This window comes from Chamaea fasciata, unplaced genomic scaffold (assembly GCF_029207755.1).
Source record: "Chamaea fasciata isolate MVZ Bird 193981 ecotype frontalis unplaced genomic scaffold, bChaFas1.0.hap1 SCAF_4, whole genome shotgun sequence".
Lineage (NCBI taxonomy): Eukaryota > Metazoa > Chordata > Aves > Passeriformes > Sylviidae > Chamaea > Chamaea fasciata.
This window is the reverse complement of record NW_027094089.1, coordinates 20,426,011-20,570,189: the sequence shown is the minus strand read 5'-3', so window position 1 is coordinate 20,570,189 and position 144,179 is coordinate 20,426,011. Positions and strand designations below refer to the sequence as shown.

Here is a 144,179-nt window from a genome sequence, read left to right as displayed (position 1 = left end):
TTGCTACTGAATTGTCTTTTGGAGGACTTGGTGGCTTTCTCAGGATGTCTCTTCAAAGCTGATCTTGGTCTCAAGACCCTCAGTGTGGCTCTGACCCCCCTCACACAAGTTTCTGTTGGCCACTGAGCTCTGAGCTGGAAGCTCTCCAGTGACCATGGGCACAGGAGAGCTCTACCCTTTTCTACTGAAAAGGGTAGAGGGCACCTTGTTCGGGTGGTGTTTAATCCTACTGGAGCCAACAATTACACAGCAGTAGAACTGAGGAAAGGGATCACTGGAGGGTGGTTTTCACTGTGAGTTTCACTGCTTGGGCTGGCAAGGTGTAGTAGAGTGGTGCAGCCTTGATGGGTGGGTGGGCCCTGCATCCAAAACTGCAGGCAATAGTAGCAATAACCAGATACACAAGAGTTGTGCTAGTGCAACAACTAGATCCAGTACAATTCACACCATCTAACTGAATTTGGATTGAGGGAGATGCCAGAACAAGGGAGCCATCTGTAAAGGTCTCACCTTCAGTTGCAGCTAAGAAACAACTTTCTCTTCCACAACCTGTGCAGTAGCTCTGCATCGCTGCTATCTTGCTGTTTGGCAGGAACCCTTAGAAAAAAAAAAGAGAACATAAACACTCCAACAACACAGAAAAATATACTTTTTGGCAAATTATTCTTAACCAAACATGTCTAGGTCTGCAGGCAGTGGGTCCTCTGTGGTCAGTAGACATTTTGGGGAGTTGGAGCATGCACCTGGAGCAGCCCCAGCCCTCTTTCTGCATCAGCAGAGATTCAATCAGTCATCGCTTGGAAATAGCAACAATGGTGAAGAGGCTGGAAACACAGGTGCAGAGTAAGAGATGACAGGAACTTCCACCCCAGTCATAAATCTGGGGGGAAATGCAGATGCTCACACCATGCCCAAAACTGATTTTCCCTCTTATGACTCAAGCAAGGATTCAGTTGCCCACAGGGTACATGGTGGGAGCTGCCTGGCACACTGATGACAGGCACACTTTTCATATGACAGTGAAAAGTGTGAAGATGCAGTTTTCAAAAAAATCACTTGTGCTTCTAAATTCTCCTCCCAAGTACCATTCCTTTGTCTCTGCTTCTTCTGCACTCCCTCTTTCCACCTCTTTATTGGCAGGAGGCACTGAGATGGGAACAGCAGATGGAAATGGTGGAAAAGCTGCGGCCTGACCTCTCCTACAGGAAGGTGTCCCACAAAAATGATGTTTCATCAACTGCTCTGCTTTCCTCTCTTGATAAATTTGAAGACCTGAAGTAAGACCCTTCTCTACTCACCATCACTCAGCAGGAAAGAGAAAGGATGAAAAAGGAAAACAAGCTGAACACTGCACACATAATTTGAAATTATCATTTGCACTGTTTAGAGGATTTGGGGGATTTGAAAGCCACCAGTGTCTGTATGCTCTGGGATCACAGCCACACAATAGGGCAGCCCCCTCTGCTCAGGGCACAGTGTCACTGCTGCATCAACTGCACGTGCCAGTGCACCTGCAAGGGTGTCTAAAAACCCATGAGAGTTGCTGGCAATGGTTCCAGGGTATCTGCAGCTGGCAGGCTGCTGGGCTACCATTAGCAAGGATTGCAGTGCATGCATTGCTGACCTCATCTAAGTCTCATCTGCTCCACTCCAGGCAAATGTGGCAACCTATGCAGTGGTGGAGGGTGCATTGAAATATGTCTCAGTTTTCTGGTTTCTTGGTTCATTGAGACAGATCTGGCTAGAGTGTTCAGGTCTGGGCCTTGCCCTGTGCAGATTTGAGGTGTGATAAATGTGCACACCTATGTGTCAGAGTTCAAAAGTGTTTCTGCATTCCCTGAGCTAAACACAACCTAAGAACCTGGTCCCCAAGAGGAGTCAGGAAAGATACTGACGCCCCAGGAATAAAAGGAAATTAGACCTGTCTGGGTTTCTCGCATGGGAATGCAATACAATTCCACTGCATTAGCTCTAGTCCCATATACATGGCAATGCTATGCACTGGGGAGACCCAAGAAAAAGCTCTCTGCAACAGTGATGTGAGTCTGAAGTTTAGTATTTAAATTCTTCTGACAACTCAGATTAGTCATCATTTCAATAATCATTAGACCCTGCGGTCTAATGATGTCTCAAGATCTTAACAGTGTTAGCATGTATATGGGAACAAAGTACATTTTGTTGCATATTCATGCAGGTGAAGTACTTCACATGCTGGGCCTAAAAGTTAGACCAAGCACAGTATGAAGCACCAAAGAGCTACACGCACTCAGTACTTCATGTTAAATAGGAAGAATAAAATCATGTTTTGAAGACAGTTTGGTAGAGTATGAAAGGCATGTCAAAGGAAAGACAGCATTCAGGACTTCTGGCCCCTATCAGTGAGGAATTATTCTCTCATACTTTTTAACACTAGTATTTTCTAAATAATTAGATGTGTGTCACATAGCTAGTTATCTCCACATCAGGCAGGCACAATATACAGCCACTGCTTCAGAAAGCATAACATTTTATTACGTAAATGTGAGCCAAAGAAAGGTGTTTGAGTAAGTCTAACTTTTGACTAGGTCTCAGATTCCAAAACCAAAATCCATCTTGAGTCTTTTCAGCTAGGAGGAAAAAAAAAATCAACAGTCTGGACACAGTTAAAGTTCAGTGTAACCTTTCCTAAGGAAAGCTGAAAGCCACTAGAACAGCATTGCAGACAACGTTGTACCCTTGCAGACATTTTTCCAAAGAGCCTCGTTTACTGTGCCCAAAGCAGCACTGAAGTCCAGAGAAAATAAAGTAAAAACCCACGTGAGACAGCATCAGTCGCTGACTCCAGAAGATTCATGTAGCCCATAGAGATTACACTAAAAACTTCTGCAACTGAGAAAACAAGGTCTTGTTTCAAGAGTGTTTGACTGTAATAGCTGATTAGACACTGGCTCTGACCTTTCCCCTTGGAACTGCAGCAGGGTTTTTTTTGTTTTTTGCTTATGTAAAGCAATAGGCTGAAATAGGACCTATTTGCAAAGAGAGTAACATAACACTTGTTGCCAGAAGATGAACAAACACCTCTGATCGCTGAGGAGCTGCTGCAGCAATCCAGGGTGGGTCATTTAGATAGTGAGGAATTGGGTTTGTTCAATGCTGCACTCCTGTGTGCTGACTTTGCTGATTTATATTAAGGGATAATATTATGAGCATCAGCAGGAAATCAAGCAATAGAAGATTTAGTTTTAGCAATGGAAAAATCTCTGATCCCATCAATTTTTACTTTGGAACAAATTAAGAAAACACACTGCCTTTCTTTGCAGAGCAAAAAGTAGGATAAATCCTTCCACTGGGATACACACTCCAGACATAAAACACTGCCAAAACTATTCCTGATTCCTGTTTGCAATGATGAACCTGATTTAAGTAGCTCATATCTAGGACTCAAAAAAGGCAAAACTAATCATATGTGAGTCAGTTACATGAAATGTAAAAGCAAATTAGGGTTGTGATTTTCAAACCAGACTGTGAACTGGATGCTGGTTACCCAGTGAGCACCAGAAGGATTTGGGTAAAAAGGATCATGCGATAAGAGAGACGGAGATTAGTGTTTTAGCCTCTGTGAATTATCTCACTGACTTTTCAAACAGGGTGAATGGTGTTACATGGCTCATATTACACCAAAGTAATCTCCCTGAGAAAGCTGTTTTCTTTTTCATCTCCACTAGAGCCCACAAGAAATTCCCACACACACAAGGTGTGCGGAGAGTCACTTACCAACTGTGCAGAAGAGGCAATAAAAGAAAGCACTCTGTTGAAATCTCTGTTCTTTCCCTGGATTTTTTGTATTTCACAGGCATAAATACATGACAAGAGATTGTGAGATGTCCAGATGCACATTTTTGTGGGGACAACAGAGCTTTAGTCAGATATAAACAGTCCTGAGACTTTAGTTTCCAGGTTACCCCATTCCTTCCAAAGGATTTCAGTCCCTTAATTATTCAAAATATGCTAGGATAAAACAGATTTTACCCCTCATTCATATTCTTTAAACTGGTTGAGTGTCAGGGTGTAGTTTTAAAAACCAGATAGAGATGAACTATGCCTACACCATTACCAAAAAGAATGATGCCCAGGTCCAAGATCCTGCTCTTTCCTCTCAGCCTCCACAGCCATATGGACAGAGAGATATGCACTGAAATACCTGAATACTAACCCATCCCACCCCCAAAATCTAAAAAATAGTTACTTGAAGCTGATCTTTGTCTCTGGGTGACCCCTGCAGCCTGGGGGCCACTTTAGATGCTGTAACAGCAGCACCCCCAGAGACAAGGTCAGAGAACACACAAGAGGTCAAGATGAATGAGAATATTTATCACACACAGACTCAGAGAGCTAAGAAAAGGAAAGAATGAGAAATCGAGATGCAAACTGAAAGCTGTGCACGAGACAGCAAGAACAGGTGAGGACAGGAATACAAATTAAAGGGAAAGAATTTGCCCTGAGGATGGAGACAGAGCGCTATGCACTGCATGCACAGAAATGCAGTTTGCTGGATGCACAAGAAGCAGAAATGAAGAAAAGCAGTCAACTAAGCTCCTCACAACAGAAGAGGCAGAAAAAGCCATTCGCAGCAGATACAATTTACTGGTTAACAAAAGAAATGAGAGTGTGCTAAACATTGAGTAATGCACTCTATACCTGTTAAATTTATTTATAGACAGAGAATTCTATTCTCTGTGCTTCCTCAAAGGAATACACTGAAACATACTAAGCATGGCTTAGGACTCAAATTTTTAGTTTTGTCCAGAAGAAAAGTTGCTCCTGGTTATTTTGCTAGTTAAGATTATGAAATGACTGAGCCAACAAGATTGAAGTCAACAGGATTTTTGCCATTGAATACTCCTCATTGTTTGCTTTTGCTTTTGAAGACTAATGGCAAATGAAACCTTTCTAAGAAATATAGGAATATAAACAAAGTGCTGCTGAAAGAAGAGGTTCTTTCTCCAGGTTGACTGATTTTAGAAAAGAAGAGAAAATAATTTGTATTATTAAGAGATAATAAAGATACTGCCAGTAAGACTAAATTCTTTCTCCTTTTTCCTTAATTCAAGCTCACTATTTGGGACAAGTAACTTCATAGTTAAGAAAGTTGTTCTCTTACTCAGAACACACAAGAATGAAAGATGTCAGATCATACCTCCTGTGGAAAACAGAGGTAGCAGAACAGTTGTAGAAGGGCTGGAAAAAAAATCAAAAAAGGTCTCTGCTAGGCCTTGGATGAAAGACTTTTGTGAGTTTATTTCCCCCATGAACAGACTTGTTTGAATCATTTATGTGATATTGTGATGAAACGGCACACACTGTAAGTTCAGTAACATTCAAATTTGGAAGATAATTGGCTATGCCATTGTCACACTAAGTCTGTGTTTCCTGAAAAAAATATTTATCGTTTTTTGAGAAGTCACAAGGCCTCCTTACCTTGCATTTTTTTAATGCAACCACTTGTTCCCAAATCAGAATATATTATTTCATTCCTTTTGGGGTTTTTTTTTTTTTCCTCTGGTTACTTCAGGAAATTGCATTAACGGTAAAGTAAGTGTAGTCTGTAGAGTTCCAAGCTGGAACACAGAAAATCATAATGGATTAAAAACTTACACATAAATGCCTGTTTTTTCACTGGGACAATCAAGGCCCCAGGTTATTTAACAAGGTGTTTTGCATAACAGAGAGGAAGTAATTGCTCTAAATATGGATACAAAAGATCCACATGGATCAGATGGATAGAGCAAGTAATAACTTATTGAGAAAACATCTAAGAAAAATCACAAATTAGGAATGATCAAATTTCACAGGTTTTGTGGATCAGCTCTGCAGGCTAAAAGGAGTCAGGCAGACTTGGACAAATGAAAAAGAAATTTAACCTGAAACCAACTTTAAGGAAAACCACAGAGAGGCACATGTACATCTAAACATTATTCCATCTACATGTTTAAGATTTTGATACTTGTTCGATAATATTTTTTAAGAAAGAACTAAGAAATTGCTCTCTAGCTACAGCCACTTTTTATCAGTCTTATGTTACTCAATTTGCAGATCTTCCAAAAATAAGAAAAATATTATTAAAAGATGAAGTAAAATATTTTGGAATTATACTTCAATAAGCTAAGAAAAGATATCCAGGGCCAAATTAATCTCTGTTGCCATCACACTGACCACAACAGAATCACATTTGGAAACTTCTGCATCAGCCTTGCCAGCCATGTATCCACATCTTGCAAAACTAGGAACTAATCCAACAAGCCACATTTCTGGTGCTATTCACTATCCTGAAAGTTCATTTGCTGTCAGAGCCACTCAGAAGGAAACTTTGCATTTCAGTTCTGTCCCTGCATAGTTACGAGAAAAGCAATAATGATGGGGAGGGGTCTGGAAAGTCCTGTGAGGAGCAGCTGAGGGAGCTGGGGGTGTTTATCCTGGAGAAAAGGAGGCTCAAACCTGATCACTCTCTGCAACTGCCTGACAGGAGCATGTAGCCAGGTATGGTTTGGCCTCTACTCCCAGGGAACAAGTGACAGGACAAGGGGAAATGGCCTTGAGTTGCACCAGGGGCGGTAGAGATTGGACATCAGGAAAAGTTTCTCCACAGAAAGAGTTGCCAAGCACTGGAACTGGCTGCCGACAGAAGTGGTTGAGTCACCATCCCTGGCGGTACTTAAAAGACATGCAGATATGGCACTTAGGGGCACGATTTAGTGGTGGGTTTGGCAGTGCTGGATTAATGGTTGGAGTTGTTCTTAGAGGATTTTTCCAGCCTTAACAATTCTGTAATTCTTACACACAAGGACCCTGGGTTCTCTCTGCTTCATCAATGAGTGAAAATGTGAGACAGGATCTGTAAGATCTCTGACTCGGTTATAAAACTGCCCTTGAGTCAGACCAAAGGTCCATTTAGTCCACTATTACATATCTGGTAGTAGTAAATGAGATACATGGCCCCATGAGAATGGTACTTTCTGCTGTCCATTACGTCATCCTTTCACGGTATCCAGGACTAGGGATGTTAGTGGGTACATTTCTCCTTGGTTTCTTCCAAATTCTCTTTATGCACATGCCTTTGTCACATCCTTTGAACCTGCCTTCACCTTCCCCTGTTACAATAGGCTCCCAAAGTGTTTTCCTTTTCCTAAAACTGTCTCAAACTTGCTTCATCCAGTCTACCCACTTCTTGAGTCGTGGAAGTTGTGAGAACAGCAATCCTCCATTTAATTTATCCACCTCCATCTGTGTTTCCTAAACTTAATTGTGAATCTCCTCAGCCACTTCCCCATGGACTGGCCAGTCACATTGTTTGCTGGGGCCTCACACAGGTATGGATCTATCCAGTTGTCCAAGTGTCTGCCTCTGAATCAAGCTAGTGAATTTCTTAGTTTATGGCAAAAAGAAAGAGGCAAGAATTGCCATTTATCCAGTAAATTTATTTTCACAATGAAAACCAGATAGAGAGTAAAGTTTGAAAGGTAAATATTCAAGACTCCATTTGTCTTTGAAATATTTTTTCTACTACCATACAAAGGAATTCATCACTCATCATTAGGGACTCATACTAAAGGTACCACTATTGCTCTTAGGCACAGACAAGATGGATTTAGCTAAAATAGGAGGTTAAAGCACCTCCCATAGAAACTCTGAGAAACCTGTGACCACAAAATGGCCAGCAGCGGTAGAATAGAATGCCTAGCTGGAGCTGAATTATGCTATCAAAGAACATGAAGCCCAAATAATAACCTTGCCATGGGAACAATCAAATTGTACTAGAGATCTCTGTCATCACCTTGTCATATTAGGCCTTTGCAGCTGGGTCTAACAAGGCACTCAGAACAATTAGGTTCTGCTCGATAGAGCAATTACAGTAAAATGAATTGTATTAAGGTCCTCTAACCGCAATTACGGTTTAGAAATTGTCAGTGAGATTCATACATACATTATAGGGACTGCAAAGGAATGCAGTCCACAGTAATTCTGAAACATATCACAAATGTTCTGACAGGCTCTGTGGTAAGCAAAAATCTAGTTTATCTTATTGACAACCCTAAACAACATCCTCCACATTACCTAGCTTTTCTAGCCTGAAATCCTGTTTTGTAAAACAAATGGGAAACCAGGTGATAATTTTTCCCCTTCCAGCTGCCCTGCAAAGCCAAGAATCTAAACCAATTACACTCACATTGCAGAAGTCACCAGCCTTCCAGACTGAGTTCTCATCTGCCAGATTTTAGCCTGAAAGATATTGGGGGGCAGGGGGAAAGGTACCAAATGTAAATTTCACTGGGGGTTAAAACAGAAGCATTCAGAGCACAACAACATAAATGTAACTCTGTCATCTTGGATGCCCCACAAGACTAGCTCACTCTCTCAATTCCCAATTCAGAACTGGAGAGTGCTGAGATGTGTCCTTTCTGACTATTCCTTGTGTTACTTGCAGTCAGTGTAAACTCCCACTGAGGACTCAGGGCCCCATCCCTGCAAGTTGATTCTTATGATCCTGCACAAAATCCTATTATCTTCAAAAGAACTTTGCGTGGGCATAAGGGTTTGCCTGAACAAATCAGTGCAAAATTGAAGCCTAAGAGACTGCACTTAAGTGCATTTTCATCTCTCTCTCCTCCCTGCAGCTGGGCCTTAGCTATCTCTCCTCCTAAGTTCTCCCTCCTCTCCAACTCAGTCAGTCAAAACTCATATCCTAAGTTTCTCTGCACTGAAGTCCAGACATTCTTACACTCCATCTTTTCACACTGAAGACAATATATTTCACTCACCTTTTTTTTTTTCCTCTTTTCCAGGCATGTCTTTACTCCCCATCAAAACAGACCAGCTCATGATAGCCTTCACTCACAAAGACAGGCCTGAATCATAGTTGACATTTTCTTTGACTAGAGAAGACTCATGATAACAGATTCCGTAGGCCAGGATTTGACTCTTTGGAGAAATATATTTATGATCAAATTCTATTCCAGAATAAAATTCTTTTGGAGTTGTTTTTGAACTTTAAAAATACTTGTTTGTACTAAATCCTATAAAACTCATTTTTAAAGGAAAGGTATTTGGTTTCCTGTCCTTTGAAGCCTCATATATTGGACTTCATTTTGAATATTTTATTCCAAAACCAAACTTGAAAAACTACTGGCAGTGTAACACAGGATTGATGAGTCTCCGTGGTTTCTGAGCCTAGTTTTCACTCCATTTGCTGTTGATTGTGATGGTAAGATTCAGGCTGATCTGTTCTGATTAAAAGACCTGTTCCTAGAAATTATTTATTGTGCAGAAATTTATATTTGTTTAATCTTTTGTAAGGACCAATATTTTCTGAAACCTTACACTGGATGCGAGGTCTCCCTTTGTCTCAAAAAATTCTTTACAGGGTGGAAGGCCTAAAACATTACACAGTATTGGGTTTTAACTGTGAAGACAGCCTGTTTTATTTCTTCACATTTCACTGTAAAAAGATAGACATCTTTTTTGAGCTAAAAGTCTCTGTTGGTCAGTAGAAGTACTAGCACACTTATTTTCAGCAATTATCACATCTCAAACTCCTAACTATACAGAATACTTGCTCACTGAAATGCATCTTTGACATAATCCCACAGATAACAGGCAGTTAAAGTTGGCTACTAGAGTCCCCTTTCACAGTAAAAAATAACTTCAGCAGCAGATTTATTTATGAAATATGCCTTCCCACTTGTACGATAAGAACTGTATCACCTGGCTTCCCTATTTATTCTATAACAAGCCTTCTCCTGAAGTTTTCTGTAAGTGTTCACAGTAAGAGGTATATTGAGTAAGGTGGACTCCTACCAGAACTTTTCCACAAATCCAAGCACCAAAACAATCCCTTTTGCTCATTTTTTCCTGTTTGAGATCCTACAAAACCCAAGAATCACTGTAAGTCCAGTAAACCAATGTTCTGGTTTTGGCTGGGGCAGAGTTAGTTTTCTTCACATTGGCCGATATGGGGCTGTGTCTTGGCTTTGTGCTGAACACAGGGATGTTAACACAGAGATGATTTAGTTACTGCTGAGCAGAGTTTACACACAGCCAAGGCCTTTTCTGCTTCTCAGACTGCCACACTGGCAAAGAAGCTGGGGGTGCTTGGGAGACTGGGAGGAGACACAGCTGGGAGAGGTGACCCCAACTGACCAAAGGCATATTCCAGACTATGTGACATCAAGTTCATGGAATAAAGTGGAGGAAAGAAGAGGGAAAGGGGCACATTTGGCATGGTGACATTTGTCTTCCCAAGTGACACTTAGATGTGATGGGAACTGCTCTCCTGGAGATGGCTGAACTCCTGCCATGCCTGCCCATAGGAACTGATGAATTAACTCCTTGTTTTGTTCTGCCTCAGTGTGTGGCTTTTGCTTTCCTATGAAACTGTCTTTATCTGACCCCTCGAGTTTTCCAGCTTTTACCCTTCCAATTCTCTCCCAGTCCCACTGGTGAGAGTGTGAGCAAGTGGCTGCCGGGGGCTTGGCTGCTGGCTGGGGTTAAACCACAACAACCATTTATCACCCACCAAACAGAGGTACTTGAGACCCTACAAACAAACAGGATCTGGCCACAATTCACCAAAAGAGAGGCCCCACCTGGCGCGTCCCAACTCCCTTCTGTCCATTTGCTGTGCCCAGAAACATGGTCCACATGCTCCTACCATAAAAAATGGATCAGCTCACTTTTACCATTGTTTGGTTTTACGTAATCCTGCACTCCAGAGAAAGGTGTTATGCATCATAACTTCTGAGACACTTAAGAGATACAACAAAGTCTCTTTGTGGTACTTTGTGGCAGTGGTACTTTCAGATTGATGGGATTTAAAGTTCAGAGTAGGATGGGTACTCTCAGCTTTTGACAAATGCCAAAGAGATAGTACCTGCACACTCTACATGCAGGGCTAGGCACTAGATTCATCCCTTCATGCATATTCAGACCTATTTCTCTCCATCTTTCCACCTAAAAACTGATAAAACTGAAAAAATATTGAAGTGTATTACAGCTTAACAGAACAAGACAAATTCTGATTTTTTCCATCATTCAGTTGGTCAAAGTTGAACAAATTTTAATGCACATTTTGCTGGTTTTCAGTGTTAAATTTTTATTCTCTCTTCTTCTCCCAGAATAACACAAATTATCTTAAAAGAAAATGTTAGTGGTTTTTTTAACTGCTTCTGGGCTAAGACCAAGTTTCTAAGTGGAAGCAAATTTTCATGTCCAAGTTATAACCTCTGAAAAACAACTTATAATGAGAATGCTGACACAATTTTAAATGGAGTGACATGTGTAGCTCTAATATAATGTAGTCGAAACATGTGGGAAATAAAGGATTTTTTTCCAGGAGGATATGAAATTCCCAACTCAGAATAAAGTATACGTCTGCTATTTTTGAATTCTAGCAAACATAACTATTTCACAAACATGCAAGTGCTTTGGGGAGTATAGGATTCAATCACAGTTCAAAACCTCTTCATATCGGATACATTTGAGACAAAGGGATTCATAAGCCATGGGGGCTAACTTCTTTCCTTCCTCCAGAAAGTCAAGTGGGATTTACCCCAAGTGAATAATGGTAAGAGATAAAATAGGAGTTCAGCAAAAGACCTAGCTAGAAGAAGTGTTCAAAAGCCTACAGAAAATCAAAAATGTTATCAAGCAGCTAAAATGATGCACTGCGTAGTAACCATGCAGCATGGGAACCATAGGAACACACCAAAAAGGATGGGAGTTTATATGTCCATCGTGAGTCAGCAGGTATAGTTTCAATGCTGATATGAAGCAGAGCCTGAAATGAGCTATTATCATGTTATTCTTTATTAGTTATTAAGCACTGACATTTTATTCAGCTCTTCACCAGAGAGCCTTTGTCCTATTGGATTTACAGTTGCAGGCCCTCTGCCATTTGTTCCAGCCAACTCTTAACTCCTCTCAAACTCCTAATGTCAAGATGGATAAAGATATCTGCCAAGACACACCCAATGACTGCACTGAAAACTACATTGAACAATGATGCAAGGCTCGAAAGAGAGAAAGAGTTAACTGCACTTTTACAAATTACTTACTGTGGGAAATTGAGAAAAAGGAAACGTTTAAGAGTGATGTGAATGGGAAGAAATGGATTAGTAAAACAATGGATTAGTCCTCTCTTGAGGACAGGAAAGTTGGCACAGAGAACTGCAGACAACACTCAAACTCTACCCAGGAAATAGGAAGGAATAGCTGTCAAAGTAAAAGGAGTAAGAGGATGGAAATTGAATATACAGGACAGGTAGATATGGTGCCTCCCAGGCAAAGAATGCAAACAGAAAATAGGAAAAACCCAATGTAATGACTCAGATCTGTCACAGGGTTGTCCCTCAGCCTTTCTTTGATCTCGGCCTCAGCTGCACAGTCTCACTCTTGGGCTGACACAGGCACTCATCTGATGAGATCGGGATCATCTTCCCAAAAGAAAACTACTTGCTTCTTCCTGTTGGCATATTTTCTATCAAATTAGCCACTTGAAGAGCAATGGAGAGAATATAAGAAAGGCTGTATCTTGTCTACACCAGTGAGTCACTAAATCAGTTTAGCCAGCTTCCCCCCTAAATGCAGCCCTAATGGGCACACATTTTTCTTCAGTCTTCCTCAGGGGCTCTATGATGTAAAAGCATTTTTTTCTGACAGGGAGCTGCCTCACTCACTCCACTGATAGATTCACACTTGAATGCAAGCACAATTGAACTTCAGAAGACTTATTATGAAATCCTACTCTGCTCTCAGCCGTTTTTGCAGGTGCTGGTGTCATTTTCATAATGTCTAAAAATGTGGGAAATTATTAGTAAGATTCACCCTGGTATGCTGCTAGCCACACAGGTGTCACTGGGCATTTCATAAACATGAAAGCCTGTAGCCTCTAGGCACTGGTTACCAAGTCTCAACTTCACATCAGCACATTTTAAGCCGGAACGGCCAATAAGTAGCGCAGCTGTTTATCTTTTAAATAATGCTGACATCTAGTGGCCGGCTGCGCTCACACAAGTCTGTGCAGGTCGGAAAGTTTCGTGTGCGTCGTTAGCGACCCTTCACCCTTTGGAGGCAAGAGGCTCCAGCTGGAAATGTCACATCTATCCCAATATTCAAACTGTGCACTATTCAAGGAAAGAAAATGCATAGTTCTGCAGAGAACATAAGCTAAATTAAAAAAAAAAAAAAAAAAAAAAAACAGGCAGGAACAAAAAATTTGCCCTCTTTTGTAGTTGGAAATACCATGTAATAAAAGACATTAGAGGTCAGATGATTAAAAGATGATGGGGTCAGAACTGCTGCCAGCTGAAGCTGAAGAAAAATAAAGGTTCCAGACTTTCCCAGAAATATCATGATAGACAATGTCTGAAAATAGTGAGATTTTGTGGTCTGAAGCAAGGCACCACAAATACTAACTATACTCCAAGTCCTCACTGTCTATTAAGAGCACTGCTGCTCCTGGGCTGACCGGGGAGAAGACTTCCTGGGTTAAAGTGTCTGAAGTGATGCATATACAAAGGGAGCACACACATAAGAAGCCAGATTTTGAAAAACCCCCAAAACAGTCAAAGAAGAACCTGAAACCCAGCCAGGGTGAAAATTAACATTGTCTTGTCCCATCTTATCTGAACAGTGAGCTTTCTGTTTCGAGACCTATAGGCTACAAATGAAATAACATTATACAAGGCTGAAACTCCTTCTTGTAAAGTCCCGCAAAAAACCCCTGCACATATCTCATTTTGGCCCTATCCTGCAGCTCTGCTCACTTTACCTGGCAGAAAACCGGAAAAATCTTACAGATACATCTCCTACAAATGATGAACACTACTCATACACTTCTCCCTCACTGCATTTGCCTTCTGATGTATCAGAAAGCAAGAACAGACCTCTTTCTTTTGCAGCACATTTAGATTTTCGTCAATAACTGAAACATCTGGTCCTTGAAGAAATGATCGGAAATATTTGTATATCCCCATGCTGTCTAAACTGTGAGACAGTTCCCTCTCTTCAGCATTATGCAAAGCATGTCTGAGATTTTCACAAAATGTTGATTGTTAAAAAGAGCATAGAATTATCCTGCCTCTCACCTGGTGCAGGAGTAAAACAGACAACCCAGAGATGAGCAAGTCAGCCTTTCTCATGCCCAAATTGCAATTTTGCTGTTTTCTCACGACAGGAGGTGCATGTCTATCTGCAAACAAGTTACTGGACTAGGAAATTGACTCCCATCTGGAGTACTGTGCCAAGCTCTGAGGTCCCCAACATAAGGTCTTGAATCTGTTAGAATCCAAAGAAGGGACATGAAGATCAAGAGAGCTGGAGCACCCCTTCTATGAAGACCATCTGAGAGAGCTGGGGTGGTTCAGGCTGAAGAAAAGAAGGCATCACAGAGATATTAGAGCACCTTACAGTACCTAAAAGGGCTACAAGAGAACTGGAGAGGCACTTTTTTACAAGGGCATGTAGTGATAGAACAAGGGTTAATGGCTTTAAACTGAAAGATGGCAGGTTTAGATTAGGTATTAGGAAAAAGCTTTTTACTCTGAGGGTGGTAAGACACTGGAACAGGTTTGTCCAGGGAAGCTGTGGATTCCCCATCCCTGGAAGTGTTCAAGGCAGGGCTCTGACCAGCCTCATCTAGTGGAAGGTGTGCATGGCAGGGGAGTTGGAATTAGGTGATCTTTAAGGTTCCTCCCAACCCAAATCGGTCTATGATTCTATGAAACATAGTTCATAAGCTATTGTGTTGCTTTTTTCCCACCAAAGAAGGTCCAAAGAGACTGTTGCCGAACTTTGCAACAGTACCTGGTTTCCTTTCAGATCAGACTTTGCTGGAGGAAGGCTAGTGTCTACTTCTTCCAGGTGCCAGGGAGTGCTGGAGAGAAGAGGCAGCAAAGCAGAAAGCAGGATCTCACAGGTGCCATTGATCCTGCTGTCCCGGGAAGTACACAGACCGGCACTAAAAGCTGACAGGGATGAGATAGTTTAAGGAGAACCACAAAAAGTAGGAACATACCAAGGTTACTGATCATTCAGGAAAACCAGCATGTAGTAGAGACATGAATTTATGCTTCATGGCACAAAAAATACTGCATTTCAGTACCAGAAAAACAGATATGAGTTGAGCCCACCTCATCAGATGACAAGCCAAGAAGTCCAGAGTAGCATTCCATCTTCATCAAAAATTGTAAATTTCATATATCTAAGAGCAGTAAATGCTCAGAGTTGTATGAAATAGCAAAGTTCTGAGGCAATAGAGGCATTATGTGACCCATGTGATCTGTGCTGGTTTTCATCTCATTGCTCTGGCAGCTTTCCTAGAGGCTGAAACAGAATTCTCAGCAACAGTAGACACGTCATTCTAAATATCTTGAACAATGAACATTGTCTTGTTTTAACATGTTGCATAACAAGACAAAAATATATCTGCAAAACATTGGGCAATTAACACAAGGAATTGACACAGGAACTTTTTTTCCCAGCAAGGACTGTTCTCTAAATTCCCAGTCCCACCATTAACACAGTAAGAGGGTGTTATTTCAGACAATGTTTTTAATTTCAACACTCATTACTTTGAAAACAATGACTCAAATGCCTGTCCAACCAAATTCAAAGTATTTACTCAAGATTCATGCGTCAAGAAGTGGAAAAAAGCCTTCCCACAGATGTTTCATTTCTGAGTGCTGCAAATGCCTCAGCACTACGGGCAGCCACCAGTACAGAGAACTCAACTAGCTTTATTCACAACTATTTGCCATCCTTGTTGCCTTGGGAAGGCTGACCCGAAACAGAGACTGGACAGAGCTAAGAGAATGAAGTAGGTATTTATCAAAAGGCCTTTAAGGGTACATCTTGGGCAGGACAAGAGCCTGACCAGGGCTACACCCAAGGTGGACCCAAAATGGCCACAAAATGGCTAACCAGTCATGAGATCTTACATTTTTATAAGTTTTGGGCCATTTGCATATTGGGGTTTAATTGTCCAATTACAGCTTCAGGTTGTGAGGTCTCATCCTTCTTGTTTCTCCCTTCAGTCCACCATTGTTTTTGTTTTCAGGCCTGAAAGTTTTCCTCAGTCTTCAGCAGGAAAAGGATTTGTTTTGTCTACCTACTCTGTGAAGAGAGCTTACTAACACTTAGTATGAGGCCCAGAAAAACACACTTACACAACACAGAATCTGAAAAACATGAAAGCTAAAACTTAATACATCTTCCTTACCCAGTACTCCCCCTGAGGTGACTATATTTTCCCAACAGAGTCCTCCACAGAACATGGAGGAGTCTGACTCTAAAAGATAAGAAAGTATCTGGAATGTTTGGAAACACTTTCAAAGTGAAGGACTTCTACACAGTAATGCATTGTTATTATAGGCCATACCCAAATAGCTGTCCAGATCTAAAATAAATACTTGCAATGACCTTTTCTACTCTACAACAGCCAAGAAATCCAAGTGCATGGAGTGACACCTAGGCATCACTGGTGATTTATCAAGCCATTGTTGAGTTGTTATCAAGTAATTGTTGATTAATGATTAAATTATGATCAAATGATAAGTAATTGATGATTAGAAATTAGATGGTAATCAAATGGTGATTAAGCCATCACTTAAGGGTAATTAATGAGTGATCTGACAAAGACCTAAATGATGACTCAGTAACTCAGAGAGCTGTCAACGCTGTATTATTTAACACATTTGTAATAAATAAGTGGATATTTTAATAAATAAGTAGATGCATATATAGTAATGTCACTAGCACACAATATACCTTTAGGCTGAAAGTCAAATGCTCCTTACCTCACTGTAGAGATCAGACACTGGTAAAGTGTCTCTCAGCCCTGAGAGGAGAGACCTGGAGAGCTGTCGCTGCTGCCAGGGAGGTCAGGGCCCGGCAGCATGAGAGCAGCAGAACTCAATGGCTCGAGACGGTCACAGGTACTGAGAGGGCAGTGAGGGACTTGCAGTCGAACACCGCCCAGGCACTCGTGCACCTGTGTGGCTGTGGCAACTTTAGCTTTGTCCGGTCCCAGCTCGGGCTGCTGCTGTTATGTCCTGACAAGACATGGCCCAGGAGCCTCGGTCCCTGAGGAGATGTGGCCTCGCATGGCTCTCACTGGGATCAGCCTGGCCGGCTTGTGGGGGATGCCAGAGCCAAGGCACCACTCGTGACCATCACCAACCTTACTGGTACACATATTTGCTGCATTAACATATTACTTAAGTATTGCTGCCAGCACAAAACTTCCATTTAGTAGCCCCTTACACAGATGTTTTCTGAATATTTATTAGAGAAAATATAAATTATTCAAAAGTCACTACTGAGGTTTATCCAGGAAAAATAAAAAATTCTCACTTCTCTAAAGTACTACATACACTGCTGAAGATTTGCCAAGGTTGTCATGCTCTTTTACAGGAAGGTTTTAATTCAGATCTTGCATACATTGAAGTGAAAAGCAGTGAATTGGGTTATTTCATTCCGCTTCTCTATGCTTTCCATATATATCCAACACTCAAAAGATCCAAAATGAAAAAAGAGATTTGTTTGGAAATAGAACTGTATTCCTCTACCTTGCACAAGGACTCCCAGCCTAAATGCTGTACTGATCGACGATGCCTATGAAAGTACGTTAGCAATGACTCAAGCAGAAACCAAATGCAAAATAAATCTGAACATTATCTAAACTATACTATTAATTGCAGAATTAGAAATTTCTTGTCTAGGTGCTAATCTCAATCCACTTGAAGACAAAACCACACAAAAAAGAATGTTTCATTAATAATGCTAAATATCCATGCAAATTTTACTTCAGTGGAATACACAAAAAATTCTTAGAACAAGTCAATTGTACCCTTCATTTGATACATCAGACAGATAGTACCAAGGCTTCGAGGTGATACTGACTTAAAGCAAATCAAATTCCTTGCCCAGAGCACTCAGCAGCCTCTTTGTCCCAAAACTTTCACACAAGAAGTTAGCAGGTCTCTTCCTTGAATCAAGGGCATGACCTCCACTTGTGGAACACTTCAAAGTCCTCACAAAGCTTCCCAGAAATTTACCTATTTAGTTAAGATAATGGTTTCAAAGTGTCAAAACCACAAAGTCAGTTAAAAATTATAAATTTTATAAAATTATTTCTCTTGGTATAAATTCATTTATGTTTAAGAATTTTGTATAGGTAAATGTAATGTTTATCTGTAGGAATGCATTTCCCACACTATCAGCAGGTGTTTCCAAATAGGGAAAGAGTTTCAATTTACCTGTAGACATTTTAGGAAGTTTAACTAGAAAATTCTGTGTTTTTCTCGTTTGTAATTGGCTCAGCACCAGCAGAAGGGCATGGATCGGGGTCTGAGAGTGTTAGTCAAAGCTTCTTGGTGGTCTTATTGGCAGCAAGCCAGATTGTCCATCCTAACGCATTCCTAAAAGTATTTAGGAAGGAACCCAAAGGAAGTGAAAGGCTTTTTGGAGTGTCTTACCAAGGTCTCAGAGGTTTCTCAGACACCTGTGAGCGGCTTTATCATTTGTTTTCTGTAATGTTTGTTATTTGGTTATTTTAATTTATTAAACCTTTTGATTTACAAAATACCTCTGAAGAGCAGTCTCGCTAATTAATTTTAGCCTCTTCTCTGCAAAGCTGGACCCTCAGAGATTGATACATTAGCACATGGCTTATTAGACTCTGGCCACGTGCTAACCTGTACCATTTATCTATGAAGATTTCTTTATAAAAGGAATCCCAAACAATGCTATTAGGTTTTTCAACATTTCATAAAAAGGACACATTTGATGAACTTGTGATTGAACAGAAGCAGTTTCAAATTTGAGTAGAATGCTTTATAGTGGTTTTGGGGTTAGTTTTAGCCTTCAAAATGCAAACATACTGTTTCTGAATCATGCTCTGAAAAGGTTCTGAAAAATAACTAATTTCTTTATCTGTGCATTTTCCTCTCTTCACCTTCTCACATGGTATTACCATAAACTTGAAGTTTAACACTCTTGTCAACAGCTACTCAGACTACAAAGCAAAAAGTCTCAGCCAGAAACAATCTAATAATCTAATAGAAAATGCATTCAAGCATGACCTCTGCAAGTTAATTTTCAAAATCCAAAACTGCAGCGTGTTAAAAGTAGGGTTTTTCATAGCTCCTTAAAGATCACAAGGGAAAAGGTTCAGTTTCCTGAAAAAAGTACCACAAAATTAAAACATCAAGACACAAACACATTTATAGGAGTGATGGAAATACCTAAATAACTTGTTTACAAAATTTTCCCCAAAGCCCAAAATGTTTGTTCCCAAAAAATTTAACAGATAACCCACAAATATTCTCCTGTCACAATAAATTGTTTGGATACATAAAAGGCACATTTGATGCCTTAAGTTTTAGCTTTCATATTTTCCATACTCTGTACCACATTAGTATATAACTCTGAACTTCATATAAAGTGTTAGCAAGTTCTCTCCACAGTTTAGTTGGACAAAACAATCCTTTTCCAGCCTGAGAACCAAGGACCCAAAAATCCTTTGGGCAGCTTCAGGCCTCAAAAGTATACACAGCAAATTGAGGAGAGCAGACTGGGAGGATGGGACTTCATAACTTGAACTGAATAAGCTGTAATTGGACAATTAACCCCAATACGTAAATGGACCAACTTACAAAAGTGTGAAAACTCATGACCTGCCATCCATCTTGGGTGTAGCCTTGGCTAGGCTCTTGGACTGCCCAAGGTGTGTCCTGTGAAGGCCTTTTTAATAAACACCTACTTTATTCCTTTAACACTGTCTAGCCTCTGTTCTAGGTAGCCTCTCAAGGCATCACATTACTACTAAATATTAACATAACAATTGCTGTGTGATCATAAGGTAATACACCTTCCCCCTTCAGTTGCACAGGAATTACTAGATCAGGGTTACTAGTTCTACTACTGAAAGGGGACTGTACCACATACACTGACACAACTCTGAAGAAAAGCAAAAAAGATAAAACCCAGGTTATACAGAAACAGGCCTATGGCAAATTAATATTCTTCAAAGGTTTCTTTGGACAGGAGGGCAGTCTTTATATCATCATAAAAGATACTCACGTCCTACATTTCACTTTAGGAACTTTCTAAGCAACCCACACAAACAAGTTTTCTTTCCATTAACCAAACCATTGCAATTACAATCACCCTCACTTATGGCAAGGATATCAGTTCACGTGACAGCTCTCATCACTTTTTCCCCTGGAACTATCTCACTGATATTCTCCAAGCTGTTCATGATCACTCCAGGGGGAAAATCATTTGTCCAGTACTTTTAATGCAAACAACAATCCAAGGATGAAGAAAATTACCTCCTTAGGGAAGTACACATGTTGGCATGAGTAATTCAACTATTTTAAGTACACTTTATCACAATACTGAAATATACACATAGACATATTAATTGACCTTTATTAGCAATAGCAGGTCTATCTGCTAAGTACCACTAGGATCCAATCTTTGATATATATTCTTTGTCTTGTGGTGGCATGAGATTTAGCCAGAGATATCTGTGTTCCAAGGGGCAGATGGATGCTTCCAGTCAGAATACAAATAGCAGAGGAAATACAAAAGGAGCTGCAGATCTCAGTAAGGGATGGCAAATGTAAAGCAGTGTAGTCAGTTGTTACAGTCATGATAATCTCAGATTTGTTCTTAATATACATTCACCTCCCTCTCAGATCTGGGGTGTGAGGGTATTTCAGTGTATAGATCAACTGAGGTTTAAGACAAACTGATGAAACGAGCTTTGTTTTCAACAGTGTGAAATCATTCTGACACATTAGCCTATAAGTGAAAGCATAAAGCATTTAATTTCTTAGAGGTGTGAAATAGCTCTTTGGTAGAGAACACAAGTAACAGGGTTATGTAAAATCCTACCACTTCTTTAATTCAACGGTATTCATCTCATTATTTCCTGCTGATATAAGGTGACTAAAGTGCTGCTAACTAACAGCAGTCTACTAGGCATGCTAACCAAGCAGGCACCTTTTTCTTATTTAGCCTTATCAAATACAGCTAGAGATTTCCTAGAACAGTCTGTTAATTGCATGAGCTTTCTCTTCTACAGCAAGCTCCTTCAATCTTTAGGATTGAGAGCCCACCTCCTTCTAACAAGTAACTTTTAAAAACCTGAGTCCTCAACACAACCTCAATCCCTACCTCACTTGACATCTGATCAATGATAAGCATATGAAATCACTGAAACCAAAATGAAGTCAAAAAAAACCAAAGTAGGCAGATCTTATAGAAAGTTATTACAGTTTTGTTAAATCAAGTGCAATACCAAGGGCACAGGTGCCAGGCTCAATTTTGTTCACATGATGGCAGAATTAAGCTTCCCTGATAACCATCATTAAGCTAAGGACCATTCACTTCATTTCCTCAGCAGATGTTTTCACACTTCCATGTAACTGCGAGCAAGGGACATGCAGCCTTGATTCACCACAGGACAAACAGTGCCTATTGGAAGACTCTTCCATGCAGAGTCACCAGAGCTACAAAGACAAACCCCATCAGTCAGGGGAAGACAGTGAATGAAGACTGGGGAGGACATGAAGAACCTCTATCAACCCCCTCATGCCATTTCTTCCCCTTGATCCAGCGTAACTTCTGTTTCTGTGGCTAAACTACTCAAAATTACTTGAAAAGTCAGTTAGGTTCAAGGCTACAATCCACTAATTAATTTACTCCCTACAGATCAGTCACTTCAAGTATGTGAAAAATAAATAACCTTCCTAAAGAAATCTAAGCAAACATAACTGACCAATGATAATAAATGCATGAGATTCTTCTACCTCATCTGTGGCAACATTTACAGTCAAAGAGAAACTCCACCCAAAAGATAATCAGCCAATCTCATAACTGCAACAACTTACCAGGCACTTTCCTCCTACCTGACACTTGAAAACGTGTTTGTATCTGCTGCTTCTGTATTTACATGATAGTTGCTCTTCTTATTCTAGTGAAAAATTCCTATCCCAGTTAAGTTTCCCACCCACAAACACAGATCAAATATAAGATAATGAAGTTTTCAAATTTCCACACTACAATAGTTGCAAGAAACAAACAGCAGAAACCATAATTGTGCAGCTAAATTTCTATTAAAGGTAACACTCTGTCAACAGAAGTCTTATTTTATTTCCAAGTGTTCAAACTGTTATTACACATACATCATTTAACCATTTTTTATTTGAACATTAAGTTATTACAGTTGAAGGGCTCATATTTCCAGTGGCCTCTCTGCTTTGGACACCACCAGAGCAAAACATGAAACATTCCACATGGCGAACAATGAGACATTTGAGTTACCAGAATTACAATCATCAATTTCTTTTGGGTGTTTTTGGGTTTGTTTTGTTTTGTTTTTCTAACAGATCTCACACACACACATAACCAGGGCCATTTTCTTTAGAAGAAATACCAAAATTAGTACTGCATTTGTTTATTTTCAACATGAACATCTCTACATACAAGCAACATGGTACATTGACAGTTTGATTATCACACATACAGTACTTTGGCAGCTCTGTGATGTGTTTTTTCCCCTAAGCTCCATAGTAGGCTTAATTTATAAAACATATTGCTAATATGCCCTGCATAAACACGAAAAATCAAATGTATCTTTCATCACCTAAATGGAAGAGGGAGCAGTGCTTTTATCTCGCATTAGACAGCCTGGTCATGCATGCACAATTTTCTTCCATGGACACTTCTACATATATTCTAGCTAACACTGTCTGCAAAAAATAATCTTTATTCAAAAAGGAATTTTCTTCTCAAATTAGGGAAGCTACAGATGATTATATGACAAATCACTACCATTTATTTCAAAATAATACTGAATGTGTCACAAGCACATCAGTCATCTGATCAAGTCACCCCATTTCAAGTTCATTTGTGAAACTGACTTGTCTCTTTTGATACCTACTAAAAACTCATAGTTTGTGGCTAACAAATACTGATTTCTTTGAATACCTCTACTATCAATTTCCACATGAAAACTAACTCCTATATTAAACCATTTCACTTACTCTCCCCAAATGAATGATTTTAATTTCCCACATTCCTGAACACAACTGACCTATTAGAACAGTAATCTAAGTGAGGACAACCTTCCCTCAAATATACCCATGCACTTTTAAGTAGCCCCTTCAAAGTTTTGAGGTAAAATTCATGAAATCTGGTTGCAAAATTTCAGTCTTGAAGGAACAAAATCACATTACATATATTGCAATAAAAAACACTTAGAACCTGTCTGTAGTGATCTGAAGCAATTTATTTCACTTACTCATCTGTGAAATTTTAGCAGCTATTACATATTTATTCTATTTGGTCCAAATAGCCCTGTATGTTGTTAAGAGTCACTCAAATAAGAAAGCCGTGCCCAAATTCACATCTGCTACCACAAACATCTCTTCGCCCTTTTATTCACCCTCAAGCAGTTCTTAAAGATGTAAGAATTCTTGAGCTATACAAAACCAGACCTTAATTTTATTTGTAATGTCAACAATAGGTAAGTTTAAAAGCAGGTGAAGATATGTGACATACTTAAACTAAATAACACGCACTTAATTTCATGAAGTCTCTCTTCAGCCTTTAATACTTATTTGCATTGAATTATGAACTCTGCAGCACATAGACAGTTTATGGCACTTACAATCATGTCTGCAATATAAGCAACTGTATCAAGATGTTCTGTAAATAAACAAACAGTAAATCTTGTTTACCTATACAAAATTTAGAGACTGTTATCATTAAATGGGAAAATTACACAAACTAAGTTGGGCATTCACTAGCCTTGAAATGTCCATTTTCATGAAGTTATCTACGTGCTTTGCTTAATTATGTCAGAAAATGAACATCTCCAATTCTGCTTCCATTTCTTCACTGTAGTTATTTTGTGCCAGCAAAATTTGATTGTGCACCATTACATCTCCATGTGTGTGCCCCTTACATCTCCAAGTTCTCCATCACGTTCTCCCTTCCGTTGTGACTTGGTGTCACCAAGCCCTTCCTCTAGGGCTGCATCCTGTGCAAGAGGTTCCACGGGGCAGAGGCTTTTCTATGCAGGAGGTACTGGGGCTGACGAGGCAAGCTCGCTGGGTCATGGTCCGTCGTGCACCACCTAGGCCCCCTGTCCATGCTAAGCGCCTTCTGCACACAGACAAACCAGCGGCGCACACGTGAGCCACAGCAAGCAACCCCAGTTCAGAGGTCAGGGCAGGCAGCATGGATGGGGCAGAAACATGACAGACATTTTGGCTGCAGCAGTTTTAACCCTGTTTGATTGTTTAACCTGTGTTACAGTCTAATTTAAGCATCATTGTTTATGCAATACTTTCAAATGAACAAAAACCCTACAGACAGGTAAACTGCTCCTTTTCTATAGGATAACTGGCTAGTATCTATTCTAGATTGAATTTAATGCAAACCTTGAAGAGTGTACTCAAATAACCACATTTGGAGCCTTGAAATACTGTCTCACTCTGAGGTATGTGTCTATTACCGTAAAAGCTTATGCTTCAAATCTAAAGTTCAAGAAAGGCTACTTGTATTTGCTAGGTCAAGCAAGCTGAAGAAAAATGGGAAGAGAGCATGTGTTTTGTGCTCAAGTGTTATTGTTTAGCACAATCCTTCATGCAAGTAATGCAAAAAACCCTATATATTCAAGACTGTTAACATCTGAATAAAAGGATAAATCAGCAAATACAGTATTGAAAATTATCTACAAAAATGAGTTTTTCCAAGTATTCACTGTTTGTATCAAGTCTTAAAGCAGAAAGCTGCAGGGCAATACCAAAGAAAATGGAATAACAGAAAAAGACAAACTGAGACATTTTTAGAAATCCCCTCATAGAACAAATTCAGATTAACTGTAAACTTAACTGATATTAAAACAACGACTAAAGCTATTAGGTGGCCTTATGAGCAAACACCTTCAATCAAAAGGCCATGAACAAGTATGCTTTACATATTACTTGATTTGTTTATTTTACACCATGGGGTGAAAGCAACACAATTCCTTTTAGTAAAGTATACACAAATAGCCTCACTCAGAATACACTTTTAATGCACATAAAAAAAGTATTCATTTTACAAATTGTTTTGCAATCCAAATATACAATAGCTTGGAAAACAATATTTTAGAAAACTAAAGCCAATGTAAAAAGACTGCTTAATACAACTAAAGAGATTAAGTTTTTGTATGGCTCTGTCTTTAGAGTTTTCTTACTGCATCATCAATATCAGAAATCTGTTCCTTCAGTTGGTTCCACTGTTCTGGATTTAAAGAAATACCTGAAAAGCATTAAAAATAAACACTTAAGACAAAGAAAATTGTGGTGCGGGATCTTGTGCAATTATTATAAAGGCTGCTTTCATACACAAAACCTATGTTACAATATTAATACCTGAGTTACTTCAACAACCATCTTAGTTGAAAAGGAAAACTACGCACTACCAGCACTTCACTTCAGGTTATCTCTAGACATGTTTACATGGAAAATATGTGTAACAAATAATTGTATGAGTACTAGGTGAAACACAAGAAGTGAAATACAACTCTGGCCTTGACAGAAGGCAGTACAAAAGCCCTGGGTGACAAGTAGGAAATCATTTGTACTCCTGTTTGTTCCTAAAAGCTGAACCTATGTAGACAGGTCCACAATGCACTTTTCGAGTACAGCAATTCTGGGAGGTCTTTTTCCCTCTTTTCTTTCTTAAAACATTGTAAATAACAGGTGCTGTAAGTAACCTTTTGGAGAGACTCTGTATCATCCCCTAGCACTCACAAACCAATACCAAAGTCACTTTTTACTTCAGGTTCTCCATGGTTTCTAGTGATATCCAACCAAAAATCATTCAGTACCCCACAGCCCATCATTTCAGTTCTAAATTTGATCACATCTTCCCCTCGAGCTTCAATACAGGCACATGTTTCATTTGTACTTTGGTGTACTCATTCTTACCCCAAAAATTTCTACACACACTCTGTGGAAATTGCAGGCTCACAGTCCTCATACTTTCTCCTGTCAAGCTCTTCCACTAATTACTCCCACTCTCCCCTCCCAGTGATAGTTTTCCTTCAGTGGAAGGAAAAGTGGAGCAGGACCTGAAAACAGCTGAAACTTTGTATTCCATTTTTGGAGGCCATAGCCTTTTCTTTACCATCACTGTCTTATCAGAGCACCACCAGAATTTCAAGCAGCAAGTAGTGTACATGGAACTTCTCTAAGTCTTCCACCAGCCTTTGAAGGGCAGGTGTCATCTGAAAACAGGTCAGGTGTGCTAACCATTATTAGGGGATTAAATGCCATGCAGATGTCCCTCAACCGCAGACCAGATGAACCAAACAAAATTCAGATCTACTGCTTGACACACTGACAGTAATTTAATCTGATGGGTTTATTTTTATTACAAAATTTTGACTGCTTATATTGGTTTCAGGATAGCAAGATGAGCAGCTTAAGAGTGCTCACATACTGTATCAGATTATTTTTAATTTTATCGTAACAAAATTCAGACTCTTTTGCTGCACCGTTAAAACTTCTATCTACATCACGTCATTTTTGTCACTTGACCCACCCATCAAATCCTGTTGTAGTTTGCCAAAGTGCATATACTACTGAATACCACCTTGAAACACAGAAGGTGATGTCCTTAGAAGTTAGAGAAACCTTTTCCATTAACTAGCAACAAATCAAAAACCAGCATTTTTCCTGTAGAGCACCAGTATACCTGTTCATGCAAACCTATTCTAAGTGGTTATTTGAGAAATGTTGAAAATGCTTCTCAAACTTTCTAAATGACTGTTTACTCAGTTGCTCCTGAACACATCAAAAGAATGTAACAAACCTTATGGTGATTGTACATTAAATTTCTTCAAACTCCAAACTTAGCAGCATGGCAGTACATGAGGATAGAGAAGGACTTTTTGCAAAAGCATGTAGTGACAGGACAGGAAGAATGGCTTCAAACTAGAAGTGGGTAGATTTAGATTGGGTATTAGGAAGAAATTCTTTACTGTGTGATGATGGCACTTGCACAGGTTGTCCAGAGAAGCTGTGGACTTCCCATCCCTGGAAGTGCTAAAGGCCAGGCTGGATGAGGCTCTGAGCAATCTGGTCTAGTGGAAGGTGCCCCTGCTCACAGCAGGGAGTGGGGCTGATAGACATGATCTTCAAGGTCCCTTCTAATCCAAACCATTCTGTGGTTCTACAAATCCACAGGGCAGAACGTTCCATGCTTACCTTTTTCACTGATACTGTATGAAAATGGAAAAAAGTAGGCTTTTCAAAAAGAAGCAACATAACTTTTAAGCACAGCACCACTACAGCAATCCCTGTCTTGAGATGTGGAAGTTCTGAAGATGGTTCACAGTGAACCCTTGCCATGAAAAGCAACTGTGCAAGTGGCAACCAGAAGTACAAAGGCTTGTGTTGTGCTACAGATTACAAACTTGGGACACTTGAGATATTTTCCCCTCTACTAAAATATTTTTTAACTTTTTTTTAATATCTAATAAGCCACATTAAATGTTTATGTTGTTTTAATCTAAAATTTAGTAGAAACTGAAGGACATAGTTGGTTTAAGAAAATTAAAATCTTATAAAAACAAATATTTTCACTTAATTCTGAAATAAGAAATCCACCTATAAGAGGAAATTCAGTTCATTAAGTTTATAACTTCCCCTACCAAATTTGCTTGTATCTGACACCTTGCTTTCCATAAATCATGGAGCAATTCTCTAGGAAAACAGACTCAGGTCAACAAACCTGCTTAAGATTTTATCCATAACCTACAGATAAAACTAATTTTTGTAAAAATATAAATTTTAAGAAAGTAAAAGTACTACTCAAAAAAGTATCATGCAGCAACAAATGAGAAAAATATGATACAGGAAGTTTTACTGGAAACTGCAGACTGTTTTAATACAAAGTAACATTAAGCAGAACAATACCTTTTCTTCCAGGCTTCATTTCACCTTCTTGATCCATCCAATATTCTCTAATATCGATTAAGACTTTCCCTTTAAAGTCCCGAACACTGACATACCTCATTTTGCCAATCTGTCAAAACACATGTAAGGGTCTATTAGGTATTTTACATATTAGAGCATTCACTTTCCCCAGCAGCATTAGACTCTGACATGTGACACTGTACACTGCATCTTATTTTAGACACCACAGAAACAACTAGATTAAAAGCTTAATTCAGAGTAGTCAGTAGGCTAATAAGTAACGACTTAAAACTGGTTGAGCAGGCAATGCTCAATGCAAAAGTAGCTCTCCTAGAATAAAAATACCTGTGTTCTTTACATGATTGCTTCTAGTAAGTCATGGATTTTCTGTTTTCTGAAAAAAAAAAAAAAAAAGTATCTCCTTTCTTCGCAACAGTCCTAAACACAGAAGGATAAATGGAGTGCTACTCCCAAATCTAAACTTTAGTCCATTCCAGAAGTATAGAAAGCAAATCTGATGTTTATGTGTGATACCTTCCCTTTTTCTTTTTTTTAACACAGTAAATACAGATGGAAATGAAAGCCACCAACTGTCCCATGCCCACCTTCAAGTCCTCACAGGTACCTCACTGTACCACGAGGTCTTAAAGAAGTCAAATCTTTACACTTTACCAGCACGTAGCACAGTATGAAAATTTGGAACTTGGATTTTGGAATTTCGTAATTTTCAAACCAATGTCATAACTGAATTACATGCACCTCTTTTTCAGGAGGTGGAGTAGGGAAAAGCTGGGGAAGAATCATACCACCAACTATGCAATACAGTACGATTTGAGCTTATTCAATATTGTTCCAAATATGATAAAAAATTATCTATTCACATAAATTCCAAGTACAAGGTGAATTTGAGAACCAGAAACTAGGTAATTAAAACATAACCAAATAAAACTTCTTGCAATTCTAAAAAATCCTTTAACTTCTGCATGTACCTTCTGGATACAATTTATATAAAAAAAGAACTGATTCTGAAGTTAACAAATTTAAAATAAAATATTCCTTCCGGGTAAAACACTGCCTTTCAATTTCAACTTCCTTTATCTCTGCATGTTGAATTTTGATCCATTTTGATACAATTTAAGGATGGGCCCCACACTTCTGGCCCCAAACCACCAGCATTAAGTTAGACCACAAAGACTTAAGAACTCTCCAATCAACTAGAATAATTCTAAGATGTTTAAGTCATATGCTCTTATTTCACCAAATAGATATAAACATTAATACTTTATCTTTGCTTAATTTTTCTTCTTCTGCAGATGCTGTATGACATCTGAAATTGATTTTAAAACCATTGGGACATTTTAGATAACGTAAGTCTGAAGCACTTTTCCTACTTCAAAGCATCCTTTAAAATTAGTAAGACGTTACTGTTCATAAGATAGTATTTTTAATTACTAAAATTACAATACAAATTAAAAACTCAAAAATAAAAGTATAATGTTATGGCACTTTAGGTCTTTCATATCAAACCTGGTATGACGCCCAAGTCCATCTGCACTCCCAGCAAAGAAAATCCTAAATAGCCTACATGGACAACATTTCTTGGTTTTACCCTTTAACGCTCCAGTAAGTTTTAAGGCCACCTACAGGAACAGCTTCAACCAGTAGCACAGAGCAGCACCTTTTTTTTTTCCATGGCTATTGAAGAATATCAGTACCTTGCCAAATAATTTCAGATTTGTTTTAAGAAATAAAATCTAATTCAATGTAGCAGATTACAGCTACTAATACAATAAAAGGGTTTAGAATGTGATTATCAAGGACAAGAAAAAATCTGTGTCTTAATTCAACTAGAGTAAGGTGAGAGGCAATAATGCAAAGTTCACATTCACTCGATCATTAAGTCTACCTTAGATAAAAGCATTTTCCATGTATATATTGAAATTAAGTTAGATTTCACATCACATCTACATATCATATGAATGCTCCCATTAAATTTCAGATATTTAGTTGAACTCTATACAAAACCTGCCATTACTGTAATTTTTAAAAAGGCTTCTAAAGTAGAGTTCCAACAAACATCTACACTTAAAAACACGAACAAAATCTAGACTTAACTAGTTAAGTAAATTGATGTTCCTTGATGCTTAGCAACCTGCAATTCTGGTACAAGTCCACTTCTGAACAATTCTTTTATCATGCATAATATTAAAGAGTAATTTCAGTGCTTTTATATCTCTATAACCAGAGCAGCATCCCAAGGGTTGCTGTACTGGGAGGAAAGAGTTTTCTTCACATTGGCCAATATGGGGCTGTGTCTTGGCTTTGTGCTGAACACAGGGATGATAACACAGAGATGATTTAGTTACTGCTGAGCAGAGTTTACACACAGCCAAGGCCTTTTCTGCTTCTCAGACTGCCACACTGGCAAAGAAGCTGGGGGTGCTTGGGAGACTGGAAGGAGACACAGCTGGGAGAGGTGACCCCAACTGACCAAAGGCATATTCCAGACTATGTGACATCAAGTTCATGGAATAAAGTGGAGGAAAGAAGAGGGAAAGGGGCACATTTGGCATGGTGACATTTGTCTTCCCAAGTGACACTTAGATGTGATGGGAACTGCTCTCCTGGAGATGGCTGAACTCCTGCCATGCCTGCCCATAGGAACTGATGAATTAACTCCTTGTTTTGTTCTGCCTCAGTGTGTGGCTTTTGCTTTCCTATGAAACTGTCTTTATCTGACCCCTCGAGTTTTCCAGCTTTTACCCTTCCAATTCTCTCCCAGCCCCACTGGTGGGAGTGTGAGCGAGTGGCTGCCTGGGGCTTGGCTGCTGTCATCATGATTTATAGCCCAAGTGCTTTAGTGAAGTTCAACCTTCACAGAGAAGTTCATATACTTTCTATTAAATAGTACAGATCCTTAGATTATACTACTCAATTGACTTACATAAATCAGTAAACATTAAAAACATTATTTCCAGTTTTGTGTTTCTTAGAATAAAAAGAACTAAACTATATCTCTGTTCGTTTCCGAGATACACAACTGGCTTCCTGTGTGAGTTTCAGCAAGCACTTTCTTCATTCTCTTTCCTATTTCCAGTCTTTCTGGATTAAACTGCACTCACTGTGCAAGCATAAACAGCAAAAAACTCTCTCTCTTCCCTAACCAATAACCATATGTAAGGAGCTCAAGACTCCTGTGAGCAGTGACATCTGCAACAAAGCAAACTGTGAAATGCATCAATGATCACCTTAGTTTCATAATTAGCGTGCTGAATCAATCACATTTTCAGAGCCTCATAAATTTCTATGCTTACCTTCTTCCAGGAGCCTGTGATAAGGACACTGGGAAATTACACTGGAAAAATTAATGAACTTATTTTTCACAAGTCAAAACCCAATTATGGTGAAAATTCAAAAAAAAAAAAAAAAAACAAACCACCCCAAAAAAAGAGTTTGGGAGGCGGACAGGACAACACAGAGACAACTTCTGAAGTGACAATTTCAGTTAAACACATGATCATGCAATGCGGTTCTGCTCTGGGTAGTCATTAATATATCCTGACAAACCTTATCCAAAACAGGCATAGGCAGATGATAGGATTAGTGAAACTAACCAAAGCACATGGTGCGAAGCTCAGGTTGGCCTGAAGCCACAGACAGGAACCTAATGCATCAAGGCTAAACCCTTCCACATTAACACAAATAATGCCTGTCCTCAGGGCCTCAAGTAATATACCACACATGGGAGTAACATATATTTCTGCAACCTAACAGCACACAAATCCTTCATCAAGTTGCACAGTATACTAACTTCCCTATAAAACCTAGTAAGGCCAAGACATGCAAATACATAAAATACACATTTGTCTCCTCTACTGAACAAATTGTCTTCTACTTACATTAACACTATTGTTAAATAGTTGCACAAGAAACATTACACCAACAATCTCAAACAAAAATACAAAATGTACATATTTATGAAAATGATTACTCGTCTGAATACAGCAGTCACAATGAGCTCTATATTAGGGGAACCTGTATGCTTCAAGAACATAGCCTGAGGGTGTAGAACAGGAAGACTCTTGGTTTCACATCATTTGCAGCCACTCCCACGCACAATATGGACACCACAGAACTTGTGACTATCCCATGAATGCTTTATAGCCTGATTTCTATCAGCTGAAGCCACTCTTGTAAAGCTATACTGCAGTCACTTCCACATCAGAGATCATTTTACTGCCATGAGAGAGAAACCCTCCAGAAAGGTTTCTAGTATCACTAAGATGCCTAGAACAAACAAAACTATGTCTAAAAAATTAACAAGCATGCCCTCCAGGGTAGGGGGGAAGGAGGAGTATCCTCAGACCTACTGTAGTTTTATTTCTATACTTTAACATTCACATGTTACTTACTGCACAGAAGTTGACGTAGACTACAAAAACTGACAATGCTTCACCATAAGATAATGAGCAATATAAAAAATATTATGTTGTTAATTACTTCAAAGGCAGGCACAGACTGGGTGACACTGATATTTTAGGTCAAGGTGATATTCAAAGATCTGTATTCTATTTAACACCAGAAGATCCCTGTTCTTATCAGAGTAATATCAGTCCTCTACTGTTTTTAGTAACTTTTTATTATCTTAGGTTGAAGAGGTATCAAGAAACCAGAGCACGCATACTTTTGCCTTTATTTGAAAGGGTCTGCGTGTTTTTGCATCAGGAGAACACTAAAAATTTTAAAGCCTTCTCCAAAGCTGGAATTTCTGAACTTACTACAACCAGAACATTACGTTTATATATAGTTCTTTAGAGTTCTAACTGCAGTTCACCTCCTAAGTTGTAGAATTCACTGCATCATTTTTCTTACAGGGTTCAACGCAGGCCCAAGCAGAACTAAAAATATTATACACTTCCTTCAATGTGGAAGTCCAGAAACAGCCTTCAGGTGAAGCTCTCCCTCCCAAACATAACTGAAAAGTAAGAATTCACACATTAAAAATAACTGCCCTGTATCAGAGTAAACAGGTCTCTCTGGAACAAACTTTTCCTACAGCCCAGAACCATTTAATTTACATTACTCTGCACTTGGGTCATCTCATTAGGCACCTTTCCCAAACCCTTTCACAAACTTGAGAACCAAAGCCTCAAGACTTTAAGTTCTTTTCCAGCCAACTTTAATAGATCTTGATCCACATTCTGAGCTGTGTATCAGCTCTCTAAGCACACACTGCTACTGCCTTGGCTAACCCTGGGAACTGCAATACCCAAACTGAATTCACAAATGCATCTTTCTACTGAAAAACAGATATTCAACCCATCTTAAAAACAAGGCAATACCACAGGTTACTAACTTTATGGATATTCAGTGTTAAGACCCTACATCATAACATAAAGGAACAAACAAAACTTACTCCAAGATGCTGTCATAACACAGGAGGCCAAGCCGCCCTTGACCTAGTTAAATAGGAACGAGAAGTCCACGCTTTGGTTTCTGAGAACATTTTTTTCAAGAACCCTAATTAAAAAAACATTTCCACGTAGACACAACCCTGATTAATAGTTAAAGTATACTGATGGTAAGTGCTGTATTTATGGACAAAATGACTACCAGGAGCAAAGTCATGAGAATTAGATCAACAGATTCAACTCCGATTGTTTTACTCTGTTAAATCCAACCATGCTTTTCTGAGCATAAATATGATCACCTCAGAAAATTAATACAGCCTAAGATGTAACATGTTACATTAACCAGTCTCTATGAGTCATCAATTTTACCTGAAACATATTCTCATCTCTGTTACTGCTTTGCTTAGAAGAAGCTGCACCTTTTGAACTTTCACCAGTCTTTTGTTTCTTTACAGGTTTTTCTGGAGTTACTTGCTTTTTCCGCTTTGCCTTGGAGCAAAACAAAAAAAGAAAAGCATGAGCCACAATCACTCTGTATGCTACAGATAAGTTTACACAGTATGTCACAGCCTACTACCAAGCAATGCACCTTATCACCTCCTCATTGTGAAGGCAGGAATCAAACACACTATGTTTAGACTGGAATTTAGAGACTTCAAAATGAGCCTGATTCTGTTCTCAGTGAAGTTAATACATTGGCTTTAAAGAGAATTTAATCAGATCAAAATACAATTTAAAAATCCTCCTCTTTCTGCACAGCAACACTGTCAGTTCAGTAGTTATAAAAAAAAATGTAAGTCTGATGGAAATGGCACCCTCTTCCTCACTAAATAGAAGGAGAAATACAGAACAGCTTGCAACACCGCCAAAAAAAAAAACCAAAACAAAAAACCCCATAGATAAAATAATGAATAAAGGATCTGGAAACCACCTCTATCAGACCATTTTTTTGAAATAAGAATCTAATCGATGCCCAGAGCATGATAAATTATGCAATCTAAACCATTCAGACAGTACCAACTCTAAATCAGATTACCCAGAAAAGCTACAAAGTTACTATTTCTACTCATGTAAAAACAGGAGACCAGACCTCTTCATGTATTGCAGTACATTAAAAAACCTGGTGTATGTGTTACTGCCTGGCATTTCCTAATAAAGATAAATTAACTATTTTTTTCTGATTTTGTTCAAAAATGATTGGAACATCTATACAAACCTCTAACTTAAATAACTATTTAAATTAATTGGGAACATTCCATTTATACATTTAAAACAGTCATCTTAAAATTCATCAACTCAAAGACACTCAGATTGGCTCAGCTTTTAAGTGAGAAACTAGCAGATGGTGTAACAGCAAATGAAAAAAAATGAAGCAGAGAAAAAATCCCATGCAAACAAGATAAGCAAGTGACACAAAGATCACAGGGCAAGTGCAGATTTTTGTTATGGAGAAGTCCAGATAATAAAATGGCAGTGGGTGGTGGTAGGCATATTCTTAAGACCAAATTCTTGCCACCAAGGCAGTTGATATAGAAGCATTCTGAAGCCTGTCACAAAGCAGCAAAGAATCACAGAGAATTTGAAATTATTATATAAAATGTCATGAAGAAAACAAAATGCAACTAAAGAAAAAAAAATTCTTCAGGGCAAAAATTATGCAATCCATCCATACTTGGAAGGTCAGTTGTTTGGTTTTTGTTGTTGCAGTTGTTGAGGTGGGTGGGTGGAAAATAAAGTTCCTTAAAGCGTCTGACACATCATATGGAATGATACGCAAGTTGTGACATAATGCGTACCTAATTCTTTAACCCCAGCCTGCAACAAAAGAGTTAATACAGTAATGAACTGCATATATTGTTCACCTTTTTGTCAACTTCACTATCTGAATCACTGGCAGATGAGCTTGAAGATACAAGTTCCTTTGATTTAGGCATTCTGGGAAAAGAAAAATACCATGAGAACACTATATAAGGAATGACATTCCATTTTGGCTGGAAAGCAATCTTCAAACCTGTTTGTACTGGCTCATCTTCTTCAAGCCCTTCTAAACATTTTTCTGCCTTTTCATTTAAGCTTTAATATGCACTGCAGATGCAGTATCAAGCACTCTCCCCTCTTACATCTCTTCCTCTTTTTGCTGCAACTGCATTAAAACACATTTAGAGCACATTAAATACAGTCGTTTGGCTTCTGAACTGTCTACAACAGAGTAATCTTTCAATATTTTCATATATCCCTAGACATGGCAAACCCCACAATGTAAAACACACAATATAATACTGTCCTCCAGCTAAATCCCTTCTATTACATCCACAAATATGAATCATTAATACTCTAGCAACAGCTATACTCTAACACGGGCATTTCAACCAGACGGATTTGCAAGCAACATGCTGCAAAACTGTTACACACGTGACAGTCAGGCTATAGTCTAACAGTCTGAAAAACACCTCAGTTACAGAGAGCTACAGCACTATAATTAATATTTTCACTGTAACTTCAACACATCAGTCTGGAGACTATTAATTCGACAGACAAGCAGACATTCAGCATTCCTTGAATGCACGCTGCCAGGTGTCCCTGCACGTCACCCTGGTATGCAAACATGTGGTTAGATATAGCGGTTACACATCCTCCCTGCTGCTAGAAACTTTCTGTAACAAATATACAGCTCATTTGTTCTTTCAGAATAAAATTAAGTACACCTGAGAAACTATACAATACAAACCTCAGCTAGGAAAGACCAAGATAATATTACAGAGTATCTCAGGAAAGGAAAAGGGAGTAACAGCGTTCTTAAACGGGAAAGTGGGAAAAAAAAATGTAAATGGGAAAAAAAAAAACAAAACAAAACAAAACCAAAACCCAAACAACAAAACCAGAGTCCAAATAATGCTAATGGATCAACGTGGTTCTAAAGTAGGGCAAGACCTGTGGTAATAGCTTGTAGCACAAAGACGGAAGCCGCAGCACCGCACAGGGTTTGAGGAAGCACACACAAGCCACGCTCTAGGACGAAGGTAAAGAAGCGCTGGAATAGGACAATGTGAAAATAAGCAAACGGATGACAGTGAGTCGGAGAGCAAAACGATGTTTCAGGGGATGACCCCGGGGACCGCATGGGAAGAAGAAAGGGACAATATGGAGGAAGGTGTGGGCGGAAACTGGAGGGAAAAGGACTGTGGAGTGGTGGTGGGTGCCCCCCGGGAGGGGCTGACCGTGAGGAGACACCGCAGCGCCAGCGAGGGGGACGGGATAAGCCGGGCCAAGGGAGAGCGGGGAAAGGTAAGGAAAGGAAGACGAGCCGGGAACTCCAGGTAGGCGGATCCCAGCCGCCATTTTCCTCCCCTATTCCTCTTTTCCGTGGGTCGTGTTGCCCCCCGAGGAAAAGAGTCGAGACCCGAACAAGGATAGGGGCGAGGGGGTGGGCGGGCGAGAACGCCCAAGTCTTCCCGGGACAGGGCGGCAGGGAAGGGACAGCAGGTTACTCATGGAGGAGCGGAGGAAAAGGACAGCACGCAAACCAGCGGGCCAGGGGTCGCCGGCGGACCGGGTCTGCTCCTGGCGCGGGGGGGGGAACGAGGCCGGGCGCCATCTTCTCCCTCTATCAGACTCCCCCGACATGGCAGCTCCCCCTCGGCAGCGGCGGGTCGCTCTTCCCGCTCCACAGCGGGGTATTCCTCCCGCTGGGCACCGCGGGCACTCGAGGAACAAGGGGAAGCCTCACCTCGGCGCCACCCGGCCGCAGCTGCCCCGATCGGGCCGGGAGGTGCCGCGGCGGTAGTGGCGGCGGCCGTGGGAGGGGGCGCGCGGGGGAAAATGGCGGCGTGGCGGGGGCGCGCGAGGAGACCCAACACTCACGTCCTGCTCCGCGCGTGGCTCCTCCGCAGCGAGACACAGGCGGAACTGACGCGGCTCGGAACACCCGCCCCGGGCCGCCCACGTGGGGCGGCGGGGGCCGACTTTAAAGGCGACGCGGCCCTTTGTCTCTGTCGTCGCTCGTTCCCGCCTCCCCTGTGAGGCGGGGGAGGGATCGTAGTGATGGAAAGGAAATTTTATAGGATGACAGAAAATCCCAAATTGGCAGAGACCCACGGAGGACAGCGACTCGAACTCCTAGGCCTGGGATGCCCCAAGAGCCACACCCTGTGCCTGAGAGCGTTGTCCGAACTCTTCTTGGTTCTGTGGCCACTTCCCTGGGGAGCCTGTTTTAGTGCCCAACCACCTTCTGAATGAAAAACGTTTTCCTGGTATCCAATCTAAACCTCCCCTGACTCGCCATCGAATCCTGTCACTGGCCACGAGAGTGTAGAGATCGGTACCTGCCTCTCTGCTTCCCCTCGTGAGGGAGCTGTAGACTGCGACGGACATTAGGAAGAATTTCTTCACAGAATTGATTAACGTTGGAATGGGTTGCCCACGGGGGTGGTGGAGTCACTGCCGCTGGAGATGTTCAAGGAAAGACTGGACACGGCACTTGGTGCCATGGTCTGGTTGCTGTAGTGGTGTTGAGTCTAAAGATGGACTCGGTGGTCTCAAAGGTCTTTTCCAAATTGATTCTGTCGTTCTCTGAAGTAGCCTCTCAGTCTTCTCCAGTCTGAAAACCGCCCCCTACAATAATTCATAAATAGCAGGGTTTTTTCACGCGCTTCAGCGGTTCCTCGATGCCGCTCGGGCCGCCCGGGCTGGGGCTTGAGGCGGGTGCGGCTGCGATGGCTTTGCATAGCGAAACCACGGCCCCGCCACAACCGGGGCGCCGCTCGGGAACCTCTCCTGATGGTTCCCCTCCTGCCACCAGATCCCCCTTCTGCCACCGGGTTTCCTTCTCTTGGGCTCTGCAGCTGGGGACCAGGGAGCATCAGGGCATCCGTCCGGGCAGGCACCGTGAGGCTGAAGCACCGGGGATGGAAGCTTAAAACTGTCTGAGCACCTCTTTTAAACACCTATATTTTAAAAGCTGTCCAAGCGAATAAAGAACCTTGAAAACATACTGACAATGTTGCTTTATTTTCTGTAGCGTGTTCCCACGGTGATGCATCCCGAGCACCCTGCTGAGGAGGGCTTGACACGGCTTAGTTCACCTAAACGAGTACTGCTTGTGAGACACACCAAAATGGAAGAGAGGTGAGGAAAGGGCCCTTTGCCCTCCGCTTTGTAAGAGGTGATTTTTAACAGCCTTTGCAAACAGCGACAGGCCAGGCATGCTGTCAGAGCACAAAGTGGCTTCATGTTGTGATTCTGTGTTGCTTGTTTGAGCCTTTCAATTTATGATGAATGTAATCTTATTAATATAAAATGAATATAATGCATTTAATGTTATTGCAAACATTAAAATATGGTCATGATTCACATGAAACTAACACAGCTTGCTCCTATTTGCTGATCACTGTTTGCAGCAATGGGCCATGTACTTGTGTTGTGAGCAACGACAATTCTTCTGACACCCAGTACCAGATGAGTCCTTTTCTCACTCTTAATAACTCTAGACTTGCACTTTTGCTACCTTTTTTGTAAAAAGTGCAGGCTTTTTGTATAAAGTGCAAGTAAACTATAAAAAATAGGAAGTGGACTGTAATCCCAATCCTAGCTTCCAGGTAAAATTGATACAGGCTGAGTGAGGTAGTGGCTGATTGGTCTCCATAGTTTCAGTAACAAATACCTATTAATAAAGTGTTGAAAAGCAAAAGTCTTTGTCTTTTTTTTTTTTTTTTTTAATTGTAAAGATCTCTGCTTGTTTATTAACATGGGCCAGAAAGGTAAACATCATGTTTCAAGAGGGAATAATCCTCCAAAATCAGCATGAGCAGCTGAAAGTTATAAGCAGTGTTTCTGAAAAAGTACTTAAAGGAGGTGGGCAAAGAGGTTTTTAGAGGGGATCCGTGAGGTCCTTAGAGCCTTCATCATGAAGTAAACTGGCTTTTGCTGTGAGAAGTGGCTTTCACTTCTTCACTTTAATAGCAACAAAACAGGAAGAAAATACCAGAAATAGGAAGTGTACTCATCTAAATAGTCCTTGGTAACCTGGTTTCACAATGTCATGTAGATCACAAAATGAAAAGAAAAAGATACAATTCTTACTACATCTCTGACCTGTGGAAGATAAAAATATAGTTGTTTATACAAACAGGAGTCAAAGCACAGTAAATGATAAGCAGGTAATACAGTAATTATCATCACTGCAACAACACCTGGCTTGTCAAGCCATGTAATTGTGGAAGATGAACAGATTATATTGTAATACTTAATGTTTAACTCCAATAACAGGATCATCTCCAAATATGGACTATTAATTTGTAAAAAACCACAGCTACTCTTTTCAACTAACTTTCACTAACTTTTCATGTTAGAAGTATAATGAGAGTTCAGGCATTTGTAATCCCTATATGCTTTGCTATTTTACAGGTCAACACTTGGTACACAAAGAATGTTTTTGTTTTAATCAAATCATCAAAGAATTTTTTATTCAAATCAACAATTCTTTATGGATTTTTATCAATTATTTCAGTCTTGACATAAATCAAATTGACTAAAAGAAACATTTTCTGCTGGCTCTTAATGAGTTAATTTCTCCCACCTGCAGTATTTTCTTCAAAGCAAGCACCAGGTTTATTTCTACAGCTAAATTCCTAAATAGCATATCAGTGAAGGGTAGGGAAGGTTTGCTGCAACTGGGATTTGATGTTCTGCTTTTCAGGAATGATGCATTTCTTTGACAAATACTCTGCTTTTTGAGTACAGCGGTGGTTTGAGCTTTTGGTGACTTACCTTCACTATATTTTATTGTATTTAGAAAAGAAGAAAGAAGCTACTAAGAAAAAATGCCGGCTTTAGAACAATGGGAAAAGAGCCATAATTTTTCCAAGGTAAATATCTGCTGTTACCTTCTGAGTGAGTCATCTATCTCCCCTAGGGGTATAGTTCACTTTCTGAGCTCTTAAAATAGACTTTTGTAATGGGTTTGTTCCTTCATCATACGCTTTCCTTCTGTAGCTGCCTTGAAAGGGCTTAAATTCTTCTAGTTACTGCCTGATTACCTCATTTCATATCCCACATGTCTTTGGCAGAGAAGAACGTTAAAGCACTAGCTTTTTCTTTGGTAGCAGATTTTAGCATACAAATTTGCATGGGAATGTTGAAAAATACATGCTTGTGCTTCTGATTACATAGTAATTACTAACTGCAAAGGATGACTCCTCTGGTTAGAAATAGTAGAGCTAGCAAGAAAAGCATTTTGGGGCAAACCTAAAGTGGGACAGCTTTTAAAGCTTTTGTGTTTGTGTTTACTGGTTTAAAAGGTGGAAGAAGAAATCTGCTGTGAAAGGGAAGGTTAGCTTATAATATTGACAGTAGCTCTATTAAAGTGTCAGGAAAGAAAGAGTAAGGGATGCTACCACACAGTGGTTTTGTTTGTGGAACTGGTTCGTTTCTCCTATGTATCATGTAATTTGAGTTTGCCTCAATACTTGCGTAACTTTCTGTTATGTTTGGGAAGTGGGTTTTTTTAATGTTGCAATTTAGTATAACCTAAACAGTAATAACTTCCATCTGTGGGTTAATAAATTGCTTTTATATGTTTTAACATGTCCATTGTTATGATCGCTGTACAATGTCTAAACTCTGTTGTTAAAAGTAACACTTTATTGCTTTAATAGTTCGAAAATGTGGGGTCTTTACTGCCTAAAAAATGTAATTTCACTTTACAATAAGAAGGTTGATAATCTTATTAATGTCTCTCTAGCTATGTGAAATAATTTCTGGGTGAGAAGATAGCGCTGGTCTCTGTATGTTGATTGTAAATCTCTTTCTATCTAGAGCTTTTACAAAGAGAGCATTAAGTATTAAATTACCTTTTCAGGAAATAAAGCAGCTTTTTTTAACATGGTTTATGGTGTGTTGGAAAGCTTTCACATTCTGCTGCGTGGCCCTGCCCTCTGGTGGGCACGCAAGGCTAGCTGAGGGCCTGCTTCTACGTAAACCGGAAGGTTGCCTACAAGAAATCTTACCTAATCTTACTTAGCAAATCTTGAGATTTAAAAACATTTCGTTTTCCCCACTGTGTTTCAGTCACAGTTCTGCAGTCCTGTGGCAGCAGCAAAGACATTATCACACACGTTTTGGGACATTTAAGTAAAATAGTAGGATAGATGACACCTGCATGTTATTATCGTGCTTTCTTCTTCTTGCCATATTTTGGAGATCTCTTCTCATACGGTTGAAATGAAGGACAAAAGTGTATTTTCCTGAATGCTAGCTTTGCCTGCCATTTTTGTCTGTGATATTTTTAGACACTTTGAACTTTACACAGATAGAGTATCTGTTGGATTTAATTCCAAATTAAAGTTTTGTGTCCTAGCATATGTTTTCATTCTGGAACTTCTTCTAGCTGTTCTTCTGTTATCTTATTAGGATCAGGAACAGAGAAGTTTCTTTGTTGTATTTAAAAAATACCTTTCCCATGTTTCACTAAAGCTTTTCTGTCTTTCTCCCTGTGCCACAACTTGCCCTTTATCACTCCATGTATTTTCCTTCCAGATAAAGATATAGAAATCAGTAAAGCTCAAAATGCCTTTAAGGATCTAATATGAATTTATTACTGTTTCATTTTGAAGCAGTCTGATACGTCTTAAGGAGATAGAATCTTATTTTATAGGGCACTGAGGTTTTTTAAGTATAGACCATGAATCTGATCCTGCAAGCTCGTAGTAGCATAAATAGATGTTATGCAATGGTTCACAAAGTCACTAGGAAGCATCAGGTTCTTATTAGGAAACTGCTGAGGGAAAGACTTGTATAATACTAGTGGGTTCTTGGTTTTTTTTCCAAGGAGAAAGGAAACCTTGTTTTCTAATTGCTTTGGTCACATTTAGAAAGTATGACTTCTCATAAAGTATGTGGTGGTCTTTTTAAACTGATATATGCACTGAAAACTCAAAATGCAAAATTCACACAGGAAAGTAATCTGAAACTTCTTCTGAAATTGCAGCTGAATTGGGCTGCCAGATGGGAGCTTACGCTCAGAAATATGCAGGGCTGAAATCATAACATAAAGGGTGTAGTATTTGAATTATAACTACTAGAAATTACTTGGATGAAGAAAAGTTATGAAACCTAAGTCAAAAATCTCAGATGTGAGTAAGAAAGCCTTGGAGTTTTGGGGGTTTGCTTGTTTGGGAGTTTTGTTTTGGTTTTTAGTTGTGGTTTTTTTGTGTGTGTGTTTTTGTTGTTCATGTTGCTGGGTTTGTTGTTCGTTGGTTTTGGGGTTTTTTTCAAGGAGACAAAGTTGAAAAGAGGGTAAATATTCCAAATTTATTTGGAACATTATAATCCAATACATATCAATAGTAGTATATATTAATAATGTAGATATACATCCACGCAGAGAGTTCACAGGAGGATCACTGAGTTGATCAGAGGGATGGAGCACCTATGAGGAAAGAATGAGAGAATTGGGTTTGTTCAGCATGGAGAAGGGAAGGCCTTGGGGTGACCTAATTGGAGCCTTCCAGTCCCGGAAGGAAGGCTATAGGAATGATGGAGAGATACCGTTTACAAGAGCCTCGAGTAACAGGACACGGGGGAATGGCTTCAAATTGAAAGACAGTAAGTTTAGCTTAGATATTAGGAAGAAATTCTTTACTGTGCAGGTGGTGAGGCACTGGCAAAGGTTGCCCAGAGAAGCTGTGGGTGCTCCATCCCTGACAAAGTTCAGGGCAGGTCAGATGGGGCTCTGAGCAACCAGGACTAGTGAAAAGTGTTCCTGTTCATGGCAGGGGAGATGGAATTAGATTATTTTTAAAGGCCCTTCCAATGCCAGCCAATCTGATTCTGTCATTCTATGAAGTTCACCTCATAAATGAATAGCAATGGCAGGCCTACCTACTTTCCAAAAATAGTTTTAGTGATGCAGTGATAAAAGGTATGTGAATGTGTGTGTGTGTGTGTGTATAGATGCTCATATTTTCAATGAAATGTGTATTAAATATTGTCTATTTATTAGGATGTTGGCAGGCTTATAACTGAAAAAAATTGAAAGACAGTTGAACAAAAAAACACTTGTTTTGTCTTCTTGTCCAAGCAGCAGTGGTCTAATTATGAACAATTGTTAGTAAAAGAAAGGACAGATATAAACATCTATATAAATCATAAATCTATTTAAAATATGTATATCCTCAGTCAATTGAAATTTTCATGGCAGAGGTCATATGCTCTAAGTTCTTCTCTAGATTTCTGAAGTCTTTTCTTCAAGTACTGTCTCATAGAACTGTGGATTAAGGCTTTTCTTTCCTAATCTGTAGCATTTAAATATTTACCCAGTAGCCACTTTCTTCCCAGAAAAGCACTCTGGGTAGAACCCAGCAGATTCCTTTTACTGTTGTGCTTGATTAGGATAAGAAGGAATAGGAGGTACATTAATATTAAATTCCTATGTAAAATTAATAATAATGATCAACAAATTATGTTCAGTGAATTGGGAAGGGGGTAAGGATGTTTAGCATCAGAAGTAGTTGTACTTCATATGCAGCTGCAATAATATTAACTATGAGATGAGAAAGTACTTTCCTCTTCTCATTTTTTGAACAATAATATCCTTACAGTCCTACTGCCTAAGATCACTGCCACTCTGGGATACGGGAATCCCTGCTTTTGTGAGAACTGCAGGAGGAATCCCAAACAGGTGTGTTTTGAATAAGTTTAGCTTACAGTAAACAAATACTTCCGAAATTATACTTTGTACTTAATTCAGTGTTTATTAATAGTTTTACAAGCCTTGATTAGTTTATGCATAATGCACACTGTAGCACAAGCAAAATACATAAATGGGATAAAAGTATTTAAGCATTCCAGTTTTGCTTTGTTCAGAATTTTGTGGGACATCTGATGCTCAGAGGGAAGGATTTGCCGGAAGGAGGGGCAGAGCCATGGGGAACGGAGGCTCATTCAGTGCCTTTGATCGGGAGGTCACTGCACTGGCCGCAATGTGCTGCCCAGCGCCTTGCAGGAGTGATCTGACGGACTGCTGGCTTCTGGAAAAGTCACACAGATGGGCCCCGTGTGGGTGAAGCTGTACCGGCTTGTTGCACGTACAATAAGCAGACAGGAGCTGTGGCGGGATTCCACACAGCATACATACATACCTGTGTATCTCTGCGTATGTATGAAGTCCATGGGCGCCCCGACCGCGGCTCCGCATGCCCGACCAGCGCGACCTACACCTCCCAGCGGCTCCCGCGCGCATCCCGCGCCTGCGCACGCAGTCCCTGGGGCGGAGGCGGCTCCCTGTTTCTTGAGCGGGATCCCGGCCGCTGCCGGACTATATCTCCCAGCGGCCCCTCGCATATCCCGCGCCTGCGCAGGCGGAGTCGGCCCGGCCGCACTCCGCTGTTGTCGCCGTCGGTGGGTGGGTGGGGGAAGGGAGCGAGCGGGAGGAGGAGGGAGGGGGGGGAGAGTTGAGAGTTCACCCACCGCCGTCGCCGCTGCCAGGCCGGACTCATGATTCCCATATGCCCGGTAGTTTCGTTCACCTATGGTGAGTAGCGGTGCTCGGCGTGTACGTGCTTCGGGAGAGGGCGGCGGGCGGGGGTCGGTCCTGAGTCGCCGAGTCTGACCCGGCGCTCTCTCTCCCTTGTCCCTCTGTGTGTCCCGTTCTTTCCCCACCGCCTCTTCTCGCTGGGCCTCCTCTCATGGCCCCTGCCACCGCCGCCCTTCGGTCGCCGCCGCCGCAGTGCCCAGCCGGCTGGGGGAAGATGCCAAAATGGCCACCGGCAACTACTTTGGATTCACCCACAGCGGGGCTGCTGCCCAGTACAGGTAAGCACCGCCGCCGCCACCCCGAGACCCCCCCAGGGGCCCTCTCCCCGGCCGGGATCCAGGGCAACTCCCGCCCCTTGCCCCGTGCCGTGGGCTGTGCCCGGACCCTCCCGCCGTCCCCGCGGGTGTGTGTTCTTATCTCCCTGTGTGCCTGGGGTGGGAGGTGGGGCTGGGCGTCGCGGAGAATGAGGAGGACGATGATCTACAACAGCATCGGGTCCCCAGGCCCTTAGATTAAAATGGCCACTTGCAGTCAGTCAGCAGCACCGGCGAGTCACTGTGTGCCGCCCCCAGGCCCGTCTCCTGCCTCAGCTTTGGGGAATACAGACCTTGCTCCCCAAGGCTTTGCTGTCGCTGTGGGAACACAGGATCCTTTATAACATGGGTTGGAAACCAGCAGAAGGGAGGCTGGATGGATCAGGGAGAGATGGAGCACCGGAAGATAGCAGGGAACTTAATCCAGTTGAAGTAATGTTATAATTAATGTGTCTAAGAAAGTAGAGAAGGTACTTTCTGGGACAGGTATCTTTTTAAAGAAACGTCCTACTCTGATTTCTAAGACCAGGAGCAGTATTTGAGTGGAACTTGAGGACCCGTGACTGTGTTAGACAGTATACATACCTGTGTCTTATGTGTCTGGGTAGATCTGTCAATACAGATCTTGTGTAGACACACTGCCACAAGTCTTTGTATCTTTGTAGTTTTTGTTCATCTAAATTGTGGCCAGAGTGTTGAAAAGTAATTGGTAGCATCTATTACATTGCATTTTCTGGCATCATGTTACTTAATTTGCTAAATACAGTCAGGAACATCTTTGCTATTTGGCTTCTACTGGAGTGACACCTTGAAGGCCACTTCTAAATCTTATGTTTCTCATTCCATAAATGTTGCTCGTTCCACCTTCCTCAACGTCTAAGTTGTGGTGAATAAAAAAAAAACAAACACCCAAAAGAATAAAGCAAATATATCAGAGATTATTAACAAGGAAATGCAGATGTGTACTACTAGCTTCTAAAAATTGCATACCTGACATAGTTTTAGGACTGTACACTATGTGGAGGTGTTGGAATAACTCCAAGTATATTTTTTCCTGTTGATTTTTTTTCCTGAAAATAGATGTGAAGTACATTGAGTTTAATTTAGTAGAGGATTAAATTTAGCTAATCTTCTAGTTCTTTGGATTCTCACAGTGTGTGTATGTTAACATTTTATGTGACGGTTATAGTGAATGTATAGGACATATACATAGACTTCCTTTTAAGTATAAAGGTTAAGTGAATAATGAACCAAGATCTGTATGTCTGCAATTTTGAAGTGCAGATGAATTTTTAAAATCATCTTTTATCACAAGGCTGAGGTGATCTTTAGACTAAAGATCCTTTGAAGTTATACAGTTGGAATAACGTTCAAGTTTAATAGCTGATCCTAAGTGTGTTTTTGAGAAAATGGAAAACAGATCAAAATAACTGTTTTCCTTTGCTATCATAAGTTTAAGATACTGTTTTATTTGCTCTCAGTTAAAGACTCTACATCCTATAAATGTTTTGTGTGTTTACCACATCTGGAAGTGAAGACAGTGTTTAAGCAGTCCTTTCATAAGAAGGAATTTTATATTTTGAGCTGAGAACACAAGAGTCACTTAAAATGTCTAAAGGGAGCTTACTTGCATGAAGCTGACTTGGTAGGTCCTTACTAGTGCATTTACAGAGTGCTGCAAATCATGTATTCCACTCCAGTATATTTGAGAAGGAGAGGGTAGTGGCAGGGGAAGATGGTAGGATTTGATATTACAGCAAGTCTTTCAAGTTTTTTTCCAGTATTTGAAATGACAGTTCATAGAATAAAAAAAACAATGTTCTTGGAAACCAGGACAATAGATAAACAAACAAATGTTTTTCTGCCTACTTAATACATAGGTGAGCCTCATAAATCTTGAAAAATAAAACATGTTTCTGGATGCTGAACTAACCTATGGAATTTTAAACAGTTGTTCAAAGTAACAAGTTGTTTTAGGAGAACAAATCACACTTGCTGTTGAAGTCTTCTTTATACATACGCATTTGGAAGTTGTTACACTGTAGTTTGTATAGCAACAAACAGAAATTTTCATAATGAACACAATATCAGTCACATTTTTAAAGGTTCTTTCTTGCCAAAATGGCTGTGAAAAATTCTGATATGTTGGAATAATATTAGTCTACAATTGTAGACTATCTCGGTGCTCACTAATGATAATCTGAATTTTATTGATTCCAGTACTTTGTTCAAAATTTGTGCAATTCTTTTTAGTATACACATCTTTCTTGTAATATCTTAAAGTATGAATATCTCAAAATATGCAATGGAAACATGCAGAGAAAATAAAATCCCTAAACTTGCATGAGAAAGTAGAGAGTCTGAGTAGATTCTGTTCAATTTCAAGGAATAAAATACAACAGAACACTTCCAGTTGGAAGGGGCCTACAGTCATTGTCCAGTCACTCACCTGCCCACTTGAGGGCTGGCCAAGTTCCAGCATGTTATTAAGGGTACTGTCCAAGTGTCTTTGAGCACTGACAGACTGGGGCATCAACGACCACTTCTCTAGGAATCTGTTGCAGTGCTTGAGCAGCCTCTTGATAGAAATGCCTCCTAATGTCCTGTCGATAGCTCTCTTGGTGCAGCTGGATTCATGGATCCCACGTGTCCTGTCCCTGGATTATGGGAGGAGAGCTCAGCACCTCCCGGTGCCCTTCTGCTCTTCAGAAAGCTGCAGAGAGCAGTGGGGTCACCCTTCAGCCTCCCTTTCTCCCAACCGGACAAGCCCAAATTCCTCAGCTGCTCCTCACAGGAAGTTCCTTCCAGCCCTCCCACCAGCTTTGTTTACTTCCTCGGGACACCTTCAAGGACCTTCCCCTCCCTCACCTACAGGGCCCCCTGAGGCCGCCCCAGGCTGAGCCCCGCGGGGCCATCCCCAGCCCGGGCCGGCTGCGCCGTGCTCGGTGCTCTGGGATGGGGTTTGTCCTCGGGGCTGCCCGGGCACTGCTGACCCACACTGAGCCCAGCACCAGCCAGCCCCACCTCCTCTGCAGCTGCCCAGACACTCCTCTCCCACTTTATACCTGTGCCTGGCATTACCCCATCCCAGGTACAGAATCCCACCTTTGTACTTCTTCAATTCACTCCATTAATGTCTGCCAAATGCTCCAATCTATCTAGATCCCTCTCCAAGGTCTCTTGTCCCTAAAGAGGATCCAGAGTACGTCCCAGTTTGAATCATCGGCCAAGTTGCTAATGGTGCACCCAAGTCTTGGTTGCTAGACAGATGTAGCCTTATTCAGTGAGTGCTGCCATCCTGCCAGAGCACTGTGAACCTGCTCTCCTCCCACAGCTGGACAACTTGTTGCAAAAGGATGCTGTGAGGGACTGTGTTAGCAGCTTTAGTCAAACTGGAACTGCATCCATTGCCTTCCTTTCCTCCAGGAGGCAAGTGACCTTGTGATAGAAGCATAGGTTGGTTAATCACGATTTTCCCTTAGTGAGCCCTTGTTGACTGTGAGAGATGATTGCATTGTTCTTTAACAATTCTTTCACTTTCCAGTAGCATTAAGTATCTCTCTAGTGTTTCTGGGGGCTGAAGTTACACTAATAAGTCTCCAGTTCCCTGTTTCTTGCCACACACCTTTGTCAATGGGAGTTGCACTGACAGGCTTTCAGACCTGCCAGACTCCCAAGGCCTTTGGTAGATGATTGAGAGAGGTCTTGCTGTAACAGCTGCTGGCCCATTCACTACTCCAGGCTGAATCTCATCAGGGCACATGGAGGTGTGGGAAGCTTCAGTTTATAAGCTGGCCCCTCAGAATTTGAGTATTCACAGTTGTGGATCTCCCACTCAGAGGACTCAAAGGAGAAAATCTGCTGTACTCAGTGACTGCTGAAAGGTGCTTTTAAAGAAATTTTCTGTATTTAATTCTAGACTTGTTGACTGGTATAAACTCTCAGAACTGCAGTTCCTTATAATGATAATATTCCAATTTGCATTATTAGTAGTGAATTATAGGATCATAGAATATGCTGAATTAAAAAGGACCCACAGGGAGCATCAAAGTCCAACTCCTGGCCCTACACAGGACATACCCAAGAATCACAGCATGTGCCTGAGAATATTGTCTAAACATTTCCAGAACTCTGTCAGGCTGGTGCTGTGACCACTTCCCTGGGGAGCCTGTTCCAGTGCCCAGCCACTCTCTAGGGGAAAAACCTTTGGCTGATATCCAACCTAAATTTCCCCTGACACAACTTCAGGCCATTCCCTTGTGTCCTGTCACTGGTCACCACAGAGAAGGGACCAGTGTCTGCTCCTTTGCTTCCACTTGTGAGGGTGTTGAAGGCCACAATGAGGTCTTCCCTCAGTTTCCTCCCAGCTGAACAGACCAAGTGACCTCAGCCACTCCTCACACAGCTTCCCCTTCAGACCTTCACCATCCTCATTGCCCTCCTTTGGACACTTTAGTAGTTTAATGCCTTTCTTACACTGTGGCACCCAAAACTGCCCCCAGCACTCCAGGTGAGGCTGCCCCAGCGCAGAGCAGGACATTCCCCTCCCTTGCCCAGCTGGCCATGCTGGGCCTGATGCCCCCAGGACAGGGCTGGCCCTCCTGGCTGCCAGGGCACTGCTGGCTCACTTGCCATCAACCCAGGAGCCCCAGGTCGCTTTCTGTGACACAGCTTTCCAGCCTCCTGTTCCCTCTCCCAGATGCAGAATTTAAATCAAAAACTGATAAGACAGTGGAGCATAGAAGTCACTGTGTCTGCCTGGAATTCCAGCTTATCCATGGCCATGCGGGATCATTTAAATACTCTGTCATCCTTCACATGAAGAAGAAATTAAAATTCATCCAAATCTTAACATTAAGTACTGATATTTGAAGAAATTATAAAGGCCAGATTGATAGATGCTCAGGTGGTGGTAGACCTTGGATTTAGAAAATTCAGCAGTTCTGTGTTGTTGCTATTTAGCCCCAGCCAGCACCTAAGTACTACACAGCCTCTTGCTCACTTCCTACCCACCCTGATGGGGAGGAGAATCAGAAATGTAAAACTCTTGGATTGTGATAAGAACAATTCATAGTTGAAAGAAAATAAAGTATAATAATATGAATTGTAGCAGTAATAGTAATAAAAGTAATAGTAGTAATGAAGGGAATAGGGGGAATAAAACCCAAGAAAAGAAAACAATGCACAACACAATTGCTTATCCCCTGCTGACTAATGTCCAATCTGTTCTCCAGAAACAATCAGCAGCTCCTGGCCATCTCGCCCTAGTTTTTACATGCAAGCATGATGTTCTATGATGTGGAATATCCCTTTGACCAGTTTGGGTCAGCTCTCCTGGCCATGCTCCCACTCAGCTTCTTGTGCACCTGCTTACTGGCAGAACACAAGAAATTGAAAAGTTCTTGACTGGGGGTGAGCCCTATTGAGCCCTGTTCCCTACTGAGGAACAATTAAACCATCTCTGTGTTAATCAACATAATTCTTATACTAAATCCAAAACACAGCAGTCAACCAGCTACTAAGAAGGAAATCAGCCAAAAACCAGCCAAAATCAGGACAGGCATGCAAAACTTGATAATATTTACTGTTGTAACAATATAATCAATAAAGTTCCTTCAATTGACTAGATAAGAAGAGGAATAGATTACTGTCTTTATTAGTTCACAAGTACTAATTTTCATAAAACATACTTGAAATCTTGTTTCATATTTAATCAAGGATAGCCAAAGAGCTAAGTGCCCTTTAAAGCCATAAATAATGTATTAGAAGCATTCTTGTTCCTTTCAGTGTTTTTGCTGCATAAAATTTCCTGCTACCCCACTTACTTAAAATTCTTTGTGTGTACTACCCAGTAATAATATCGTGATTTACTGAGACAAGCATTAGATTATGCAAGTAATAAGGCAGGAAATTTCTCCGAACATTACAGGACCTTTACAGTTTGTGCTTTCTGCTAGTGCTGGCATTGGGGCCTAAGGTTGTAAACCTGCATGCAGTGCAAACCTCATTTGTTACTTAAGTGACTGCACTAATCTATCTGTTTAGGAGCCTGAAATAAAAGTACAGTTTGGTGATATGAGCCACCTTTGTGTGTGTGTGCATGTGTGTGCTCTGTACCTCACCTGAGCCACTGTGTGACTATTCAGTTTGAAATTAACACCCTAATAATGTCCTTCCCATGTAAAAGAATATTAGAATTCTTGGTTCAGTGCTGGACAGATGTATAGTTATGCTTTTAATTTGCTGATGGAGAGATAGGGGCATTGAGTAGTGTTTGGACAGAGAAGTATGCAAATGTGACAGTTTCATTTAATTAACCTTGTATTGTGGTTTTGGTTTCTGTTAAAAAGGTGAAGAATCTTTTAAGTGTTGTGAATTTCATCTTGGTGGTATTCATACTGTATTTTGCTCTAATGAGACAGGACACTGATGAGAGAAGCTTGGGTAGTTAGTAACAATTTGTTAACTTTGAATTGCCTTCGAGCAGCTTGAATATTACTGAGTGTGGTGAGCTGTCACAGATAAAAGGCAATTTTAGCAGTGTAAGTTCAGAGCAGACCACAATGCCTGTGAGTCCAGGTTAAGATGCAATCTTCTGGGCAGCAGTATGGAAGTGAACTCCTGCAGTTACAGCGGGTTTGGAATTCAAATGTAGTGCACCATGTTACGGCATGTTCAAGTGGTTCAGAACAACAAAAGAAAGTGAGTTGCTATGCATGGATGAGTTGGCTATTGAGAATTGATTGGGGGTGGAGTGTTCTTTTCACATTTGCTGGTATTTCTAATTTCTTTTGTCTTCAATTATGCCCCAGTTAACTGTTCTTCATCTAGATCCTGGTTTGAAAAGTATTGAGTCTTTCAGAGAAGTTAGGGTTGTAATTTGCATAGGCATACCAGACCAAGCTTAAGGTATTCACTAAACATATTTCAGTCTTGTGTTGGTGAAAACAGGATGGTAAGGACAACAGTGGGTAGGACTTCTGCAGACAGGATGTACTAGTAGACTTGAGCAGTGAAAGTAATCATATTTTTACCACAGTATGAAGTTAAAAGTTCTGTGTATCATATCAAATCTTGACACATAGATAATTCTTAACAGAAGAGACTTCACTGAATATGGCAGGGCTGTGTGGAGCTGATTCTCTTTTGGTCAACAAATGTTTGTATTAAGTGCTATGGTAAACATACTCTTCCAGCTCAATGTGGACAAGAAACCTCCAATACTGTTGTTTTTGAAAGGATTTTCATGGACTTCTTTTCAAGTCCGTGAGGTCCCACTCTCAAAGGAAATATGCCAACATTATAAAAGCAATAAGGGGCTCTGGTTTTGTTAACGTGAGTTGTATGCCAGTTTTGCAATAGGCTATAATAGGGAGACAGAGAAGGTAGTAAATGAGGGGGGAAAGGTGCCTCAAGTCAAAGAAGCCTTTGTCATTTTAAAGAGGGAAGCCTGCCAACTAGTTGAAATTTGCAGCAGGTGCTTGTCTTTAGGAACTGAGCATTTGGGGAAGATTTTCTGTTAATGGTATAATTGCATCCTTTCTAGCTATATCCTCAGAATGGGTTGATGCTTATAGGCTTAACTGTGGGGTGTTAAGTTATGTGTGAAATTTTGTCTGCTACTAAAATACAACAATGGTAGCTTAGAGCATAGTTACGTTATTGGTGCTGGAAGAGCAAAGTAGTAGTTTAAGGCAGGAAATACAGAATGCTTTAACAATTTAGTACAATTTTCCATACCAGTGAAGTTTCCTTCCTTTTATGGAGAACTTGCCAATTTTAGCTTTTTTTTTCTGTTTAACATCTTCATTAATGGTCCAGATGCTAGGGCAGAGTGAACTCTCAGCAAGCTTGCTCATGACAGAAAATGATGAGGAGTGACTTTCGTGCCAGAGGGTTACAGTGACATGAGAGAGACTTCAAAGGTCTGGAGAACAGGGCTGCCAAGAATCTCGGGAAGTTCAGCAAGGGGAAGTGCAAAGTTCAGTATGTAAGAACAGCCCCATGCGCTAGTATATGCTGTGGGCCACCCAGCTGGAAAGGAAGAGGACCTGGGGGTCCTGGTGGACACCAGATTTGAATGTGAGCCAGCAGTGGTCCTTGCAGCAAAGTAGAATGGTATCCTGGGATGCATTAGGCAAAGTATTACCAGGTGGGTGAGGGAGGTGATCATTCCCCTCTTATACAGCACCAGTGAGGCCACACCTGCAATCCTGTGTCTGTTTTTGGGCTTCAGTACAGTAGAGATATGGACATACTGGAGAGAGCCCAAGAGGCCCACCAAAGCTGCTGAGGAGTGTGCAGCATTTCTCTAATGAGAAAAGGCTGGGAGAGCTGGGACTGTTCAGCCTGGAGGAGGGTGAGGGAGATCTTCTCAATGAGTATAAATACCTAAAGGAAGGATGCTGAGAGGACAGAGTCAGGCTTTTTCTCAGTGGTGCCCAGTGCCAGGACCAGAGACAATGGGCACAAACCAAAGCACGGGAGGTTCCCTCTGAATGTGAAGAAATACTTTTTAAATACGAGAATGACTGAGTCCTGGCACACGTGGCCTAGGTAAGTTGTGGAGTCTCCATCCTCAGGGATGCTCAGAAGCTGTCTCGATACAGTCCTGCGTGTCTGGCTGTAGGTGTCACTGCCTAAGTGGGATTGGACCCCTGGTGATGTCCAGAGGTCCCTTTCAATCTCTGTCATTCTGTGATTTTGAAAGGGATCGTGTTAGTAGTTGCTCTTTTTTTGAGTAGGTGTAACCTCTCAAGCTCAGGTCTTTCTGTTTTGCCTATTGCCATTCAAGGCTGTTGAACAGACTTGAAAGAAATGAACTTTTCAAAGAAAGCAGTGTATGGACTGTCTGTTGTGTGTGGCTGAGCAAAGGGGTTGATACAGAGCATATATTACATCACTGTTACAGACACCTGCAGAATATACAGGGAACAAAGCATGGCAGAATTTGATTGGATTTTAATCAGTTTGTGAGACTGAAAGTAGAGATTATCACTGAAGAAAGGATGTTTTGAAAACATGAGGCTGTTCATCTTTACGGTCAGTTATTGATAAGTATATGTTTTGGTTATGTAGTGTCAATCAGTAGTTTGTAATGGCATGATGCAAAGAAGTTTTTAGAACAAGGAAGGGGAAGGGAAAGTTCAAAATGGTTACAAAACCCTGTCTCTTTTAGGCTTTATGTAGTTAAACCAGAGAATGTATTACTGCAGAAATTTAGCAGAATTTAGGAGGGTATAGCACATTTGTGTGCCTCTCTGTATTCCTAGTGAACTGCATTACAAATAGTGTTCTGTTCACAAAATTGTAAGAATTGGAAAAAAGTAATTTTCCCTTAAGTTCTTAGAAGATAGTCAAATATTGAAAATTTTATGCCTGTAGTGAGTGACAGTCTCCAGAAATACAGAGGCTAAGTCACTTCTGAAGTACCATGTACTGTATTGTGATATTTCGTTTTGCCATTTTATGCTGTTTATTATCAAGCGTGTTTAGGAGAATAAAGCTCACTTCCTCCCCGCCCCTCCCCCCCCATTCTAATTTTGGTTTTGCTTTGCTCTGTCCATGTTCCATTAGGACATCTGAAACTTCTTCTGACCAGTTATTCAGTAGTGCCTCTTCCTAGGTTAGGATCTGAAGCAATAGCAGATAAAACTGCTTCTAACAGTTTTTCTAGAACTTGGACATACTTGTTTCAATCATCATATTCCTGAAAGAGCTGCAGAACTGTGTTTTTCGTATTCTGCTATTAATAGAATAATCTGTGAAACTCTGAGAAACCTGGCACTTAGATTTCACCAAATATGGTTTCCTTAATGCTAAAGTGTTCCAATGTTCTTAAAAGGTACAAATCAAAAAACACATCCTAATTAGTGGAAGGTTTCATTCAAGATACTCATAATTTTAAAACTATTTTGGAACTTAGCTTAAATGGTGTGCATGGAAATAATTTCTTTAAATTAAAAACAAACAAACAAAAAACAAACAAACAAACAAAAACCTGTAAGAAATAGTTTTAGAAGTTGTAATTTCTGAGGAATACTGTCTTTTGGGTAGAGACATACTTGGTTTTAGGCCAGATCCTAACTGTCTATAAAAACAGCACTCCTCAGAAAACTGAAAAATCAGAGATGTTCTTTGCCTCCTAGAGTTTTCAGTGTTTAGCAACCTAAACAGAGCTGGAATAGGGGCAGCATTTGTGTGCATGTGTTGCTTGCTAGTACGGCAGTATGTTCAAGATGAGCAGCTTATGTGCACATGAGTAACAATTAATTTCTTCCTTTTTTATTTGAATAAATGAATCAAGTGTGATGAAGAGCAGGGCTTTTAGGGAACGTCTTACATACTTCCTGTATACATATCCTTTATGTGCTATGTATGTTACTTGGAAGTAGGATGCCTTTTCCTGAAAATGTATTATTCCTCTGACAGTATTTGCCACAGATGGATTATCACATTTCCTAATGCATGACTTACTCAGCAAATACCTTTATGTGGAAAGGAAAGTATCTTACAATCTTCATTTATCTGGCAAAGTAGTGTTATATCAAAATGTTTTATTTTCTTTATGTTGCTAGCATTAAAAAATAAAGTTTTCTACTTCCCATTTAGTCAAAAAAAAAGTCTCCACACTTTTTTCTAGAAAAAGGCTGTAGCTGGAAATGAGAAAGGACATGACTAAGCGTACTGCAGAAGAGAATTCAATATTTGTTTCAGAATTGCTCTTAGTACTGTGTCATTCTTTAGTAATCTAGATCTTTCAGTGTTGCTATTAGGAAGTAACTACCTAAGGTTGTCCTGTATTCCATCTAACAACTTCTTATCCAAGCTTTTTTGGGGAATAATGCTGCTTATTTGCAAACCTACCTTATATGGCTGTTTAAGTTAGAAAAGCACGTGATTGTGAAGCTGAAGAACAGTGTTTTGCCAAGTGGACACCTGTACCTCATTAATTGCTGTTGACTAGCAATTTATGCTCTCCATAACTTCTGACTGTTCAAGTGTGCTGCCAGCTTTTTTTTTTTCTTTGAAAGTCTGAGTTTCTTTTTTTATATCAAAAACTGCTACAGTGTTCTTGCTGAAGATCTTTAGGCAGTTCAGAAAAGGTTATTAATTGTTTCTTGAATATTCTGCTTTTTGACAAGTGAAACAGAAGTTACCAACAGAATTATGAAATTAATCTAGTTATTTTAATAAGAAATACAGAGTAGTGATTGCTAACACCTTGTGTTTTGAGAGCTTGTTTTCAAGGCGTGGATTTTTTGTTGCTGATGTTTTAATACAACTTGGCCAAAGTTCAGGGTAGAATTTTCCAGGCTAAGTACCTACCTAGAATTACACTAGTCTTTGTAAAGCTATTTTGTAGCTTATTGATTTTGTGGTGTAGAATTGGGCAGGGAGATCTTTGTAACTATTTGGTGTCTCAGTGTTTACGATGGAGACAAGAAGAATATTTTTAAATACTTTATTTCAGACTGACAGTTCTGGGTGTACACAATGGAGTCCAATTGATACCATGCAAACAGCTGCTGTATTACTATTATATCCAACTTAAGAAGTATCAGGGCAAAACGTCCGCCTGCTTTGAGGAAAGGTACTTAAAGTTGATGAAAGGAGTTTTGTGCACATGACAGCAATGTGGATAAGGCCAGTTTTTGCTTTGGTCTTTGTTCTGGGATGAATTCTTCAAGACTGAGAGACAGAGTGGCCTATCACCCCACCCCTAGAAAAACAGATTATCATGGAGTTAAGAGATTGCTGTGGAGAAAGATACCTGGTCACAGCTCATGGCAATCAATCTTATCTGGCAGGTTTGATATCATAGTGGTATTTTACAATGTGTGGCACTTGTGCTGATGCTAATGCAACAGAGAGATTGGAATTTCCCATTGTTAGTGTCAGTAGAAATTATAATAGATGTTATTCAAAGATTTGAGTCAAAAGTGTTTTACAAAAAATGCTTGTGTAGTCATACAGTATTGCTAATAAAGACTTAACCTCTCATTTTCTTGTATATTCAGTTATTCAGTTTAGAGTGTGAAAGATGCAGACAAGTATACACAGTGGTGTAAAACTTCTGAATAGAGGTGACCTTGTTTGGGAAGAGGAAATAAAGAGGATGAGGAAATAGTATTATAGATACGGAAGTTTAAAAGCAGGTGAGGAGATACAAAACACTTTAGGTAAGGTCCTGCAAATGACCTTCTGTAGTTGACTGAAATATACACCTACAGGATCTGGAGCAGAACAGTTGGAGGCAAGATGTGCACTGTTAACTGGCTCTGGATGGGATAGTGAAATGCAATGACACAGACACCTCAGCTGGAAGGTGAGCATGGAAGAGTGTGTTGTTCATAGAAAATAGAAATTAAGTCAGCTTGGTAGGGAAGCGCTGTTTATATTACGATCAGAAAGACCTAAAGAAATAGGTCTGGTATCAGTAAAATACATTCTTTTTGAATGGAAATTTCTTGCGGTAGATGTTGTATAACAGTAATACAGCAGAATACAATATGAAGCTCTCCATTACTTTCTACTTTAAAGAATGATTCATTCTGAAAGTGAATTTAAACACTCCAAGAATTGTTATATGAAGTCACTTTGATTTGAATGGTCAGAAATTGGATCTTCCTTTGTAGATGTTGGTCTAGAGCTCATTTGCTTTTGAAACTGGAGCTTTTATAAACTAAGGAAAAAATTCCTGCCAGGATGCTCGAACATTGTATGCTGGTTTTGGCTGGGGTAGAGTTAATTTACTTCAGAGTAGCTGATATTAGGCTATGTTTTGGATTTGTGGTGAAAACAGTGTTGATAATATAGGGATGTGTTCGTTACTGCTGAGCAGTGCTCACACAAAATCAAAGCCTTTTCTACTCCTCACCCTACCCATCAGTGAGGGGCCTAGTGGCACTGTAAGTTGGAAAGGATCACAGCCAGGACAGCTGACCCCAGCTGACCAAAGGGACATTCCATACGATGTGGCATCATGCTCAGTGATAAGACTGGGGGGAGAAGGAGGAAGAAGGTGGTGGTCAGAGTGATGGTGTTTGTCTTCCCAAGTTTTTCTGTGATGGAACCTGGCTTTCCTGAGATGGCTGAACATCTTCCAATTTTCTGGGCATAGTGCTGCACCTCAGCGTTTTGTGAGGGGCCCAGAAATGGCCTCCCTGGTGCCTGAGTGCAGGGGATGTCACAGCCCTAGTCTTGCCAGCCACGCTAGTGCTGATACAGGCCAGGATTCCATTTGTCTTCCTGGCCACCTGGGCACATGCTGGCTCATGTTCATCTGCTGTGAACCAGCACCTCCAGGTCCTTTTCCACTGGGCAGCTTTCCAGCCATTCTTCCCTAGGAATGTAATGTAGCCCGGTGTTGTTGTGACCCAAGGAAAGGACCTGGCACTTCACCTTGTTGTGCCTCCTATGATTGCCTTTGGCTCATTAATCTACCCTATCCGAATCCTTATTTTGTTTTGCGTGTGTGTACAGCCTTTGCCTTCCTTATTAAACTGTCTATATCAACCCACAAGCTTTCTCATTTCTACTCTTCCAGTTCTCTGCCTGCTTCCACTGTGGGGGAATGAGCAAGTGGCTGTGTGGGGCTGAGTTGCCAGCTGAGGTTAAACCATGACACACTGAAACAGGCTGTCTAGAGCAACCTTGCAATCTCCATTCTTGGAGGTGGTCAGAACCTGATTGAACAAGGCCCTAAGAAAACTAGCTGTGAAATAGGCTGTGTGAGTTTTAAACTCCTCCTAGTTAATAAAGCAAACTGAATTTAGTGTATTTGGACTCAAAAATGCTAATAAAGGATATTGGAATTTATTTTGGGGAAAAGAATTGATCTACAAAGAAAAGTGGCTGCATCAATGAGTTAACTTCTTTCTCTGCAGTCCTGCAGTACCTATTGGTGTATTCTTACCTCTTAGAACATACAGAGTAATTTGTATAAATTCACCTTTTCCCCATGGTGTTGAGGGATGTGGTGAAGAACATGCATGTGGTTTGTTACCATAGCTCAGCTGACAGACTGTATTTCATTGGTGCTCTAATAATTTGATGACATGCCTAGATCTTTTGCAGACTTATTTATCAAGACTAAGATGAAATACTTGATGTGCTGCAGTATGAAAAATGAATGCTGAAGGTAGAGATTAGTAAAATAATTGTAGAGAATGAGCTGGTAGAGGTAATTAGTAGAATTAGAAGAATTATTATCAAATAGTAGTAATTGCAGTGGCATTCACTAGGTATTGGTTATGACTTTATTATTTATATTAGTGTGGCGTGTTGTGCTATTTGATGTGAGGAAAATAGAGTCAGTACACAGGTAAATTTGCAAGAATCTGCTCCAAGGAAGCTAGACTGCTGGGAAAAAAAGCAGTTGTCTGGAGCAGAGTGAGTGGCACAGCTGAAACTTTGTATGAAATGATGCATGAGGTTCTTGCCATCTGTAGTCAAAGAAAAACATAATATTAAGATAGGTGCACAGATGAAGGAAGAGGGAAATAGGGAATTTGGCAAAATAATCTAGGAGGTGCTGAGTTTATCTCAGCAAATGTGATGAGACACTGATCACCAAACCAGGACTAGAACTCTTGTAAGTTAATTGAAGAAGTTGGCACAAGGATATTTTATGTGAATTAATTACATTATAATGTCTGCTCATCTTAATGTTAAAGGTTTGCAGTAAGACCGTGGACAGAAGAATGTCACAAATTTAGAGGAGATCTTGCCATTAATTTCTGTTACATAATGTAACACAACTTTTAGAAAGGAAGCAGCAGTCAGTTCCAGAATACTTTTCTTGCAGTCTTGCAAACTCAATCACTAGCTCTGCATGATGTTGCAGAAGTAAGGGGAACAGTTTTGCTAAAATAACCATGGTCATAGAACCTGTATTAGTCTTAGAAATCTAATTATTTGGGCTGTTAATTCTGTGCCATGATGAGGAATTTTGGTGCTCGGTTGCACAAGAAATGAAATTGACTGTACCATAGTCTTGTTAATAGTTCTGCTGGTAATGTTCATAATCTCTTCACAATTTTAAATACTGAGAACTATCAGGTATCTTTAATTGTAGGTATTCTGAGAACAAAGTATTTTCTTTGCTAAACTGACTGGTATTGTTACTTTGTAGTGTGTTGTGAGCACTGTATCTTATTTTGTAACAGTTACAAATACAGGCTTAGGAAATGGGGAAAAGTCAAGTGGTGCTTCTGCGCAAGTTTTCTGCTCCGTTTTTTGCTCAGTTTCCCTGTATACATGTAATTAATATGGGTTCTGACTCTCAGCAGACCTGTTTTGTAAGCTGCTGTGTTTCTTAAAATATCTTCCATGCTAGAATATGACTCCAACAGGAAACCCTCACATCATTTTCGGCTAGATTATTGAGTTAAATCAGTGCACTGGATGGCTTGACAAGTAGCAGAATTAGCACCAGGGATGGAATAAGATGGCTTAGCTATCTTAGAGTTGGTGTTTGGGAGAAAAGAAGACTAAGAGTGGGAAAAGTGTGAAGCAAGGCTTACCTTGTTGGCAATATTAGACTGTTGATGGGTTCAACTGTAATCAGTTAAGCAGTCTGCTGTTTACTCAGTTTAATGTGATTTTAGTAACTATATATGACCATGATAATTGCCTCAGATTTTGTGAATATTTTACACTTCTATACTGTTAGTTATATAGATAAAGAGACCTAATTTTGTAGGCTGTCATTCACTCTTACCATCATAAAACAGTCTTCCTGAGTTTGGTGATGGAGTCCAATTTCTCATGTTAAGTAAACAGAGAATTTTCTTGTGAACATCAGGGAGGAGGAGTTGTTGCAAGGAGTGATGGGAGGTACATCAAAGTGGTTTTTTGCTCTTAGGCTAATAATTTAAAATAACATAAAACATTATTGTAAGTACACAACTGAAGTAAAATTGGATAGAATGCAAGTAGTCTTTTATGCAGTGAAGGAAGTATGATGGGAAGAAGGTGGAATCCAGACATGTAAGTCTTATCAGTAGTAAAATTTTCTCTATCAATAGTTTCTGCTGTAAGAATGGTTTGGGGGGCGGGGAGGGGAAAGTCTTGAGTGTGTGTGTTTTTTTGATTTATTAAAGTAAGTGGGGTCTGATGTAATTGAAATGACAAAATCAGCTTTTCTAAAAACAAGTGAGAAAAAATTACCGAGCACAGGGGAGCTGTGGAAATGTCTTTTGCGAAATTAAAATATATATATATAGCTATTGTTGAACAGCAGTGTAGGAAATGTACAAAAAAAATCAGAATCATCAGTGAATCCTCACTTGATGTCATTGTTCCAGATAGCGATATTTTACCTGCTTCACTTTTTTTGCTTAAAAATCAAAATATCTATTCTAAGCATCTAATTGTAATCCAGTAATACATGATAATAGGACAATATCATGCAGAGCTGCATATCAGTACAGGACAGTAATTCTAGTTACTGTTCAAATAATTAAACCTTTGAAGCAATCTTTTTTCTTCTGCTGTTAATATTTGAGGATTTTTAGTAAATTGCCACATATTAGCATCCTACCTGCAAATTTTAGGGAGGCAGATTAGTCTCAGCATGTACCTGGAAGATTGCCAGAGCTCTGGAAATGGGTTTTTTTCTCGATATCTGCGCTTTTGATGTGTTGTGTTGCATCAGTGGACTTGAGCTTGAGCAGGTGGGGCCAGCTCCTGTAATTCCAACCATCTGTTGGAGAAGTCCCCTATCAGATATGTGTGTCTAAGTAAATACAACAGCTCTGAGCTGATTTTCATGGAAGTCTTTAAAATTTCATTGCTTGAATATGGTGTAATGAAAAACTTCATACTAGTACAGGTCAGTAATAAGCTCTCACAGAAAAGTAGTATTTTTCTTAATTTGACAGTGTTTTTCTTATTCTGACTTTGTTGAAGAACTACTAAAGCATTTAAAACTTGCGAGTCTGGAAGAGATAACAGTTTGGGACTGGTGCATTATTTTGAATGAAAGACTTGTGTTCCACTGCTTAGAGAAAACTCAACACAAAAGCCCCCCTTATGAAGTAAATAATCCCTGCATGAAGTGTCAGTCACTGTGGAGATAGAACACGGAGTAATGGGTACAAATTGAAAGAGAGGACATTTAGGTTAGATGTTGGGAAGACATTCCTTACTCTGAGAGTGACAAGACACCTGAAACAGGTTGCCCGGGGAGGTTGTGGGTGTCCCAAGCTGGCAGCCCTGGCCTTGAGCAATCTGGTCTACTAGGAGTTGGCATGGAGGCTGGGACTAGATGGTCTTTAATGTCCCTTCCTCTGCTTTTCATCATATTCTGTGATTCTGTTCTATGTGTCCATCCACAGAAATTTAAAAAAGATACAGCCATTTCCATGGGGATGGAATATGGTTAATAAAAGCCATTAAATAAGAGTGTGCACAGATAGAAGGCTGCTCCAGATCTGTCTGTAGAACAGGCAAAGTATTAATCAAATCTGAGATTTTGAAATGTGTAGGCATTAGCTTTGTGTGTTGGATTAATTACTTACTGTCTTCTGCCAATACAGCCAGCAGCCAGCTTCGGGTGTAGCCTATTCCCATCCGACCACAGTTGCCAGCTACACTGTCCACCAGGCCCCGGTGGCGGCGCACACGGTCACTGCAGCCTACGCCCCGGCCGCAGCCACAGTGGCCGTGGCCCGGCCTGCCCCGGTGGCCGTGGCTGCAGCTGCCACAGCTGCCGCCTATGGTGGGTATCCCACGGCACACACAGCTACAGACTACGGCTACACGCAGCGGCAGCAGGAGGCTCCACCACCACCGCCTCCTGTCACCACACAGAATTACCAGGTAGGTTCCTGCTGTGTGATTTTTAAAAGGTGCTTTGAGAGGAGGAAGCCTGTTTAGAAATGAGAATGTGATTTTATGGAACTGCTGCTGTAAAGAAAAGCATTGTCTTGCATTTGTTGAGATGTTGGCTTGGTGTGCAGCAAACTGGGTCATGGAGCTGAAAAGACTGTTCCAGTAAAAATTTTCAGTAGAGCTAGGAATAGTTCCTTTGTCAGATTCCTGGAGTCTAGTACCAAGCCTTTGAGGACAGAAGATTACCCTAGGAGATAAACTACCCTGTAGGTAGTTTTTTGATGTCCTCTTCTGAGATCCCTGCCTAACCTTTTGTGGATACAGGCTTTTGCAAAAGGGCTTTTACTGTCTGTCCCCTTCCATCTTGAAATACTATGTTTCTTGCAATTATTTTTCAGCTTTTTATTCCTGAATTTATCTGGGCATTATCTAGATTCTAATTAGCTTTTTGGTTTGTTTAAAAGGACCATATTATTGCTGCATGTTCTCAATTCTTTTTTACAGCTTCTGTTATTTGTTATGTATTATGAGGTCAGTTACTAGATACATTTGGAAAAAAAGGGAGTCCCCTAAACTAAATAAAATCCTGTTTATACAGGTTGGATGAAAAAAGATTTTGTTGTTGTATTTCTTTGAATTAAAAAGAATTTTAATACATCAGTATATTTCAGCTGTAGTAGTTCATGCCTTGCTCCCCCTCAGTTGATCAGTTCTTTGTGCTTTCCCATAAACATGGTGAGAATGAGAGAATGTATGTACATGCATATAGTGGCTTCCAGGTCATCCCTTTCTAAGCTTGTTAGAGATCTACTGAGTTGTGAAGGTGTCAAATGAGCTACTTGCCTTGCCTTTATAGACTAGTTATGGTTCCCTCATGAGCTAGTTGATACACCAAAAAGTAAAGAAGGCTTTAAAAGTACCACTTTCATAGTCTAAAAAATATAATCAAGAAAAATGTTGTTAATGATGATACTTTTATAGCCAATACAGGCTTATATTTCTACCCCTGAGAATTTATCGGGCCTTGTAGATATTCATGTTTTGTAGAGACCTGTGGAGGGTTTTTTCTTAATATTTTATAGATATAGAATCTGATTATTAGTCATTAAAAACTATTGAAAGTCGATGCTTTTCAAAAATAATTTGGTAGGGAAAGGAATTAATAGCATGAGGATAATTCCTGTATTGAGTCTGTAAAAGACCATTAGGGCAGTTTCAGGCCTGAAGTATCTATGAAAATAAATTTTAATTTCTCTAGTGGATTTATTTGTATATACTGTACATGTAGATGGGGAGTTTTAATTCTACTTGAGTTGGCCAGAAGACAATGCATTGTTAATTTGACTCTGCTGATGACTTCTATTACTTCAGCTATATACCTCTGTTTTGAATCGTTAGGATTCCTACTCCTACGTTCGATCTACCGCCCCAGCAGTGGCCTATGACAGCAAACAATATTATCAGCAGCCAACCGCGACCGCGGCGGCCGTGGCTGCTGCTGCCCAGCCACAGCCCTCAGTGGCTGAGTCCTACTACCAGACAGGTGAGGGACATGATTCAAGCTGCGCTCATTACTCACAGTCTTGTAAACTGCTTTAAGCCTTAAAAATAGTTGTTGGACTAGGTCACATTATCTTGTTTGTTTGTTTGTTTTAAGTTTTGTCATGTAATTTCTGTCAATGTCTGTAAAGTTTTTCTGTGCCTAGAACTTCAACGCTTGTGGCATTGCCATAAGTAGCTGCCTCTGAGGTTTGGACTGCCACTAAATACACTCAAAACATACTTCTAGGCAAATCAGTTCTTACTGATTTGTCTAGAAACCTTTCTGAAGTAGGTTGAGATAATCAGTTTTGTGTTCAGATGATAACTCAGTTAGAAATACTATTTCAATTCTCTAGGTACTTCATGTATGTAATTCTCTAATTATTCGTGTCATTATTGCTACAAAGCATGAATCCTGCTTAGGTTTGGGGGTTTTTTTACATATAATTAAGAGGAAAGTTTAGGCTTTATTGTGCTTTGGCTTGGAGCATTCTAGTAAAACTGTTGGTTAAGGAGATTGTTTAAAACTGTATTAAAAACATGACAGCGCAGTTAAAAAAAAGTAAATAAATGTAAGGCTTAATACTGTGAGCTGTGGCTTGATTGAGATACATAGTATGCGGTGCATAGCCATGACAGTAAAGCAGTCCAATGCACAACACCAAAATGTAAAACAAATGAAACAGAATTTCCCCACTTTTTACACATTTGTTCACAACCACATTGTTAATTTTCCCTTAGTATGGTTTGCATATCACGCAACTAAAACATGTCAATGTTTGTACACTTGTATTTCCTATCCTCATTAGCTCCAAAAGCAGGATATAGCCAAGGGGCAACTCAGTACACCCAAGCCCAGCAAACACGGCAAGTGACAGCTATAAAACCTGCAACCCCAAGTCCAGCAACAACGACATTTTCCATATATCCAGTGTCCTCGACTGTGCAGCCAGTGGCGGCTGCAGCCACTGTTGTTCCATCCTATACTCAGAGTGCAACGTACAGCACAACAGCAGTAACTTACTCTGGTAAGAATTTTGCATGTTTTCTTGCTGTGATCTTTGCAGTTACTGCAGAAGAGGCTTTCAGCACTCAGAATTTTAGCAGTTCATGCTCAATTACATCATAGTCTGCTGAGAAGTATAAACCAGTTCAATCATTACAATGGCAGAATGTTTTGTTGTATCTTTAAAAGAGGTTTCATGTCTTATGTGCCTATTTTGTTACATATGAGAATGTACAAAGTGCCTGCATTGCTACCTGAGCAGTGATTTATTGTAAGGTGAAAAGAAAAAAATGGAATATAAAACATAAGGAAATGCATCCACACAGATATTACTCCCAGGAAACGGGAAGGATGCATGCAGTTACAGAGACAGGGATGAACAGTTCAGTATAAATCTTTTACGTTTGGGTTGTCCTGACCCAAAATGGAATGAGAAATGTGTGCTGAAAAGACTTATTCAACCATTAGGAATCCAAAACATAGTTAAAGATGAAAATACGATAACTTCATAGCCATTGATAGTAATTAACTGGCATGTTATAGCTACCCTGAACTTTTTTGTTTTCTTTTGTTTCCTGCTTAAAAAGGGATTTTAATACTTCCTTGAGACACAGCCTGGTTTCCTTGATTTATTCAACTGGAAATCAAGGACTGTGTAGCCTGGTTTCAGTGAGTGAAGCATCTTCTCTGTACCAAAACAACTTAAATCACTGAAATAGGATGTAATAGCACTAGACATTTTATCTTCATTTTCCCCCCTTCCTCTCCATATTATCAGTCCTTGCCATTTGGAAATGTGAACAGTAAATCTGGTTCTAGAAGATTGCTTGCTTCATGTGCTAAATCTTTCACTAAAATTCTTGTTCCATCATAGCCAATCTTACCAGATCTACCAAGAAATTTCATATGTTCTCTAGGGGTGCTTTGATATATCTAATATAATTGTGTGTCTGCAAAGTTGTGCCTAGAATTGAATATATTTCAACACAATTGGTGGCTGTATATTTGTCTGCTGTGAAACATGAAGCCAAATTCAAGACTGCCTGGCAAGATCTCAGTGAATTACTTATATCTTGTCTTCGCCCCTCAACTGTTATGCAACATGATTTGAATTAGTGTATTATGTAATTGATACACTATATATGGTGATGTAACTTTTGTTTTTATTTTAATTTTTCAGGTACCTCCTATTCTGGCTATGAAGCTGCAGTGTATTCAGCTGCATCGTCCTATTACCAACAGCAGCAGCAGCAGCAACAGAAACAGGCAGCAGCAGCTGCTGCTGCTGCTGCTGCAACAGCTGCTTGGACAGGGACCACCTTTACTAAAAAGGCACCATTCCAAAATAAGCAACTGAAACCAAAACAGCCTCCCAAACCACCCCAGATCCACTACTGTGACGTTTGCAAGATCAGCTGTGCTGGACCACAGGTATCTGTATTATGTATTATTCTACTGTACTTTATTCTACTATACTTCATTCGTAATTTCATCAGCTAAAAACTTGACCCTCTTAAGAGTCAGAATTGTAGAATGGCCTGGGTTGGAAAGGACCTTGAAGATCATCTAGTTCCAAGCTCTGTGCTGTAGGCAGAGACACCCTCCACCAGAGCAGGTTGCTCAGAGCCCCATCCAGCCTGGCCTTGAGTATTTCCAGGGATGGGGCATCCGCAGCTTTTCTGGACAGTCTCTGCCAGTGCCTCACAACCCTCACAGTGAAGAATTTCTTCTTAATACCTAAACCTAGTCTCTCTCAGTTGGAAGCCATTTTTCCTTGTCCTGTCACTCCAGGCTTTTGTAAAGAGTCTCTCTGCATCTTTCTTACAAACTCCCTTTAGGTACTGAAAGATCCCTGCTAGTTCACTCCAAAGGCTTTTCTTTCCAAGGCTGAGCAAACCAAATTGCCTTAGCCTTTCCTCGTAGGAGGGGTGCTCCATCCCTCTAATCAAGAGTATTTGTCAATTTTTACACCTGATTCTATTCTTCTACTAAAGGAATAATGAAATAAAAATGTGTACTATTGTAGAAAGAGTTCCTATTGGAAGACATAAAGACACATCCCCTGAGCTTGTACAGAGAAGCTTCACTTGACTTCAGAATTATTTGAAACTTTGAATGTCATTTGTTTCTTGAGCATAGGAAACTTCGTAGAAAATACTGTGTTGAAAACTGTGGAATTACACAAATTTTGTGAGTGGGAAGCCTGAAAATTTATTCTTCATTATATTCCAACTTCCCAGTTTAGTGTCTCAGTTTGTACAAGTGCCTAGAAAGTAGACAGAGAGTCATGCAGAGTGTTTATGTGTGAGACTGGTTAAACAGTTCTTTTACTTCAGGTAAACTTGTTATTATTTCCTACCCTGTGTGCTCTAGGTTGCCAGTGTTAATATAGGAACTAATATCAACTTCTGTATTTCTTTCTCAGTACAACTTTATTTATGCACTATCTTCTTCTAAATTGATTTTTTCTGTTTATCTGGACCCACTTAGAGTTTGAGAGAAGCTGAAAATGGAGAATAATTGAATGCAGTGCAGGAAACAGCAATTTTCTGATCCTATCAAGTTTTCAGTGGTGGTATCTGTTGACTACTACTTGATTGGGAAGTTGAGAAGTTAGAGGAGAAAAACCTGTATTGTGTTACCTAAGTGTGGGATCCTGATGCTTGAGAAGAACATTTTTGATCTTAGAAGTTGCCTATTAATGCCTTAGAGTGTGCCATACTGTAGAGGCATTCAGTGTAGGAGGTACTTCTTGGGTAAAATGTGTGTTTTCTGCTGTGTTCTGTATTGCATGTATTCTTGGGAATGATGAACCAGCAGTACAAAGACAGCTTACTTTCTATGTTTTGTCTATTTAAACAGACTTACAAAGAACATTTAGAAGGCCAGAAACACAAAAAGAAAGAAGCAGCGTTAAAAGCTTCCCAGAACACCACCAACAACAGTACTTCTGCTCGTGGAACTCAGAATCAGTTGCGCTGTGAGCTTTGTGACGTGTCTTGTACTGGGGCAGATGCTTATGCTGCCCATATCCGTGGAGCCAAGCATCAGAAAGTAAGAGTTTTCTCTTGTTCTTACCATGCAGGTCAGTGTATACATTTCTCCCCATCATTTTTTCTCATTTTAAGGATGAAGAAACAATATAATTTAAATTATTTTATTTAAAGATTTTAGTTCTTCTTTTCATTTCAAACTTGTCTTTAGGCTCACTATTAGAAGGGCGTAGCTGTAAGAAAAAGGGGACTAAATAATGCTATGGCATCAATGAAAAGAGGATATACTGGGATATCATGCAAATCAGAGGAAGAAGGTGTGAAGTGAGATGAGGGAAAGGTACCATTGAGGGCGTGGTACCATGTTTGTGCCCCCTAACTTTTCTCAAGATTTCTTGAGATTCATCTTACTTGTCTGGCTGGGACGGTAGATGTTTCAGTGCACTTTGAAGCACTGTAAGCTGGGCTAGTGCAAGCGAGAGGAGTGTTAGGCATCATCCTTCGATACAGTTCTTGCAGAGAAAACTGTCCTGTGGAAATGGGGAACAATGCTTTGTGGCAGATTTTATAATGAGTACGTTTAGAAGACTTCTGGTACACATGTTTTTCTTATTGTTTGGGTGCACTCTTATGGGCATTCTGGAATAAAAACTATGGGCTCCACTGTGAAATGCTGTGACCTGTAACTTGGCCATACAACAGTAAGTGCAATGATAGGTAGAATGCATGTTTAGAAATTACAGATTTTCCTCATAACTCTGGAAGGATTAATGTCACTAACAAATACAGTATTAATACTCTGCTTTTATAGCTCTTTGCATCTCAGGACACAGGCATCAGTAACATTGTTCCTATTGAAATTAATCTGACAGCATATTTAAAATAATTTTCTTCCAAGACAAAAATTATAATTTAGAGAGACTTGTTTGGTGTTCTTCCTTTAATAAACTGAGCCGTTGCTTTCTTGGGTTGTGCTCAGTAACTCCATAGGTATATGGAGGATAGTATATATTGTCTTTTTATATTTGGATATAGTTTTCTCTTTGTGGTAGCCGCAAACCATTGCTGGGTTTAGGTTCTTAACCATTTGAAAATGGTATCTTAAAGGACTCTCTTTATTGCTGTGGTAACTAAAGAACTGTGTGCATTCTACTGGAAAAAAGTAATTTTGAAGAGTTGCTTGAGCTTAAATTTATACTACTGTGTGACATTAATATGTCTGTATTCTGATAGGGAACATTTAAAAATCAGAACAAAAGCCTAAGAAATTAATTTGGACAGTTGTGTGCATACCATGATTGTGTGCATGTTCACCTTTAAGGCATGTCTCACAGATTTGTATTTTTTTTACTCCAGGTCTCAAAATTCAGTCTTTGGTTTTGATCTTGCATGTGTTTTTCCTATGGATTACTTTTATTGGTTTTTCAGGTAGTGGTCAGCAGTCACCAAAAAGAAGTATTATTTCATGACAGACATATTGTGGAAAGGCCTCTGCCTATTACTTCTAGGAATAAGCATGTACCTCTTTACTTTCTATGAGATAGATACTAAAGAGCTCTGAAATAACTCTTGAATCCGCCTTAATTATTTTTGTACATTTGAAAAAAAGAAAAAAAAAAAAAGGAAAACCTTTGTCTAAGGAATCTCTTCAGCTTGGCTAAATAACTGGGAAAGTCATTCAGTGTGAAGAGTCTTCAAATGTAGCAATCAAAAGACACAGTGTTGCTGAAATTGAATTAAATGATTCTTAGTTAAAATATCATTTGGAACCAAAACAGTTTGATGTGCTGCCCTTTCCAGGGAGTCTAAAAAGTGACCGGGCAACAAAGCAGACACATTGAAACACTAGGAGCAAAATGTATTCTTGAACTGTCCTGAGTTACAATCTTACTGTGTTTCTGTTCTTATCTAAACAGCTGTGGGAGTAAATGGGTGAAATTTCTAATGCAAGTAAGCAATGTGAAATAGCAAGTACTTATTTCCTTGTTACGGATGACAAGAGCTTTTGCACGTCCATCTTTTTTCTTTCCCAAGACCACTTTTTGTAAAAAACCAATAGCTACCTTTTTATTTGTATTGATTTTTTGATTATGATACATTATTTTTATAGTTTTCTCAGTGAGATCATGTTATGAATTTCTCTTCTTACTTATAGGTAGTAAAGTTGCATACAAAACTTGGCAAACCCATTCCTTCAACTGAACCAAATGTGGTTACCCAGGCTACTTCATCAACATCCACATCTGCTTCCAAACCGACCGCCTCTGCTTCAAATATAGCAACCAACAGCAGTACTGTGAACTCCTCTGTTGCATCCTCTGCAGTGAAAATTCTTACTCCCACGGCAAACACACCACTTAACACTGCGTCCAACAACAAAACATCTTCAACTCCTGCTAATATAGCTGTAAAGAAAATATCTACACCGAAAATAAACTTTGTTGGCAAGTATAGAAGTCAGTCTTTATTTTGAAACCTAACCTATTCCGTGAATATTTCTTAAGAATTAGTGCAGCAGACACAAATGTATTTAGGTAACTCCATGCATGAGTTACTCCTCTGTGTTTAAGGGAATTACTGTTAGGTGAGAATGTCTATAAAAGTTTTGCTTCAAAATTAAAGGTGTTTTCTGCCCAGTTGTCTTCATGTGGCCCCTCTTGAATACTTTTCCCATCTTTATAAGAACCGCCCACCTTTGGTTTCTTGTGTAGTAGCTGCTGGAGTATTGCAGGTTATAGTCCTAATTTCAGTTCACAGCCTGGGCAGTTAATGCACCTGCAATAGATTGACAGTTTGTGATGGGCAACTGAAACATCCTTTTTACAGTGGAAAACTAACCATGGAAACTTTGAACTGAACATAACAGAGATGGGAAACAGCTGTTCCACAATAAGCTATCCTTCTCTTCAAGGAGAGACCTATACAGTTACAACACTAGGGGTATACTGCCTTTACTAGTACAAACTTAATAAAGTTTTGGAGTACCTTTTTTTATAAATTTACAAAATAACAAAAAAAGAGATTATTTAAAATACATTTTCTGAGTTGTTCCCCATTCAGTCCTGTCTCTTGAAAAAGCAGGAGAGCAAATAACAAAAATACTTATTTTGTAAAGCAGAAGTTTTTCTTATTAGAATAAACAACTTCAATGTTTAAGTAATCTGAATGTTGTTAAACTTAATGTTAAAATATTTCATTATATTGAAAATATATTTAAATTTCTGTCCGATAGATTTTAAAAGACCTATAATTCTTTGCCTCGATCATAGGTGTTTGCAAATAAAATCTTCAGTTTGCATATTATGTTTAATCACATTCTCATTTTATGAAGGGTAATAATTTAACTTTTTTTGATTTCTAGGTGGCAATAAGCTTCAGACAACAGGAAGTAAAATGGAAGAAATGAAATCAGCTGAAAGTGTTAAAACACCTCCTGCTGCTACAGTACAAACACAGGAAGTAAAACCTGACACAGCAGCTGAATCAGTGACTCCCACGACTCTTGCTGCCTTGCAAAGTGATGTCCAGCCAGTGGGCCATGACTATGTGGAGGAGGTATTAATATGAAAATGTGTATTATTTTTTAACTTTCAGTGAAATATAATCATAGAGTGGTTGAGGTTGGCAGGGACCTCTTTAGGTCATCTGGTTCAGTCGCCTTGCTTAAGAAGGACCATCTACAGCCAGTCACCCAGGACCATGTCTAGATAGTTTTTGAGAATGTCAGAGAATGGAGACTACATAAATTCCCTGAGCAGCTGTGCGACAGCACAGTCAGTCACAACAAAACAGTGTTCTGATGTTCAGCTGTTTTTCAGTTGGTGTTAATTGCCTCTGGTCCTGGCATTGGGCACCATTGAAAAAAGTCTGGCTCTGTCCTCTTTGCACCCTTCCTCCAGATATTTATATTCTCTGATATCATCCCCCTCAGCTTCCTCTCCCATAGGTGAGGCAGTTGAGGTCCCTCCAGATGTCAATGCAGCCTTTTGGCATATCAGCCACTCCTTAATTTTGTGTCGTCTGCAGACTAGCTGAGGGTACATTCTGCCCCGTCATCCAGAGCATTACTGGAGATGTTACAGGACTGTATTGATCTTGGGGATGCATTGCTGGCTCCTGGCTCCTGGCTTCCAACTGGGCTTCATTCTGCTGATCACCACCCTTGGCCGGGCTGTTCAGACAGCTTTCAGTCCTCCTCACTGTATGCTTATCCAGCCTATGCGTTACAGCTAGTGTAGGAGGATATTGTGGTGAGATTGTGTCCAGGGTTTTAATGGAGTCCACATGGACAGTCTTGACTGCTCCTGATGGTTTTCTTCCCCTCGTTGTACCTGGAAATAGTTTCCAGGATTAGCTCTTTCATTGCCTTCCCAGAGATCAAGATGAGGTTGACTATCTGTAAATCCCTGGGTTCTGCTTGAAGATACGAGTGACAAGGCATTGAACCAGCAAAGGCTTGTACATATGTTCACATTTTTGTGTTGTGCATGGGGTTTTTTTGCTTCATACAGTTGGTATGAGATAGATGGATCAAGTCTGATGTAAATTTTGCATGATACACAGGTTTGTGATTTATTAGCTCACAGTGTTCAGGTTTGAATTTACAGCACTCTTTGGAATGGAAGGACCTTGTTCCTTGCTCATTACCGAAGCACAATGGTGTCATAATTGAAGGTTCTTTTCTACTTTGTCTTCTTTTAGTTATTGTGTGAACTTCTTAGCATGTTTTGGGACAGGTAGACATTATCCAGTATCATTAAATAATTAGATTAATGGATTATTAAATTTTATATCAGCTTTACTAAAAAAAAACAACCAAATGTGTTATAACTTTATTTTCCAGGTAAGAAATGATGAAGGAAAGGTGATCCGCTTTCACTGTAAACTCTGTGAATGCAGTTTTAATGACCCTAATGCCAAGGAGATGCATTTGAAAGGGCGGCGGCACAGACTTCAGTACAAGGTAAAAATGCTAATGTTTTTCTCTTAAAATCGACCAGCTAACTGGTCTGGTCACCTGTTCTTAGGTTTAAAGACTAGACAAAAGTAGGCACCCTGAGTAAACAGCATATAAAAAAAGAAAAATATATTTCATAGGGAGTATAGTCTTTAAAGAATAATGCAAACTGTGAAATTGTATTTTGGTTGTGGTTTTGTAAATTGTTTTGAATGTTGCTTGTAGTACAACTGATGCAAGCAACAATAGGTTCTTTATGTTGCTTACCATGAAGTTTAAAAATATAAAATGGTATTGCTCAGTGTTTTTGGTAGGATAAATGATGCACACTCTTTGTGCTGCAGACTTTTTAATGATAAGTGCATTTATGCTGTTCTAAAACTGCATTTTACTCCCTTTGATTTTATTGTACATGAGCAGTGTATGTTAAATATGTCAGAACAACTCCATAACCTTGAGATGAGAACAGGAAAGCAACATTTAATTCATTACTTTTCTGATCTAGAAAAAAGTAAACCCAGACTTACAAGTAGAAGTAAAGCCCAGTATTCGAGCAAGAAAAATTCAAGAAGAGAAGATGAGGAAACAGATGCAGAAAGAAGAGTACTGGAGAAGGCGAGAAGAGGAAGAACGCTGGAGGATGGAAATGAGGTAATGCATTACGTTTCATGAATGAATGTGACAAAACTGCTGTCAGATTGTCTGAAACTAAACTCCATAGTTACTTACTTTAAATATTTTAGGGAACTCTGTACTGTCTTGTTTTGAATTGTCTTTCTCGCTCTGGGATTTTTGTTTGCTACTGTTCAATCACTCTGAGAAATGCAGTTAGTAGAATTACTTTGCAATAAATGCAGACCTACAACAATTCATGCTTGTTACTGTCTGTTCATTGGTATTTGTTTATGACTACTAAAAGTTGTTAAAGACAGAGAAGAATCTTCCTAGAGCAGTGTCAAGTATTAACTGCTGTATGAAGAGAACACTTTGATTGATGTACTTCAGGCGATATGAAGAGGACATGTATTGGAGAAGAATGGAGGAAGAGCAACATCACTGGGATGACCGTCGCAGAGTACCAGATGGCGGATATCCTCATGGCCCTCCAGGACCTCTAGGTCTGCTGGGAGTTAGACCTGGAATGCCTCCTCAACCCCAAGGACCAGCTGTGAGTTTCTTGAGAAAAAAATTAAACCATTCTTACCAGGAGGCACAGTTAAGAATTATAAATTATTCAGTGTTACTTCACTTGTCTTCAGTGTTTCTTAGTAGAGGTTTTGGAAAAGAGGAGAAGGAATTGTATGCTAATGAAATGGTGTAGGTGGACTAGTCTTCCAAAATAAGTCCAGTGAAATGGCACAAGGATGCTTTAAATATTGCTTCTTATGAAATACAAGTCATACTGGATTTTTCTACTTTTTATTTTATTTAGTTGCATTATACAACATTATTTACCTAATTATGGACAAATGCATGGATAAAAAGTGGCCAGGTCATCAGTCTTGGAGAATAACGCTTAGTGGTGCATCATATTCTAGCAGTGTGGAGTGCAGTACTGCATGAGTTGATCCTGCATTAGAGTCATAAGCACCTTATCAGTGATCTGAAGGGTGATGGAGTGAGTGCACACTGCTGAGATTTGCAACTGGCATGAACCTGAATAATTTTGGGGTGGAGAGAATAGCTGATACTTTTGAGAGCAAAGCCACCATCCAGAGGCACCTAGGCAGGCTGTAGGAATGGAACATTCCAGAATTGTGCAAGTACAAATGCCTAATGCTGCACTCAGATAGGAAGAACCCCTTGCTTTGATAGAGGCTAGGTAGCTGCTCTGCTGAAAGGAATCTGGAGGTCCGGGCAAGCAGCAGTCTGGGTAGGAGTCAGCAGTGTGCCCAGCCAGCAGGGCCACCTGGGCTTTAGTAACAGGAGCACAGTCAGTAGATAGACCCTAACTGCAATACTACATTTAATTTTGGGCCTTCCAGAAGAAGATATATAAACCATAATAGGCTCAGAGTGGAGCTGTCAGGATGGTCAGGGATCTGGAACACTTGCTCTGTGAGGGGAGACTGTGGCATCTTAGGATTGTTCAGCCTGGGGAAGAGAGAGCTTCAGTGGCACGTAATAGCCTTCTAATAGCTGTACTTTGTTAAGGATATGGAGCCAAGCTTTTTACAGTCATGAGAGGGTGAGATACATCCAGCTTAAGCCAAGACAAAAGAGGTTTAGACTGAATACAGGAAATCATCTTTTTGCCTACACATGTTGTGCAACCACCATCTTTGAAGGTTTTCAAAAACCAACATAAAGCCCTAAACAACATGATGTCTTAAAGCTGACCGTGTTTTACACAGGAGATCGGATTAGATGACCTTCTCAGATCATCCTGTACAATCCTGTACATTCTGTACAATCCTGTGATAATGGATAAAAGTAATAATGGATACTTTATTTTGCCGCAATATCCAAGTATTTCACAGTTGACAGAAATGAAAGAGATACTAATGTAGAGGAAGTTCCTCTGATCATGGGATTTGGCCTTAGTTTAATTTTGAGAGACTTCATGTCTTTTCAGACATGATTGATTGTGACAGAGTAGACTGTTGAAGAGTCTTCATGTTTTGTTACATTTCAGTGATGTGAGATTTGAATATTCCGTTCCTTAGCCACGTATTTGGGTTTTGGTCATTTTGTTTCATTTGTGAACTTGGAAGTGCACACAAGTTTCAGAAGCACACTTCTTTGTCTGTTCAGCCTCTGCGCCGCCCTGACTCCTCTGATGACCGCTACGTGATGACCAAGCATGCTGCAATATATCCAACTGAGGAGGAACTTCAGGCAGTCCAAAAAATTGTTTCTATTACTGAGCGTGCTTTGAAGCTGGTTTCTGACAGCATGACTGATCATGAAAAAAGCAAGAACAAAGAGGGAGATGACAAAAAGGATGGCAGTAAAGACAGGTAATTTTTTTAATTACTTTTTAAGGATTTTATTTTTCTTCCTTACTCTATGTGGTAGTTTAGCATCGATGTGAGGTATTTTTTCCGAAGGAAGTTACAGCAGATGTTTACAGCTTAGTTGACCAATTAAAGAGTGAGTTACGCCTCTGAAAAACCCGGGCTTAAAATCAGAGGATCCCAGGTGACTCATCCTTTTGGCTGGCCTGGAGGTAACATGACAAGCAGTGGGGGGCCCAGTCCGGGCCCCGCCACTCCCAGGGGGTTGCTGCCCCACAAGCAGCGGCCTGGGCCGGCTGTGTCCCCTCTTCCCGCCTTGACTGCCGACGTGTTGCCGACGCAGTGCTGGCCCTTCGCCAGGGGCCCTGGCAGCCAGCGGGGAGGGGCCAGCCCTGGCTGGGTTGTGCCCTGGCTTTGGCTGCCAGTGGCACTGGCCCAGGGGTGGAGAGACTCTTTCCCCTGGGCCCCAGGGAGCAGTTCTGAGTTTGAGTCCACTTTGGATCTGACCAGGGGGTGGGAGAGGGCCATCTCTCTTGAGCATGCTTCCCCCTCATCCCCCTGACAGTGAAGCTTTGAAGTTCAACACCAGGAGCCAGCTCAAGAGAAAGAAAGACTCTGGGCAAAGACATTACCCCTTCTTTCCTCTCTGGAAGACAGAGTGATTTAAATGTAGAGAGACAGCATGAGACAAAGTCAGCCAAAGAACTGATAAAGATTGATTGAAAGAAGGAATTGAGGAAGCAGCATTTTTGACTGGACTTCTCTGGTGTAAATCGTGGAGAAATGGACTATTTCTTATAATATCAAAATGCTGTTTAGGGGAATGCAGTTCTAGTCAAAATTTGTGGACTGATGTAATTGAGATTTGATTGAGAATTTTGAACAGAGTAAGCCCCCCACCCCCACTCCTGGGGTAATAGGAGGTCTCAGCTTTTGAGATGAAGATGATTTTAGAAAGAAAGTGATTTGAGGCTCCTGGGGTAAAGGGAGGTCTCTGTTTCTTTTGAGATAGAAACGATTTTAGAGATACAAGAAGAGAATCCTTGTTTTATACTAGAAGAAGCATTCTTAAATGGTACCCCAAATACACTGTAAAGCCCATGAGTAGCCAGGAAAAAGGCTGCTAATGGGTGGGATTGCACAATCTGCAAAATTCCAGGCAGTTGCAGATTTGTGACACTGGGAGCCACCAGACTGATTTTTCTTGTGGTGAATGTCACCATGGGACTCTAGAGAGACTTCTCTCCCAAGATGATGAGAGATTATGTTTAAAGGGTTGAAACTGACTGGAAATCATAGTTTGTATCTCTCTATGTTGTTTGTGAGAAAGTGAACAGCTTGTACAGGAGGAGAAGTGTTTTGAAATTTCAAAATTTTAAAATTTTTTTCTTCATTCTTTTAGTGTGTGTTAATAAATCTGTTTACCTTAAGTTGAGCCTGTTTTGCCTTTTCCTCCTAATCCTATCTCCCAGAGGGAAAAGAGAGTAGGCACTCAAACCACTACACTGAATGTGGCAAACAGAATTCAGTGAACATGAAACCACCACACTCTGTTGTCAGTGTTTCCAGGATCTCATCTCTTTGGGCTTTTATGCGGTATTTTGAAGTCTGAGAAAGATATGGAATACTATTTTATTTCACTTCTCAATCTTCAGGGTTATTTTTATGATTTTTACATTATTATTTTAAATACCACTTTTAACTATAATTCACAGAGCTTTGAAAGGCGTTTTGCGGGTGGGCGTTTTGGCTAAAGGTTTGCTACTTCGTGGAGACCGAAATGTCAATCTTGTTTTGTTGTGTGCTGAGAAGCCCTCCAAGACATTACTCAGTCGTATTGCTGAAAGTCTCCCTAAGCAACTTGCAGTAAGTAGAATTTAGATTTTTGGATTTTGAATTTTTGTAAAAGGACTGTGAAAATTTGTCCTCAGGTTAAATGTCTGCAGGGCTCACTGTGCTCCTACATGACATACCTCAGGTTCAGTTTCTTTCCATTTTCTGAATGTCTCCATCTGAATTCAGAGACTGCTGCATGTTCTGCTTCCTCTATATTGTGTCCATACAAGTGTGTGCTCTAGCAGTGTAGTATCAATCACCACTTAATAGATTTCATTTATTTGGGAAATAGAAATGAGCCGAAGAAAGACCATTAATCAGTTATCAGTAGCAATAGAGATAATTACAGTACATTACATGTTACAGCACACCTGCTGCCTCAGGGTCAAAGTTCTCCATTAATACTAGTCTTTTGCACTTATATCTTGTTTCCTGTTTGTATGTGTCAGTGCTTTATAGTTCACAATTAGCCAACTAAGTGTAGTGTGGGTTTTTTTATAATTTGGACCTTTAAAAAAGTAAACATGCAGTCTTAGACCATTCAGTGAAACATAAACCCTTTGTAGTATTTTCACAAGAAAGTATAAAGTCTCCACTCTCGGCTGACCAAAGCCTGTCACTGTAGAGTGCTTGTCAGAGCATTAGTATTTCAATGAAACCTAGTAAAATGCCTGAGAGAATCACTGGCATGATAGAAGCCTTAGCAGGATCAGATTAATGAGAAAAGTCTTCAAGTTTGCTCTCGTTTGAAGTAACAGAACAGAAGTAAATCTAACAAATGGACGCCTTGGTCTGTCTTCATGGACATGTTCACTTGTCCATGTATGTAGAAGAGGTGCCTACAGCTTCCTTTTTGGGGCTATTTAGAATTATTAAATAAGGTGGCAAAATGTAATTCAAAATAAACACTTCATTGGTTACTCTTACTTTTTTTCCCTGATGCTTATCTTGCCCTTTTTTCATAGCATGTTGTGACACCAAAGTACAATATGTACCTAGCAATACCCGTTTGTAACTGTGAGCTTGAAAAATAACCCCTGCTTCTTTGCTTTTCAAAAGCTTCAGTGTTCCAGTGAGAAACACCCTGCTGACATTTTAGTTGCTCTGAGGCTTTTCTTTACCTCAAACACCATCAAGATTCTTGTTATGTAATTTATATTAATTTCCTTTCTGGGCAGTTTTTTTATTCTGACTGCTTGGTTGTGTACTTTCATTAGTAATTTAGAAACAATATGCGAGTCCACATATCTTTATAATGTGTACTGTGGTTCTATGACTATGCAGGTACCTGTTACATATAATTATATTGTGTTTCTATCTTTCTGTTGAAAAAAGAATATGTTGGAATCCTTTTTCTCATATTTTTAATGACCGCATGCTAACAGAAATTTCTGTTTCTCAATATTTAGGTAATAAGTCCAGAGAAATATGATATCAAGTGTGCAGTCCCAGAAGCAGCAATAATTTTAAATTCATGTGTGGAACCCAAAATGCAAGTTACAATCACACTGACATCTCCAGTCATTCGGGAAGAGAACATGAGGGACGGAGGTTGGGAAGTTGTTAAAGATGTTACTTATTTCTTACCTGGTTTTTTATGTTTATCTATTCTGCTTAAGATGGCACTAAGGTCCTGGAAGGCAACATGCTGGCACATGCATTTGATCAAAACTTTGTTTTTCAACAACCAGTCTCAGTAGAGAACAGTTGGTTAAAATAAATGTGTATATGATGCTTTTATTTAATTTTTAAAATTTTTAACTTTATGTCCAACCTCAGCTTTCTGGAAAAGGTACAAACTTGATTTTTCCCCCTTCTTTTAAAATTATGTGGAAAACTAAGTATTTTATAGCAACTTGCCTTAAGAGAAAGATTGTATGGATTTAGAAAATCAAATCACAGGTTTTTTTGGGTTTGAACTGGGTCAGTATTACCATCACTTAGACATTCTGAATAGTGCCACTTAAAATGCACTTTTACAGTACTTTTGACAGTAACAGTGCTTCTAACTTTAAAAGATGATGCGATTTTTTCCAGCTCTCTGAGGTTGCTTTTTGGTCTGGAGTGCTTTTTGAGTATATTTAGGCTCCTGGTACTACAATCACTCTTCTATCCAACTGGCAAACCCAACTAGTACAATGAGAAATGGCTTTGTCGTGCTGAAGCAGAAGGTGGAGCTTGGGAATCAATTTACATTTCTGAAGTCCACAGTTTCTCTGGTGCCAGCAGTGTTGCTTTAGGGTCTGTTCTGTAACACTTTCAAAGCTCCAAAAGCTTTTAAGCCAACAAGCATGATAATGTCTGCAGTACATTGTTTCTTTTTATTTATGGGTCAGATAAAATTAACTTTTGTTTCCTTTTAATCATGTATTTTCATAGTTGAAAGAGATCATAGCAAACAAGGTTCTGGTGTTTGACAGTGAACCTACAAATAGGAAATCTGAGGCTGTTTTAACACTTCTCATATACAGGTTGAAAGAAATTGTATGTGTGTATGTATACATGTGCTTGTGTATATACGTATTTATTTAAGCCACAGAGGGGTTTTTTTATATTTCATCTCATTACTACATGTCCTCTAAAATACTTGAGGTTTTTTATTGCATTACTAAGTGTCCTGTAGCTGTGACTAGTGCATTTATAAGCAAGCTATGTTAACAAAGTCATCCTACATAATCAGAAAGAAAAATTTTCGACATGCATTCTGTGGTTTGGATGACTTCCAAAGAGTCTTAGAGTGCTTTTGTTTTAAGCTGTACATATTATTCCTAGCTATAAAGGCTTTGTATGTGTACTGTCAGACCCAACCAATTTTACTTGGTTTTGGACAGTCTGAGTGTAACATGACTCTGGGCTGAATCCAACTTTCTATATTGTTTAAGTTTATAAAGAATGCATTTTATTATTATATTAAACTAACCATTTAATGAAATTATCCTTAAACACCATGTTTATTTCTTGATGTACTATGCAAAACTGCAGTATTGATTCCTGCTACAATACTAAATTTTAATTAAGTGGTTTCTGGCCCAAAATTCTATAATGTAGACTAAAAATAAAACAAATTTCAAATTACTACCATCAGTCCCCTAAGTTACGCCACCAAAAGGAAACAAATCTGTATTTTTGTCTGACCCACACTTGAGTTAAATTATCTTTATGAGTTTATTTACTGCTGAATGCAGTACTGCCTCTGGGCAAACAAAATCAAGTTAGATTTCTCTTCAAGACACTGAGCAGTATAAAATGGATGTGCAGAAAAGTTCACTTTTGAAACTGGAGCAAATAGAAGACTGAATTGCCAATTATTGCAGCAAAGAAGTTCCTTATTCCAAAGACTGCTGTTTATTTGCTGCAGAGTAACAGTATGTGTGTGTGTTTTTCTTACTGCAGCTTCTCATGCTCTGTGTCTTATATTGGTTTAAGGTTTTCATTTTCCCTAGCCTGCTTGGGGGGCTAGTTCAGGTGTTAAGGAAGGCTTTACCGGAAAAACCAGTTGGAGTAAAGATGCAACTTGAGTCTTGCACATGGAGTAGAATCATGTTTGATGTGTTATTATGTAAAAGGCTAAAAACAACCCACAAAAAAGTGAAATGAAATTGTTAACCGCATAGCTACTGTTCCTTACAGTATTGTGCGCTTGACAGTTGACTGAATCTGATACATTTGAAGAGCTCTAACCCAGCTGTGGAGTCTTCCTTCATCAAACAAAGTGTACATACTTAAAAACACCTCTGTGTGTGCGCGTGTGTCTTTTTTATCCTTAGCTCACAGCCCCGGTCCAAAGCCTTCTAGCAGAGGGACTTGATTCCTGTCAGGGGTTGCTGCCAAGACATCGGAAGGATTTTTGACCAAGGTTTTCTAAAGCTCAGTGTCACACCTGCCATGCTTTATAAAGGAGGGGTTTGGATGCATAGTCCTAGCATCTGCTGTTACTTTGTGGTTTTTTTTGTTTGTTTTTTTTGTTTGTTTGTTTGTTTGTTTCTTTTCGTCTTTGTCTCTTTCCTAGAATGAAGCAGTGTTCACACTAGTCTTATAATAGTTGACTGGATAAAATGTATTTTACATAATAAAACTTACCTAAATTGACATACCTGTTAACTTTTAATGAAGAGGTAGTGTGGACACAGCACGTCTAACTGAAGATTAACCCCTTATGTTTAGGCTAGTAATAAGTTACACAGGGTCAGAATTCATGCCTGTGTTTTGTAAATTAATTCAGTTTTTGTCTTAGTTTAGTAGGGTGGTGTGTTAGGCATCTGATTTTAGTTACACAGTCTTTAAGGGGTTAATCCTGAAATGTGAAACATATGCAAAAATCCACAGAATAAATATTAGAGGACTCCCCTTGATTTATTTTTTCAGTCAATGTTTTGTCAGTGTAGTACATGCCTCAGCAACGTCTGACTTTCAGAGCCTTAAGTTCCAAGGGTATTCTTACGACACCTATTAGTAACCCATTTTAGATCAACATTTCCAGTACTAAGATTCTTTCCTGTATACTTAAATTGCAATTCTTGTCAGTAAAACTGTTTTACAAGTTGAAGGTTTTCAGACATAGAAGTTTCAGATTATTTAGTGAATTATTGTGCTAAAAGTTTGGACAGTGTCACCCATTTGTGTATTAGTTTTAGGAGAAAGTAAACAATTGACTGATTAGGCTGTTGGCTCAACAGCACATATTTGCATTTTTAATTTCTCAACCTTATTTTGTCACTTTTTCCTGTGGTGGGTTTTCTCAGGATATACTCCTTGTTTCATGTATCTGGGTTGTACTCCTTTCATCACTTAGCTTTAGCTGGCACCCCTCTTTTGCAGGTTTGGAGGGGATTTTTTTGTTGTTGTTTTTGTTTTGTTTTGGGATATTAATTTCATTTTAAAAGAAACATTACTTAAAACGTCTTCATTTGCTCTGTAATTGCATTGTTAATGAAGACTTTAATTTTTCCACTTTGACATATAGTCTGTAAGTAGCAATATCTCTGTGAGAAGTTACCTATGTTCTTCTCAACTTCGCTCTTATGAAGTCTTCACCTTTTTTATCCCTGTGCAGAGCAATGGGACTATCCTATTAAAATGCTCAAATCTGATTGTAGTACTTCACATTAAATTTAGTTACTTTATTGCAAAGCTATACCACCATGTTAATTCATGGCCTTTGAGCCCTATATACTAAAGAATCCTACTATTTTACATTTGTGGTTTCAGAGCACGATTTCTGCAACATTCCTAAAAGCTTCTTGTTGCAGGCATGTTTCATGACTCTCATTATTTTTTATTTTATTTTATTCCCTGGCTTAACTTAAATGTAAATCTTGGAGGAGTAAACTTTACTGTTCCAAACAGCCAGCTCCTGTGAAATGTGTGCAGTTGAGTGAGAGCTTTTTGTTTCATCATATCTGGTGTGTCACCAGTTATGCTAGCAACATATGTTTTGACTAGTCACCATAGCCATTTTCAGAATCAGTAAAAAAGTAACTAATCTGATTATATCCATAAAATTTTCAAGTTAACTTGAGGATACCATTTCACATTATTTAGTGGTTCCAGTTTCACTGATTAAACCACTTCTGTGGTCTCTTCTTTTTTGGTAGCAGAGCAGTCAGGTTGATAATTAAATTGTTTCCCGAATATTTAAATAGGCAGTATCTGGTATGGTTTTTTTCCATCTTTCAGACATTTTGCTTTGTTTTTTAGACTCTTCCTTTCTTTTCTGTATCTTGGTTAGTCTTATGTAAAGTAGTCCCTTTTCAGATCCTTCCTTGCATCCTAAGTGTTGCTGGAACACATATATTATGGACTGAGGAATTTTATTTATATGGGTAAGGGAGAAGGTACTAGAAAACAAGGAACTCTGTAATATTGAAGAACATGTCACATTCCTTTAGTCAGGTTTTTAAAGTAAAATAATTCCAAGCTTAAGGCATGATAAAAATAACATCATTACTAAACATTTAGTGCTTTTAAGATTTGTTATACTTAATTTTTCTTTCAAGAATAGCTCCCAAATAACACGTGACAATTAAAATTTAAAAGAAACTAAGTTTGAATGTTTCTAGTTGGTTAAAGTGGATTTTTGTGTTCCTTCTGTCTTGTGTTCTCTGTGCTGGTGCACTGTGTCCAACCATCCTTCCTTCAGTATTTAATTTTAGGGGATATGTGTTTTTCCAGTGTTAGCTGAAATAAAGAAGTACTGTGCATTGCATAATCAGCAATGCAGTTGAAAATAACTTCAGAGCTGAAGTGCATTATGCTCTTGATTTTCCTGCTGGGTTGATGCCCTAATCCTAATTGAGCAACTACTGCTGAACATTTACATTTCTCATTCAAGGGTTTAAACTTTAAATGGCATGTGTGACATTGAAGCTATTTAAGGAAGTGTCTTGCTCACCTGGTCAAACACCCATTCCTCACTGCATTTTGCCAATTCAATCCATTTTAGATGTAACCTCGGGTATGGTGAAAGACCCACCGGACGTCTTGGACAGGCAAAAATGCCTTGACGCTCTGGCTGCTCTACGCCACGCTAAGTGGTTCCAGGTTCGGAACATCATTTTACTTTCTTCTTGTAGCCTTATGAGAGATTAGTTCAGTTGCAATATGAATGTTTAACTGTGTGAAAACACTCAGCGTTGTTCATGCTAATAATACTTAATATTTTTCTGGTCCCTAAATTTAACTGTAGAAGGTTGAGTATGGAGGAGCTGCTTTATGCAGTTGTTGCTCATTTGACGTCATTTTTTTTTCTGGTCATTGAGAAGGCGATGTTGAAAGCTTGACTCGCTTGGGGTGATCATTTTTTGTATATTTGTTATATATTCCATAAGGCTGCAGAGTAACTTCGCTTTAAATAATGGAATATGTGTTTAAAGCTTTGTGTTTAGATTTAAGACTTTTTTTTCCTATTTCTTTAAGTGCATTAAGTGTAGGGAATGAAAGGTGAGAAGCAACTGTTTGGTTTAGTGACTTTGCATTCTGGCAAAGGCACAATAAAGAAACCAAACAGATTCCCTTGACCTTTCAGTCTCTATACCTACTTCTTAGATCTTTACTTTATCCTTTTTATTGCTAATATAGAAAGATACTGTATTTATTGTTTCAAATGAACATAGGTCAAAGTGTATAGGGGATCAAGAAATGTTATTCTTGTATAACCTGTGCACTTTGACTTTTACCACCTTAAATTACTAACCCTGTATAAAATACTGCTGTAAATGGCAGCTCACAGAATAAAGTTGTAGAATGATTTGTTTCAATCTTGTATCTGAGCTTCCATTGAACAGTGGTGTTTTAGTCTTTCAACAAGTCCTGTTTGCTATGGGTGCAGGGGTTAATTAATTTGATTTTGTATTGCTCTCAAGGCTAGAGCTAATGGTCTGCAGTCCTGTGTGATTATCATACGTATTCTTCGTGATCTCTGTCAGCGGGTTCCTACTTGGTCTGATTTTCCAAGCTGGGTAAGTAATTTTTTTTTAATGAGTCTTCTTAATAAATACATTACTATGAGGAAATTATAAGGAAGTGTTAATAAAATTTTTAAATTCAGACTTTTCCAACACGTAATCTAGGGTTTTGTTTGGGATTTTGGGGGGCTTTTTTACTAACAAATACTCCAGATTCCCTCTTAGAATATAGTTTTCTGAGGTTTTTCATTTGAAACTGGAAGTTATAATTTTTTCCAAAAGAAATTTTCTTGGTTTTTTCTACTCTTTGTGGATTCTAGGTTTTAGCATTTTTTTCCTTTACTCTGTGTAAAAGAATTTCTAACCACGTACTCTGAATTGCTTGGAGTTTGCTGAAACTTATTTAAAATAATGTTGGTTGTGCCCAGATAGTTCTGTGATTACAGAAAGAACTCGAAAGAAAAAATCACAGTAATTCTTATGATGATTATGTCCCTTTCACAAGGTGGAATACCGCAGTACTTCAGTACAGCCTGTGGTTATGTCATCATCACATTCTAGTCAGTGTCACTTAAATCTCTGGGTTATATCAGGTCACCTTTCTCAATTCAGTTGAGTGTTCTTGGAGCATTCCTTTTGCAGTGACTACCTTACAAATGCTCCAAATATTAAGAGATGTACAATCTGTGAATTGGACAAAGTCAGTCTGGAACAAATACCTGACACATGCATCATGTGGAAGTAAACCTAGCTATGACTGTTGTGTTTTGCAGACCAAATCCAGTTGCACTGTACTGCTTCCTTCTCAGTTTTGACAGGAAGAGCATTAACATTGTTTTGAGCAGTTGACTTCGTTTAGATGAGAAATGTTTTACATCTCCATTAAGTTTGCAAACAGTTTTATTAAATTACTTCTAATAATATTTGTTTCTTCTGGAAAGGAAGTGGAATAGTAATGTCTGGGTTTTTTTAAATATTTAAAGGGAAAAAAATAGTGCCAGTTTCAGTGCTGCATTTCATGAAAAGTACACTAAACAAAACAGCTTAAAAGATGCTAAAAAGTGCTCTCTTAATATCACTATGATACCGAGTTGCCAGAGAATGAACCTTGGCATACTTTCAGAAAAGTATCCTTACAACTACTGCAACACAGAGCAGGGATATGGGTGAAGAACAAGGAATGTGCTTCTTAATTCTCACATTACGTGTTCCAAGACACATCCAGAAGGGAAGAGAAATGTGAAGCAGTGTGTCAGATCTTACTGCATCTCAATTCTCTCCAAGAGTGATTCCTGACTTTTTCCTGGTACCTGCATTCTCAGTGAGGTGGATCAGCACTGAACTGATCTCAGCTGTTCTTTTGGCCTGTAGGAAAAGTCTTCGTTTTCCTACAATAAGAAGCAATGACAAAATGAAAGTGGTGATTTCAGCCAGTACGGGTGGAATTTCATAGATTGGAGTAATACAATTTTCTGGATACAGATATTCTCTTACCCTCTATACTAGAAACCTTTTACAAATGAAAGAGATGACAGAGCTTTTTTTAAAAAACAAAAGTAGCTGTAAAAATAGAAGTTAATAGGGAGCCTGAATGTTCACAGTAGTAGCATTTCATGTGCCTTAAAGTAAAAACTAAATTAGAAGAATTTTGTCAGGTTCCTACACATTATTCAAATTTGAATTCCACCCTTTTGTGCACATAAACCCCAGGACAGGTAATTCATATTTTCCTAAGACTGAGTTATAGACCTCAGCATATTGTATGAGAATCCAAAAGAACTAGATATTAATAAATGCAAATCCAAGATCTCCTTTTTTTTTCTTCACTGATGCACTTTGCTTCCTACTTGAAAACATCTAAATTACCATTGCCAAATCCTGACTGATACAGTGGGAGTATGGAAATAACATGCTCAAGAATTGAAATCTGTCCGTTAAATGGAGCTAAAATAGAAAGGAATGGGCACCCTTAGTGATTAGCCCTGTAGTTACTTGCATACACCAGAATAAATATTTACACCTTGAAAGGAAGAACAAAAGGTAGCATTTGAACAACTGTAGATGTGGTGGGGAGGACAAGGCCCAAACAACAAGTGCCTCCAAAAAACCTACCAGGAATCATTGCCTGAGAATTAAACTTGCCAAAGAGGTAGCAGTGAAACATCTAATTCTGGGAAAGAGATCTAGGAAAAATTAGTCCTTTCTTTTACAAATACTTTTATAGATTCTTCTGGAAAAAATGTGTCTAATAAAAGGGAACAGTGGAAATATTCACAGAAAACACACCAGTACTTAAAACACAGCTAATGGTTTAAACCATTTTAGCTAACATCAAATAATGTGTACATTTCAGAAAACATATTTATCATAGAGGGTTTTTTTACACTTGTTTAACATCTGAGTTAGTGTTGGTTGATAACCAGGAGAAAAATTGCTGTGAGCTTCAGTTTTGCTAAACTGAAGGACTAGTGAAGATAATAAGCATTTTAAGAACATTAAATTTTTGATATTACAAGTTTCTGTACTCTTGTAGAAAAAGCTATTTCCATTTTTCCATAGCATCCTGTTTCATTAGCTATACTGTGTAGTGTATTCATGTGGCTGACAGAATCAAGTGTCCCAGAGTGTTTCATACTCTCAAAAATGGCTGGACAAGTTGTCTACCTGCATATGTAGGCTACTACTGTATAAATTTCTACGAAATTACTGAACAACTTGTGATGGGAAGAAGCCCATCATTTAATCACTGAATTGTTCAGGTTGGAAAAGACTTTGAAGATCATAAAGTCCATTTGTTAACCCAGCACCACTAAAACATGTCCTTAATTGCCATATCCACATATTTTGTGAACACTTCCAGGGATAGTAACTCCAACTCCCTGGGCACACTGTTTCAATGCTTTACAATACTATTGGTCCAAAATTTTTTCCTAATATCCAATCTAAGCCTTGCCTGGTGCAACTTGAGGCCATTTCCTCTTGTCCCATCACCAGTTATGTGGGAGAAGAGACCAACACCACCCGGGTACACCCTCCTCTCAGGTGGTTCTACAGAACAATAAGATCACCCCTGAGCCTCCTTTTCTCCAGACTGAACGCCACCAGCTCCCTCAGCAGTTCTTAATAGAACTTTGTGCTCCAGATTCTTCCCCAGCTCGTTGCCCTTCTCTGGACTTGCTCCAGCACCTCAGTGTCTTTCTTGCAGTGAGGAGCCCAGAACTGAACCCAGGATTTGAGGTGTGGCCTCACCAGTGCCCAGTACAGAGGGGCAGTCACTGCCCTCTCCTGGGCCACAGCATTGCTGATACATTCAGGATGTCCTTGGCCTTCTTGGCCACCTGAGCACACTCAACTCACGTTCAGCCACCGTTGACCAGCACCCCCATTCCCACTCTGCAGCTTTCCAGCCACTCTGTCCCAGCCTGGAGCTGCAGGGGTTGTTGTGACCCAGGGACAGGACCCAGCCCTTGGCCTGGTTGAGCCTCACACAACTGGCCTCAGCCCATGGATCCAGCCTGTCCTGATCCCCCTGCAGAGCCTTCCTGCCCTCCAGCAGCTCAACATTCCCACCCAGCTTGTGCCATCTGCAAACTGGCTGAGGGTGCTCTCAATTCCCTCATCCAGATCATCAATAAACAGGACTGGGCCCAACACTAAACCCTGGGGGACACCACCAGTGACCAGCTGCCAGTATCAGTACTCATTGTTAATCTGGCACCACCTTTCTTTTTATTCATCTTTATAAAATAACTGGGGTTTCTTTCCATTTTAACTGAAAGTGTTCTACATTGGGTAATGTTCTTCAAAATTCAGGATTCAAAATTCTCTATTGAGGAACAGTATCAACTTTATTCTTAGTCCATCTTTTAATTTGGCTGAATCCTCCTGTTGTTGGTCTAGGCTATGGAGTTGCTTGTGGAAAAAGCAATTAGCAGCGCTACTGGACCACAGAGTCCTGGAGATGCACTGAGAAGAGTTTTTGAGTGTATATCTTCAGGAATCATCCTTAAAGGCAAGTTGCCTTTTATGTATACTTACACTTAACTAATCTGTAATCTTGCTTGTAATAAGGCAAAGATGTGCTACTAATTAGCCTGATTATTGTAGGTGGTCCTGGCCTTCTCGACCCTTGTGAAAAAGATCCTTTTGATACACTTGCTGTAATGACAGATCAGCAACGAGAGGATATTACTTCAAGTGCACAGGTAAGGGAATGTAGGTGTGAAGTAACTAAATTTGATGGATGGTTTTGTTTTGGTTCTGTTTTTATTTTTGTTTTTGTTTTTGTTTTCTTTAATGGAGCTTTATATTGGACATGAATTTTTAGTCAGATCTTATCAGTCTTAAGCCAGGCATTGAACATATCACAGGAGAGGATGTTCATTATTGCACTGAAATAAATTTATTTTCCTGAACAATTTCTAGCATTCTTGTCTATATCTCTATCTATATATCTAGATCAAGATCTGTTATCAGGCTTATCTACAGCAGTACGTTACTAGATAGGAAATTTTATAAATACATCTGTGTAAGATTCATATGACATTAATAGGACCATTGTCATATGTCATATGATTTATATGACCATTCATGCTTGTGGTTTAAGAGGTCACTGCCTCTTCTCTTCATTTGATCCCTTTGCTAATGATGCCTGATCACATGTCACCTAACTTGACACATGACAAGCCTTGGCTGCTTCAGTGCAAGCCCAGAAGCCCTAACACATGTACATTAAGCTAAGATGCTGCACTTACCGAAGCAGCAAATGTGACATACACGTTCTATTGTGTTGACTTTGTTGGGGGACAGAAAGATGGGATAATTACAGTTAAGGCTAATATCAGACATCACTGATGTTCTTCCCTAATTGTTTGACAAAGTGCTCAAAATGGGCATTGGTTTGTAACAAAAGTAACTTCTTTACTGTTTTTCTAGTTTGCGCTGAGACTCCTTGCATTCCGTCAGATACACAAAGTTCTAGGAATGGATCCATTACCACAGATGAATCAACGCTTCAACATCCATAATAATCGTAAAAGGAGAAGGGACAGTGATGGGGTTGATGGGTTTGAAGCAGAGGGAAAGAAGGACAAAAAAGATTATGATAACTTCTAAAAATGTTTGTTATCATTGCTAATATTGATGGTAATGAAAACTCCATTTGTTGCCTTGCTTTTACTTCATTCATAATGATGTCTGTTTAAAACATCCAAAACCAGCTTCTGAATTAGATTTGGAAGAGAACAACCTAGCTCTTCTGTGAGATTCTGAATATTTTAATTGGATGTGCTGTACCAGACAAATTATGGATGGAAAGACTGCAAATGGAAACTTGTTATAGGAAAAAATAGTTTTCCCTCATTGCATTTTCTTTAAATGTGTTGCTAATTTTAGTATATTTTCTTCTTTTTTGTCTTTTTTATTAACAAGTGCATTGTCTTCCTATCTTGACTGTATTTAATGCAGCATTTGTGCTTCTGTTGCTATGTGTATTTTGACCTTTTATTTAGAAGTATTTTTGTTTGCCTTTGACACTAGTTGTATGAGTTACTTTGTGTTAGGTAGTAGAACTGTTTTCCTCCCAATTAATATTTTAAAGAAGGGGTTTTTTTTCTTTTTTTGTAAAGTGAGACTGCAGGATCATGTTTTTTTCTAAATGTGAAGGGGTTACAACACATAATTGTCCTGCCATTTGAGTGCTCAGAATTAAGTGTTTCTGCCAATCTTGTGGCATTTGTCTCCTTAGTGTGATATAAAGGTGTAATTAAGACAAATTTGTGTTAATCTAATCAAGTTTGCTGTTAGTTGTGCATTAGCAGTATAAAAGCTAATATATACAGTATGGTCTTGCAACAGTTTTAAAGCCGCTGCATAATTGATCAAAGATTTGCATGATGGGGTTTTTTTTTTTAATAGAAGGGCTTCTAAAACTATTATCTTAGGTTAAATGCATAGATCTTTGTAGGATTGACTTTGTGACATAGCAAGGCCAAAAAATAACTTTCTGAATTTCTTCTCTCAATGAGCAAAGGTGGGCATTTTCCATTTAGACAAAGTTAGTCATTCTTTTCAGTCAACTTTGTCAATATGGTATTAATGCCTCTCAGCCCTTAAAATAAATGTTTGTCATATCAGTGCCTGTGAGGTTATTCCTTATATCTGTTCCTGTATAAACTTTCTGTGATTTTTTCAATAATTCAAATTTTAAAAGTGAAGTATTACTTAAAAAGTGAAGGTTATCAAAGAAAAAACCCAGAAAATTATTTGCTGTGGCCATAGTGTATGCTTATGTCTCCTTCAAAAATCTAAATATAGCAGTGGTGTAAGTAAAGTTACATCATACTGTTGATGTATGCTCTGGTACACAGGTGTGATTTGTTGTCACAGCACTACAGTGGAATACACAAAAGTTAAAATTTATTAAATTACTAAAAGTCATTACACATTTATTAAACTACTAAAATTCATTGCACACTGGAAACTGAAGTTTCACTTACTCTGTTAAATGTGTATTATGCTTTGTTGTAAACTCATAAAACACAGATTAACATAGACTAACATTCTGGTAGCTACATTATCGATGGCTGTAGGAGAGTATCACATGTGACAGAGATAATTTGTTATTTCTGATACAGTTTATTAAGAAAAGCCCAAATTCTGTTCCATTTCAAGGTCGAATTTATCTTTGACCTTTTTAATAAGCAACTGTTGGAGCAGGGGGGATGTTTCTGTTCCCAGTATCTACTGCTAACCAGTGTGGGCCTATAGAATAAAAATACAATATTTTAGAAAAACAGAGGGAATCTAAAGACTTAAAGAGAAAAACACTTAATAATAGTGTTCTGCAAGCATCAGAGTGCAATTTTCGAGGGAGTGATTATAAGGGGTTAGCATATAAAAGTAAAGCTTTCTCTTGTAGGAAAGCTTTCTAAATAATTAGAAATACGAAAAGCAAAAAAGCTTTGCAGTTACTTTGAAAAATTACTCATTTCGTTGTTTCGTTCAGCCTTCATGCATAGCTCCAAGCATATGCTTGTTCTAGGGGATATCTTGCTGCCATCGTGTCTAGTTAGCCATTACTATTTATTTTGAAAGCTACAGGTGCTATTCATGTGGCTATTTCAACTCCATACCAAAGTTTCTTTCCTCATAAGGCAAACTTGTCTATTCAGGAATGTGACCCTAAAATATAGGATTAAAAAGGTCAAAGATGTATTTTAGATTTTCTGTATTTTCGTTCTACTGGCTTTTAGCTCCTAACCAGTTTCTGGATCTTTTGAAATATTGTGTACTTAAAGTGATTCCACATTAAATATGAAGCTGTGACCATGATTTTTGTGCTGTGTGGTGAAAGGTGAATTTGCAATTTGTTTCTGGTGTTCCTGCCCATTTTAATGGATAACTTCTGACTCTTGTTAACAAATCTAAGAATGTAAAAACCAGGTTTTGAAAAGTACAGAGATAGCTTTGACTTAAATACTGCACTGTGCACTTAGGAAGGCAAAACTGACTAAAAAAGCATTTTAATACCCTGTTTTTTGGTAATGCTAGCAGTTTACTAATAAGCACTGCTTACATTTTTTATTCAGCCATGCTGTGTGTTAAATCCCACAATCAAAACCACTGTACTCCTCATTCACAAAAAGGAAATGTACACAGAAAGGATATTCCCACCCATGCTCACCTTAGAAGATCTGTTTGTGAACATGTGAGCTGTTCTGTTTGAAAGCTTTTTCGAAATTTCACTTGTCATCCTAGTTCATAAGTGTGTCCTGTCTATGAGCAGTGTGGTTTCACATGGATCTGTGCATAAAGGCACTGGTAGAAATTGAAGTCTGTTAGACATAGTCCATCAACTTCTTGCCCTTTTATGAAATTTTAGATGAACAGTTAAATTTATATAACTATTGAATATGATGGGTTCATTTGCAGTTTCTATTTTTAGGTCTTTTAGTACTTAAAATTGTTCTGCCTAGAAAACTTCCAGCAGTTGGAATCAGTTTTAAATATTCCTGCAACAATTTGTATGTATATTTACGTTCATGTTGCTGGTTGAAAATCTGCTGATCATTAGTCTGTTAAGTAGTTACACAATGACGAATTCAGTTTTTTATTAAAAAATTAAGACTTGTTTGGACTAACCAAACAGATTTGAATAGCAAAGCATTAATAATGGTGGGGAATAGACACCGTTAACAATGATTTCTTGCATTTATATTTCAGTTTTACAAAGTAGTGATAGATTTAACTAAAACATCTCTTTTCCATAATTTTTTTTCTTTTTAATGAAAGCTGTAAGCTATTTGGCTATTCTAGCCAAAAAGGCTAGCAAATTAAATTTCTCCTGAGAGATTCTTTTATAGATCTTCTTGGAAGATCTTTTTTATCCCTCAGCATGGTATTTCTCAGACTTTCAAAATGAAACAGATAGCTGGTGTTTTTGGGGAAGAAAAAAATATCCAAGGAGTGTTATCTATAGACTTATTGTAGCAGTTTTGATTTATATCCAAATAAAAATCAGACTTCATTCTGTAAATATCCATTAATCTGTATTCTTATATTTTATTCCATTTTTTTCACTTGCATTATGAAAGTCTGAGAGAAGCTTGCTGTTGTTTATTGAACTTTCTGATTGTTTACCGTTTGCATTTTAAGAAACACTGCCCTAATAATACTCGAGAAGTGTCCAGTTGCTACCAAGGGCAAAAGTCTCTGTTTTTCAGAGACTGGCAGCTCTTGCTGGGGATCTTGACCCTGAACAGTGCACACCTTCCCAATGTCATGCATGATCCTTACATACCTGTGTTGGCAAGGGTCATAATTTAGGACATCTTTAATACTTGTGTTTTATTAAACAGTTTTTTTCAAAGCCATGGCCACCAGTATTTATTGCAGGGTAGTTTAAAGCGTACCAGCTTGCAGAGGCTCAGCCACTAGCTTAAATACTGTAGTGGTTTGAAAGGAAAACAAATGAGAGGCTCCAAGTCAGAGATACAATTTAATAGGAAAAAAGGAAAGAAAGTAAAATAAAATAGATGCAATAATACAAAAGACCACTGACAGAGTCAGAATACAACCTGAGCGGAGTGATGGAAGCAGTCCAGATGAGGTGGTCTTCCTGAAGCAGTGATCCTGTAGAAAGGTCTGGTAGCTCGGGTCCTCTGGGAATCCAGTGGGTAAGCGCCCCTCTGGTGTTCAGAGTCTCAGCTTATATCCAGGCTGGAATGCTTGGTTCCTCCCTCTGGGCGGAGCATCTCACAATGGGATGGTGAGTCATGTGATAAGGCCTGATGGGCCCATTACCAGGAGATAGTCCAGGAGGGGGTTATCTGTGAGCTGTGTAGCAAAGGTGCTGATGGGCCCATTAACAGAAGATAAGCCAGAGTGGAGGAGGCAGGGAGCACTGCCTCACCTGGTTTCAACAGTTCATGAAGATGGTGATAGAATATACTTCAACCCAGGACAAATACTTTCACATATATTCTGCATCAGTACTGTTTGAGGTTAATACCTCGAATCACAATAAAATAGAATGGTATCAAGAAACCTTTGTGTATTTTTTAAGTTTCCTGTACTTAAAAATCTAAGACTGTGAAATGGAGTAGATGACCAAGAGAAAATAAATGGCTTTTTCTACGGTAAAAACGTTACTTTGACATTAAAAGTGAAACAAAAGGCCTCTTGTTTCCACACAAGAATCACAAACCTGGCACCTTATGTAACCTCTTTCATTTTCTGCATACTGTATTGTGTTTGTAACAATGGTACGCATATATGATCAGACTGTGAAAGACAGCCTTATCACAGACTTCACTTCTGGCACACGTTTAAGTTTGCCAATAATTATCTGGTTATACAAGTTAATGGACAATATGGAGAGATGAAAGTGCCTGAACACAGGGGTTCACTGTCATGTTTTACACACTCCTGGGTATGTGCTGCTCCAAAAGGGGATGGGTTTCTCAGAGATGCATGCCCACAGCTGCCAGTCCCATATGGACACCTCAGCATGGCTTAGGATATCGAGAATGTCACTGCTTAGGTGACTACTTCATATTTTCACATGTGGCAGAAAAGCACGGTATACATTTAAGAACTGGAGCCAGAGTGATCTAGGATGTTTCCAATATAGTCACGTGAAACTGCAGCTTCAGGAAAACGGGATAATCATTGCGGTATCAGCAGTAGAGTGTGCTTATCACATGAGAAGTGTCTGTGGTAATTAAATGCCATCCCAGTTTTTATCAATAAGTTTGATAATTTATTTTACTTGTAAGTGAAAGCAAATAAAATACAACAGAACACTTCCAGTTGGAAGGGGCCTACAGTCATTGTCCAGTCACTCACCTGCCCACTTGAGGGCTGGCCAAGTTCCAGCATGTTATTAAGGGTACTGTCCAAGTGTCTTTGAGCACTGACAGACTGGGGCATCAACGACCACTTCTCTAGGAATCTGTTGCAGTGCTTGAGCAGCCTCTTGATAGAAATGCCTCCTAATGTCCTGTCGATAGCTCTCTTGGTGCAGCTGGATTCATGGATCCCACGTGTCCTGTCCCTGGATTATGGGAGGAGAGCTCAGCACCTCCCGGTGCCCTTCTGCTCTTCAGAAAGCTGCAGAGAGCAGTGGGGTCACCCTTCAGCCTCCCTTTCTCCCAACCGGACAAGCCCAAATTCCTCAGCTGCTCCTCACAGGAAGTTCCTTCCAGCCCTCCCACCAGCTTTGTTTACTTCCTCGGGACACCTTCAAGGACCTTCCCCTCCCTCACCTACAGGGCCCCCTGAGGCCGCCCCAGGCTGAGCCCCGCGGGGCCATCCCCAGCCCGGGCCGGCTGCGCCGTGCTCGGTGCTCTGGGATGGGGTTTGTCCTCGGGGCTGCCCGGGCACTGCTGACCCACACTGAGCCCAGCACCAGCCAGCCCCACCTCCTCTGCAGCTGCCCAGACACTCCTCTCCCACTTTATACCTGTGCCTGGCCCCATCTCAGGTGCAGAATCCCACATCTGAAGTTCTTGAATTCGCTCCGTTAGAAAAGCGGTGGCGGGGGCGCTGGAAACGAAAAACTAAATGAAACATGGTAACAGAAAGAACAGAACTAATTCTGTTAGTTGGGTCCAACTCAAGAAATAAGATGGGGAAGGCCATTAGACAGCTACAAATCAAAGGTAAAATAAAAAGGAAAAAAAATATATCAATACTCAACAATAATCAACTCTAGAAATAGTGTAGGAAATCAGAGAAAGGCTCTTTTTCAGCAGAGAGACCAGTGCATGACTGGCCACTCGTGTAGCAACTGCACCGCTCTATGAAAACATAGAAGAAAAAAGAAGCTGCACGTGATTGAGGAGCTTAAGACTGAAATGGTTTAGGCCAGTGGAACTGAGGTGTTAAAATAAGTTACGTGCCATGTTCGGCAAGTGTGCTGTGGAAAAAGGTGAAGGAAAAGCTGAAGAGTTTATACTGACTTTTCACGCATCTCTCCTGCTTCATAGACAGAACTACATCTGTTGTCCATGCCTTGCTCCCTTGCACGTGGATGGAGAGTGTTAAAGAGTGTGTGAGGACACTTCCCCAAACACTTGGAAACCTAAGTGAATGCTCCACAGCCAAAAAGAAAAGTGCCATTTTCTGCAGCAAATCCACAGGGCTGTGTTTGAAGTGTCGCTGTGTGCTCCCAGCAGCAGAGAGCGCTGTGTCCTCAGCAGCAGCTCCCAGTGGAAAGCCAGAGTTCATTCTCACCTTTCTCTGACAAGCATGAAGGGAAAACTGTGATGTTTTAGCTATTACAGTGTTCCTCTCTATTGCCAAAGAATGCATTTTTAAATAATTTTAGAATAATTATTTAACGATGCAACAAAGTCATCATGGCTACAAAATCCCAAATAAAATCTGCCAGTGAAGTAGGAGACAGCTGTGGTTAGAAACACAGCCGTATCTCATAAATAAATTAGAAGGGGTATAAAGAAATTACACAAGTCAGAGTATGCATAGCAGGGGGAGAAGAGGGATTCAATTTTAGGTCACTGAGGGCTGCAAAGAAGAAATTCTGCTAGGTAAGGATTCCCAAAGAGGAAGGCAGCCTGAGAAAGGCTATAAAGGAAGAGCTGATAAAATGTGTGTCAAAAGACTGTATCTGGCAAATCATTGAGAACAGGAGGAGAGGGGAATTTCAGATAAAAATTTTGTGGGAGGGGGTAGTGTGTGACTTTGCTTTCTTGTATCCATTTCTTAGGAAATTGCTTGCAGCTGCTGCCAGGGGTAATTTCAGGGCAATAGATCCAGGATAAGCATTTCTTATATGACAGTGGTAAATCATAAATCAGGATTCTGGATGCTTTAACTAACATCCCCAGGAAGTTCTCCAGCGTATCCAAAGGCATAAGATGAGCCAATTTACAAGCTTTGGGACCAGTTCAGAGCTCCTGTTACAGGAGTAGCCAGGACTGAAGTGTTTCCCAAGAAGCAGTGATGCATTCAGAGAACACAGATCTGAAACCCAACGGTTTGGGACAAAGTCCAGGCAATAAAATTCCGCCAGTCCTCTGCTGGTTTATATATTCTCCCTGACGAAAAGTCGCTCTACAAATTTCACCCACGCATCAGAAAAAAAATAGATTTAAAATACCTTATTTGCTTAGAAAAACCTGGAGTTCTGGAAGTGCAGGTGACTTCTGGAATCCTCAAGAAAAACGTTTCCAAATACCCATCTTGACATTCAGGTATGCCAGATTACCACATGGACATCAGCATTAATATTTTAATTCTAGCATGAATGCATTTTAATTCTAGAAAGTTTGGTCAAGAAACTTTCCAAGGGCCCGAAGATGAAAACCACAGCAATTTTAGAGAAAAACATTCTAGTAAATCAGAAACATTTGCTAACAGGGAAGAATACCTGGATTTATGAGATTTCTCTTACAAGATTTGCTGCTTCTATGAAGTTTGATGCTTCAAAGACTCACTTGTCTTAGCCAAACAAAAGTGTGCCTTGCTTAGACAACGGCCTTTTTGAAGTCAGAGACAGTAAAGGGAAGCTAAAGCAAGCCTTGAGACTCATGTCTGTGTTTTGACATGAATTTCTGCTGAAGAGCATGTAGCCTTCCCGAAGGGGTAGGTTTGTGCCTGTTTCTCAGATTATCTGGGCTGGATTTTTTGGTTGCAGCAGTTGTATGGGAGGTGGGGATGACAGCACAAGCTGGATGGCTTCTTTCATTAACTGACATTCATGATTACTGATACACACATGCATTTTGCATTAGAAAATCTAAGCCAAGAGTACAACGTGGGCAAAGTAAAATGAGCACATTTTTACACCACAGTCATGCACTAGATACAATTTTCACTGCTAAAGGAAAGAACAGAAGACCCAGGACACAGCCAGCAAAAACTTTCAAGTCTGTATGTGTCCTTCCAAAAGATAAGAGGTTACTGTGTAGGCCTCATAATGAGTACTTCTCCCCATGGAACTGACCCATCCTGTACCCTGTAATTTGGACACTGGATGGTTCTCACTAGCTTTGCTTTGTATCTCCTCATGCCCAGCAGGAAGAGCCCTGCACAGGAGCAGCTATTTAACTAGATGGACCAGATTCCTAGCTAGTGACAGACAGCTGGACATCTTTCCCAAGGACTTTTCATCCACAGTGCATTTGGAGAAGTGACTTGGGAAGAAAGAATCAGGGCTGCCCAAGGATACCTTGGCAGACTTTTTCCACCACCCAACTTATGGACTGCCATCAAACTGGGATGTGAATGTTGCTTTTTTTCTTTTGTGGGATTCATTCCAAGACAGAACAGTCAACTCACATCCTTTGATATCAGGAGGGTCACACTTAAATTTATCTGTCTTATTATCCACAAGCTCATGATCCTTAGATTCTCCCTTTGGCATGCAGGTTTAGAAGAAACAAGGGTGAGAGGAGAGCTCTGACTTAATTTTGCCTCACATCCAGCCATGGTGTAGGCTTTTTCCCAATACAGCTGGGGTTTGGCTCACCCTTTGTGTACTGTTAAGGATAAGAAATACCCAGTCTGAATTAATTTCTCTTCACAGCATTTTGGAGAATAAAATAAAGAAGTTCACCACATGACAAAGAACTCTGTGTGTGGCTGCAAACAAGAAATTGTGTTTGCTTCAAAAGAGCTAAAGAAAGGCGGGGAACCTCCCTAGACCTTTCTTGTTTGTGACACCCATGCTTTCCTGGGTGAGTAGAGGTGTTAAGAAATTACTCACTTCCTCTTCTCCCACTTGTAGCTATTAAGAGAAGGTGATTTTCCTGTTCAGTGTGAGGTGCTTTGTTTCCTGAGTTTACAAAACTCTCACAGCAATATTTTATTTTCCATCCTCAAGTTTAAGACATGTAATTCCCAGCTGCTTCTCTATGACTAAAATAAACACCTTGGTCCAGGGCATGTTCTCAGCAGTTACTGCCTCTGTCCTGCTCTTTGTGGCATAGTTGTTAATTTGGTCTTGCACTCTTCTGTGTGCATGTTTTGAAACTGTATGTCCCAAATGGCAGATGAACCTTCCTGGTAGGAAGGGTTAGGAAGGTTAGCTCTGGAAGGCCCTGGTAGAACAAAAGCATAGAGTAATTAAGGGATGGACAAAAAATGGCACTGGTGTGTATTGCTACCCCTGAAGGAACTGCTGGTTGCCATCTGAGTCATGATGTGTGGCCATGTGAGATATCCCTGATGGCTTTACTTAAGAAAAAATTGCATCTCTTCAACCACCTTCAGGGTGGAACTGGGCACATAGTGTCTCAGGTCTGAGACATGGGATGGAACAGGAATCATAGCCAGATATTTCAGATGAGGAAAGCTAGGGTAGATCTGCTTTCCATTTACTCAGAGAGATTAGGTTCTCACAATGAGGAGTAGAAAACTGCTTTAAAAATTGAAACACACAATACAATCAGTAGAGGAAGGCCACTGCAACAAAGATGAAACATAAGAAGTTATTATAAGACAATATTACACAGTCTCTGACCATATTCTTCAAAACTTAGCTCACCTCAAAAGTGACAGACTGAATTTCTGAAACAAGTTTGGAAACTAATTTCTGAAGGACATAGAAAGTACTGGAAAATAAAAATCTCAGTGTGAATACAGTATTAGGTGTAGTATCTTAGAGCATAACTCTTTTATGGTTTTGGGTTTTGTTGTTTTCTTTTTTTTTAAATTGTCTTAATTTGCAGAAAACTAATATTCATTAATTTTCACAGAAAATTCTCTAAGCCTGTATAAAGCAGAGATAGGTGCTGGTTTTCTATAGACTGATTTGGTGACCTTTTTCCACAGGACATCTCAGTATATTCCTCATTTCTGATTTTTTCCCTGATAGTTCCCGGTAATCTGACTTCCAGCTTCCTCTTAAATCTTCTGTATTTCTTGGATACTGATTTCAGCCACTTTAATGTGTTCTCTTAAAATGCTGAAATACTAAAGTCCTAAACTGAGTTACTTAATTGAACAGTATAAATAGGAAGTCTCAGACCCAGCACGGCAGATCTCTGTATACTCAGGATAATTCCAACATTTTTGGGACAGCTTCTCTCTTCTGAGTTACACACGAGCATCTGCGATGCTCTGTGAAATGTCAGAGTAACCGTACAACAGAAATACTCAGGTTTGCACACCTAGGTGCAGTTCTCCTGGTAAGGCCCAGATAAACATGAAAATAAGAAAAATCAAACTATACATCCAGGTAGATTTTCTAAATAGAAATATTCAACCTTGATAAATTGTAATCTTTTGAGCTCCTCTTTTGAGCTGCTACTTCAAATTCTTCACCTGTGTCACCATTGGGGTTGCATGTACTAAAAGTAGTGTCCAGACATGGATGTAGCCATGATGAGAGTTCAAAGGGGAGCACAGCTGCAGATTCCTGCCTCTGAGTTACCACTCTGGAATGGGAGTTATGGACACCTGTAACTTTGCAGGTCTGCAGCATGGCAAAGACTCACTCTATTTTCTTCAAAAAGAGGAAAACAGGCAGTAGAAATTAGATACAGTCATGCAAGTTTGCTCAATACTCATGAATTGCTTTAAAAATTTATTACATCTATCCAATACACACCAAAGCACCCACTACACATAGTGGCCTGCACCCCCTGAGCATCCGAGCACAATTTGCACTCCCCAAGGCATTGAGATTTACAAAGGCCCAGACTCAGAAAAGCTGAAATGTCATACAAAGAGCTGTGTTCAGTGATCTTCACCAACTGCCTTACCCAGGATACTTACTTCCCATAGCCAAGGAAATGCGGACAAGGAAGACTGCCACAAAGGAAAATATGAGATACAACTTGCAGTTAAGAGGATCACTGAAAGAGAACTGATAGAGAAGCTGCAAACAGCTCCTTTGTGTCTGCCTTCCATCAGCTGTTGTGCCATTTAGCCTGAAAGTGAATTCTCACAGCTGAGAATTCAGTCCAAAGAATTATACAAATTAATAGTGTGTGAATATTTTAAACAAAGTAATCCCTGTTTATTGAAGAACAGAGCTGGTCTGTGAGATTCCCTCCTGCAGACAGCATTAGATACTGTGATTATACTTCTAGAAAGAGAAAAGTATAAGGATGAAATGGAAACAGTTAAACCCACTACAGACAATCTAGAACTTGGCTTTTGAAAAGTTTTACTCTTCCACATTGTCATCGATATACATATAAAATTGAGCAAAGTTAAATTACATTATTTGATACACTCTGGGTTTTTTAAAATGGATTGAAAGTCATTGGAAGCATGGAAAAACATTTCCCATTTAGAAGGAACATGGGAAGACAGATCCTAAAAATACACCATTTGAGGAGCTTCAGTTTGTTGTAGAGAATTTTTTTTTAGAAGTCTTTATTAGTGAGGAGAACAATCCCAAACGATTGAACATCATTGAACTGTCTTATTTCCTCATTGGTATGGAGCAATTTGGAACAACACTACAGAGTGACAATGCTGAAGAGAGGGACCACATTAAAATGAAAAAAAGGTAAATATGTAAATACATAAGTGAGAGGCAGTAGATGACTGTGGGGGGAATATAAAGACAAGGGCAGGAAGGAGGGCATTCTGAAAGGCCAAATTCAGCCTGACCAAGTGCAAGCTAACATCCCAAGGTGCTCTGAGCACTGGATAGTCTCTGAGGCTATTTCTGAAAAAGGGATTTATTTGCTGCCCCCATTACCTTCAGAAGGAACCAATTTCTCTCCACTCTCTGCAGGAGGAATCTACAGAGATGAGGTGTCAGGGCTAAAGTTGACTTTTATGAGTACTCCCCACAGATACTCCAGATTTTAGAAGACAAAGTGAGAATACATCACTCTTCCTGGGGAAAGGGAAGAACGTGGAAGCCCTTGGCGCTTGGTAATCTACTGGGCAGACTCAGCATTGCAGCTGGCCCTTTCAGAAGCTAATTTTCTTCTCTTCAGTAAGTTAAGTTGCTTGTGATAGCTTTATTTTTTCCATTCTAGAAAAGCTGAATGTACTGACTAAGGGGGGATCCAAATCTGGCCCTCAAATTCTAGCAAAAATACATCAAATCCTGTCTGCAGTGGGTTCAGTCCTACACAGTTTGCATCCTGGAGAGCAAAAGGACAAAGCACTCCCTGTTCATCACCATGTGGATATTTTGCTCATGGAGAATAGCAGTTACATTCAGGTTTTTTTATCTAGGGCTTTTTTTTTAATGACAAGATGAAGAATGAATTCCCATGTGCTTTGTGGGAACTAAGGCTCCTTTTGCACTTCCCATTGGAGCTAAGACTCTGGCCTGGTGTCAAAATATCTCTCCCTCTTTGAAAAATGCTATGTCAGTAAGTAGCTGGTTTTTGCCTTAGTGTGCTGTAAACCTCATGGCATGCTGGGGTATTCGTGTTATTCCCACTCTAAATTCAGGTACTTTAAAAGATTTTTTTACATGCTATTCTCTTTCTTTAAGTACTTTAATACACTAGAGAGCACAGAGGTGGTGTCCCACATTTCCCCTCACCCTGGATTTGCACCAGTTTAATCCCATGGGGTGTACTTTTGACCTAAGCAGCTGAGGTCAGATGCGATGTAAGGAATGATGTGGAAGCAGCTGTGGAGTGAAACATGAGAGCTCTTCAGCGTGGGATCCCATACCAGAATAGCCTTTGTTGTAAAACTGCTAATGAAAGCTAATCTCTGATGTGCTTGGGGCACTTTTTTTCCCAGGGAGAAGGTGATTAAATCCAAAAGAGTTCTCATTCCTTGACTCTGAAAACAGGGAAATAGTTTTATTTCTGAATTGAAAGAGTCACTTCATTTAACTTTTATAAATGCTGTCTTGTAACTCCATGTAATCATTTTTCTCCCACCTGGAGTTTTCCTAGGTCTGGGTTTGGAGCAAGATAAATAAAGTGAAGTATTAAAACAAAAAAGAGGGGGAATGATATGAAAAGTGCTTAGCACTAATATTCAAAGGAGCTGTTGATATTTACGTCCTATGGTCTACTGAAGTTTGTAAAGTATGTTTTATATTTGTAAAAATATTTCCGTAAAGTCTACTCTATGCACAAATTGTTGCCTGGGTTACCATTCACCATTTGAATTGCTGGGTAGTCTTGCTGCATTGCCACAGGCCATTTACAATATTTGCATTGTTCTGTACTCATATAAAAATGAGGCTTTAAAAAGTAACCTACATACCAGTTAAACCTGGTGTATATTTACAGCTCTGATTATACAGTGTCCAAAGATGACATTCCAGGGAGGCTATGGCTGTAACACATTAAATAGGCATTGGGCAGAGGACTTCTTGGGGTACATCAGCGGCCACATTTTAGAGGGTTTAGAGGATTATTTAACGGCAAGCATATTTTATGTCATTTTTATTGCAGTTCTCCTGCCATAAGTAACACTCTGCATCTCAATGTCTTGTTTAGATTTTCCTTAATGCTGAGTTGCCTTCTAAGTGTGCACAGATACAACACAGGCGTTTGGCAGCTGAGTAAGAAACAGTGCAATAGATAAGTTAAACGAAGTTTAGATAAGATATTAGGAAGAAAGTCTTCCCTGTGAGGGAGGTGAGGCACTGGCAGAGGTTGCCCAGAGAAGGTGTGGATGCCGCATCCCTGAGAGCGCTCACAGCCAGGCTGGATGGGGCTCTGAGCAACCTGGTGAAAGGCGTCCCTGACAATGGCAGGGGCTGGATCGCGATGAGCTTTAAGGTCCTTTACAGCCCAAACCACTCTCCGATTTTATGACTCTATGGAAGTGATCAAGGAACAGGCCAGGAGCGGGAGGTCCCTACAGCTCCGCACAAAGGTACGTGTTTACCGCGAAATTGAGAAAGCCGGAGGGAGAACCCTGCTGGCTCCAGCCGCGCCCCGCAAGCCGAGGGCAGAACGGCGCGGGGCATTCCCGGGCACTCCCGGGAGCGTAACCCCGCCGAGCATCCCGGGCCACGCCCCATGAGGGCGGGCGCGGCGGGGAGGCGGTGCCGCAGGAATGGCCGGCGCCGAGCGGGGCCGCGGCCGTGGCAGGGGGCGGGCATGGGCGGTGCCGTCTCCGTGATGCGGCTCGGCGTCGCCGCGCTGCCGCGGGATCGCTCCTTCCGCTGCCTCCCCGCTCGGGACGAGCGCGGGGAGGCGCCGCCGCAGGCCGGGGCCATGTTGGGCGGCGGGGCCAGGGCGGCCAAGCCGTCCTTCGTGTCCTACATCAGCCCGGAGGTGCGGGGCCGGGCGGGCGGGCGGGGCAGCCTCGGGCGCACCGGCCGGGGGCGCGGGGCGGGGGAGCGGGGCCGGGGCGGCCGCCGGGCACTGCGGGATTCAGCCTGCCTTGGCTGCCCCGAGGGTGAGCGGCGTGGAAAAGAGCTTAAAAAACAGAGCTGGCTGGAGTTGTTTCTGTACGCCGCGGCCAGGTGTCGGGCTACGGCTGTTCGGCCCGTGAGGTGGGACTTTCCGAACCTGTTGTTCTTATTGTCCCTGAACAGCATCACTCCACGTTCTGCTCGGTGAGCTCCTTGCTATCAATTCTGCCGCTGGAAAGCCCTGGATATTCTTCCTTAACAGCTCGATGTTGAATTCTTGGCAGTGTGTATATTTCAGTGTCTGTCTTTGGTATTGTTCTGCCTAGTCTCTTTTCACTTATTTATCGAAATTTATGTTGACGGTTTGATCAAAGTGACCTTAGGCTCAGTTTACTGAGGTCATCTTGTTGCCACATGGTATTAGGTCAGTATTGTTATTCTGTATTCCATCATTCTTATTCCTGGTAAACAGCTGTTTTCTGGGAGGAACATTTGATGAATATGGGCCATAAATGTTCGGGGTTTTTTTCCCTCCTAGTTCTTTGTAATCTGTGTCAAACTATTCTTCTTTATCGTTAATTCTCTTGAGAGCTTCTTAAGGAAGGGATTTTTGTCAATCTTAGTTAGTGCGGAGTCTGTCACTGATAGGACCTTGTGAATCTGCTATTTTATTTTACACTAGATCTGAAAGAACAATCAGAGTTGTTATGGCCAAAATCAGCTGTGGTATTTAAAACTTATGTCCTTGGTGATAGCAAATCCGGTTTTATATGTTTTCAGTCTTGTAGGCTTGTAGTTTCATCAGTTTACTTTAAAAGTTTTATCTCTTTCTTGTATTTCCAAGTGAAAGCAGATGTAAATGATGGGTACAAATATTTCTGGAGTTAGCAAATATATCCCTGTTTTTCCTTTTCACCTTTGGAAAGTACCTTGTACAAATATACAAGGAACTGGATTTTGTGAAAGAAAAAATTTCACTTGTTGGACTTACTGGAAGACATTTCACCATTTAAATGAGCATGGTGTATGACAAAAGCTTGCTAGAAAAAATGGCTGGTTGGAAAGAGCACAAGTAAATATATACATAGTGCAGCAAGATACCAAATAATAAAAGAGTACTTTAATTTGATTTTGAGTGCAGTGATGTAATGCTTCAAATATGATCCTGATGGTTGCAGGAAGAGTAACTAAGGTATTTAACACTGGCAGATGAGGCTCGTTATGAAATATCCTGATTCAGTGGACACTGCAGTCATGGACTTTTTATGTGTTCTGAAGACTTTAGTGGCTTTTATGGGGATTAAAAATAAAATTTTAGATATACGATGAAACCTGTGAGACTGTTTTGGTGTCTAGAAAAAGCTTATTGCTTAAATATCCTAAAATAAGCAGAAATGTGTATTTCTCACAGAGCTGTGTGCACACAAGAAAAACAACTTCCTGAACACAGGTTTCCTGTACAAGTTAACTTTCATGTAGTTGAGTTTTAAAATGAACTAGACTAATACAACAGTGGAAATTTTAATTCCGCTTATGTGGAACATAGTTTGGTCAACTGGGAGCTTTCATTAAGGCATTTTAACTTCCAGGTGCTTAGGGAAGAAGTACTAGCAACAGGTGTGATGCTTCCTCTGGCAGGCCATGTCAGAAGGTGGGAAACAGCAGTTCAGGGACTTCATGAGCTTGAGATTTCAGCTGTGTAGGATTGGAGTTAATGGTGGACTTCTTCATGGATTTGTAGAGCCTTGCCTTGAATCTCTTTATACTTCCAGCCTGAGGCAAGGTTTCCAATCCACCACTATGCAGTGCAGAGCAATAGACTAGTGTTAGCTGTAGCCCTCCCTTGCTTGCAGCCTCCAGCTTCTGTGGTCTTGTCCTGGTTTGGTTGGGATGCTGTTTTAAAGCCTTAAACTGCTGCTTCCAGGTTAGGGGAGCCCTGCAAAAGGGAAATTAACAGGTAGAGTTGAGTTTTGGGTTAGCCCCACCTTTTTTAGCCCATCTTCAGATACCTGAGGGACACAGTAGGCAATATTCTGAAAAGTAAAATGAAGTCAGCTTTAACCTGCTGTGTGTGCTAATTTGAATATGAAAAGAAACAGGTGCTCTGTTCGTGTTATTATATGACCAGATGGATAGGAGTGAAAAGAGAATGCTGTTTATTAAGGAACAGAAGTAATTTCTGCTGTGAAACCCCAGAATGTCTGGAAAAGCAGCGTTTTTAACATCTGACTAAATATAACCTAGTTAAGCTCTACTGTATGGAACTGCAAATCAATCAGTGGTCTGTTGAGAGTGAGACTGTAGGATGTTGATACTAATGACACACTTCCCCTCAGGACAGACTTGGCTACCCTGCAGGAAGTGGGGTGAATACTAGGGTATAAAGTCAATATTTTGACATTTCAGATCACAGAATTTGTGTCTATGGAGACAGTGAAACAAGAACCAGTGATTATTTCATGATTTTTAACTCTTTCAAACTTTGAAAAACAAAGTTATTGACAGTTCAAACAAGCTAGATTGTGTTTTCCTAAAAATGTTAATTGGCATAAAAAATTAGATTTCAAATTTAATTTCAAGCTGGTATTTCTCCATGTATTCTTTAAAGCTAAATCCTTCATATTCATTCTTATGGGATGCTTTTTCCTGTGTTAGCCTTTAAACTATGGAAGAGGTTGTTCTGCTTCACGCTGCTTGTCTCTGAGACCTGGGATACACCAACAGACTGCTGAGGGTACATACCTCGAGTGCTTTGTCTCTCAGATCCTGCCCTGTTGTTAGCCTGTAACAACCATGAATACTTCTTGCTTGTAAATCTTGGTATGATATTGTGCGTTCTGTAGTGATCCGTCTTAAAAAAGTACGTCCCTCCTTCACAGCTGGAGTGGTGGAGTTGAAGGGTGGAATAAGGCATAGGAGTTGGTGAACAGCTGGGCTGACATGGGGGAAACCAGGCGTTGATGTCAGAGGAGATGAAGAGGACAATGTAAGGAAAGAGGAAAGGGTAAGAGATGAAACAGACAGGGAAAACACGTGCTATGATCTAATAGACTTCTGGATAATGGAGCTGTGGAAGGAAGGAAAACAAGCAGTTAAGAGGGTATTCTCAGCAATGTTATTGAAGTGTAGTAAGTGTATGCTCTGGGTTGCATGGCATACAACGTGGCATTAGGCTTGTTCGACCTCCAAGGAGTCCTTCAGAAAGTACCAGGTATGTAATGTGGCTTGTTTCTGGATGCAAAGTAGATACTCAGCACTTGCATGGGTGTTTCCTCTTCTGCATGGAATTCCAGAGGAACTTCTCCACGAAAGTTTATTTTACTCAGGAGCACTCTATTCACTTGTTGGAGCACCACAACTAATTTGCAAGTATTCTGCTACACTGTTTGACTATCAGAACTGTGATAACTTTCTTAAGTATACATTTATCTTTATCTCACCCCTCTTTTAGTGAAGTAAATATGAAAAAAACAGATGCTCATAGGAAACCTCACCAGAATGTAGAGCTTCCCTGTGCAGAACTTACTTGTGGAAAATGATACAAAAACAGCAAAGTATTCAGTGTTCTCGCAGCGCTATTTGCTGTCAGCTTTGAAAGCTGTCAGCTGTTTCAGCCAGTACCCTTGATACCCTGGAAGTGATAACTTGTTCCTTCATTATTTGAATCTTTCAAACATGTTTTCTCAGCATGTTTAGCAAAAGTCTTGTTTTTCGTTGTCATAATTACCTGTAGCACAAATGTCCAGCTATGGCTCAGTGGCAACCTTACTGTGGGGCACGGTAGGTTCATCAACATACTGTGTGCATGGTGTCTGTGCTGAGGTGAGCAACATCCAGTATCCATAGGCACATATATATCTGGATGTCAGTAATGATGAAAAAAACCCAGACAGATTCTCGATCAAGATCTGGATTCTGGCATGCAGGGAATATTTTTCTCTCTTTACATATTTCCAGTACACAGTTGTTTACTTCCCTGTGGAGTGAGAGGAATTGCTCTCACTTGTGGTGACACTGTAGGACAAAAAGCAGAAGTCATTTGAGATTCCTTTCCGGCTCCAACCATTTGGACTCTGTTAATATAACATAGCTCCTACCTGACCTTCTTGCCCTAGACTGTTTCCTCACTCATGTCTTCAGCACTTGGGGAAGACTTGTCTCCCCAGACAGATTTGAGGAAAATATTTTAATGCTTTTAAATACTTTTTTTTTTTTTTTGGAGCAGAGCTGACTGTAGTCCCTGGGTATTGCAAACTGTGCAGTTGTTCCATATATTTGGGTAAAATAGAGGAGAACTTTACTTAAGGAAACCAGTTTTTGGTTTTCTGTTAGCAAGAAGGAGGATGTATTATGAATTAATTTGGTATGACATGTCAGCTTGAAGTTTTGGCATGATTTGGTACACACTACTGTTAAAATTGATTATTACAGGGCATTGCCATATTTCTTACCACGGCTTGAGAGCCTGTAAGAAAGAATGTAGTGCAAGGTAGAGTGCACAGGTGAGAAGCATCTCTTAGAAAGAAGTTTCTAAAACCTTCAGCAGAGTTGAGGTATTTTCCTCAGAAATTACAAAATCAAAGTTAATTTTTCTCATTTGCATGGTGTCCTATGGGTGACTGCTTTTAACTGTGGTTGGTAGTAGGGCTTCCCGTGTTGTATCTTAAGTAAGAAGTGACAAAATGCTGTTTGTGGCATTCAGAACAGGAGCTACAGATGAAAAACTACCTAGAGGTTTGCATAGCTTTCAGTAGTCACTTATGGAAAGTGCTAGCATGCTTAGCTTCAACAAATGGTCAGAGGGTGAAGATTCCTTAGGTCCCAATGTATTCGGTAGCTTGCAGAAAGGGGCAGACTTACTTCTGCTGCTTCCCTTTCTTTTGTTTCTCTGCTCATCTGACCTGTTGATGATCCAGTTCTGCTAACAATAGGCACTAACAATAAAACCAAATGTAGGACAGGTACATACTTCCCAGCTGATTTTACAAACCAAATTACCTTACTGAGTGGTTAAGCAAACCCAGGGATAAAGGAGTGGGTGGGTGACTGAACGTGTGACTGATTAAAGGGGCATTGACCAGCATGAATTTTAGTATCAGCAGGCTCTTCAGTTAGTGGTAAGATCTGTGTTGCCCCAAAACTTACATTCATTATAAAAACAAAGTTGAAAAAGAGTGTAGATGGCAGCTGAATTTACATGTGTGTTCCTACACAACTTGAACTGACTCATGGTGAGTTAGTTTTTCTTGCAGACCTTTACCTCAGCACTGAAAACAGCAAATACAAAATGTGACAGTAGTAAAATCTAGTGTATTTTAATACCCTCTCTAGGAGAATGAGTGCAGCAGCATGGATTCTTCAGCATCATTCATGGCTCGAGGTCTAGCTATCTCTAGCATATATGTATCAAAACCACCTTTAATATGTTTTTGAATTTTTTGTGGGAATGTAAATGTTGAATTTCAAATAGAACTTCTAGAGGCTTAACTCTTGGAATCTGTTGAATGTTATAGGACTTCTGCCTATCATAAGCACTTCAGTGTCTGTAGGCTTTTTTCAACAAAGTGAAATTGGATTTTACAAGCTGATCTCGGTGTTTGTTGTCTCTAATCTGCTGTGATGCAATTTGATTAAACTTCTAACTCTGTTCAGAAGATAACCAATTTTAACTTGTAACCGAAACCTAAACCACTTGTTCAAGATTATTTGCTGTTGAAACCCGTTATAAAAGCTTCATTGCATTTTAACAAATGTGTGTAAGCTCAAAGAACTTCTTTGGGGTCAAAATTTTTTTTTGTTCAGTTCAGTTCTGCCAACACTAGCATAAACTGGCACTCATGGCAATAAGTACGAACAGTGTGTGTGCAGGAACAGTAGTTACTACATTCTCTATGACATCTCCCAAAGTCAGAGGTGGTGGAAAAGCACCTGGCTGGTATAACTGCTTTACTGTTCCGTGGAAGTGATTGTTGGCATGCAGTTTTCTGAGCAGCATTGTGTGTAGCTGGACACAAAGAGTGATTGTATACCGCAGAGCTCTTAAAGGCACTTGTAAACCCAAAGTTTCGTTTAAAGCTACCAGTGGTGAGGAGACAACACTGGGGGAAGAAAAGGTAGATACAGTTTTCCTCTGAATGCACAAGTATTCAGCTTAAATAATAGTAACATTTTAGCTAACTTTTATAGCTGAAAAGTCTGAACTTTGATTAAATATTACTTCTACAGCATCCACACTTAGAAGACAAAGGCAACAAATGGAGATTTGTTTTCTCTATTAGGTGTAATTATGGATTTCTTTTTTCACACTGCTACCACTTTCATTTTATAATTTTTTCTCTTTTTGGACTATCTTGAACATCTCTGCTCTTCTCATGATGTGGTTTCCTGGTGGTTTTAGTTTTGCTGTGCAGCCTTCCAACTTAGTTCTAAGTCTTCTGAGTGTGGAGAGCAAGTGTTTATATGAATGGCAGAGACTGTTTATTTTTGTACTCTCAGGGGCTTTTGTTTCTCTGTATTTAATCCAGCAAAATTATTATTGCTTATATCTTTTGATTGCTTGCCTTAAATTGCAGTTGCTGACTCTGGATGCTGGTGACAAACTAAAATTATCGTGCTTACTGCTGTGCCCCCGGGGGGGTTTCCAGTTAACTAATGGTTTTCCAGAAAGCCTCCAATGCATGCAAAGTGATTTGGATTCAGAGGAGGAAGTTCTGAACCGGCTGAACAGGAAGGGTGTAGCATCTCCTCTATTTTAATAGTCTTTTGGCTGGAGATTTTAGCCCTAGAATTTGTCAGTGCCTAAGGGCTAGAATAAGTGACACAGAGAATTTAATATGTTTTGTGCAATTTGGGTCCAAACTGAAGGATATCCTGTCACCAGGTTTTACCTCTTAGCTCCAAGATCCTGAAATACCTTTCCATATAGTCATGTTAGTGCTGTTTAAGTAACTTTTGTACTTTGGTTGAAATAAAGTGTGTAAAAAATTAGAAACAGGGAGTCATGGATGAAACTTGGAAAACTGGAGGCTACATTAGAAACTAACAAGGCATACATGGAAAAGCTTATGAATGAGCTGGGGGATGGTGCTGTAATACTAAGTTTATGCTTATCCATTTAGGTGTGCTGAGAGAACTTTAAAAATATTGGTAATGTTTTATTTCTGTCTGTTACACAGATAGTGCATTTTCTTTTGTGTTCACAAATGCATGTAACTGACACTGTGGATGTCAAAACACTTAATTACTTATTAAATAAACTGCTGACATTAGGCGGAAAGATCAAATTGCAGACACAGATTCCTTTTGTTTACGAGGCTTTTTTCCTTAATTTTAATTTGCCAGAATGTGAGGAGTTAAAGTGTGAGGGTGTAGTTTCTTACAGCATCTGTTGAAGGTGTGATCTTTGCAAAGTAATAATTACTCTTTCCCTCTTTAGGAAATACACATAAAGGAACCCATAGAAAAGGAAGTAAATCCTCGCTTATTACCAGGTAACTGTTGTGCATTATTAGACTTAAGTAATACATATTAGTGACTTATGAACAACACTTAAGTATTTCCATGTCAGCAGCAAACACTCATATGACATCATTGTCACAACTAGTAAAATACAGGGTTTGGTTTAACAACCCATGCAGGTTGAAATGTTTTTAACATCTCTATCTGCATGGGATGTTGAAAACTCTATAAAAACAATTTTTTTACAATGTACGGTGTCCTCAGGTAAGCTGCATGTGGAGAACTGTCAATACTTGAGTTTGCCCTGTTTCTTAGAAGTTAAAGTTGGGTGGGTTTTGTTTGTGTGGAACTGAAGACAAGAACTAGAGGAAATTTACCTTCTAGTGGCTTTGCCTCTGCTGTGAGATACTTGAACTTTCCAATGTTTCATTTACTGTTAAGATTTTCTTTTGTAATTTACAAATATTTATTTTTAAAAATTACTTTAAGATAAGGAAAGACAAAATACATGTAAAATTCACAATAAACTGTTATTTTTCCATTGGATTTCCTGCACTTTTTAGGAAGAACCAAGTCTGTCTGATCACATCTATTAAAACTTTACTTTCTCAGATCTGAATTTCAGTTCCTGCAAATTCTAACATGAGAACTTAATTGACTATTATTTGTGCAAACTTGTGTTTGAGACTTTCAAAATAGCCTTGGGACCTGTAAAATAGTCAAAGCTATGAAAAAGTAACCATGATGAACCTGAAACAACTAATTCAAAGGTTTCAGCATTCTTAAAGTTTAGCAGTAAGGAAGATTGGAATAACTTTCACCCTGTTTATTGACTATACAAGCTGGTCTTGCTGGGTTTTGTTTTTTTTTTCAAATATCCGCTCAAATGATTGCTCTTCTCCTGCCATTTGGAGTAGGCCATGACACAGGTACCTCTGGTTACAGAACTCCCAAACATCTGCTGTTCAAGCCTTCTGGAATAATGTTAGTAACCAGGAAGGCTCTCAATGGTGCTGATTCCAGGAGCTGCCTCATAGTGGCTTTGTGTAACAGTGTTGAACTGTCTTTAGGCTTACAGTTCTGAGAAACAGTCAGGAAGTTATTGCTGCTTTTGAGATAACAATTGAAATAATTCAATTGTAAATGTCAGTTAATGTTGCAAGTCAGTGTTTCTTCTCTACAGGTGAACTGCTGCTTTGTGAAGCCAGCACAGTGTACAAGTATATGCAAGAAGATGGGTTAAATCGTGGCACTTACGGGAAACTCGTGTGCACAAATTTTAAGATTTCTTTCCTTGATGATGATTCTGCTTCAGATGATAATGTAAGAAAACAAGTCTTCTAATTATGACTAAACAGGCTCTGCATAAATAATTATATCTTTCCCTTATGTAAAGATGCAGAATGAACATAAATGTATAAAATTTCCTAATGGATGCAGAATAACTTGAATCAGTCTGCATCTGCTTGATCCTTCCTCAAGTTCTAATATCTATTTTAAGCAAAGGCAGTGTGAGCATTTATGTGGACACTTAGATTAGACATAGTTTATATCTCTTTATATTTTGTGAGCTGCTGAAGCTAAAGTTGAAAGAATCCATTGTTTTGAAAACTAATCAACAGTTTGTTTAAAGCTGATTTCTGACTCTTTGTCTTGGTAGTGTTTGTGGAAGTGTAAATGTCTCTGATGATGAATAACATCTGCCTGATTTGACTTGGGGCTACATCTGCAGAATCATTTCAGGCTGTACAAGACTGAGTAAGCTAATACTCAGCGGAAATGCTCTGAAAATTTATGTGGTTCAGTAAAGCTCTGAATTATTTTCATTCAAAGTCTGGTGTTTACTGAAACAATTTTAAAACCCAGTGCTGATGAGCTTGCAAACACTGAAAAGATTAAAACTCCCCAAATCTTAGAAATTATTTCAGTCTTTTTTCCTTTGGTTTAGGTGCTCAAATTGAGCTGTCAGAGGAGAATAGTAATGCCACAGTGCTTTTGATAAGCTTAAGCATTGAAATAGTTTAGTCCATTTGGGTGTTAGAAGTGCAAGGAGTGTCAAGTGGCTCCCAAGTTCAAGGTGATCCAGACAGTTAAGGACAATGACAATAATATAATTTGACACACGTTGATTGTAGTCAGAAGTTTCTTGGGGTAAAATTTCACAAAGTTTAAGCATTAAACTAAGGCTTCTGCAGCCAAGTACAGATTATTGGACCTTCTGGAATTAAGACAAAGCTGCAGAATCTTTTGACGTGAATCTTAAGTGATCGGTGGAAAGTTGGTAATAGCCATGCTAATTTCTGTTCCCTGCTGGCTTTGAATTTTGGATTTATAACCTGCCAAGTCAACTATATTTCTTTTAACAAAAGTTCAGTAGTAGCTACCTCCTTCAGAGTACTGCAGACCTGGAAGTAACTTGAACAAGGTTAACTCTGTTCACAGTAAAATATAATTTGCTGATGATGATACATCAGCTGTTAGGTAATAATATTGAAAATAATACTGTTTAATTGTGGCATCACTAAAATGCCATTTTTAACTGAACTCACGGAATGGTAGAAGTGAAGAGAACTCCAAATCACTTCTAGTTTGGTTACAGAGTAGATAAAGTAATTGGGTTGTATGTGTCTTCACTTTGCCCAGTGATAAATCTGACTTTAATTTTGGAATGTTCTTGGGATACTTGTTCTTTTAAGAGACTTTTTATTTCCTGCCAGGTTCCCATAGCAAGGAAACTTGTCATAAAAGGGCTTGGATTACATGAAGTTACTGTATTTCCTGTTTACTGCAGTGATTCTAGTTTGAAAAGTGACTCTCAGTAGAAATGTATGCTTTGAAGCTAGTTGAAAAGTAAAAACTGTATCTACATTTCAAGCATGGCTGAAAATTAAATAAAGCTATATTGTGTGTGCAAATTGCATCTGTCTGTATTTTAATAACGGTTCTTCAATGTCCTGCCTTATACAGCTTATTAGAATAAGAAATAATGCTGATACTAAAACAATGCATGGAAAGCCTTTACTTGGCAGAAGGTGGTACTGTAATAGGACATTTCTACGATTTTTTCATGTTTCTAGGTGCCACAATTTAAGAATAAGATTGTAGGAGAAAATGACATAACTCTGCAATGTGTAGACCAAATATATGGAGGTAAGTCAGCTTTCTACCCCTTGGGGCTTTAGAGTGCTGGTGCTCCTTGTACAAGTACATCCTTTTTAGAAAACCAATAGATTTTTAAAAAGCAGCTGCAGTTATATTTAATGATGGAATGACAGATAAGAAATTTTTCAGAGCCCCATCTAATCCCTCTAGTTTGTCAAATTAATTTTAATTTATTTGATTAAGTTAATTCGATTGTCTGCTGTAACATACAAAAATGATTGCTTCAAAATGCAGTGGTTCAAAGCAGAGAGCGTACTGTGAAAGGTCCCTAAATTTGGTAGACAAGGATCTTCCACTGTATCAACTATTTCTCTAAATATGGATGTATTCACTTCATTGGAGCAATAGCAGCACAGGTACTGAATTCTCAAACAATTCTTTTTGCTTGTCTAAGGGAACTTTGTTTTATTAGATTCATGATGTCTTCAGCATATTAAAGGAGATAGAAAAGGAGGTTTTAACTGCCACCTAAATCGAGTGCTTTGCATCAGGGCTTAGAGATGTGCCAGTATTGCTAAAAAAGATAAATGAGAATGGGGCTGATCACTTTAAGTAGGGTAAAGCTTTATTAAGAATCCTGTTCTTGGACTAATTGTTAGTATTCATAATGTTTATGAATGGTGGTGTGGATTTGTGAAGCAGTGAACTCAGGCAGACCAGTGAAGATGGTTATGAGACGCTTTAGTTTTATGTACAGTGGCCCAGCTGGCAGCACTTGAAGTTGTGAAATGGTACATCCTCAAAGAGAAGTGAGCAGAGGTTTGCCTTGGGGACTTCATGGTGGTTAAAAAAAAATTATTTTTAAGGAACTTAAAATGATCTCAGATCTCTGGGGACTTCCCCTTGGGTAAAACTACAATTGTTCGTTATGTATCTCGAAACTTTAAACTTGGTGTTCAGTCAGAATGTGAACAGATATGACCACTGAGCAGCTGGTTTGCTGCAGATTTGCCGTTTACCTTGTATGAATTAATTGGATGGGTTTTAAATGAGAAGGTTGAGTGTATCAGCACAAGAGCTTGCCAGGCTGTGTTGTAGGATCCTTGTTTTGTCTTGAGAAAACTTGGGCTTGAATTGGTTTCTTGAGAATTCTGGAAAGTCAGGGACAACTTTTATCAGCATACAAGTACCTTTTAGATATTTACTTCACTTTTTAATTTTGCAGTTTATGATGAGAAAAAGAAACTTCTAACAGGACAGCTAAAAAAATACCCAGAGAAGTTAATTATCTACTGTAAAGACCTTAGAGTATTTAACTTCTGCCTGAGATACACAAAAGAAGAGGAAGTGAAAAGAGTACGTATAGTAACTTAATTTGCTTTTCTATTTTTAACTTGGTGTTGGGTGTTGTGAGGATGAGGGAAGGATGAAATTCACTCTGAGAGATCCCTGAAACTTGGAAGTGTTTTCTGATAATTTCCAGCTAAGACAGAAAGTAAAAGATACATTTTATTATGCATAGCAGTTAAAAGATAGGAGCAGAGGCTCTTTAAAGAAAACTGGAACTTGGGGGTGCTACAGGAAATTAGCTCCAACTCAGGCAAGCTGTAAAGCTGTTCTATTTGTGATGTGTAATTTCATTATATTTTAGACTTCAGTGTAGTGTTACTTGCCTGATAACTTGAGTTTTTTTGACAAGTTAGTCTCAACTCCAAACTAAGAGTCAACTAACTTTATTTAAATAACAGTAATTCTGGAGGTTGAACATATGTAATGCTACATAGACAAAGTGGGTACAGTGTCTTGCAGACAACGGAGAAACCTTCCTAAAAGGTTTCAGCTGTTGGGGATAGAACCCATCAGTTTTGTTTAAAACCTGTATGGAGGGGTTGGTTAAAAAAAAAAACAAAAAAAAACAAAAACAAAAACAGAAAAAAAAAAAAAAAAAAAACAAAACAAAACAAAAAAAAAAAAAAAAAAAAAAAAAAAAAAACAACTTTTTTTACACTAACAGTCTGGGTGTGTGTTTGGGAGTTAATTTTTGGTTCTTTTTTAGATCGTCAGTGGTATAGTTCATCATAGCCAGACTCCTAAGCTGCTTAAACGTTTGTTTCTGTTCTCTTATGCATCAGCTGCTCCAAACAACACAGGTAAATGTTTTTTTTTTATCTGCTTGTTGCACAGTTTGTTAAGCAGTCTGGGAGGTCTGTAGTTGAGTTTGTGCTCAGGTTATGGCTCTGTCCTGCGGGCAGGTAGCCTCAAAAGATAAACTTTTCTTTTGTAGAACATTGTTGGGCATGTTGTTAAAAACCTCTAAGTAGACTCCTGTTGGTTTTGGTGTCCTTCAGGAAGTTGCACAGAAATTTTCCAAGCAGGAGTAGCATCCCTGGATTGAAGACTTCCTGTGACTAAAATGTGCCAATGCTTTTCATGTGGTTCATCTAAGAAAACACTTTGCTTATTTTATCAGTGTGGGGTTTTTTTCTGTATTACAGCTGTGAACCAGACTTCCTACTCTTAATTCTGAAATTACTGCATTTGCAGTGGCATCCTATGAGAAAGTATTTCCCCTTTTGCTCTTATTTGCAAGCAATATGCTTCTTCCAGCCAATTGCAAAAAAAGTGTAGATTTGCAAGGCATCTGACTTCCTCTTATATCTGACTTATTACATAATCTTCCCACTTGATCAGACTTGGCTGAATAATATATTAGGCTGCAAAATTCAGGATAAAAAATTGTCGGTGAACTTTCTAACTGTAATTCAGACTTCAGCTGAAATAATAATGCTGTTCTGAATTAGGAACCTTATTTTTAGTGCACCAGCAACGTGAATTCCTTTCAAGAGGGAGGTTTTGATGTATGCAAGGTATTAATCAAACACTTACCAAAATACATCAAGGCATTTCAGGATCAGTGAGGTTAGAAGAAGCCTCTAAAGATTATCTAGTCATGTTCTTTTCCAAATGCCTCTCTTCAGAGTAGGGTTAACTGCATCAAGCTTAGTCATGTCCAGCTGTGTTTTGAGTATCTCCAAGTATTGAGACTCCACAGCCTTTCTGGACAGTCTGTTTCATTGTTTGACGCTCCTCATAGTGGAAAGCGTTACTGATATGTATAAGTGGGATTTGCTGTAGTTCAGCTTGTGCATAACTGCCTCTTGTCAAGTCACTGCGTCTGGATCCATCTTATGTACTCTCCTCCCCTGTTACACCCCCAGTGCTTATACACACAGAGAAATTGGCCCCTGCTGAGCCCTCTTTTCTGAATGATCCTGGCTCTATCTCTCTTGGTATCAGGTGCTTTGAGCCCTTTGATGATCACAGTGAGCCTTCATTGAGCCCTGTCCAGGAGCCTTCCCAGGGGAGCCCAGCACTGGGCACAGCCCTCCAGCTGAGAGCAGTGGTGGCTTCATACAACTGGTACACAATGGCTTTGCTAATGCAGACCAGGGACACACTGTTTGCTGCAGGGAAGGGCACATTGCTGGCTCAGGTAGTTCCTGCAGGCTTCACCTGAAACTGGAATTCTGTTACAGCTACAAACAATGGAAAGACTGCAAGCTTTTCCAGGCAGAGACTGAGCCAGGGAGAAGCCTACTCTTTAAAGCAACATCGAAGTGCTGTCCCACAATTTTTTCCTATTTTAATAGCTATTTTCAGTAGTAAGTGGCTAGGTGTCATTCTTCATAAAATTATTACAGGATAATCCAAGTAGACTGTAGAAATTGTTTTTTATGCCTCTCACAGTCTGATACCTCTAAAATCTTGTCTCCAAGAGTTCATTAATAATGTTCTGTTCTGAGCTGTAAATTTTTTATCTACCTTATTACAGTGGAAAGTTTCAAGTTGCCATTGTATCTTCCATGGAAATTATAGTTCTGTTTGGTATTTCAGTGTTAGCTGATGTTGTAGGACGTTACTTATTTGTAATGTGTGCTTAAAACAATTGACATTACTCCATAAATTATATGGTTATTATACAAGATCTCAGGCTAAATCAAGCTGCTGTCTTAACTGTTTCTGAGGTGGTTAAGTAGAATGACAGGGAAGATTCTCAGTTCAAAGTATTGAGATTGAATTGGTGTAATTAATTTTCTGCTCTTACTGAGGGCCTGAGATGTTCTATTCAATGCAAAACTATTCATGAAAAAAAAAAAAAAAGGAGCCTTAAATGAAGTCAAATATCTGAAATTTTTGTAGAAAGATTTTTGGAATGATTGTTAATTCTGCATTTAAACTACAGGATTAGATACTAGTCAGCTTCATTAGTATAAAATGATATTTGCTGCATAGCATCCTGTATTTTAGGCTGGATATGAGGACAGCCCCAGCTGTGTGGAAGTTCTGTAACAACTAATTAGTTTCTGCAGGAGAAACTGTTCTTGAAGTTATTAGTCACAGCAGTATTTGACAGAATATTGCTGTTGTTAAATATCAGACAGAGGCAGTGTGGTGTACAAAGGCATTTTGGCTATGACTCAAGGCTTTCTGTACACAAGAGGTTCTGCTTGCTTATCATAATAGTGACTAATAGGTTTACTTAGGATTGCTTTTGTGTTAAGAGTTCCTGACAGTCTGCAAAGTTAATATTATTGATCTGGCAGATGGGAGAAACCAAACTGTGATGTTTGAGACCCTCGAGGACTGGCGTGATGAGTTGGAGCGGACCAAAGGGAATGTGAAATACAAAGCAGTGACCACCAATGAAGGCTACAGAGTCTCTGAAAAGTAAGCTTGCCCTAGTTTGGACTCATGAAAATCGGTGCTACCTTTGATACTGGGGATTATACAGTTTTTTAGGACTACTTTGGGGATCTGTTTTCCATTTTTATTTATGGAATAGTTTGGTTTGTAATCTCAGGAGGTGATCCTGCACAACGCCTAGTTCAAGCAGGGATAACTTCCAGATTAGGTTCAGGCTACTCAGGACTTGGTCAGATCAAGCTTTGAGTATATCTAGGAGTGGAGAATAGAAAATATACGTGTCTGGGACCTACACATCTGTCATACTCATTAGGATGACACTTTCTCAGTCCTGTACCTTTACTGTGGTAAAATTTCAAGTGACATGCTCTGGAGATTTTCCACAGTTTTAGTTGGGAGGGGGCTGGGTGGCTAAAAGGTAACTGGTTTAAACTAAATCTGCAAAATGTGCGGGTGGAAGTTAAGTTGTGTTGCCTTTAGGAGAAGGTTAGCTAAGTTTAGCTGAGTAGCGTTTATTAGTGAGCCCTTTGGGATGAATACAAGGCATTGTATACTTCTACTGTTGTTTCATAGTCAAATCTTGAATGATTTCACAGACTTTGGAAACTACTTCAGAGTCTTAACTATTTATTCTAGAACTCTGTCTTGGGAGACTCAAATTGAGTTTAAGTACTTACTTTCATTGCTTCTCTGGGTCTTGAACATAAACAGTGTTGGTTAATGCTGGAAATCCTTGCTACATTAAATGGCATTCTTGAATTAGGATGTGAACTGCTTAATAGGCATGGAAACAGAACAAGTCATTTAATACTGCAGGGGTTTCTTTTGAAACAACAAAGCATGAGAGAACCAAGGTGGTCTTAGCAGTCAGTCTTAGAGGTTACAGTTAATTGCACCTTTGCAAAGGCAGGGGAGTGTTGCAATGAAAATATTTAAGACCTCAAGGTTAGGAAAAAAGCCTTATTCAGCTGAAAATAAAGGGATAGCTTTGAGGAAAATAGAATTATCTAGTAGAAAAGATTATTGTAGGAAGGCGAATATGTAATTAGAATTTGAGCTAGAACACTCACCATCATTAAAAGGAGCTTGCTCTTTGTTCGGTTTTTGAGACCAAGAAGCTCTTCTTTGTTGTCTTAGGCTGCCTTTGTATTTTGTTGTTCCCTTATGCATTTCTGAAGAGAGTATCTTGAAGTATGAAGGCAGAGGCATTCCTGTAAGTATATGTGCATGGCTGAGGGTAAGACTCTTACTGAGATAGCAGAATTTCAATTAACACTGCAGATGTTACTGCATATTGTTTTCAGAACTTGTTTTGAACAGTTTACATGTATATGTTGTCATCTACGGAAGAGAAACAGATGTTGGAGAAGTGTTTGATACATATTTCACTGAACAGTGTAATATGTGGCAAAACATATACATAACATAAACATAACAGAAAAATATGTATTTACTGTTCACAGTTCCTATTTATTAATGTCTTATAGCGTACATATATTACTAGCCTGTGTGTCTGTCAGCCTGTTTTTGATGAGTCTGCTGAGTGGCATCTGGCTGGGGCAAGATGTAGGCCTTGAAATGCTATTTGGATATTGAGGTGAGGATGGTGCATGTAAGGTGTAGCTGAACACCTCCAGTTACCTGGCTTGGGTTCTGGTAAGTGCTGTGGCTATGATGATGCAGTGTTTTTACAAAGTCAGGTAGCCCAACTGAAAAACTAGTTCTACCAGTCCAACAGAAAATGAAGTTAAATTCTCGGGTTTGGTTTTCTTTTTCCAATATTCAGGTGGTGGTTCGAGTGAGCCTTTTTTGCCCTCTGAAGGCCCCGAGCCAGACACGAGAAAAAAGCGGAGTCTTCAAGGTCTTTTTCTCTTTGGTTTCTTGTGTTGTTTATTATTTTCTTATCTTACAATTTTCTCTGTGCCCAGCTGAGACGTTCACAGCTGCTTGGACACAGGACGACTACCCCCAGGATGGGAGGTCGCTGCCTTTTATACAGATAACTACATGTATATTATTTACAATTATGTGCCAATGCCTAATACCTATACTAAAGGGGTCAACTCTACTCTGACCCAATCTCCTTTAACTACTTTGTGCCACCATCACCAGAAGATGGAGGCCATGGGAGAAGAAGGAAGAACTCAGGGCAACATCCTAAATCCTCCATCTTGTTCCCCATGCACCTACATATTAAGAATCCTAAAACTACAAAATTTTCCACCCTGTGACACACTACACTACTGTCTGTCACATCTTTGTGACTTGTAATTCTTCTCTCAGTGTTAGAAGCTTTTTTCCATGGACTGAAGTCAAAGGCGGTGTCTCTCTGGGCTCTGTGCCAGGGTCTACAACCCCCCTGTACAGATTCCAGACCCCCCCTGTACAGACCTCAAACCCTCTTGCTCGGGTCCCAGACCTCTCTGCTGAGGTCTGTGGCCTCCCAGGGTGCCCAAAGGAATGCCCTGGACTCCAACACCTCCCCCTTCTGTTTTCACCAAAAACCTCTCTTTGGTTGCTCTGTTCACAGCTCGCCATATGCATTGAAGCAAACACGGCACGATCATGAGAAAAATTACAAGTCTCAATAAAATACATACAATTGTTTTCAAAATTCCCTTTTACAACAGTTAGGGGTCAAACATGGCATTTGTCCATGATCCAGTTTCTTCTCCAAGTCCGTTCACACCCTTTTGCAACTGCTCCATGCTGCCATGAATCGATTCTGAACAATCCAACAAATTGATACAACACATTTTCTGACAGAAAGAAAAAGAAACTCAAGCCCAAGTGTCCTTGCACACAGAATGAAAAGATTGTTGCAGTCTTGATGCTGGTTCACATCTGTGTGCTCACTTCTCCACTCTCGGATCTGTCAGAGCTTCTGCGCCCAACATGATTTTCATTTTCATTGCAAGAATTCACTTGTGTTCTGTTTCTACAGAGACACAAACAAGCTCTTTCCATAGATTAATAGATAAAATGTACTTTGATGGAAAATGGATGACCTTTGTCAAAACTGAAAACCATCAGGAAGAAATTTCAAATACAACAACTGAAAATGTTTCTGATGACAAACAACCAACAACTGGCAATAACACATGCAAAGTTAAATGACTGCTGATTACCAAAACAGTGTCCCATTGTCCCAGATTCTGCAACAGCTGAAAAACTTTTTTTCAGTGAAAACCTGGGTGTCCTTTCTCGAGCAAGGCTCCCACGTTCACTCCAAAAGTCTGGCTAGCTGTCATTGTCAAGGTCAAATCATCAAGTCTAAATGATTTGTATCTAGTTTGGTTTTTTTTTTTTTTCATGCAGAAAACATCTGGGTTTGTTGATGAAAACATCTCTTCTAGTTAAAGTCAAGGTGTGGCCAAGACTGGCTTTATCCTAGAGTGATATCTCTTAACACATTTTTAAAACAAACCTCTTAACAACAGTAATTCTGAAATGCTTAAAACAACTAAAAACATAAAGAAGGATCCTGAAGTGACACGTGTCTTTTAGATACTTAGAAAAGAAGTGCTAAAGCACATGAGAAGTCAGTAATAGATATAGAAAATTAACAAATTCATAGTACTTATTACTTAAAACTTATTATCTTGAACTTAACTTAGTTATCTTAACTTACTTATTATCTTAAAACACAAAAATCCTACAAAATAGCTTACAACCAATAACAATCCTGAGGTAAAACTTGTGTCTTCTTCCAGTCACACAAACAAGTGACAGTTCTCAGTGTTTCATCACTGCTGTTTCTTTTGAAGCTTCTTTTTTCTGAGGAAAAAACAACTCAATTTTGTAAATTAGATATCTTAACAAAACCTAGAACAATTTAAAACCTGTATGCAGTAAAACTTTAAATTTATAAAATATATATCTATTATCACTTAAACGTTATAAATCTTAGTCTTAAATTCAACTTATTCTTAACAAGGCCTAAACTTAAAACAAATAACACAGAAATCACTCCTAATAATAACATAATACTAAAACACAACCCAACTTGGATCCAAGTACATCAAATCAAAAATCCACTTCCATTTCATGACAATGGGTCTTTTCCCCATACTATGATGGGCTTCTGCACAACTAAAGAACAAATGCTTGCTGCTTTTCTTTCAGTCCTTTGCTACTGCTCATGCACCTGTTTTGCAGACATTCCGTGGTTTCCATATCCCTGCTTCTGAATCCAGAAAACCTGTAACTTTGATTTATTATCATAAATTCAACTGTGAGTTATCTGTTGCTGTGCACTTTGCCTAGATGCATCCCCTTCTAACCCGAGGGTTATTGGCATCTTAGGTGCCTCTCCCCCCGTTTGAGGCATGGGGAGATACTGTTCGTTTGAAGCACACTCAGGAAAAATCTCCTATCGTGACTGTTGTTTTTTTCCAAAAACAGCTTTGGGAATGTTCACCTGAATGGATGCAACATGCTATGCTTGTATTAAAATAATGCTTGTGGGCCGGGTCAGGCTCCGCGACGTTTGCCCTGAGGGGATGGCACGTTGGAGAAATTCTCCGCCCCGGCCGCGCCCCATCCCTGCTTCTGCCGCCTCCGCCTGCTCCGGTCCCGCCTGTGCTGTCCCTGCTCCACCCGGGCCGCCTGCCCCGGCCCGGCGCCACTCGGGAGGGTGTCCCCTCTCGATCTGCCCCCAGGTGCTGCCCCGTCTCGCTGCCCGTCGGGGTTTGTCCCGCCCGGAGCGAGCCTGGGGCTCGAGCTCCATCCCGCTCGCTCCGCGCCTGCCGCAAGGGTTTCTGGGGTTTGTAGTTTCCAGCTTTGCGCTTGCGCTGTCTGGCTCTTGGCCCGCGCCGCTTCCCTCAGCCCGCGCGCGCGCTTCCCTTGCCCCATCATCCCGGCCCCTTGGCCCGCGAATTCACGCCGCTCGCCCGCGAATCGCTCTCCCCGTGGTCCGCCCCGTCCCGACACGACGGGTCCTCCGGCCGCCCCCGGTCGCATTCCGCGCGCTTCTCGCGCCGCTGCTCCCGGTGCAGCTGGGCAGGACCGCCTCCGCATGCCCGCGCCACGGTCCCGTTTGCCAGCCCCGACGCGATCTGGGCTTGTTTTCCTTGTTTTCCCGGTGGCTCCTCCACTCCTCGTCCCCCCTTCCCTGTCTGCCCCGGTTCGGATGGGGGAAGGGGAAACTTACACCCAGTGTCTGAACGTGCTGTGTCTGAGGTTCTGGGGACTGGGACACAGGAAAAAGCTGTTGGCTTTCCCGTGTAAAACTCGAAGGGGGCTGCTGGCCACCCTGTACAAAACTCAAGAAGGGCTGCTGCTGGCCCTTCTCTCCTGATAAATTCAGGGAGAGCTGCTGACTCTCCTGCTTCAAATCCGGGGGGAGCTGATGGCTCTCCCCTTCTGTACCAACTGGGGGTAGCTGATGGCTCTCCCCTCTCCCACCTCCAGCAGGAGTCATGACACCTGCCTGCTCATAGCGAGCAGAAAACTATGCTGGCCGGCCAACATCACCACCTTCTCCCTCCTGCGAGCCCTCCACTGCTGCACGAAAGCAGGATTTCCCTTATGGTTTCCAGGAAAGAGCTCCTACCATGTTCTAAATCTCAACGGGTCTTACCAAAATCGAAGAATTGGGGTGCAGGTGTTGTCAAATTCAAACCGGAGATGTCCTGATCACGGGCTTGCAGTTGTCACGGTCACAGAATTCAGGGCCCTTGAAGTTCTGTGGGTCCGAGACGAATTTGAAACAGCTGCTCTGGCCAGAATCTTCCCCTGTCTTCTCAACTCGCCTTCTTGCCTTCAGAGGGCTTGCTGTGTCCACTGGTGCACACTCAGTGCCCGTCTAGGGCCCACCCAGTGCCTGTCCAGGGACGCCAATTCTCGGGTTTCTTCTCCACTGGAATGCCCACCCACAGACGCCAATTTTCACGTTTGGTTTTCTTTTTCCAAGATTCAGGTGGTGGTTCGAGTGAGCCTTTTTTGCCCTCTGAAGGCCCCGAGCCAGACACGAGAAAAAAGCGGAGGTCTTCAAGGTCTTTTTCTCTTTGGTTTCTCGTGTTGTTTATTATTTTCTTATCTTACAATTTTCTCTGTGCCCAGCTGAGATGTTCACAGCTGCTTGGACACAGGACGACTACCCCCAGGATGGGAGGTCACTGCCTTTTATACAGATAACTACATGTATATTATTTACAATTATGTGCCAATGCCTAATACCTATACTAAAGGGGTCAACTCTACTCTGACCCAATCTCCTTTAACTACTTTGTGCCACCGTCACCAGAAGATGGAGGCCATGGGAGAAGAAGGAAGAACTCAGGGCAACATCCTAAATCCTCCATCTTGTTCCCCATGCACCTACATATTAAGAATCCTAAAACTACAAAATTTTCCACCCTGTGACACACTACACTACTGTCTGTCACATCTTTGTGACTTGTAATTCTTCTCTCAGTGTTAGAAGCTTTTTTCCATGGACTGAAGTCAAAGACGGTGTCTCTCTGGGCTCTGTGCCAGGGTCTACAACCCCCCTGTACAGATTCCAGACCCCCCTGTACAGATCTCAAACCCTCTTGCTCGGGTCCCAGACCTCTCTGCTGAGGTCTGTGGCCTCCCGGGGTGCCCAAAGGAATACCCTGGACTCCAACATTAAGTATACTGGTTTGCAGCCTGTAGCAAGCTGGATTTGACTTCCTGCCTTGTAGTTCAAGAACCAGTAAGACAGAGAAGATGGAAACAAGGAGCAAAGTAATCTCACTTGTGAAGTTGCCTTAGTTGCTGTGTGTCCATTAAATTTGACTAGGAAAACCATGTTCATTTTGTGCTCTTAAGTTAACTGGTTCATGGAGGATATTTTACTGTACTCTCATGCCTAAAGGTCAAAGTAGTTTGGTTCACTTTTTCTCAGAGAGTCAGAGACCTATTACACTGGCTCTTATATAGAAACAGAAGTGTTTGGGATTTTTTATTCTGTCTTGTGCTCACAGAACTAGAATGGAAGTTTGGACTTTTAAACATCATCTAGTTTAATCCCCCTCTGGAATGAATCAAAGCATTTTCTAGGTGCAGAGCCTTGTCCAGCTTGGCCTTGAATATTTCTGGGGCATCTACCACCTTTTGAGCATCCTGTTCCATGCAGTTCCAGCACCCTTCTTGTAAAAACTTCCTTCCATATATGTAGTTCTAAATCTACCCTCTTTTACTTTCAAGTCATTACCCCTTGTCCTATCATAGTAAGACATTAAAAAGTATTTTCCCATCTTTCTTAGAGGCCCCTTTAAGTAATGAAATGCCACAAAAAAGGTCTCTCCAAAGCTTTCTCCAAGCTGAGCAACCCCAATTCTTTAGTGTGTCCTCACAGGAGAGGTGCTCCAGCCCTGTGAACATCTTTGTGTCTCTTCTCTAAACTTGCTCCAGCAGATCCCTGTCTTTCCCATGCTGAGATCCCAGAGCTGGATGCAGAGCTCCAGGTGGGTCTCACCAGAGCAGAGCAGAGGGGCAGAATCCCCTCCCTCCCCTGCTGTCCACGGGGCTCTGGATGCAGCCCAGGACACGTTTGGCTCTCTGGGCTGTGAGTGCCATGGCCGGGGCATGTCCAGCCTCTCACCCACCAGCACCCCCAAGTCCTCCTGGGCAGGGCTGCTCTGGGTCTGTTCATGCCCAGCCTGTGCTGATACTGGGGGTTGTCCCAGCCCAGGTGCAGCACCAGCACTTGGCTTTGTTAAACCTCATGATGTTCCTGTGGACCTCTTTTCAAGCTTGTCCAGGTCTCTCTGGATGGTATCCTGTCAAACCATCTCAGCTTGGTGTCATCTGGAAATTTGCTGAGGGTGCACATGATCTCACTGACTGATGTCATAGCTGAAGGTATGAAATAGTCCTGGCCTTAGTACAGACCCCCGAGGAGCACCACTCATCGCTGATCTCCGTCTGGACATTGGAACATTGACCACTACTCTCTGGATGCAACCATTCAACCAGTTCCTCATCCCTGAACAGTCCACGCATCAAATCTCTGTCTCCCCAATTTTGAGAGAAGGATGTTGTGGGTAACCATGTTAAAGGCCTTACGGATGTCCAAATAGATGACAACATCTGTAGCTGTCCACTGTTCGGAGGCCTTGTAGAACTCCTCTGATAATTTCCAGACTGTTTCTGTGAAGCTAGTGTCAAGATAGCTCGACCTTTTTAAATTGGTTTGAGAAGGCAATGGAAGGACAGCATAGTAATTTTTTCCACTCTTGATGATTGGGAGGTTTCTGTACCTTTCTGAGGTGCACACCTTGGTTACTGTAAATTGGTAGCAGAACTTCAGCTTCCTGATTTCATTTGTGTAATATTCCTGATGAAAATGATTCTTACTCCCTGTTTCAATGCAAGTTTACAGATCATCTTGAGAGCTTCAAGGAGTAAGTATGAATGAGGAGACTATGTGTAAATGGAAGTAAGAACCCCTGAGGACTGATTTGCCACAAGAAATACCTGTGACTATGCCGTCTGATTCAGCTGTGGAGTGTTTAATACTTTATTTCATAGGCGTAGACTACTCGTTATGCATAGTTCACATGGAAGAAACATCCGTGCAACTATTGTGAGTGATCTCAAGGCTGAACTTTTAGAAAAATCTACCATTTGCATGGAGAAGCTGATGGAGAATATATATAGATTACAGGTTCTGTCTTGCTGTGGCATATATTCCGACATAATTTGGCCGTAGACTTTTCGATTTTTTTTTTTTTTCTTACCTGTGAGGAAAGTTAAGAAAGTAATGTTTTGGCGTAATTTGACGTTTTGTATTTCCCTGTGCCTAAGTGTGTTAAGTCTAACTTAAAGCTTGCAATTAGAGACATAGTGTACTCAGGCGTGTAATTTTGGTGCAGGTGTAGGAGTTTGCTTCTGTTGATGGTGTTACTAGATACACTAAAAACCCAGTGAAGCAAAATCAGAGAGAAATTTTGAAGTCACTCAATCACTTCAGCAAATACCTTGTATAGGGCAATTTACTAATTTTTCTCACCTGGTAAATGTCTTCCTGCAGATTTGGTGTTGGTCTTGCCATAATGGTGCTGCTCTTCTCAAAATGTCCGCATTTCCCAAAGAACAGGATGACAGCACTTCACAAATGCAAAAAGCCTTCTTGGATGGGTCAGTAATAGCTATTCTGTCCACAACACTTTGCTTGGTATGGACCTTGCTTCTCTTTTTCCATATATGCTATATCTTTTAAGCTTTCACACATCAGGAAAAAGTTCTATATCTGAAAGTAGTTTGCTGTAGTGGAATGTGTTTAAACCCTTGACCCAGTGGCATTGGTCACTTGTGCAGGGTTGGAACTTCACTGAAGGCTTTTTCTGTGGAAGTTCATACAGACATATTTCTGAGGAATCTGTAGAAACTGTGATGTGTTATTTAGGTAAAGCAGCAGCAAAGCCTGTAGGGTTTAATGGCTTAATTGTTTTGCAAGTAAGAGAAATGTAGACTCCATCTCTGAAGATGCATTTGCAGACTGAGTTTTTAAGACTCTGTTACATTCTGAGAGCTAGGTTCATGTTCTTAAGCAACTTGAGATAAGGTGATCTGAAATGTCTGAGATAGCTTAAGCAATTCACTACTGCACTTTTCAGATGTGAAAGCAGACAGCACTTTTTCAGATGGGGTAGTGAGCTGAATTAGTTGAGGAGTTTGAAAAGTGATGAGTTTAACTTAAGGGAAGGAGCGCAGCTGTCTGACTGTTATGATGATGACTTTTTGCCCTTTAATTATGGCGCTTTTTTTAACCTGTTTGTCCTGGACAGAACTTCTCTCTCAGCAGCCACCTGTAAAATCAGAGTCATATGTACAATCTGTACATTGAACTTTCTCTCCTTGCTCCTCATAGATGGAGACTTGTTAATCACACAGAACTAACAAAAACCAGCTTGATTGGGCTCTTAAAACTGCCTTTGTTTATAAGATTAATAATACTTGCATAGGAAAGGGTTGTGGCCAATCCTGCAGATTCTCTAATATTTCTACCCTGAAATGGGAAAGATTATATGACTTAGAACTGTCTTTAATGCTATTTCATGATGTTAAAGTAAATAAAACTAGCAGTAAGCTGTAACAAGATATCCTCTGATATTTTGATCCCTTCTCTCTGGCCATTTGAACCTGGGGCAGTGTTGCTGGTTTTCTTTCCTGTGCAGTACTGGTGTTTAATCACTGGAGTCTGAAATATATCTACAATTTGGCCATCAGGGTGTGTTAAAGTGCCATGATAGTAATACTCTGAACTCAGGTACAGAGCAGATATTTACAATTAGCAGTTTATCTTTTTAAAAAAGCTGTTCAGAGCCTGATCTTCCAGCATAAGTTCTTTACTGCTTCATTTGGAAGAAGTATTGTATTTAGCCAGCAACTGCTTTCCCTCACTTCTCTGATCTGATGCTTCTTCCAGTAGATTTGGTAACCCATGTTTCTGATGTGGACTCCTGTGGTTCTTACCTAAAGCAGGTTTCTGTACTACAGACTGCAGGAAGCAAAGTACTCTGTCCTTCCTGGAAAAGTGCCCACAAGGCCTCACTTCTGAAGAATGAGCTAGAGCAACTTTTCCCAGGTCTTGGTAATAAAGAGGCCAGTGTGACAGCAGACATAGTTAGTAAATTGATATTCATCTGAACTCTGGAACATGAATGAGCAGGAATGTTCTGGGTCCAAGCCAAACATCATCTGGCCTGATATTTTTTTCCCTCTCCTTCAAGAGGAAAACCCAGTAGATACATAGGAAAGTGCAAGATACTTTGTCTTTTTCGAATACAAATACTTTCCTTTACAAATATTTTCCTTTCCTTTACTTCTTCATTACAAGACCTGGCAGCTAGGTATCAAAATCTGGTTGGCAAAAGTCAAGAGAAACTCTAAGCTTCTGCTAGGAGGTTTGGGTGTTTCTATCCATTTCTTCTTTCAGGATACAGCTCTAGCAGCCTCCTAGTAAAGTGATTTTGGTGTGTGTAGTGAAGAAAATACTAAAGAAACAGTAGTAAAAATCAAGTAGTGCATGTAATATAACTGTACAAATAGGCACGAGTACAATTTTAATGGTATCATAGTTAAAAGCATAAAATTCTGTTACAAGCCCGTAGGCAAGCTTCCAGACGGTATTTAAAAATGCATGGAGATCACTAGCTTTCTAGAGAGTCTATCTTCTAGTATTACAGCTCTTTGACAAATCATGCCTGTTAACTTTGTCTTCAGTGGTAATAGCTGATGCATTATTTGACTTGTGAAGCAGAAGGCTTTAATCTCTTGATGGTTTGATTTTAGAATCTATAGGACAATTAGCAAACCTCCCTATGAGCTCCTGAAACTGGATGACTTGTCAAGCAGCCTTCCATCTCTGCAAGATATCCAGACTGCATACACAAGATTTAAACAGCTGTTTTTGATAGGTAAGTCAGACTTTAAAGCAAAGCATAACAATGATGTGCTGTGTCTCCTGAGTGCAGTAATTTTCTTGATTGGTGTCTTCATTTTGAGGGTGGTTAAAAGCAGATTTTAAAATATGTAACTGAAGACTGTGCTTATGCCTGGGATGTGACTGAAGGTTTATAGTTTTTTGACTTAACCACCTCTTGCTAAGCTGTCACAGTACCTGAAAATTACTTTTGGAGGAGTGGAATCTTAAGTGTTAGTTGGAATACACTAGCTGGAATGAAGTTTGTGGGGAAGATTTTTCAGTCTTCTGTGGCCAGCCTTTTAGCCTTTGAGCTCTGTCAAGAAGAGACTAAATGCTAATTAATTTTTGCCCTAGGTTTTATTACACACTGGTCACATCTCAAAACATGAAGCTGTTTAAATTCTCTGCTTTAGAAAGCAATAAAATGGGAGCCATGTGAAAGTGTACTCTAGGCTTTCAGACTTCTTTCTTCTGAGACTTTCCAACTATTTTGCTGTCATGAAACACTTTGACCTCACATCTTGAGATGAAAAAAGCTCCGCCCCACTCTCCGTATGAGGTATTTGAGCTTCACACTGAGGATTTTGTCTAGAATACATTGTCAAATCCACAGTGAATCTTAAGAGCTAAAAATAATTACCTTTTAATGTGATTTCTGGTAACTTACCCTTTGTAGGAAAAAGGCCAAAGCTTCAATTTAAGTAATTTAACCCATCTCAGGAAATACTGTGTATTTTGATGATGTAATTGTAGTATTGTCTTATATTCATGCAGAAGGGAATGTGTTGAAACTGCAATCTAGTTCTAGAACAAACAATCTGTTTGTTCTTGCAGTTTTTAAAATTAAGTTTGTTAGTAGACTGTACCTCACTGAGTATATCACTATGCACTTTCAGTCTGAGAAAAACATTCAGGTAACGTTTTGCAGAAGTACTAAGATATTACAGAAATTGATGACCTTATTACTATCTTTTAAAGTCTGAACACATTAATCATTACTTTTGTTCTGTATATGCCCAGTTAATATGGTACAGGCAACTTGTCCCAGCCATGGCACTCACAGCCCAGAGAGCCAAACGTGTCCTGGGCTGCATCCAGAGCCCCATGGGCAGCAGGGGAGGGAGGGGATTCTGCCCCTCTGCTCTGCTCTGGTGTGACCCACCTGGAGCTCTGCATCCAGCTCTGGGGTCCCAGCGCAGGAAGGACAGGGAGCTGCTGTTGGAGTGAGCCCAGAGGAGGCCACCAAGATATTAGAGGGATGGAGCGCCTCTCCGATGAGGAAAGGCTGAGAGAATTAGGATTGTTCAGGCTGGAGAAGAGAGGGTTTCAGGGAGACCTTATGGAACCTTTCATGCCTAAAGGGGCTGCAAGAGAACTGGAGAGGAACTCTAGATGAGAGCATGAAATCACAGGACAAGGGAAAATGGGCAGGCTTAGATCAGGTATTAGGAAAAGGTTCTTTGCTGTGAGGGTGGTGGGATTTGTTGAAAACTGTCTAATGGAACAGAGCTTTGAAGATGCATTCTAATACTTTTGTGAAGAGCTAGTTTCTATGGCCAGGGTGGAAGAAATTGGGAGAGAAGTGTAAATTGTATAATGAACAGGATGAGGTGCAGAGGTGTGGAGGCAGCACAGCTACAGGAATAAAACATATATATGCCTGTGCATTTGAGGTGTAGATGAAAAATGCAGTAGAAACAGAAGTATGTGTAAATGTGCTGGAACTGAACACTGGAAGTGTTTGGGGAGACTCTGGGAGGTGGGCAGCTACACAGAAATGTGGAATTGAAGCTATTGTGGAAAGGATGGGAGAGAGGAGGGACATGTGTCTATCTGGTTTCTCACTAGTAGAACTGTTGTAGGTCTTGTGCTTCAAGGTTTGTCTCATGCAAGAAATGTAGTCTATTCTGCTTTTAACTGACTATATCAGCTTGTGAAGGCTTTCCAATATTTGTTAACTGGCTTTGGTAGAAATAAAAACAATGGACACTTAGATGGCATTTGAAAAAACCTACAGAAGTCATAGTGAATTCATAGGGATAGGGATGTAATGACTGTGGTATTGATCTTGGCCTCCACATTTATGTATTTCAATGCATTTTTTTAGTTGCAGCAAAAAGTGTTTAAAATGTTTTTCAGGTAGTCTTACATTCCGTAAATTTTTATAACCTAGTTCTAAAACCCATTGATGTTTCTGGCTCTGATGGTAATGATTTTCAAAATCCAGCCTCTTTAGGTTAAGATTCATGTAGATCATCATCTCTGATTAAACTTTTTTATTCTTTTTCCATCTTGTCAACAGATTTATTTACGTGGTTTCATTGCCATGAACCTTCAACATACTTTTTCTAAAAGACTGTGGTACTATAAAACTCTGCTGGTGTTTGTAATACTGTTTGTTTGTACTTTATTTCCTTATTTAGTTATACGGTATCAGCTTTAATAGTGATTAGGATTTGCTGACTGATGGGTTGTTTTGTACCTGTTCATAACTGAAGGGTATTTCAATGGATGGCTGTTAATTATCACTGTGTACGTGTGAACAAACCAATTTTTTGTTTTTCTCTTCCTTTTGCAGATAACAGTACAGACTTCTGGGCAACTGATGTGAAATGGTTTTCATTACTGGAGAGCACAAACTGGCTAGAAATAATCAGGTTTGCTCTATCTTCAGCTTTCTGTGTTTCAAATCATTGGTAATTGCATTCGTAGTGGGTTTTCTAGCTACTTTCTTGAAACTGAATGACTTCTTTACTGCCAGTAGGAAAAAAACCTAAGGCTTATGGTGCCATTTATATATCTTATTTCTGCAACTTGAGACAGTGTTTCTAAGAGTGCAGACTTCTGTTAAGACTTCCGCTTTAAAGGATGTGAGAAGTAGCAGATCATTCCAATTCTTCCAGAGAGCCAGTTAAAAATACAGATCCAGTAATTTCCATCCTGCACTGTCACCTTCTTTCCAAACTCAAGAATCCTGTTTGTTTCTTGTATGAAACTATTTTGTGTCTCTGACTGGCCTTGCCATTCTTCTATGTAGTCTCTACTTCTGTAATGTCCTTTAGGATGAGATGAAGTGCAGTGTTCAAGATGTTAGCCCACCAAAGATTTATAAAAGGACATTTCTTCTCAGTTTTGTCCCCCTGCTGTGCTGATTCTTCCTTAAGTTCTCTTTTCTTCTTTCAGCAGTCCACAGTGAGTAAGTGTGTGATTTAGAATGGTGTTGACTAACTTAAGGCTTGTCATAGTGGAATGTTGAGGAGTTTTGTTTTTAGTGTTACTTTGTGCTCGATCTTTTGTCTGTCAGTTTATTCTGTGATCAGCTAAATTACCATGGGGTGCTTCTGCAGTCAGCTCCAGTCCCTTCTGGTCTTAATAACAATCAATAAATATTGGTAGTTATTAACTTGTTAATCCAGAATTTAAATGTGTGTGTTTACTGAAAGGTTCTAGTGAAGACCATATATGCTGAGAAATTCATTGACATAACCAAGATCACAAGTAGTTTATAGAAAAAGCCAGGCCGGGTTCCTTAGGTTATCCTTAGGTTGTTTTGAGACTGGTCATTTCCATACTTGGATCCAGTTGGTTCCTGGATGGAATGCCTTGTCACCTGTTATAGATGATGGAACCAAGAAGAATCAGACAACTCCACAGTTAAGAAATAAACTGTCAGCTTTTATTAGTGACCTGAGATATTGCAAGAATCCTAATTTGTGTGCAGGCTTTTGCAAAAAATAACTAACTATGAAGATTTAGATCTAGAAACCAGCAGTGTTACATCTGGTTTTATGTAATCTGTAATTCCACTCAGTCTACCTTGTGTAATATGTTCTCTGCGTAGCTTTTTTCTGAGTGTTTTCAAGAGCTGATTGCTCATCCTTCTCTCTGCCTCTTAAAACCAGATTTTGGAAGAAATATAGTATGTAGTACATTAGAACATAAATGTGGTCATGTTGACTCTTTCCAGGATAAATATCTGGTTCTTAGCAATTGTAATACTTCAGTGTGTGATGGCTGCTGTTGATCCAGAATAAAGTATTGTATCATAGCAACTGAAAATGCATGGTTAATGGCCCAATAAAATGTTCTTGAAGCTAAGCAGTTCTTCATTTACACAAACTGAGCATGGGTTTTGTGTTTTAGAGAACTAGTCAAGTTTCAAGTATGGCATTCTAATTGTGTCTAGGGGAAACTACTATAAGAAACTTCATTCAACTTTTCCTTTGCCAAAACAGGAGAGTCTTGAAGAAAGCAATAGAAGTTGCTGAGTGTCTGGAAATACAGCATGCAAATGTTCTTCTCATAGGTAAGAATTTAATGAGATAGTCCTATATATTGATTTGTTTAAATTCATTTTGAAGTAGCCTAAGCTGTAAGTTTGTCATTACAGTAGAGAGTTGCTAAAATTCATACAGCACTTAAGTAAGACACCTAAATCTCTCATACTCCGGGAAATGCTTCCTGTAGTTAAAGAAAATACAGTAAGCACAGTTCCAGGATATGAATGAAAAAGCTGCTGATAAATCGGCAGGAGGGTCTTGCATAAAAAAGAGCTAACATGCCTGTTTCCCAGTTTATTTTATTTAAGGTCTAGACCCTTTGCTGTACTTTAAGGGGCAGGGGAACCATATCGACACAAAGGAACAACCAGTAATATAAAAACTTTGCAAAATAACTTTTACGTTTTCTAGATACATGCTGGATATTCTGCAGGCTCTTTATTAAAAATACATGGAAGAATATGCTTACTGTAAACATCTTGAGCAGTTTGTTTTCCTAGACTGAGTAATCACATGTAAAACCAAACCTAGAACAAGCCATTAACTGACTCTTGGATTGGTAATTTTGTTGGGTTTTTCACACATATTGCCATCTGAGAAACCTAGCACAGGAAAGAGGTGTTTTCTGGAGGCACCTCTTGGAAAGGTGAAGAATGTATGTTATATGAGAAAAGAGGCATGGAGGATAGGAAGGGTAATGACAAATAGCTGGGCTGAGAGGCAGTGTGTGCTTGTGGGAGACTGAAGGGCACAGGCAAGTTATACTAGTAAAGTCTGGGACTTGCACATTTTATTGTCAAAGTACTTTCATAGGATAAGCGTGTAAGTAACCTTAAATTTGGAATCATGGATTAACTTCTCTCTGACTTGGAAAAATGTCTGTGCTGCTCTGATCCTGAAATAGATTTTGTTTATGTGAACATGGCAAAGCTTTGCTTTCTTACACAAAGTTTGAGGAATGGCTCAGTATAGAATGTGGTTTCTGTTCTCCTTTATAGAAGAGACTGCTACTGATCTGTGCTGTGTGATCTCAAGTCTGGTTCAAGTGATGATGGATTCATACAGCAGAACAAAGTCAGGGTTTCAGAGCCTTATTCAGAAGGAGTGGGTGATTGGAGGACATGGTTTTTTGGATCGCTGTAACCACTTACACAAAAGTGAGAAAGAGGAGGTATGATTTTTTAAATTGCTTTCCTTACTTAATATTTATAAGCTTACACAGCATGAGAAGGGATTTTCCTGTTAGTCCAGAAGTTCCAGTTACTGTGAGGATCTTTTGTGTTTTGTTTTATGGGTTGATGTTTGTACAGTGCTGCTATTTTTGCTGTTTAGAGGTCAGCAATGGCCTTATTTTTAAAGAGAACAAATGTAAAATTTCCCAGTCTTGGGGTCTTTTGAAAGTCATGTCTCTTGTGCCCTTGAAAACTGTGTTAAATGGTAGTAGCATCCATAGAAATAACTCAAGTTGATTGCCTGTTCCTGACACATCTGGAGATCAACTTTATGCTATCTTGCTTTGGGACTAGATCAGATTGCCATTTGAATGGAAGTAATAGGTGTAAAATGACTAATTCTGATTAAGAATTGCTATAAACTAGTTTTGCTTTGCCACCTTTAAAAGGCTGCATAGTGGCAACTTTCAAATTCAGAGTAGAAAGTGCTCATTCCTTCTGTCAATAATTGGCCAAGGATAGCTCAGATAATACTTCTTCAGATTTCAGCTAAATATATATGCCGCAGTTCTGTGGTTAATCAGGCTTCTTGCCTTAAGGTTTGTATTTGGAGACGCTAAATAGTATAAAATAAATAGTTTTCATGGTAGAGCAATTTTAACATTTTTGAAACTGATTAAATATTTTTATTACTTAGGCTCCTGTTTTTCTGCTCCTTCTAAATTGTGTTTGGCAGCTGGTACAACAGTATCCTCCAGCATTTGAGTTCACAGAAACTTACTTAACTGTCTTGTCAGACAGCCTCTATGTGCCTATTTTTAGCACTTTCTTCTTCAACTCTCAACATCAAAGAGACACTAATAAGGTAAGGGTTTGGTATTTGTTGGATGCAGTGTGTTGGAGTATGAGTTTCACCAACAAACAAGGAACACTCAAAAAAAGCTAATTCCCCACAGCACCTTTTTCCTTACTCATTGAAGTACCTTGAAGGGTGAATGGGTGCAATTTTGGCTATAAGGAGTCAAGTTCAGGACTTAGGAGTTTATGATGACTACGGAATACATTACCTGTAACATGTAGCTGTAGTTTCATGTTTAATGCCCTTCAGTGAAGCTGGAGCTCCTTAACATATAAAGAATATCCAGCTCTCTAGCAGAATAAGTTATCTATGAAATTCTTGTATAATATATTCTGTTGTATAGCAAAATCAGCATCTCCTGAATGTTGATTTATATTTGGTTCATACTCTTCTCTAACCTAAGAAGCTTGGAGCGTTGGGAATATCCTCTGCAAGGCTGCAGAGAACAAAGGAAAAAGTGAAGATTACTGTCTTTCATACAAATAAATTGATCACAAAATCTATACCAGTAGCAGTGCATGACTGTAGTTATAACTTTTGGTGTTTGGAATCCTAACATGCCCTGTGTTTGAAGAATCCAAGTATCTGTCTCTGGCCCAAGTTTCAAAACTTCTTTTTTTCTGAGAATATTTAGCTTTATTTTCATCTGTGAAAGTCAAATTGCACTGCTGTTGTTCAGTTACTGAGCACATAGAAAGCAGGAGTGTTGTTGCAACTCTGTGGCCTTTTTTCTGAAAAGCCAGTTTCTTAATTTCACCTTGGCTTGGTCAGAATTCCCTTCTAGCAGTATTAAATGTGACCTGTTTGTTTTGGCAGAGTGGGGAAAGCCTCAAGACACAAAGTGGTCCTTTCAGATTCCTTACTGTGTGGGACTGGGCTGTGCAGTTTGACCCTAAGGCCCAGGCTTTTCTGAACAACCCTCTTTATGCAGAAAAACCAAAGCCAGATAAAAGTCAACGGAAGACTGCACGGTTCAAAGTAAGATGCGTGCTGCTAAACTGTTTTTTTAATTCTAGAAGTATTTTGCACATCTCCTATTTCAAATGTACTCACAGTGAAAGTATTGGTGCAGCCTGTTTTTTAGTGGACAAAATACATGTATACCTCAGGCCCACCTGGATCTTAAGAACCCAGTTTGCATCCACCTCAGTTGTAAATAACTTTTATAGTTCATAGTCATGAAGTTAGGGATTCTTTTTCTTCCTACTTCTATGCAAGTCTGTTGTTAAGTCATGAGATTTAATATTCAGATGAGTTGCAGTGATGTGTTTGAATGGAGTTCATTTAGTTGTTCCGTGGAGTACCTGACTGAAATACATAGGTTTGTAATTGCCTCCCTAATTTTGTCTGAGTGTAATGGGAGTGTGTGTGTGCACTTGGAGTGGGAGGGGGACCAACAACAGCTAAAAAGCTGCCTGGAGTATGGAGGATTATGGATGGACCACCTCATTACTGGCATGTAGCACAAACTCAGGGAAAAAATTTTGGAGTAGCCTCTTTCAATTGCAATTCATTGGTTAAATTCTGTCCCGTATAAAGCATTCTCATGTGAGACACTGACAGTATGATGTACAGCATTCATCTGAGATGCAATGAGGGACCACTGGACAAAAACCTTTAAATAAGTACTCTCTAATTTCTAACTAGCTTAAACTAAACATGGACATTTACAGTACTTGAATATAAGTGAAGTGTTTGGCTTTTTCAAAGAAAATTGCTTTATTGGTGTTACTTCTGGTTAGTGCAGGGAAGGAAGCTAGCAATACTCAGTATACTCTGTGAAGTACTTGATGTATTGAAAACTAACAATTTAAATGCAGCCACTGCTTTTCTACATAGTTCAAGTGACTATTGCTTGTAAGAAGTTTCTGAATACAACTCTGGGTTTTTTTCCTCTTAAAGCTGCTCTCTGAAGTTCCATTGCATTAATATTTGCCTGAGTATTTTCCTTTTTTTTCCTCTTAAAGCATCAGCGTCAACTTTCTTTGCCCCTGACACAGGCAAAGCCTTCCACGAAGAGGGGATTTTTCAGGGAGGAAACAGATCATTTAATTAAAAACATTCTGGGTAAAAGAATTGGCAAGTTCATAAATTCTTCAGATGAACCCCCTAATAGCTTAAGGGAGTTCTATGACAGCTGGCATAGCAAACCTGTCGACTACCATGGTCTTCTGTTGCCGCGCATCGACGGCCCCGAGATCAAAGTCTGGGCACAGCGGTACCTACGATGGATTCCTGAGGCCCAACTTCATGGGGGTGGAACAATAGCTACAGCTGCCAAGATTTTGGACTTGATGGAGGAAGTGCAAAGCCTCCAGGTGAAAATGGATGAAGAACACAGTCAGGCTGTTTCTGGAGATGTACATTCTGTTCCCATGCTGAGAAATTCTGCCCGTTTGTCATCCTTGTTTCCATTTGCTTTACTGCAGAGACAGTCCGTCAAACCAGCTTTACCCACTAGCACCTGGAAAGATTTGGAAGGTGAAGATGACTTGGTCAAGAGGGATGATGAATTTGTTGATCTAAGTGGGGATATGTTATAACATGTATATAGATTACAGTATGAATTGTATGTGGCTAAGCACTGAGTTTTAAATGTTGTGCTGTATCTTCATATAAGGAACTTGAGCATCTGCAACCTGTTTAATGGGTTTGTGGGGTTAAAAATCCTTAATTGGAAAGAACTACTTGCTATAATTAACTGAGCATGTTTTGAACTTCCATTTCACTTTAACAATATTTATTGCAGAAACGTATTTTTAGCATAGGTGTAATAAAAATGGGAGTCTTGGCTGGCATAACCATATGGCCACTGTTAAAAAAAAAAAGAAAAACAGCAAAAGAATACCTTCTGCTGTAAAGGTGGAATGATAAATGCATATGGCAACCATCATGCTATCTTAACAGAACATCTCTTTACCCTTCTGCTAAGAGTACTGGGAGTGGAGTACTGTGATTTGCATTTTCCCCCCACACATAAACAATGAAAGATGCAACTAACTGTGCGGTCACAAATCAGCTTTTGACAGCTGAGGAATACACTGGTGGTCACCAGGGCTTTTCTGTCTGCTGTTGGATCAACAGAAGTCATGTGCTTGCCCCTTCCTCTTTGTCAGTGTTGGTCTGTGTGGTGTCACAGTCAGATGTTGGCTGCTCTGAGCCTGTGCATGCACTTAGCTCAAAGGCTAGATGCAAGAGCTTAATGACACATTTTGAGTCTTAATGTATGGCTGCTGTGCTACATGCCCTTGCTGCCTTGGAATATTAAGTTTCCTTAAAATTAAGAGCAATGAGATTTCAATTTGCCATGAGTATTTTTTCTCTGTTTAAGTAGAGTGAGACTCATTTGAACTTTCCCCCATTGATGCCAGTTGCCTTTAAGGCTTTCTGTAGCTTGCACTGAGACTCTCCACATAGCAGGAAAGACTCTTTCCTGTAGTCCTGCAGCGAAGCAGGATTTGCAGTCTGTTACCACGTGTCATGAGTTGGTGGTACAGCTTTTGAATGTGGTGTTTATAGAACACTTGTGTCCTGTTGCTGGATGTTACAACAGTACCTCAGTGAAAAAAGCCATAAAGAAATGCCTCTTGACTTAGATCTACTGTGTGTATGTTTATACAAATTTTTACTGCAAATAATTATCCTTTGTAAAGCTTAATATGATTTGACTGTTAGATCTGTTTTGAACCCTTAAATTCTGTAATACCCCAAGAACAGATTCAAGTCATAAAATCAGTTACACTGAGAGTTTTTACACATTGAATATTTTCTCTGTTCTCATAACAATTTAGAAATCCATGCTGGAAAACTTAGCTGGTGGATAAACTGTTGCTCATATTTGATCAGCTCAGTGAAACTGGGGATATTAAACTTTTGTTACTGACTTATCACTTCATACTGAGTTGTATTAATGTATAGCAACAATTCATCAGCAGCCCTCTAAAAATAAATTCTCATAACTGGGAAAGGGGAGAGCTTGATGCAGCTATACCAAACTGAAGCGTCCCAGCTCTTAATTGCCTTAAAGTCCTAGTGCGCGGACAATACTTGAGTTTGTAGTGTTTTATTTAAAAATACACTAGTATTTAATGCTTTCTTCAGTGATATGTATGATCTTTACAGCTAGCACTTGCTAGAACAGGCTGTACAGCACATTTCCTTCAGACTTAGTTGTAATTCATGTGACTCATGGATGCAATAATACTTGGCATGTTGAATGAGCAGTGTATTATTACAGTGAAGAAATACTTGTCAGTCTAAGGTCATTTGGGTTTAAGGGTGGGGTTTTTTAAACACTGCCATTAAAAAAAAGATATTAAAATGATTTTTCTATACTTTTGATCTAACTGTTGTAATATTTCAATCATGAAGATTACATATTTGTATTAAAGAACAGATGTTGGACATCTTATTTGTACATAAGTTATCAGAAATATATATAGAAGAGAAGCATATATCTGGAATTGAACATGGGAACACTTCTGATGTAGAGTAAATACCATTGTTGCTGCTTTTCTGCACTGAAGAATTGGAAATATACTTCTTATTTTTACTCCAGGCTTCTGTTTATACCTCCAAGTTCTAACACTGAATGCAAGCTAGCAGGTTTTTATCTTATTTTTTTCCTTCTTAAATTTTTATTAAATACTATTACTTCTCTCTAACAGGCTGTTTGAAGAGTGTCAATAAAATATACTTTTAACTGTTTGTCCTGAAATCAAGAATGTATGTTTAAGGTCCACTTTACAAGTGATGCACTAAATCGCAGCAGACTTGACAATCTGCAGTAGCAAGGCTTTTCTGGTTATATCTTGATTTTTACAGACTTGTGGGAAAGATGTGCAGTTTTGATCTGGCTGTACTTCTGGCAAGATGCCACCAATGCAGGAGAGAGGACAGTTCGTTGCAGTGAGGTAGGATGGCTGTGGGAAGTTAAAGGTGATCTAGAAATTGTGTGCTGAGTGTCTGTGTTGGGGGGATTATTAAATGTGTTTGTTTCTGTCTTAGCAATATACTTCCCTCATGTCCAGGGTGAAACGTGTTCTTGCATTGTTACACTATGCAACTTCTTGAAATTTCCACAGGGGGGTGTTTCTCAAACCAGATGTGTGTTTGAGATGGACTGAAGTAACCCACAGTAAGCTGTGGAGTACAGATTTAAAAACTACACTTTTTTCAGGACACCACAAATTACAAGCCCCTGGTCAAAGGCAGCGCTAGTGCAAATCACACATTAAAAACCTATGAATGTTACAAGAATGTGCCAGCTTTGTTTTTGAAGCCCTACACAGCAGTAGCTGTGGGTCACGTTGTAACACAAGGTGTACCTCTGCCTCACCCACACCTGGTAAAGACCAGCGATTGTACTTTGACCACTTGGCTTGATTTAAGATTCTATTCACTATTGAAATGGTTCAGCTATTGATGTGCAACGTAATGGAATGCAAACATGTAGTTCATTAAGGTGGTTACAGCCTGCTTGCCCTCCTGATCTTTTGCTCTAACTAAAGCTTTTTCGATTTATGCTTGAAGCATGGAAGCATAACTTCTTCCAGAGACAGGTGAATACTTTCTGCTGATGATTTCTTACAATGGATTAATTTTGTCACAGCACAAGTCACTTTCATTCTAAACTACCTGC

The 144,179-nt window shown here is 39.8% G+C and overlaps 3 protein-coding genes, 2 long non-coding RNA genes and 1 other non-coding gene across 14 annotated transcripts; 3 read left to right on the top strand and 3 right to left on the bottom strand.

Annotated features, from left to right (window-relative positions):
- Positions 1–22,171: 22,171 nt before the first annotated feature.
- Positions 22,172–37,390, bottom strand: SUB1 (SUB1 regulator of transcription). Of its 4 annotated transcripts, XM_066181035.1 has the most exons (6): positions 37,286–37,354; positions 36,356–36,455; positions 35,287–35,359; positions 33,794–33,913; positions 28,014–28,122; positions 22,172–25,350 (listed from the first exon to the last, which is right to left on the bottom strand). In XM_066181035.1, exons 3-6 carry the CDS (start codon positions 35,356–35,358, stop codon positions 25,271–25,273), a joined length of 381 nt encoding a protein of 126 aa, XP_066037132.1. In that variant the 5' UTR covers position 35,359; positions 36,356–36,455; positions 37,286–37,354; the 3' UTR covers positions 22,172–25,270. The 4 variants fall into 4 exon arrangements, with proteins under 4 accessions (XP_066037132.1, XP_066037131.1, XP_066037134.1 ...); XM_066181034.1 differs by lacking the exon at positions 36,356–36,455 and having other exon boundaries at positions 37,286–37,390; XM_066181037.1 differs by lacking the exons at positions 36,356–36,455; positions 37,286–37,354 and adding an exon at positions 37,152–37,261.
- Positions 37,391–44,847: 7,457 nt separating this feature from the next.
- On the top strand, positions 44,848–93,132 carry ZFR (zinc finger RNA binding protein). 4 transcript variants are annotated; one of them, XM_066181032.1, is made up of 20 exons: positions 44,848–44,951; positions 45,148–45,232; positions 62,816–63,094; positions 64,505–64,649; positions 65,458–65,676; positions 66,835–67,085; positions 68,517–68,708; positions 70,803–71,103; positions 72,009–72,202; positions 73,491–73,610; positions 74,110–74,255; positions 74,610–74,772; positions 76,359–76,564; positions 78,277–78,427; positions 79,807–79,948; positions 84,840–84,937; positions 85,759–85,854; positions 89,701–89,812; positions 89,908–90,005; positions 90,736–93,132. In XM_066181032.1, the coding sequence occupies exons 1-20, from the start codon at positions 44,926–44,928 to the stop codon at positions 90,913–90,915; spliced, it is 3,204 nt and encodes a 1,067-aa protein (XP_066037129.1). In that variant the 5' UTR covers positions 44,848–44,925; the 3' UTR covers positions 90,916–93,132. The 4 variants fall into 4 exon arrangements, with proteins under 4 accessions (XP_066037129.1, XP_066037128.1, XP_066037127.1 ...); XM_066181031.1 differs by having other exon boundaries at positions 62,812–63,094; positions 70,803–71,091; XM_066181030.1 differs by having other exon boundaries at positions 62,812–63,094.
- Positions 60,080–60,217, top strand: LOC136289084 (small nucleolar RNA SNORA66). The gene has a single exon (XR_010720708.1). It is a non-coding gene; the product is annotated as a small nucleolar RNA SNORA66 (small nucleolar RNA).
- Positions 93,133–96,139: 3,007 nt separating the features above from the next.
- Positions 96,140–97,578, bottom strand: LOC136288827 (uncharacterized). Its single transcript, XR_010720592.1, has 3 exons — positions 97,537–97,578; positions 96,764–96,846; positions 96,140–96,411 (listed from the first exon to the last, which is right to left on the bottom strand). It is a non-coding gene; the product is annotated as an uncharacterized lncRNA (long non-coding RNA).
- Positions 97,579–105,308: 7,730 nt separating this feature from the next.
- Positions 105,309–143,245, top strand: MTMR12 (myotubularin related protein 12). Its single transcript, XM_066181025.1, has 16 exons — positions 105,309–105,485; positions 113,001–113,055; positions 114,207–114,346; positions 116,101–116,173; positions 117,351–117,481; positions 118,182–118,275; positions 120,730–120,853; positions 121,967–122,042; positions 129,831–129,937; positions 132,095–132,219; positions 134,806–134,884; positions 136,463–136,533; positions 137,506–137,678; positions 138,377–138,544; positions 139,355–139,516; positions 140,506–143,245. Exons 1-16 carry the CDS (start codon positions 105,309–105,311, stop codon positions 141,079–141,081), a joined length of 2,331 nt encoding a protein of 776 aa, XP_066037122.1. The 3' UTR covers positions 141,082–143,245.
- Positions 106,258–126,922, bottom strand: LOC136288171 (uncharacterized). Of its 3 annotated transcripts, none has more exons than XR_010720491.1 (5): positions 126,411–126,922; positions 124,501–124,606; positions 121,900–122,040; positions 108,308–108,632; positions 106,258–107,501 (listed from the first exon to the last, which is right to left on the bottom strand). It is a non-coding gene; the product is annotated as an uncharacterized lncRNA (long non-coding RNA). The 3 variants fall into 3 exon arrangements; XR_010720490.1 differs by lacking the exon at positions 124,501–124,606 and adding an exon at positions 117,145–117,276; XR_010720489.1 differs by lacking the exon at positions 124,501–124,606.
- Positions 143,246–144,179: the final 934 nt, after the last annotated feature.

What these genes read in the sequence shown, in the direction of transcription:
- SUB1 (XM_066181034.1), bottom strand. Translation starts at nt 35,358, where the DNA reads ATGCCTAAATCAAAGGAACTTGTATCTTCAAGCTCATCTGCCAGTGAT. An exon ending in GAGATGAGAATATGTTTCAG is followed by an intron (nt 28,123 to 33,793) that starts GTAAAATTGATG and finishes GTGTTTTGACAG; the next exon opens with ATTGGCAAAATGAGGTATGT. An exon ending in AATGAAGCCTGGAAGAAAAG is followed by an intron (nt 25,351 to 28,013) that starts GTATTGTTCTGC and finishes AATGCTTTTCAG; the next exon opens with GTATTTCTTTAAATCCAGAA.
- ZFR (XM_066181030.1), top strand. Translation starts at nt 44,915, where the DNA reads ATGATTCCCATATGCCCGGTAGTTTCGTTCACCTATG. An exon ending in TCAGCTGTGCTGGACCACAG is followed by an intron (nt 67,086 to 68,516) that starts GTATCTGTATTA and finishes CTATTTAAACAG; the next exon opens with ACTTACAAAGAACATTTAGA. An exon ending in TTCAGGAATCATCCTTAAAG is followed by an intron (nt 89,813 to 89,907) that starts GCAAGTTGCCTT and finishes TGATTATTGTAG; the next exon opens with GTGGTCCTGGCCTTCTCGAC.
- MTMR12 (XM_066181025.1), top strand. Translation starts at nt 105,309, where the DNA reads ATGGGCGGTGCCGTCTCCGTGATGCGGCTCGGCGTCGCCGCGCTGCCG. An exon ending in AAATCCTCGCTTATTACCAG is followed by an intron (nt 113,056 to 114,206) that starts GTAACTGTTGTG and finishes TCTTCTCTACAG; the next exon opens with GTGAACTGCTGCTTTGTGAA. An exon ending in TGCAAATGTTCTTCTCATAG is followed by an intron (nt 136,534 to 137,505) that starts GTAAGAATTTAA and finishes TCTCCTTTATAG; the next exon opens with AAGAGACTGCTACTGATCTG.